This window comes from Mirounga angustirostris, unplaced genomic scaffold, assembly GCF_029215605.1.
Source record: "Mirounga angustirostris isolate CCGP_5_RB_7025 unplaced genomic scaffold, mMirAng1.0.hap1 SCAF_8, whole genome shotgun sequence".
In the NCBI taxonomy this organism is placed as follows: Eukaryota; Metazoa; Chordata; class Mammalia; order Carnivora; family Phocidae; genus Mirounga; species Mirounga angustirostris.
The window spans coordinates 100,866,011-101,010,189 of NW_026991716.1; the positions used below are offsets into that span (position 1 = coordinate 100,866,011).

The window sequence follows — 144,179 nt, forward strand, 5'->3', positions numbered from 1 at the left end:
TTATGTATTTAGATGCTACATTACTTTGTGCATACAAATTTAGAATTAGTATAACATTTTTCAAGTTCAAGTGAGAATTTGTATATTTATGTGTTAAAAAACCAGAATAATAGTTATTACAAATTTTATTTTCAGCTTATGTGGTGACTGAATTTAAATAAAACATAACCAGTTGAAACCTAACGGAAAATGTTTTCTTGGGCGCCTGGGTGGCTCAGTTGGTTAAGCGACTGCCTTCGGCTCAGGTCATGATCCTGGAGTCCCTGGATCAAGTCCCACATCGGGCTCCCTGCTCAACAAGGAGCCTGCTTCTCCCTCTGACCCTCCCCCCTCTCATGTGCTCTCTCTCTCTCTCATTCTCTCTGTCTCAAATAAATAAATAAAATCTTAAAAAAAAAAAAAAGAAAAAATGTTTTCTTTTTCAGTTGTTATGGTGGGAACAATGGACTTTAATGCTGAAAGCTGAAGACATGGCAGCCTTATTATGCCAAGATGAAAATGTGGTAAGATTGAAGGTTCAATCACAGCTTTTCATGGTGAAATCTTCTGTACAATGCACTAGAGAATGGCCATCATCCAAAAAAGCAGTCAATTTATAGAATGAAAGAGCACAAAACCTTTGGTTTAGGGATTTACTGTTAAAATAGGTGACAGGGAACAGATTGGTTAATAAAATGATGTGATTAAAACAAAAGAGGACTAACAACAGAAGTCCTGCTCCCGATCTCTGTTATAGGTAATTTTTCTGTAAACATCTTTGCCATAAACATTTTCCCTTCAAATCTTTTACAGCCTAACTAATTGGCCATAAGGCAATTCTGCCTTAAAAGATAAAATAACCGGCTGATAGTTTGGTTTAATTCTCCACTGATGAATCAGCCAGCTTTAGCAAAGTTAATGTATTGAAGCTAGGTGTCCATTTGGTTTCATTTCTCCATTGACAAAATTCCCATTTTTTATTCTATAAATCTTAGCTCTCATAACGGTCTATACAGTATTCTATTGTTCTAGTAGTATCCTTTTATTCTGACTACCAGTATATCTGGATTCATTTTGACCATGTTATTTTGTCTTGTTTCTCTTTTTTCTATTCTCTTTTTCTTTCCCTTCCCCCTTTTTTGCCTTTTGACTATAGTCAGTCATCTATTTTTTTTTTTAAATCTCTACTTGTTTGAGAGTTCATATTTTCCTGTTACCCTAGAAACCTTAACATATATATTTAACTTAACAAAATCTAAAGTTGATAGTTTTACATTCCTCTCAATCAATGTAAGAGTCCTACCCAAATATAGTGGTACTTTGGTTGAAAATTAGTTTAGATTTTAAAGAACGCTTAGTGAATGACATACACAGAGTGCTCATTATAGCATTATCTGTCTTGGCCAAAAACTGGAACAAATACCCAGATAAACTGACTCATATTCATACAATGGAATACTATAACAAAATAAAAATGAATAAACTCATGCTACACAAAATTTGTGGATGGATCTCACAACATAATGTTGAGTATAAGAATCCATCCTCACAAGTGCATATTGTGTAATTCTATTTACATAAAGTTCAAAAACAAGCAGAACTAACCTATGGTGACAAAACATAGCAATGATTACCTTTGGAGGGTAATGAATGACAGAAGGCAGAAAGGAGGTTTCTGAGATGTTACTGGTGTTCCGCATCTTGACCTGGGAGGTGGTTATGCAGGTGTGTTCACTATGTAAATATGTATCAAGCTATATACACTTCTGTGCACTTTTCTGAATACAGTTCCACTTCAGTAAGATTTTACTAAAAAGTAAAAATAAAAAGACTTTGTGCTTCTCTTTACCAAATAAAACCATGGCAATTATTTTGTTAAATATTCTATTTTACCTATCTTTTATTGTTTTTGATAATAGTAATGATCCTCTGATTAACACTGTGTCACTTAGAATTTCATTTGGCCTTCGCCTGTGCGGCCAATGCAGCTTCTTCACGCCACTTAGCTTTCTTTGCCAGGTTCCAACTTGTTAAGGATTCATGTCGTTCTGCAGCCTGAAAAATAAAAAAATAAAAAACAAAAAACAAAGCAAAGCATCATTTCCACTGGAAAGGATTTGTGTTTCAGATAGACATACATAGCAGATACTCTGTGAAAAGGAGAAAAGTAACTTAAAACATCTGTCACAAATAGTATCCAAGAAAAGTAATCCTTTGGTATAGAAAAAAAATTATGTAAGTTGCGAGACTTCTAGTCAATAGGACAACTGACATCAGAAATCTGCCCTGGCTCTCTTGGCACACAAAAACATATTTTTTGGATAAAAAAATAAAAATATTTTCAAATAGTTATGTTCAAAATCAAGAAAGGGAAATCCTCAGGTATCTGAAATGGAAAGAACTCAAAAGGCAAGAATTGGTGGGTAATAAGAAGGACTGAGGCCAGGATGGGAAGGAATGGTTTCAGGCAGGGGGCATTAGGGGAAAATATTGGGGTTTTTTTTGTTGTTGGTGGTGGTTTTTTAATTTTTTTTTTTTTTTAAGATTTTGTTTATTTATTTGACAGAGAGAGACACAGTGAGAGAGGGAACACAAGCAGGGAGAATGGGAGAGGGAGAAGCAGGCTTCCCACCAGGCAGGGAGCCCGATGCGGGGCTCGATCCCAGAACCCTGGGATCATGACCTGAGCCGAAGGCAGACGCTTAACTGACTGAGCCACCCAGGCGCCCCAAAAATACTGGTTTTAATAGCTGTGAGCTGGGAGTTTAATCTCTACCCCCAAAAGGTGAGTCCAGAGTTTGGATCTGGGGTTGGAAGTATCAGATACTTCACTGAAATGACTAGAATTCCTCTTACTAGCCCAAGGAACTGGCAAGGAAAGTAGGCATTTATCTGGGGGCGGGGGGGGGGGGAATCACCTCTGAAAAGATAAGATGATCAGCATCATAACTGGGATGTAAAAACTCTAGCTAGAGGGATGCCTGGGTGGCTCAGTCAGTTAAGCGTCCGCCTTCGGCCCAGGTCATGATCCTGGAGTCACAGGATTGAGCCTCACATCGGTTTCCCCACTCAGTGGGGAGTCTGCTTCTCCCTCTGCCCCTCACTCTTCTTGTGCTCTCTCTCTCACTGTCTGTCTCTCAAATAAATAAATAAAATCTTAAAAAACAAAACAAAACAAAAAACCTCTAGCTAGAAAATAGGTCTGAGTGCAATACAGAGATACAGATACCAAAAATAGAAAAAAAGTTGAGACATGGAGAATCGAATTAGAAGTTCCAACACACATGCATAGTAGGTGGAAAGAATAGACAGAATGGGTGAAGGGGCCCTATATGAAGTTATGACAGCTTAGACTTTTCAGAAGTGAGGGAAACTGTATATAGGTCCTTAGACTGAAGAGTGTACAAAGTCCTTAGCAGAATAAAAAAAATTAATAGATACTGTTGAATGCCTAATCCGCCCCTCACACTTAATATATCCACAGTACGGAACTTAGTGTATTTTGCCTGTCGTGCCTACCAGTTCTTTCCCCAGCTTTACACATCTCCACAAATGGTGGTACCATCCACCTAGGTGCTGAAGTAAAAAACCCAGACTTTTTGGTTTCTGTCTTCCATTTTCTTTCTTCTTCCCACATCAAATTTACTTCGAAGTTCTACCCTTTCTACCTCCCCAAATATATCTCAAATTGCTAAACTTTTCTCCACCTCCATCTATCACAGTCTCAGTTAAAGCATATGCATTGATTATTTAAAACAAAAGAATTGGAGAGAAGCAAGAGGGAGACCATGAGACCCATTAGAAGATTTTGCAATCCATTAGGCAACAGATGTTAGTTATCTCAGACCAGGGTGGTATCATGAGAGATGGTGAGGAGTGGTCCAATGGTAGGTATATTTTAAAGTGGAGTCAAGAGGATTGCTGATGTATAATGGCTTACTCGTGAGCAGCTGGGAAGATGATAAAATAGTGAGCACTTGGGCAAGGCCATTTTAGAGGGGGTGGTCAGGGAAGGTCTCTGACCAGAGGGAGAATAAGCCAGCTATGGCAAGGTGAGGGGAAAGAAGGAAGCCTAGGTAGCCGAAGGGCTGAAGTTTGGAATTCGCCCTCTGGGAGAGATGCTGTGGAGAGATGTCTGTGATGCCTAGGTAATGGCTCCTGCCACTTGAAACTACAGGCTGTGATGAGAAGTGAAGAGCTGCGTCCTTTCTTCCTGGCTACTACGGGTTTTGTTAACGCAGAGGATATCTCTTATCTGGTGTTGGGCAGATCCTAGGAGCTTCCATCTAGCTTTCCTGCATTACCCTGTGTGAGCAGCTGTCAACTTACTGGAGGAAAGAAACTGCCCAGAAATTTTGAGATGCTTAAGTATTACTTAAATTTATGTTAATTGAACATTACAAAATTTATGTTAAATTTCTTTAACATAAATACTTGTTTTTATCGGAAGGATTCCAATAAAATATTTTAAAGCAAAAAAAAAAAAAAAACTAGTGTGGATGGAGCATAATGAACAAAGAGAAGATATTATAAAACAAGGAGGGTCCAGACAATATCAGGCTCTAGTCTGTCATTTAGGAGCTAGAGAATCATCACCTTGGTGGACAGTCATTTTATCTACAGTAGGTTATAAACAAGAGATGACCAAATTTCTTTATTTCTATGTTTGAATATTTAAGAAATATTTAAGAAATTTCCCCTTTGATGAGAATCATTTCAAAGCACACGTTCTCTGCCATGCTAATAGAAATGAATGGATATGTACATGACATCAGTAAGCTTACAGCCTCAGTCCCTATGTGAATGAGTGGGCTCAAATACTCTCAAAAACCTGAAAAGTTGGAGGGAGAATGGTAATCGGCTGCACACGCCCAGAGAGTGAAGATGTACGGATCCAAGCAAACTCTTCTGTGTGATGGCTGCCAAAACTTAGTTCCAACTCTGGCTGCGCTTCCAGGGCGCAGTTCACAAACAAGGAAGTTACAGTGGTGCTCTGATGGGTTCCGTTGCAAATGCCACAGTGAAGAGGGACACTGATAAACTGCAGTGTGTTTAGAGGAGAGCTCAAAATAGAGGGAAGTTGTAAGGGATAGGGAAATTAAGACTGGAGCAGAGAAGACTCATGGGGATGTGTTAGATGTCTCCCAATATTTGTGGGGCTGCTCTTCATGGTAAAAACTGATCAGCAGATGAAAGGATTTGGGGAAGCAAAAAACACAATTAGAGTAATCAGCTCTTAATTTGTCTCTAGAAAACACGTACTGGAGATGACAAGGAAAGGGCTCACATACAGGATACAGACAAACAAGGCGGCCTTGATCACTTCCAACGTTTGCCATTTCTGATGATTTCATGATTCTATACGACAGCTCTGATTGAGTTCATGACTTAGGGAACAATCTAGTCTGGGTAACTTTCACACAACAAACCTCTTGTGCAGATTTTAACCAGGCTATGAACTGTCCTGTTTTTGTTTTCATCTTATAAATGGAAATAAACATTTGTTCCTCCTGTCTGCCCATGTAGTTTGCATTTGTGGACTCAAATTTTCATGAAAGAAATTGTTTCCAGGAGGATAGATATTTATGGGTGCCTCAAGGTATTTAAGTTGAAATTGTGCTTACACTGAAAACACAGCAATAATCCCCAAATTGAGAACAAAGCTCATAATATTTCTTAAAATTCACCATTCCAGCTTTATTTTAAAGAGATACTCACCCTTTTGGCAGAGGCTATCACTGCAAAACAGGCGATAATGGTGAGTCCAATCATTATGTAACAAGCTTTCACCCGAGCCTTGTTTCTTGCAGCATCTATCATTTCTGGCCTAAACCAAGATGTGTATTCTGTTAATTAATTGAAGCAATCTGCTTTTTTCTCACTGGCATGATAGAGAATCATTTATTATGTAAATATTCCCCAAATTTCCCTGAATGCCAACTGCCGATGTGGAAGACATCCAAAGGCTAGCCCATTATGTTCCCAATTTCAAATGACAGGTATATTTAGGTCTTAATTAATGTTAGTCACCATGAAACTACAATGTAGTATATTTAGTTTCTAACTGCTCAAAATAGAACTACTAAAAATTATGGCCTGACTCTCATTTTTTTGTCACAGATCAGGGTAAAGGTAAGAATTTAAGTCTATATATGTCTATGACTCGTGTTCATTTGGCCCCTCTGTTATTAAGTGGGCTTCATTTTTAGTTTATTTATTTATTTATTTATTTTAAGATTTTATTTATTTATTTATTTTGAGAGAGAGAGAGAGTGTGGTGGTGGGAGGGAGGGGCAGAGGGAGAGTGAGAGAGAATCTCAAGTGGACTGTGTGCTGAGCCTGGAGCCTGAGGAGGGCTCGATCTCATGACCCTGAGATCATGACCTGAGCTGAAACCAAGAGTTGGGCCCTTAACTGACTGAGCTACCCAGGCACCCCTCCTTTTTAGTTTTAAACAGGTTTTTTTAAAATTCGTTTTCCTCATTTTGTTTTCTCACTGGGCTCCCGATCCCTTCTTGCCCCCTCCCATCCTATCCCCATTCTGTGGGGACCACTATTAGAGAAAACGTGTTTCCTTTGTGGCTTTTGCATGAAGTTTTCAAAATAAATGATCAAAATTACAATGATTTGTCGAAGAAAAAGACAAAGTCACCTTCATTTTCTTATTATTCTGAAATTTTATATACTTCTTTGAATACTGGGGAGACTTATTTATTAATATAAAGTTACAGGCAAGTTGTTTAAGATTTTAGCAATGCTACTTAACAAAGCAGGGTTACAAACCTAATCGTGTCTGTAGGCCTTTTATACTGAAATAAACTTTAACAATTTGCAATAATACGAAGTGGTAGTTTATAGATACGCATGATTAAAGAATGATTCTTGAGAATGTGTGCAGCAGTATTCTTTCTTATCTAATGTCAAGTTTAAACAGAATGTGGTTACATTGAAAAAAAATTTCAGAAAGACAAGTTGCAATTTCTTTTAAAAATGAAAAATTTTTTTTAACTTTTCCACCAGTTTAAAGAGCACAGCAAGCCAATATCTAGCCTGTTTTCCTTAAATTTGAGACAGATTAATGTACGTTTTAAGATGTTAGTTGCAAACAGGTGAATATGAAGACTTTATTAGATTATACTTGTTGCTGACTTTTGTTCCAGATGGAGCCTAGAAGATACGATCTTTTTTACCCATCCATCTGGCTTTGATCTGCTATACCAAATTAGGTTTGTGCTGAAAAAACAAGAAAAAGCATTATTATTAAATATCATTAGTGTATGATACAAAAATTATAGGTCACTTGTTAATTACATGTCCATTAAGAGCATACTAAGTGAAAGCTGTTCACATTGTAAGTCTAAAATTTAGTTTGGGAGGCATATCCCTCTTCAACGGCAATGCTTTAAAAAATTACAGAAAACAGGGTGCCTGGGTGGCTCAGTTGGTTAAGCGACTGCCTTGGGTTCAGGTCATGATCCTGGAGTCCCAGGATCAAGTCCCACATCGGACTCCCTGCTCAGTGGGGAGTCTGCTTCTCCCTCTGACCCTCCCCCCTCTCATGCTCACTCTCTCTCTCAAATAAATAATAAAAAAATAAAAAAATTATAGAAAACAGCACAATGAAAAATATTCAAATACTTTAATGTTTCCAATGCCTTTCTTAGACATCTTATTTGAAGTTAAATTCTCCTTTTTATAACATTTCTTTTGACTGTGATCCTGGGGAAATGAAATTATTTCTATAAAATGGTTCTCTTCACACATAGAGCTATATTAATGCAATATTGGGCCTACTGCCTCTTGACAAGCATTAATTTACAATACTGCAGGTTCTTTACATTCTTTTTTTAAGTTATCAGTTTATTTTTATTTATTATTGAAGTATTGATTACTCTGTTATAGCACTAAAACTCAAAATTCCAAAAAATTAAGGATGGTATTTTAGCTGTTCTGAGGATAATTTCTGCTTTGGGCTAAGTCTGTAGTTCAGAGTCTACAGATCTCAAAGAAAACAATATTTGTTTTATAATATTAAAAAGTGTCTCTGTGGTTGAATAAATGCTGAATACAGATTTCAAATTCTGTGTTATTTCAAATTCCATGTCCTTTCCTCATTAAATAATTTGATCCAAGAAAGGGATAAAATGTTTGAGAATTCATTATTGACCGAACATTTCCCATCACGTTTTTTTCCCACTTATTTGATATGCTTTTGGTAACTAGTAAATTACAAAGTAATAAAAGTCTAGAGAAGTACAGCTGAAACTAATGTAACATTGTGTGTCAACTATACTTCAATTTAAACAAATGTAACTTTAAATTTAAATTTTAAAAAGTGTAGGTAATATGTGGAGAACAAGATGTAGGCCTAGTTTCCTTTATTCATTCTACTAGGCATTGATTACATTGTATAAAAATTATATACAGGACATCTGAAATCCTTATTTGATATTATAGTTCTAGTCTCATTTTTTTTTTTAAAAAGATCAGCTTAAAAAGTAGTAGATTGGTTTTATTGTTAGTTTCCTTCATTCCCTTTTTTTAAATCCACTCCCTTGTAAAAAATGCTGGGAAGTATTTTGGGCTTGCATAAACTGAAACTGTAGAAAGATGGTTTTTACAGGTTAAATTTACCCTTGGGGTGAAGTTGTCAGCTGGAGTTTTATCATTTAAGCGAGCCTCTATCTCGGTTTTGGGATGGTGAAGAGGCCAGCGATGCTGACGCTCCGAGGGTCCTAGCCCGAGTAAACCCGGCACTCGGTGGGCTGCAGAACCAGGTACACCAGGCTTCTCCCGCCCCAGAATAGGAGGTCGCGTGGGTGCGGCTTCTTCCCAGAGGCTCTATAGTCCTCCCAGGAGCCACGAGCCTTCGTTGGGTGGAGCAGGGAGCTGCTCCCCGGGCAGAGCCCCTCTCCCTCTCTGGGGACCCCGCAGGCACCCGAGGTGCACGCGCGGACCATGCCTTCCGTGTGGCCTGGCACTCCGCTGCCTTGCGGCTCTGAGCTCCCTGGGGCTGGTATCTGGGCGATGGTGGAAGTGCCCACTGAGCTTCTGGGGTTTCGCTCAACTTCACCAGTCTCCTTGTAAGCTTAGGTGCCCACTGTTCAGTCAAGGCATTTGACGTTGAACCGCACTAGGGGGAGGCTGGGGAGGTACTTTCCTTAAGGTGGTAGGTGCTGTGCAGCGCTGCGGCCGCCTTCTTTCCAGGGCGCGCCGCGGTCGGGACGTGCATCGACCGCGCACCCCCACGCGCACGAAACCTGGCCGCCGCGCAGGCCACACTTACGGGATCCGAGGCGGGATGTCCTCCATCGCTTTGAAACGCCCGGTCCACAGCAGGATTTTCTTATCGAATTGCGAAGGCTTGTACTCGGCGGGGACCCGGTGGACCTTTCCTGCTGCGGAGGAACCGACTGACCGACGGCACAGTGGCTCCGAGCGCACTCACGCCTCCACTCCCTCCCTCGCCCCAGCCCCGGCTCCTCGCCCGCCGCTCCGCACCCCCTCCCTCTCAGGTCGTTCCCAGCTCGGCCTCACCTGGACCTTGGGGCTCAGAGCCACTGGCCGCCCGGCCGCTGCAGTAGCGGGGCAGACCCCGAGGCCGCAGAGGCGCGATGGGCCGGGGCGCGGCTTCTCCGTGCGCTCCCGGGGCCCAGCGTAAGATGCGCCCCAGGCGGAGGCGCCGGAGGCCCCCGAGGCCCCCGACAGCCGCGAACATGCTGCGCCCTGTTCCCGCGCTCGCAGCCGCCGGCAGAGCTCTGTCGCCGCTCCCCGGCCCGCTCCGCCCCGCGGCGCTCCCAGGGGAGCCCGGGACGCGCAGCTGGAGCCTCGGGCACGTGCACGCTCGCTCCCGGTCCCCGCCCCCGGCCTGAGACCCTGGACCCGGGTGCCACGACCCTGGGGGCCGATTCCCTGGCGGGCGGGGCCCAGGGGGAGACCTGTCTCTGCTGGAAAACTCTCGGAGCAGATTCACCACCTCCTGAGACTGCAGCTCCCTTTAAAGGCATTTCTTTGTGTCGAGTAGAAACGCGTTACCATCAGGCCTTCACCCTTTGGTTCCACTGTTTGGTATCAAGAGAGTAAATCTAAACCCTCTCCTCCAAAAAGAACCAACAGTCCTTCAAGGGCAAGACACGCCAGATGTTTTCCAAGTAAGTGTGAGGACATGCAACAAACTTCTGAATTCCCCATGACGAGAGATTTTGAAGTTGGCTCCTCATCCCACCCTGCACTCCCATACTTTTTCTCTTTCCTAGGCAAACAACCTCAGTTGCTGCAATTTGTTTTTCTCCATCTCTTCATTTCTTCTTAAGACCACAAACTCTCCAAACGTTCTTCAAAATGAGCCTTTCTTCTACCTTCCTCCATTTTCCCTCTGCAAAAAATGGGTGGGGGGAATCCGCTCTTCTCTGGCATCTAAATGGAAACAGGGACTCAGGGAAAGGGCTTGTAGGAAAGCTGTCTACTCTGAAGGATTTTACTTACTCTGCTTACTCCTATTCTCCGGCAACAGACCCCAGCCAGGTAAGGGTGCTCTTCAGGACCCAGCACCAGGCCCAGCTCAGCCTCCTCCTGTTATTGTCTCTGAGGTTCCTTCCAAAGCCAGACACTGCCTTACACTTTTAGTTGGATCTCTTCCTAAGCAGACTGTCAGGCTCTTGAAGGCAAGATCCCTGAACCTCCAAGTGTTTTTCACCTAACAGTGCTTAATGAAAGAGGAGAGTCGGTACAGAAATATGCATTTAAAGGAGTGGTTGTAGAAAGAACACAGGCTTTGCCTTCATACAAAGGTTGAAGCCCCTGATTTGTGCCTTAAGAGTCTCACAATCATAAGCAAATCATTTATGTGATCAGTCTTGGTCTCATTTGTAAAAGTATTCCTACCTCTCAAGCTCATTCATGCAATGACTACAAAAAACGGTACTGTCTGCCGGCTACTTCCCAGAGCTGGGGATAGAGCCTTGAACAATGTCAAGTGGAAATTAGTAGATGAAGAAACAAAACGCAGGATGAAAAAAAAAAAAAGTAAGCAGGGGTGGATTGGGAAGCTATTTAGAAAGCTTGGCTAGGGATACCCCTCTAACTGTGCCTGGCACGTAATAACATTTCAAAAGATGTTATCATTTCTTCCTTTCACATCTTTTGTTTCACTAGTCCCAAAACACAAGGGCATTTTAACTTGTGAAATCTCATGGAGCAAACTGTCGGAGGCTATGCCCTCCCGGAAGGTTAAGGGTTATGTTTTATTTAACACTATATGCTTAGGATGTAGCTGAAAAATTTGGCACTTAGTAAATCCTTAATAAGTATTTGTTAAGTGAATAAATGAGTGCAAGTCTTCAATAATAAAACAGACTCTGTCTGGGCTAGTTTAAGAAAAGACTGAAGTATTTGAGGATGTGCTACAAGATGAACTGAGTGAATTCCTGCCTGACGAAGTATGTTGCCATAGATCATATTTGATTGTTTCAGGAATATGCTACTTGAAAATTCTCCCATTGCTCAGATGTGTTCCTTTTCCTTTTAAGATTTTATTTTTCTTCATGTCTCTGAGAAAAACATCTCTGGGAAACAACCCATCACTAATAGTTCACCAAGGAGTATTAAAATAGCCAAGTAAGTTTATTTCCCTGGAAAGAACTAAATGTCAAGCATCTACACATGATTTTCTATCTCCAGCTTCTCTAGAATTGCAAAATGACAGAGCAAAAGAATAAGAGCTTCTATCATGAGAAAAAGAACAATTTGCATTCTATTCTCTATTCCTTATGGGATTAAAATATCACTATTTGGCAGTGGTCTACATAAAAAAAAAATACAGCTGCATGGCAGATGTTTTCTTTAGTTCTAGAATTGGACCAAATTAAAAAAAAATACATCAACGTCTAATAGAAGAAAAAGCTAATTGTAGCTAATTATATTTCTTCCTTCCTTCTTTTCTTTCTTTCTTTCTTTTTTAAAAACCAGGATGGCTTATTTATTCATTCAACAAATATTTACTGAGTGCTTCCCGTGTGCTAGGATTTGAGGTTGCAGCAGGTAAGCAAATAAAACTCTTTGCCTCTTACAGAGCTTATTACTAATCCGTGGTGGTTTTAGTTTACCCATTGTGTACTATATTATATTACTTTTCAATCCCGTGGTTCATCTGATTTGTATATACTGTTTTCAGTTTCGTTCCTTCAGGGCTTGTTTTTGATTAGTATGGTTTACGTTTCCATTTCTTAGGATGGTTTATGTTTCCATTTCTTACGGTTAATTTAGTTACACTGTTAAAACTGTTAAAACTAGGAGTATATTTTAAATAAGGCTATTATGTAGACTGAGTGGAAAGTGTGGGTAAATTTTAAATTATTTTATTATTATTATTTATTATCGAGAGCTACTATGTGCTTCCCACTGGGCTAAGGCAGGAGATGCCAAGATTACCACTGAGCTGTCCCTGAGAAGCCCCACTCTGGCTAGGATGATATTCCCTCATCAGAAAAGGCCTTGCTTCCAAAAGAGGGCTTGGACCTTAGCTAATTTGTTTTCCAGTCCCCTACCAGTCTGTCTGTAGGGAAAGTTCTAAGGTGACAGTTTACCTGCAGACCCAACTCACTGGAGTCTCCAGTGCTTCGGGCCACCTTATTTAAGTACCTGGTCCAGGCAGTGGCCCAGCAACCGAATAGGTATTAAGCATAGCTTTACAGCACAAGCAGAAACTCAAAATGAGATCTGAAAAACCATTAATGAGCTCCTACATGCAGATCTTCTTGTTATTCTTCTTAATTCCCATTTTCATTGCTGTAGTTCAATCTCTCATTCTCTCTCAACCGTGCCATTGTAATGACCCCCAAAGCGTTTTCCCCATCCCTAGTCAATTCTTTCTCTCATCCTTTCTCTGCCTAGCCTCCAGAGATAGTTTTCTAAAACACAGATGCAATCATGTAAAACTTTCATGGGGCCAGTCTCTTCCCTATTTCCTCTCTAATCCCACACTCCACATCCCTATCTACAGACTACAAAGAAGACCCTAAAAAAATTGTAATGAGACAGGGAGGACTCTTTCAAAGTCTCCTGCTCTGATATTTTGCAAAGTCTGATTCAAGTTCTCTGCCTTTGTCATATCCCTAGACATTTAAAATGTCACTGACCACAGGTAGATAGGTCACATAGAATTATTATGTGCTATTACAGATGTGCAGCAGCTGTTGGTTAACATCACAGTTTGGTTCTGGCTTGGATGGCGGGGTAGGCACTGTGTGTAACCAGTGCTCATCCGGACATGGCTTGAGTTCTGACTGGATGAGACGCTTGTTGTCCCATTGTTCTAAACATTAGTCTGAGCACAATGCATTCAGAAGAAAGCAGGTCGGATTAACTGCTCCTGTACTATTCAATAATACATGGCTTTTATTTGTTCTGGAAATAGCAAATCTGAAACGCATATATGTTTATTAAGTACTGTTTAGGCAGACTGCCCCAGGACAGTGAAGGGGCATCTGCAATGGCCATGTCTCTCACATTCTTTGGCTGAAAGGTTATTTTTGTCGTCTACTTCGATATCTATTAAGACTCTTGCATGTGTCAGATTGTAGGCAATTGCCTAATCAGTTTATAATGGAGCAGCCTCTAGTCGTCCTCCAGTGATCAATTTCAAACTCCGAAATTCCTGGTAACAATCTCTTGTGACACAGCATTTCACAGTCCCAAGGTCTAAATCTGCTACAGACTTTTTACCCTTGAGGCGTAATAATGACTTTATGTAATTCAAATCTTCATACTTTAATAGAATTTTAAGATGATTTAAGAATGCTTCTCCAGCTCCCCGTCTACACCACCCTCCTCAGACACATATAGAGAAGTGGTCTTGCAAAATGAATCAGACCCATTATAAATGTGCAATATAATATCTTTCCTATATACTTACAATTAAAGAAGGCTGTTCATAATCATAATGTGAATGATGCCACCCCAAATTCCTGTAAGATAATTATCTTTTGTCCTACATGCATTTGTACAAATCTTAGTCAGCTTCTCTCAGCTGCTTATCTCTCTTGACTTCGGTGGTCATGTTTTCTCAGAAATTGGGAACTGACTTGTTTGAGTGCTTTGCCTATTCAGGGATAAAAAAACCCCCAACTTATCAAAGAATTTTCTTTTTTTTCCTCTTTCAAGCCTTTTTACTTGGGGCTACTCATACTGATTTTCTGATTTCCAGTGTGAAGTATAGTAATATCTAGGCAGAGCTAATTAAAAGGGCAGAGACTAAGTCTTTTTTTTTCATACTTCTCATGACACCACCATCTACAAATGGAAACAATTGTTATTTATGATCATGATAATAAAGATATACAACAGAATTTGGTACAGATGATTAGCACAAATCATTTAAATTACCAGAGCTCTCCAACAAGAGGTCAGGCGTGGGTTAAAAAACCAAAACCCAGGGAAATTTTTTAAGGTTGAAACTGAATAGCCTACGAGAATGTTATAGAGGCTAAAGGTCATCTATTTTATTTGTTCATTATTTTCTTCATCCAGTCTCCTGTTTTTTGAATTTTTATTATTATAAACTATGCTGCAATGAATATTCTTGACATAGCTCCTTGGGTGCATGTGTAATAGTTTGTCTTGGGGTATATACCAGAAATGAAATTTCTGAATCTAGGAATGGTGTCATTTTAGAAATTAAATGTCAAATGTAATGTAATGATAAATATTCTGGGCTTTATTTAAAACGAAACTGGCCTCCCTCTCTGAGCTCAGGTCTGTTTCAAGCTGAAAGACTGCCCCAGGGATGGGAGTGTGTGGTCAGTTTCTTATCTGTCACCTCCCTGCTTTCTGCTTCTCTTCCACCTCTGATTGGCCCTACCTCTCATCCCCTTCACCAGGTCCCCCAGGGCTCCCACAAATCTGGAAAGAAGGGGTGGGAGGAGAGGCAAGGGACAAGAAAGGTCTTACTTGACGGATTTTTTTTTTTTGTGATCTGATGTAGGTACTCTCCGTCTTCACTGGCTGTCAGAAGCTGACCCTTTTTATCAGTGGGGGCGGGGGGGGGGGCGGTTTGTAGGTTCCTGAAAGGTACTGTGCACAGCTGGCCACCGCTCAGTGGGGGTAGGGCTGGCTCCTGATGCAATCATCTCTCTTCTCTGCTGCTGGACAGATGGCTTCCTTCACAGCCTTTTGCCTTTGAATGTGTTAGTCATGGGTCAAACTCTGGGGTACATGCGTCGAGTTCCCCAAGAGGTTTTTTCAGAACTTCTCTCCCTGGGTTTGAAGTGAGAGAAAAGAATTTCTCTTCCACCCCCTTCCTGCCAATCCCGTACGGGAATGAGGGAAATTCCTAAGCACTCAAACAGCTTTCTCCAAAAATTTCTCTCTTAAACACACCCATCTCTCCTGGCTTGTCCAACGTCTTAAATATTTGTAAGGTAGGTGGTAAGGATTCTGTGCCCTTTTGCATATGTCAAATTTGTCTAAACCGGGAGGATTATTATGGATAGTGTAAAGCTCATGGTATCGTGGGAAAGCTGGAGGAGTGCAGCTAAGCTTCTAGTAACTGCTCTCAGAAGCACACACAGAACTGGCCTGGTCGCAACTCTGCCTTCTCTGACCCAGAGCCACCCTGCCTCTGTCCCGATTGGGCAACTTTTGTTGCCACAGGTGACCCCAGAACACGTTGCCTCTGCCTAGTTCCCTACACTTGTCACTGCTAAACCAAAATTTCATATGGAGGCATAGCAGCAGCAAGGGAGAGTGGGAAATATATTTGTTGTTATTTTTTATTTCATCTTAGAAAGGCAGCACTCGTGGTGGGCATCTGTGTGTATGTCCACATGTCTGCTATAAACCACAGAGTTCTTTGTGGTGGTTTCTTTTTCATGTCTTCATGGATGGCCCAGCACCTTGCTTTGAGACATGGGAATATTTAGCACCTATTGTTTTGTGTATGTTGTGAGTTAGGGATCTAATTTATTTTTTTCCAGTAAGGAGAGCCATTTTTTTCCTGCCATTATTTAATGAGCCACCCATATTTCGGCACTGATTTTTATGTGGCCAAAACATAGATCTGGCTTTCATTTCTGTGTTTTATTGGTTGGATTGCTTGTCCCTTCACCATTGCCATGCTATCTTGGATCCCCTTCCCTTGTTTTTCAAGAGTATCTTAACTCTTTGTTCTTCCACATACATTTAAAATCTGTTTGTCAATCCTGTTGAGATTTTTATTGGAAATGTGTTGAAATTAATCTGTAGAAAATTGACCTCTCTATGGTAGCAAGTCTTCTAATTCGTGATTAGAAATCTCCATTTAATCAGGTTTTCTTTTATATCCTTCAGAAATATAGTTATTTCTCCATAAGGTCAATACTGTATTTCTGTTGATTTATTCCTAGGTACCTTATAGTTTTTGTTGCTTTGGGAAATGAATATTTTATCAATAATAATGTCTGATGGGTTATTATCCATTGTATCCATTGATCCTGATGAACTTTCTTATAGTTCTGTTAGTTGGTTTGCACATATTCTTGAATTTTCTATTTATATAATTATATGATCAACAAAATAAGGCATTTCAGTTTGTTTCTTTCCCACTTTTATACCTCCTTATAACCATTGGCTATGAACTCCAGAACAATGTTTATAGGAAAGCGTAATAGTGGATTCTGTGTCTGAATTTGATGGGAGTACGTTTAAAGTTTCACCATGAAATCTAATATTGGTACTATTGTCTGAATGTTTGTGTCCCCCAAGATTCATTTCTTGAAATCCTAACCACCACAGAGGCATATGGGGCCTTTGGGAGGTCTTTAGGTTATTAGGGTGAAGCCCTCATGAATAGAATTAGTACTTTTATTTAAAAGGTCCAAGAGGGCACCCTTGTTTTTTTGGCCGTGTGGGGCTATAGGGAAAAGATGGTTATCTAGGAAGCGGCCTTACCAGACAGGGACTCTGTCAACACCTTGATCTTGGACTTCCAAGCATCCAGAACTACAATAAATAAATGTTTGCTGTTTGTAATCCACCCAGTTTATGGGATTTTTATTGTAGCAGCCCGAATGGACTAAGACAATTGTCTTTAAAGTTCAGGTGGTGTATTAGTTTGCAAGGGCTACCGTAACAAATTACCACAAACCGAGTGCCTTAAAACAACAGAAATTTGTTCTCTTTGAGTTCTGGAGGCTAAAAGTTCAAAATCAAGGTATTGGCAGGTTCATGCTTCTCTGAAGGCTCTAGGAGAGAATCCTTCCTTGCCTCTTCTAGCTTCTGGTGGGTGCCATCAATGTTTGGTGTTCCTTGCCTTATAAATGCATCTCTGCAATCTCTGTTTCTGTCTTCACATTGGCCTTCTCCCCTGTGTGTTTGTCTCTGTGTCCAAATTTCCTTCTTCCTTTAAGTACACCATCATAAGACTTTGGGTGCTTGTATTAAAAGCTGCTTGTTATATTATTTTTGATATACTAATAAATTTCATTTAACCAGTAAATTTCTTAAAAGGACCCTCATCTTTAATTAAAAGCTTGGCTGAGCATAAAATTCTAATACAAAAGAAATTACGATTTTAAAGATTGTTCCATTGAACTCTAGCACCAGTGTTGCTGTTGAGAAGTGTGGTGTTATTCAGATTCTTTATCTTCTAAAGTAAGCCCTTTCTTTTTCCCCCTTAAAGAACTTTTGGAATCTTCTCTCTGGCTCTGGTGATTTGAAATTTCAAAATGCGGTGCTTTGGCATGGATATCTTTCATCCAAAGCACTTGGCATTTTTTGGATTCTGTTTTCAAAAACTCATGTTACTAATGAGAGTAATGGGCAATATCTTGAAATCTTTCTGTGGTAAATTCCATCCATCGTTTTCTCTGTACTTGATTTCTGGAAACCATGTAGATGTGGGTTTCTTAGAGAGGTCTTCTAATTTTTTTCTACTGTTTTCCACCTTTTTGTCTTTTAACTTACTTTTTAGAGATTTTTCTCAAGTTTATTTTTCAACTCTACTGTTTTATTTTTAAATATTTGTTGATTGCCTACTGTGTGACAAAACAGTCCTAAGTACTGTGATGTCAGTGACTCAAATGCAGACCTTCGCTCTTTTGAGATTCTTATTCTGTTCGGAGGAAACAGAGTAAAAACTAAACATTGTAAATAGGAAAATTAGTATGTTAAAAGTTGTATGAAAAAAGTATTTTTAAATATAACATTAAGGAGGATTCAGAATGCCAGGATAGAAGACAGATTGCAGTTTTATATAGGGTAGATATATTTTGAATGTTCAGTCAACAGAGTTTCTACAGGGAATGATGGTGGAGTATGAGATAAAGAGAAGATTCAATTCAAGAAACTTGAAAGATGTAGTTGTCATTAGATGGAGAAGAATATAAGACTGTGGGGGTGCCTGGGTGACTCAGTCATTGGGCATCTGCCTTTGGCTTGGGTCATGATCCCAGGGTCCTGGGATTGAGCCCCACATCAGGCTCCCTGCTTGGCTGGAAGCCTGCTTCTCCCTCTCCCCCTCCCCCTACTTGTGTTCCTGCTTTCGTTATCTCTCTCTGTCAAATAAATAAATAACATCTTTAACAACAACAACAAAGAGAATATAGGACTATAGGTTGAAAAGGGCTTGGGCAGGGGCAAGATATGTAGTTCAGTTTTGGATATTTTGAGTTTAAGATGTATTAGAGTTCTCCAGAGAAATAGAATACATATGTATGTATATATATATTCAGAGGGTGGGAGAGAGAGGGGGGGAGAGAAAGAGAGACAGAGAGAGACACAGAGAGAAAGAGGATGAAAGATTGACAGATTTTAAGAAAACTGCTTGTGGTTTATGGGATTGTGGGAACTGACAAGTCCAAAATTGGTAGGGGAGGCCAGCAGACTGGAGACCCAGGGAAGAGTTGGTGTTGCAGCTTGAGTCCAAGGACAGACTGGGGACAGAATTCCCTCTTTTTGGGGGGACTTTAGTCTTTATCTCTTAAGACCATCAGCTGACTGGATGAGGTCCATCCACATTATAGAGAGTAATTTGCTTTACTCAAAGTCTATTGGTTTAAATGTTAATGTCATCTAAAAAAATGCCTTTACAGCAAAATCTAGACTGGTGTTTGACCAACTACCTGAGTGGGTATCATGGCTTAGCTAGGTTGACACATAAGATTAACCATCATGGATGTCTATTAGATATCCAAGTGGAAATGTGAAGTAGACATATGAATATACAAGTCTAGAGTTTAGGACATGAAGGAGAGATCTTTCAGTATATGAATGGTATTAAAACTTAGGGGTTGGTTGAGATCACCAAGAGCATGAGTGTAGATAGCAAAAGGACCAAGGACTGTGTCCTGGAACATTACCACTTGAAGAGATAGAGGATTAGAAGAGGAACCAGCAAAGGAAAGTGAAACAAGCATCTACTTTGATTGAAAGAAGAAGGAAAAAGGAGTGCAGTGTTTCTGAACCCAAGTAAAGAAAGTATTAAGGAGTAAGTGTGATCAACCGTACTCAATACTACTGAAGGTCAGTAAAATTGAGATGAAGAATTGGTGATTTTAGTTGTTAGCAACATGGCACCTTACCGAGAGCACTTCCTGTGTAGTGGTGGGGGATGGAGCCTGACTGAAGTGGGTTTAGGAGAGGATGGGAATCCCTGAAGGGGTTGGGATGCCTGTTGTCCTGCATACTTACTATTAGTGCTTTCTTTCATTCTCAAAGTGTTCCTGTTTGGATGATAAAATATATTTCCCCAGAGGAGAGAAATTGGAGACAGGGAATGTAAATATCTCTTAAAAGGAAATTTGAAATAGAGGTGAAAGAGCAGAAAACTCCTCAGACATTAAAGAAGCAACTGTTAGTTTGTTTTTAATCTTAAATATTAGTACACCATGATTAATGGATGCCCAACTTAGCAGGTTTCTCCTTTTCTCCTTTAGTCTGAGGCAAACACAAAGGCGTTTTTAGTAGCTCATCAAGCATCCAGCGGCAAATCACTTGAGAATATATACTTCAGACCCATTTAGTCTTCTGTTTGGTTATTCCTTATGCTCCTGTCCATCTCATCTTCCAGTGCTCCAGGAAGAGTGGAGTTTGCATCTGGGGAAGTGCAAATTCTCTTAGCAAAATGGCTAAGAGTGGCTCCATGCCAGTAACCAATGCATTAGCACCTGCAGCATGCTTTTGGCCTGATGTTAAAGAAGCTTGTACTTCTCACCAGGTCTTCCTTGTTTCTGATGTTCCAGCTCCTCACATAATTCCTAGAAGCAAATCTTAGCTATGAACAAGACTGGGCAACTGAGGCTTTGTCCCAGGAAATCAAACTTAGATGATGCCAAAAAAAAATTTAGAATAAAAACTGTTACAAATTGTGCAGTTTTAAATATTGTTTCATTTATATGTTAAGTGTTCATTTATATGTTGATAACACAAGTATTTCTTTGGCATCAGAGAAATATTTGAATTTAGTTCTGAGTTAGCACAGTTAAGCTAGGAAGACCTGAGGGTATTTAATGCTTATTATAATAATCTATGAGCCAAGGCATGAATTATAGAACATATTTGAAATATTTCAAAATAATTTTCTTGTTACTTGCGTCAAGGGTGCGTATTGTAAGCACTGGAAAATGCTGAATGAATAAATGGTGAAATTGTTTAAAATATTTCAATGAAGGGCGCCTGGGTGGCTCAGTTGGTTAAGCAACTGCCTTCAGCTCAGGTCATGATCCTGGAGTCCCGGGATCGTGTCCCGCGTCGGGCTCTCTGCTAAGCGAGGAGCCTGCTTCTCCCTCTGACCCTCCCCCCTCTCATGTACTCTCTCTCATTCTTGCTCTCTCAAATAAATAAATAAATCTTAAAAAACAAATATTTCAATGAAAATTTTGTTCGTATGCATTATAATTAGAGTATTTGTGAAGAAAGGACAATTTCTATAATCACTATCTCCAAGGAAGAAAAATGTGTGAGAGTTGAAAATGAGGAATTATCTCCCTGCCGATATTAAAAATTGTATTTTTTTCGAAGAATCAATTCAAAGAATCTTTGCTTTTAAGATTTTTACATTAACATTTCCTAATTTCTTATGTTCAGTAAACAAATAAAATATATATTTAATGCCTGTATTAATCAGTATTGGTCTAAGTGGAAACATCATTACTGATGTTTATCTAAAAGTGTTCATGAGAGTCTCACTTCCAGTTATTCTATGGTCTATAAATAAAAAGTAAAAACATAACTGTCCACCAGGTGGCAGTAGTATGTCAAAATGTTCTACAAACACATCTGCAAAATAGGGGCACTTTACTGAATTCCTGGGATATGAGGAAATGGAGTTCTGTCCCTGCCTTCAGCTAACTCACAATCTGTTCTGCAGCTCAAATATATGTACTTTGTGTCTCTTTTCTTTTTCTTTTGGTAGTAAAAATTCTAAGTAGACTATTGTCTTGTGTTAGAAGAAAAAATGAGGCTACCATAGCTATTTTGCTTAGTGTGGAGCCTGAACTACCAAGTGGTTTTGTGACGTTCCTGGAATCATATTATGAACATAGTGTCATGCCCCTTCTGCCCCAGAATTAGTCTAATAGACATTCTGTGATAGTATTTCCACTAAAAACATATGTGGTTTTAGGCATTGCGCCTTTTTCATGTTACTCCTTTGCTTCTAGACAATTGAAACTGGTATTTATTGATGTGAAAGCAGTTGTACTTTCAAGGTATTCGGTCACATCCAAACTAGTGGTGATGGAGTTGCAGGTTGGTGAGAACAATCTTACTCTTATCATCTGAACATTTCAATATACTCCATTAGGTTATTTAAATATATTATATATTGTTATAATAAAATTAAAGGTAACACGCAATTATCCCATATTCTCACATTCTCAACACGAATATTTTCTCTCCCTCTATGCTTCTTGAGAATCTTTATCTACATTTATACAGAACTCTAATTAGGTACCCATTAACATTGAAAATTTTTCACTTAGTTCATAAACCATTTTTTATCTTTAGCCTCATCTTTATATTTATTTTTTTTGCATGGCATCTTAATATTTAGTTACAAAGACATGTTATAATTTATTTTTGTGGTGGATACAGGTTGTATCTAATTTTATATGTTGTAGTTTATAGAATGTATGATGTTCTGGATGGGCTTGAGGTCAGATATCTTGTTTAATTCTGTCTGTAAATATTCTCATCTTTGTCAAAACATGTTCTGAATTTGATTCCCAGCACCTGTCAAGAACCATGTAAATGTGTGTGTTGTGTTTGCCAAGAGTTTTATTCTGGGAAATTGACTTAAGGAAATAGTTCAAACAAACAAACTAAAAAGTCTGAGTAATATAATGTTAGGATGTTTCTTCATACTTTACTGAAAGTCTGGAAATGTTAGCATAACTTTATTTTTTGTAACTAATGTTTTTCTTTTCTTTTTTTTCTTTCTATATTTCTATAACCAAATAATTGACAGGGAGTTCACTTGGGGTATAAGTTTTAGATCTAAATCAATTTTGTCTATATTGCACTATAATTATCCCTATTTATTAAATAATGTTTACTTGCCTGGAATTATGTGATTTTTTTTTAAGAGAGGGAGAGAGAGAAAAGGGAGGGGGGGGCAGAGAGAGAAGGAGAGAGAAAATCTTAAGCAGGCTCCATGTCCAGCAGGGAGCCTGACGTGGGGGCTCGATCTCACAACCCTGAGATCATGACCTGAGCCAAAATCAAGAGTTGGACACTTAACTGAGCCACACAGGCACCCTGGAATTATGTGATTTTTACTTCACTGAACACTTCAACATAATATATAAGTTGGATTATCTGGGTTTTAAAATTCTAACTTATTTATGTTTGTCTTTGTGTCAGTATTGCATCATTTAATTACTGTTACTTTATCTGGAAGGACTAGTGATGCTTGGCACTTCTCCCACCTTTATCATTATTCTTTTTTAGAATATTCGTTACCACTTATTTTTCTGTTTTTATCACATAAAACATATTTTTATGATTTTCATTGGATATCACCAAATCGATGAATGGACTGGTTAAAAATTATTTTTGTTTAAATTTTTATTTTGAAATAAAACATGCTCATTTTAATGAACATTCAGACAATAAAACATAGAAAGTGAAAGTCTTCTCAATCACACACTTTTTAGGGAAAACTTGTATTAACACTTAGATACTTGTTTTTCCAATCTTTGCATTTGTTATTTATGCAAAAATTATACTATCCTGAAACTGGTTTCCATTACTCATAATGGATGGCAGGGTCGTTTAATATTTGTTCCTATAAACTTACCTCACTTTTTCAAATGGCAGAACAGTCTTTTATTGAATAAATGTGCTATAATTTATTTAGCAAATTCTTTATGGACCTTTAATTTTTTCAAGTTTCTAAAAATTTTTTATTATTATAAGGCTTGTTATAAAGAACATCCTCTAAATAAATATATCTCTGTGTAGTTGAGAATTTATATCTGAGTTCTAAATTTGTAACAGAAGAATTGCTAAGTCAGAAACTGTTGCTTTAATTGTGATACATTCTGACAAATTGGCCTCTAAAAAGTTGCTCTGAATTGTCCTTCCCTCTACAGCATATAATAATAATTCCTATTTCCAAACTAGTAAATTTAACATATTTTGAAAGTCTGAGAATATCTGTCTTTTTATGGTTGGGGAAACATTCTGTGGAACAAACACATCCTTACCTCTTGTTCCATATCTGGTTTTGGTTGATTCACTGGAGAAACAGGTTTATGGTTCTACCTTGGCATTTTGATTCGGATGCCTATAAAGTTATTTAACATATTTCTTCAAAAGTTTAGGCATGTTAGGTCAAAGGCATGAAAAAAAAGGTGTTCATATACAACTCTGGAGATCTTTTCTCTTCCTGATGTTCAGTGTACACGAATTTTTATGGTCTAGTAGCAACTTAGGGTGTGTGAATTCATATCACCTTGGCCACCAAATAGCTGTGGGAATTTAGGCAAGACACTTAATCTCACTGTTCCCTAATTTCCTCCTTGGTAATAGTTACCAACCTCACCAGCTTGTTGTGAAAACAAATAATGACAGTGATGAGGGTAGTAATAATATTTTGAGTAGTGATATATAGCTTCCAAAGCACTTTGATGCCCATTATCTCTTTTGATCTTCATAATAACTTTATATGGTAGAGAGGACAAGCATTTTTATCATTGGGTTTTCACATAAGAAAACTAAGGTACAGTTAAGATTTGGCAAAAATATCAACAAATGTTCCTTCGAGAAGTTAAAGTTATTTCACAAAGGTAATACCAAGGACAAGGAAACACGAAAGTGTTGCTGGCAAGGAACTTTGGGGAGGACAGTATGTGTATGGCATGCCTTTTCCCAATGTTCCAGAGGGTGTTTGCTGTGAGGAAAAGACTGGTCTGTGACCAGCCTTTCCCCCTTCACTTTTCCCATCCAAACCCTTGTATATGGTTATAGAGAAGAGCTTAATTACTAGAAAATAAAAATCGGCGTGTGATTTATTAAACGCTTACATTGTATAGAAACTGAGAATCATCAGACAGGCATTGCTTTCCTATAGCACTTCATCTCTTCCACGCCCAACGAAGATAGGACAGTCAAGTTTTCCTCCCTCGATCACCACTGGAAGCCTTAGCTGTGCATCTGACTTGTAGCTTCTGTTTTCTGGGCTTCCCCTAGAACTTCATTACAAGCACTGTTGTGTATATATACATATATTTTTTTGAGGGGAAGGGGGTACATTTGAAAGAAAAGAAAGCCCTGACATTAACAGAAGCATGAGCACAAGTTCTAAAACTTGGATTATACTTTTTAAATCTACCAGTCCAGTAAATCCTTTAAAATATTCTCTGTTTCCCAGCAACAGAAATCAAGAAATATCAAATCTTCAAGTTCATTATGAATGGAATGATTAATCATTTTTCTCTCTAGCTTGGTCTATGTCAACAATAAATAACTCTTTTGGAGTTTTGTATTTCCCATGGAATCAGATTTGCAGTACAATGTGTATTTCTCACTTGGGGATTAAACACATTCAGTAATTTAACTACATTATTTAGCTCCCTTCTCAGGAGAGGGAGACTGGGGAACGTGTATCCGACACTGCTTTATTGGGGATATAAATGGGAAATAAGTAAGCAAAAATTTTTCATAAAGGATAGGCTTAGAGAGTATAAATAGTTATTGAGAGCCTGCAAAGTATTGGAAATTCTGGATACCAAACTAGGTGAGATAATATCACTGTCCTGAAGGAGTTCACATATTCATCTAGTTAGAACTATAGAAGGGGTGCCTGGGTGGCTCAGTCGTTAAGCGTCTGCCTTCGGCTCAGGTCATGATCCCAGGGTCCTGGGATCGAGCCCCACATCGGGCTCCCTCCTCAGGGGGAGGCCTGCTTCTCCCTCTACCACTCCCGCTGCTTGTGTTCCTGCTCTCGCTATCTCTGTCTCTGTCAAATAAATAAATAAAATCTTAAAAAAAAAAAAAAGAACTATAGAATTTTAGGCTGAAAAGGGAAATTTGAAATAAATTTATTCCATGCCTTTCATTTTACAGATGGGAACATGTAACTAATGATGTGAAGCACAGGGGTTTTAGTCATGGTTCTTTAGCTTCAATTACAGAAATCCCAAAAAATAAGCTGAAGAAAAACAGGAAAATTTTGCCTCTTGTAGCCAATAGTTTAAGATAGTTCAGCTTTGGGCACAGCTAAAGTCCAAGGATAGTTCAGCTTTAGGCACTGCTAGATCAAGGTACTCAAATCTTCTCATCCTCCTCCCCTCGTTCTCCCCTTTCCCTCCCCTTCACCTCCCCCCTCTTTCCTCTGGCCCTTCCTTCTTCCTCTCTGTCACTTGGCTCTGCTTCGCTTTTAATTTTAATCTCATTATCTCCTGTGTCAAACTGGTTTCCTTCTTGTGACAGGAAAGGTGATGGTTGGAAGGCTTATCATTCACAACTGAAATCAGGGAGAGTCTCCCTCCAAGGGTAGAGAGGACCCAGAAGGACTCTTATGTCTCAGTGTGAGCCACCTTTCCACCACTGTGGTGCTCCAGGTGATGGGCACGTAGAGGGGATAGTTACCCAAAGAATTCTGAAGAGGAATGGGGCCTTGTAAGGTTAGGGAGCAAATACGGAAGGAGCTGAAACCAGAAAACGAACCTCCTAGGCTACGAACTTTCCAGGATTATTGCAGGTTATGCCTGTGGAGGGCCATGGTGTCCACTTCTTCTGTCTGTCACAATGTCCAGAGGACAAGAGCAACCACTATTCCTTGCCTCGATTTCAGTTATCTGCCTTGTCCCACTCCAATACTTATTTATAAGAATTTTATTAAATACATTTTCTTTTCATAAAATCCACTTTAGATCTTGGAAATAGATGGTTGCAAACATAATAAATAAATTGTACCCACCAACAGTTTTCCTGTGCTTTTTACCAACATGGTGGTCTCTCACTAGATATTCTCGCTTCTATTCAGTCTCATATAAGGACTTAGAAATTTTTCGAATATGCCAGATTCCATTTGTTTTACACTGCTAACTCCCGAAACCTGGCTCTAGGTTTTCTATTTTATCTTAGTATCTACAATTGATAGTTCTTTAGATGAGAAATATTCTTAACACAGACCCACTGGTTAATTGAGACTATATTTTACACTTCAGCTTATACCTTTTTAGTCACACCTTTGATGTCTAACAAGCAAGAAACAGATCAAGTTCACATATTTATGGATATGAAAGGATGGCTATTTGTAAAAATGAGAAAATATTTGATTAATTTCTTTTCAGGTAGGTCTGGAATTTTCAAAATTTCATTTTCTAATAATCTGAATTTGGGTGGAAATGTAATGCCAGGTATCAGAAAAATTATGTAAGAGCAGAAGTTGTAAAATGTAAGAATTTTTTTTTTTTAAAGATTTTATTTATTTATTTGAGAGAGAGAATGAGATAGAGAGCATGAGAGGGGGGAGGGTCAGAGAGAGAGGCAGACTCCCTGCTGAGCAGGGAGCCCGACATGGGACTCGATCCCGGGACTCCAGGAACATGACCTGAGCCGAAGGCAGTCGCTTAACCAACTGAGCCACCCAGGCGCCCAAATGTAAGAAATTTTAATCACCTGAGATTTTCCTACAAGGGGCTCTTGGATGTGAATGCATCTCTTTGCTGTGTTCAGTCTTCCAACTCTTCACATTGTTTTTGTGACTTGGCCATTTATTAGAGCAGACAGGCAGCCCACACATGAATTTAACAGGCTGTTTGCTTTCCTAAGCAGAAGAAATCCAGGGCTGGAAAGCAACATCAGAGTGTTGGTGACCAAGGCTTCTTCAGTCTTGTTGCTCTGCCCTCTTCAGCTGGCAGATCGCATCTCAGGGTCCAAGATGGCGGCTCCACTTCTGCAAAAGAGCCAGCAGGAAGGGGGGGATGGAAGTAGAGGAAGGGCACACTCCTTTCTTTTTAATGTCACAGGGGAAGTTCCACTTACCACTTCTATGTTCAATTGTTCATATGTTTATTCTTCATCTTCTTTTAACCCAAGTTTTAAGGATTCTGCAATTAACTGCTTTCTACTTTAACTTTCTGGAAGTCTTGTATTGTTGATAATGGCAGTAAGGGGCTGTCTGAAGGTCTGGCTTAAAGACAGCTCAAGAGCTGTGGAGACTCTAGTATGAGAGGCGAAGGTTGGGAAAAAAAAATTGTTGAGTTACTGTGCTGATCAAGACATTAAGAATATTTATGAGAACATTAAAGTTACTCATTCAACACTTATTGATTATTAATTTTGGGGATCACCTTGTATGAATGCATGGATAACAATTATACTTGGACCTTGCTCTTGAGATCCTCACAGCTTGGGCTGACCAGCTTCTGATTTCATCCTGCCAATAAAGACTATGGTGTAATGTGTATTGTTCCCTTAACCCTGCATTTTAGCAATAAAATATTTTAGTAAGTGTATCTCTGTGATCAGGGTAAGAGGATAACTATATGAACCAGTCTGTCAATGAACTCTAAATGATCCCCCACTCTTAGATCACTTTGTCTTGACCAATGGGAATGTTTCTATCTGAATAATGATTTGGACTTGATTAAAACAACCTGTAAAAAGTTGACTACTTATATAATGGTGGACTGTTGGTTGGTCGTAGAGTTATAGGTTCTTTTTTTGTGTGTCAGTTTTGGCTTATTTTTATTTACTTATTTTTTAATAATGTTTAGATACTGGCTTTATAATAGAAAAAAAACCCCACTTTATTCCAAAAGGAGTAAGCAAATTATTTAACTTACACTCAATTGAATTCAAGAGCCTCAAAAGTTGACAGAAAAATGAAAAGTACCATAATCATTCTCTTGCTGTTTGTTCTACATGATGGCAAAGATGTAGTTTTAGTATCAAGGAATTCAGAACTTAATTTCTTATGTTAAATAGCATTTTTTAAAAATCTGGAATAATTGTTGAAAGCTACATAACTGTAGTAAAAGTTACAACTCTTATGAAACAATATTCCTTTCATTGTTCTATTGACACAACAATGCTGGGATTTCTGTTTTGTGTGATCACACTCAAGAATCTGGAAGCTCTCCTACAGCTTTGCTCTCATGTCAATAGGAGAAACAGTTTTCATATCAACAGAGCAATGAGTCAGTGAAATAACAAAAAGAGTACTCATTTCTTAACATTTTCATGTACATCAGGATATTTTAGTCTTAACAATTTTATGAGATGTTATCATCATATTATATGTGAATACATGTGGGTTAAGCAGTAAACTAGGATTAATATCTTGGGTGTTTTTTTTTTAACATTCAATCTATGTCAGGGTAAGACTGTGGAAGATCTTGCTTAGCAAGGTAGGGGAATTTAATTCTGAAAGTGATAGGAGGTTATTAAAGTTTTCTGAATAGGAGAATGATGGTATTGGAACTAACTTGAGTAAGATTGATCTGTGGTGATGTATTGTATATAATAGAAGGGGAGTCCTGGATAGTAACTAGTTTGGACTATTTCAACAACAGAGGTATGGAATCACGAGAGCCTAAACTGGGGTGATGATAGCAGTGCTAGTAGAGAGGAAAGGGCAGCCAAGAGCGTTACTCCAAAAAGAGAACTGATTGCTCACTGCTAAATGGTGAAAACATCAGAATATAAACTCCTTGAGATGAAAGAATTGTCTGTTTTCTTATCACTGTATATTCCCTGTGCATGGAATTATGCCTGGTATATAGTAGGCACTTGTTAAGTGTTAGTTGAATCAATTAAAATAAAAACAAGTGAATGTGATGAAGTGTAGCAGGTGTCGTGACAACGGCAGAAAGGATGGCCTGGTAGAAGGGGAGAAGCTTGATTGTGTCTGGTGGATTAGCTGGAGTGTTCTAGGAGGACAGGGGTGGAAAGGACATCCATCATAGGCCAAGAGGAAAGGCCAAATGTGAGGCATGGAGAAGCATGCTGGGGGTACAGACGATCACCAGCAGGTGGCCATTTCTCAAGGGTAATGTACCAGCTAGAAAGGGGCAGCCACTGGTACTGGAAGTGGAAAGCCTGGGCATCAAGATAAGGAGTTTTGACTTACTGCAGGTTTTAAGACAACTGAGTAACATAAAGAGGTTTTTACTCTAGAAATACATCAGGTGGAAATGAGTGGAAGCCTTAGTGAGATGTTCTCTGTCTTTGAAATAAAATGAAAGACCAGAGTCAAATTAGAAAGCTGTTGTAAACATCTATGCAAGAGGAGAGGAAGGCCTAGATTAAGGAGGTAGTGACAGGGATAGAGATCTAGACAAGGTTTTGAGGAAAATTCAGGAGTTAGAAAATAAATGATGATGAATTAAAGGCATAGAAGGGTGCAGCAGATGGTGGGATCAGAGATGAATAAGATGAACCACAGGATTGTGATGAGTCCAAAGGTGGTGCAACATGCTGAGAAGTGGAAAATAGGAGGAGCCAGGAGAAGGAAGTAATGGATTAAATGTTAGGCATGTTGACTTTGACAAGTCAAAGTACAAGGGACAAGTAGGTGGATTGGTTAGAGTGACCTGGACCAAAGATGTGGTTTGGCAAGTTATCTGGGTCCAAGTTAAGGTATGAAGATGGATGATATTGTAGCGAGAGAGTGTGTGGAGAGAAAAGAGATTTAGATTGCGGGTAGAACTCTGGGGATTACCCACATTTAAGAGTCAAGTGGAGGAAGACATATGGTCAGGATGCCAGAATAAAACCCAAAGAGCCTTTGCATCAGATTGAAGAGTTTTGAATAACTGAAAGCTTTAGAAAATCACATAGGGAATGAAGAAGGAGAATTTCAAGGAGGAGGAATTATACCACAAATGCCTATCAGATTCAAGGAAGATGGAGGCTTAAGAATGACCATTGAATCTGACAGATAAAAAGTCACAGGCAACTGTTCTTTGAACTATTTTGACAGAGTGGTACAACTAGGAGCCAGATTCTAGTGGGCTCAGTGGGTCACAAATCAATAATGACACTATTCCTTCAAACATTCAGTTGTGAAGAGGAGGGAGAGAGAGAGTTGTAGTTAAAGAGGACGTCAAGATTGGAGACAATGTTATTTTGTATGCTTATCCGTTTTATAAGGATGGGTGACAATGTGAACATGGCATTCAAATCCTTATCAGCAGCCTTGCCCTGTCCCCTGTGCTCAGAGTCTTATATCCATATGAACACTTGATACATCTTGAAATTACTCTGGGCACTTCAAATTCAGTATTCCATCTTCTATTCTAAACCAGTCTTCTTCCTGCATTGCACATATCCTTCAATAAACTAAACTAGAAGCTTATACTGCAACTACTTCAGGTAAATTACCACTTCCTATATGGCTTAAATACATATTCATATTCTTTTCTCTATTGCCTAGTGTAGATCCTAATCCTCTCCCAACTAGACTCCATCATCTACCCTATCTCAGAGTGATCTTCCTAAAATGGAACTTTGAACCTGTCATCTTGATGACCTTCTGCCCACAAGATAAAGACCTAAACTTCCTATAAAAGGACTCTAGTCTGTGATATTCCTTCCTGACCTAACCTCTACATACAAACCAGGACTCCTCTCCATAAATACCAAATGACTGTACTCCCCTGAGCACACCTTCTTGACACTTTCTGCTGCTGCCCCGAGCTTTCCCCCTTTATCTGGACCAGATTTCTATACTTTCTTTGATTAGCTAACTCTTCCTCATCTTTTGAGACTTCACCTAAACGTCATATCGTTTATTTAGCTTTCTTCGAAGCTCTCTCATCATCCCCCAGGGTGGCTAAGTGCCACGTCACCATACTGTTACAGTGCCCCATGCACATGGCAATCTTAGAATTCCCCACGCTGAAATGAAGATGTCAATATGTAACTGTCAAGGATTTGGAACTCCTTGAGGTAAGAAAGGATGCCTTGATCCTTCTTGTACCTTCGTATTTAGCCTATCACCTGGCACATGGTAACTGTTCAAATGCTTGTTCAACTGAACCAAGCAGGGGAAGTGGGAAGATAAAGATGCTTTAGGAGAGAAGGAGAACCCATATGAAGAGGTTTGAGAAGAGGAGACAGAGGACATAATAGGGATGATGTATTCTGGGCTACTTTTGAATAGAAATGTGCCTAAGAGGAACAGGGTGAAGATGGAGGCAGATGGAGGAATGAAGGCGGTTTCAGGGCGAGGGCTCTGTTTTCTTTGTTAAACAGGTGGTTGGACAGAGGGAGCACTGGTGAACATGGTGGCAGTGAAGAAACACATAGAATATATTTGTTGGAAAATAAATGCATATTTTAAATACAAAGATCCTAGACACATTTTATTCTAGGACATGCCATCTCTTAAGGATGCTTTCATATACTTGAAATTCTTTTTCGAGGCAAAATTTTAGATACACATGTAGCATTTTCTCTGCATATGTGTGCAAATGCTTGTGCCTGAAGATCCTTGCCTTCCTGCCAGGCTGCAGACCTGCCACCAGAGCTGGGATCGGTCATTGTGATGCTGCTGTTAGTGGAGTCCAGTGAAACATGACTTATGGCAAGCCTGCTCGCAGCGTGGGAAGAGTAACTGTAAATCATCTTGAGAAAGGCAGATTTTGTGTTAGTCTCTTGCTTACAAAGAATAACATAGCATTTGGGAAAGAATGTGCAACACAGGATCCCATAGTTAGATATTAAAATAACAATAATCTCCACAGCTGGCAAATATTTACCAAATGTGGTTGCATAGACAGGGATGAATGTGATCCAAGCTATGAAATAAATGAGCATGCCAAATGTTATGAATTTGGCTTCATTGTAATGCTCAGGTAATTTCCTGCCTTTGAAGGCAAATATGAAGCAAATAAAGGCCAGGATGGCAATATAGCCCAGCATGGTGCCAAATGCAAGGACAGATCCCTCCTCACATTCCAGGATGATGACTCTGGGCAAGGAGATGTTCTCTTCCACAGCAGGTGCTGCAAAGATCAGCCAGATGGTGCAAATGACAACCTGGATACCTGTGCAAGTGAAGATGATGAGGATGGGTTTATAGAGGCATTTCAGGAAGTTCTGCAACTTGGGATCGAAGCTGAAGGCTAGCAGAATTTTCAGGGACTTCATCAAAATGCAGGAGATGCAGAGAGTGAAGCTCACACCAAATAATGTCTGCCTGGTTTTACATGTGAAGTCTTGTGGTTCTCCAATGAAGAAGCCCGTGCTGGCGAAGTTGAGGAAATGACAGAGAAGAATCACATAGCAGACCAGCAATCCCCCGGATGATTTCACAACGGGTGTGTTCAGGTTTCTTGTAAATATTATGCCAATGGCCAGAACAAACAGGATTCCTAGTAGGGAGAGGGCCAGGAGCAGTATAGCCAAGGAGTCATTCCAGTTGAGATACTCCACTTCCTTTTCAAAGCACCTTGTGCTCCTTACAGGGGCCCAGTGAGTTTCGTTGTTGCATAAAAGGCAGTGATCCATATCTAAAAGACAGGAGATTCAGTTACATTGCAAACAGTTAAAACAGGTGATTGTCCACAATGATGCTACAAATGAGACTCCTTAGTTATAGTCCCGAGGACAAAAGGGATAGAGATCATTGTCGTATTGGTTACTTACTGAAATAAAGCATGCACAGAACCCAAAAGAAGTCAAGAGAGAAAGTGTGAGGGTGAGGGAAGAAAAAGAAAAGAAAAAGCCAGCTGGGCTGTGAGTCTTTAGGAAATCAATGTATTCAGGATAGATACTAGCCTCTTAGAAACTTGCTATTCAAACTCTATTAAGAAGAGGGGCTTTGGCATTGGATGCATCTCAAGTCCCTTTCTTTATCACTTATGACTCCCATAATCTTGAATAAGTAAATTGAACTTTCTGAGTCTATTTCCAAATCTTTAAAAAAACTTAAAAAAGACTCTGCCTCACGGGGGTTCTGCATTCAGTGACAGAATAAATATAAAATGCTTTGCATGGAGCGTTACACACAGTAGACACTCAATGTAGTGAGAACTGCTATTGTAAATAAGGAAGCAGCTCTTTTAAAAGCAGAGAAAATATGGCTGGGTCACCCTAAAAGCTCCCTAAAAATGAGATAAAGCAAGATTGTAACCAGTGACAGTGAATGAAGAATTAAAGTTAATTTTTTTTGTCTAGGGGATCAGTAAAATTGAGTCTCTCACACAGGCGGTGATAAGCTTGGAAGTGATTTCTGCTTATTCTGATGGCAGGGCCGCATGAAGAGCTGATATCAGAGCGGAGTCTCTGGGAGTGTGATTGCATTTGCTCTCCAGTCTTGCCCCCTAAAGATGGGGTCCCATCTCTTGCCAGAAGCCCCTCTCTGGGCATCCATCTGAGAACACTCCACAGTGCCCATTCAATTTTATACGGGGCCTGCGTTCTCTTCTTCCTTAACCTCAAAGTCAGGTTGTGTGTCTGTCTATACACTTCATTACCTCTCCAGCCTCTTCCTCTTTCTAAGCCCTGTTTCCCTACAAATACCCGTTCTTCTCCGTCCTCCCCTAACTGCCACTGCTAGCATGTGCTCTCTTCTTCACCTGTTTGGTGAACATTTAATGCCTTGTCTCTGTATAAGAGCTGTGCCCTGGAGACATGGAGAACAATAGGAGAGAATGTCCTCTTAGATCACCCTAAATCCTTGCTTTTCCTCCAAAGGAAAGGCAGTCTTCTACACTTGTTCTTTCCCTGGTTATCCAAAGACAACCCCAAATTATATTTTGAAAACTCGTGTACATCTTTATGGGAAATAAACGCCACATACTCTCTCGTTTTTATTTATCCCACTAGGCAGACAGCTGCTAGACACCATATTACCTGGAAAATCCAACCCCCAATACCTAATTATTTACACAGCAGAGCCCATCTCAGGTTGGGACAAGTGGCATTTTTGTGAGATAATGACAGAACATGACTATTGGAATATTAACATTGCGATACATTCCCCTTGGAGCCAGTGAGAAAAAAGAGTAAGCATTTGAGAATTGTTCCAGTTCTCAGGTTCTCAGCTGTTATAGATGAAGAGGGATGCAACAGTAAACAAGGGAACACGATGCTTTTAAAGTAGGCTTAACTCCAGGGAAAGTGCTGATAGCTCCTTTTAAGACCCTGAAGGCTGCTGACCTTATTCTTGTTCTTTAATTTGTATATTTTGCTCTGATCTTGTAAAATTGTTAAAGATAGGTTTGTCAAACAATCAGTAGCATCTCATCTATGTCAACGGTTCATCCCTTCCTTTCACAGAAGGTTCTTTTTAGGCTTTACCATTGCTTCTTGGTAGGAATAATGAGATCTCCAGGGTATACACACCTCTGGGTTTCTATCATGCTCTGTTTAGCTAACTCAGCATTTATTTGTTTATAGTTACTGTGCCCCAGTTACAAGGCAGGCATGTCTATGTGGGGGATACGTGGACAAAAACTGACAGAATTCACATGGTTTTGAGAGATGCGAGAGAGGAAGTCCAGTTGAGGGGGTGACAACTTCCCTTGGAAGTAAAGTTACTTTTATGTCTCTATTATGTATTGGTTATACATCTGCTGATATAATAGAGCAAATTCCAAGATCAAATGAAATTTCACTGGAATTTAATCTAGCAAGATGAAATGCTGCTTTTTTTAATGAAAAAAAAAATAAAACAAAGTAGGAGTCATGTAAAAAAAATCAGCCTAGGAGAAATGGTTCAGGTGTGTCACTGTACATGCTGTAGTGACTATAATTACCTGTCTGGTTACTGTAGTGATTTTCAGGACAGTTCACACATTCATAGCAGCAGATATGCTGGCTTCTTGTAGTTTTCTTCATTTGTCCAGGACTGCATTCCTTGGAGCATTTAGATTGAATTTGCTGCAAAGTGAAAGAAATCTCAAATAGATTTTTAAAAGATTTATCTTAAGTAACCTTGACTTAATTAATTAATTAATTAATTAATTCTTAAAAGATTTTATTTATTTATTAGAGAGAGAGAGAGGACGAGCAGGGGGGAGGGGTAGAGAGAGAGAGGGAGAAGCAGACTCCTCGCTGAGCAAGGAGCCTGATGCGGGACTCGAGCCCAGGACCCCGGGATCATGACCTGAACTGAAGGCAGACGCTTAACTGACTGAGCCACCCAGGTGCTCCAACCTTGACTTAATTTAAAGATACATTTACTAAATAGTATTTTAGTCTCTTTAAAAAAAATAGCAAACAGAATTGTTTTGTCATCTGGAGGAATGTGAACAAGTTTAAAAAACAGAAAATATTTCAGACAGTGAAACTGCCTTAGGAAGAAGTAGTTTTTGTTGCATTAATAACTTCTGTAAGCAAATAAGGGAAATTAACTCTTTCAGAAAATCCCTAGTAGAGGGACAGATGTGTAATGATGGAACAAAAGAAGAAGACAATGGCTTGGAAATTTCCAATCTTGTGTTGTATAAAGAGTTCAACTATACAAGAAAATAGTAACTTATTGGGCTTTTATATTTTTTAGAAGAAGGTTATTAATCATGCTGTCCAAGGACTCTGTCCAGTCTAGTCTTCAAAAACAAAACAGTAGAGGGACACCTGGGTGGCTCAGCCGGTTGAACGTCCATCCGACTCTTGATTTTGGCTCAGGTCATCATCTCAGGGTCGTGAGATCAAGACCCGCATCAGGCTCCTCGCCCAGTGGGGGTCTGCTTGAGATTCTCTCTCTCCCTGTCTGTCTGCACCTCCTCCCACTCTCACACACACACACACTCTCTCTTTAAATAAATAAATAAATAAATAAATAAATAAATAAATAAATAAATAAAATCTTTTAGAAAACCAGTGGAAATTTTGAATTTAGAACCATTGAAGTATTAGTGAAAAAGGCAACCCTAGATATATAAATAATATTTTAAAAATCCTGAGAATTTAGGTTATAATTGTGCATGTCACAATGTGAATCATATGTAGCATCTAATTTTTATGAAGGCCTTTCCAATTTAACTAATAATTCTTTGCACGTCAGCTGTGCCTTTTTTCCATTCACAGTCCCTATCTCGTGGCATATCTTGTGAAATAAATCTTTTATTATCTCACCCTTACCTTCGGGAAACAAAAGCAAAATGGGTAAATGAGGGTTTGTCTAGATTCTCTTAATAGCTGTTCCTGAGCCAGGAACATAATCCAAGGACTAAGCTAACTTGTCTTTTCTCTGGGAGATGAAAATGATATGGCTGAGAGAGAAAAGTAGCCAAGATTTGGTAGCCCTGTGTCCACAAGCAGTGGCTTTCTTCTTCTCGACACGGTTACATCCTGATCTGGGTTTGCAGCAGGCAGGACGTCATTAGGGGATAAAAGGGAGACCTTCTTTCTCTCCCCACCCCCAAGAGACAGCAAAGACATTCTAAAGTCTGGTATTAATAACTTTGGGATATCAAAAGATTTAGGATTATCTGATGTTTTGGACTATGGGTTTGAAAGTGAAACTTAGGTTGGATAGGAAGTGTGACAAGGATTCCACCAGGTTTTTCCATGAGCCGCTAAAAGGAAATTGCCATTTACTGAAATGAAGGTAGGTTTGGGAGCTTAGGTTTGGAGGTACTCAGTCAAGAGGACTATTGGACACCCAGGTGGAGATGTCAGTTACACAGTCGTATATTTATTTGGGTTGAAATTTAGAAGATAAGAAGCTGGGAGTCATCTGCCTTCTATATGATGAATGACATTATTTAAATCCACGAGCCCAGATGAGATCACTAAGGAAAAGTGCAGACACAGGAGAGGAGCAGTTCTGAGCTCTGGGTATGCCAATATTTATAGGCAGCTGGAATGATGAGGAAGCAGCAAAAGAGACTGAGAAGGAGTGGCCAGAGACAGAGGAAGAAAATTAAGGGAGCATGGTGTTGTGGAAACAGAGAAAGAAAGCATCTTACAGAGAGAACAATTAACCAGTAAGTGAAGTAAGATGATGTTTGGATTTATTAACATTGGTGAACTGGATAGAAAGAATTGAAGAGAATTCAAGAGAATTATGGGAGGAGAGAAATTCGGGCCATTGAATGTATTTAAATTTTTCAAGGACTTTTGCTATAAAGAGAAATAAAGCATTGGGCAGTATATAGAAGGAGAAATGGGGGATCAATGGAGTTTCTTTCCTTTTTTTTGAAGATGAAAGGAATAACAGCATATTTATGTCATCATGTAGATAGTGGAGAAAAGAAAATTCTTGAGGACGTGGGAGAGAGTGGAGAATCGCCGAGCAGTATCATCGAATAGGTGGAAAGTGGTTGGGATCCAGAGGTCAAGGGAGGAGCTGACCTTGGCCAGGAACACATTCCGCCCACAGTGCCGGAAGGAAGGCGGATGTGGCGGCAGGGCGACACTGCCATTCTCTTCTGATTTTTTCAGTTTTGTTAGTGACATAGGAAGCAAGGTCAACTGAAAGTGGAGATGGGGAAGGTGTGTTGGAGTCAGAGGAGAGAAGAAAAATCATGGAATAGCTATCTAGGAAGGTGGGTGAGTTAATGGACTAGGGTAATAGTCTGATTGTCCAGCAGCATTAAGGGCCCACTGGAGGTTAGAGATCATGAATTTAGAGCGAAAATAGTCAACAAGGTGTTTTTATTTTTGTTTTTGTTTTGCCAAGTTCAGCTATATGGGGGCCATAGTGAATAGGCAGAGTTGAATTTAACCAGGATAATACTTTGGTCAAATGAGGATGATGAAGAGAGCTTGTACAAGGGAGGGAGGCACAAGTTGACCAGAGAATTTGAGGAGGGAAGTTTGGGACAGTAAACAGGCAGGGTCATTGGAGGTTTTGGTGGCACTTTTGCAACTGAGGTACTCATTTGATTTGAATGCTATAAAGCAGGCTACCACAAAATTACCTTAAGATTTCTGAACTCATTTTTTGTTTCTTGGTCCGTGATGATAAAGACATCATTCTTCAGATCATATTGTGCCATCTTGGTGATGGTCATGTGGCCATTGATCTCCTTCCAGAGCACAATGTCATATCCAGTATTCATATCCCCGTGGGCATCAAAATGAAATGAATTCCCTTCTTCAGTGAATGTCACATTTTTTAGTACATCAAGTAACTATAAAATATAAAAATAGAAACAAACACTAATAGAAATATGTATCTGTATCCCGCTTATGACACTGCCTTCTAAGGAATATCACCTAAGAGGTAGAAAAAAGACATTCTGGATCAATGAGTGTGGTAACTAGTTGAGAAGGTTCTTAACTACCTGGCAACAATTTGAGAATTCTAGCCTTATTTCTGCCAGAGTCTTGCTCTGTAAATTTGAGGAATCAAGCTAATGTTTACAGCGGGCAGCTTCTCTAGATTATCAAACTGGGATCTGAGCATCTTCTTTTTCCACGTTATAGAATTTCAAGATAGGTCCTATGGGACAGTTGCCTGGGCTTTAATCCTGGTTCTATATCTCATTAGTGATGTGGTCTTGACACTTACAGTTCTTTCTAAGCCTCAGCTTCCCCATCTGTAAAATGAAGTAAATGAAACCTACCTTTTAGGGCTATTGTAAGGATTAAATGTAATTAAACATATAAAGAGTTTAGCCCGGTATTGGGCACAGATTAGTAAAGGTTTGATTAATATCTATTAATACTGTTAATTAACTAATAGGGATATTGTACAAATAAATAAAAATACTTTGAGTCTATCAATTAATGATGCCACCTGACATTCATATATTACTTGCTAATACTCAGAAGTGTGATATCCTTCTGTCCCGTAACAACTCAGTGAAACACACTGAGCAAGGATCATCTTCCTCTTTTCTTAGATGAGCACCACCAGCCAAGGGGTGAAGGGCCTTATCTGGGAACACACATTTTGACTTTCAGGTCTTTTCATTGCATCTAACAATATATTAATTCAATATCTTCTTATTTTTTCCTTCTGACTCAAAAGCAGTCATCAGTGTGTCTTCTGGAGCTATAGAATTCATTCTTTCCTTCTAGCTACAGTTGGATCCTTGGCCAAGCCTGAGTGGGTAATCTGAGCCAGTGGTTATTATGCTCACCACCCCCACAATGAGGACGATGGGGACAGAGGTGCAAATGTGGGAGACAGTCCAGTGACAACAGCACCCTGTTCTCGGGGTGTCTCCCCACCAGAGAAGATGAGCGGGTGGGTGGAAGGTACTGCTGGTGCCTGCCCTCTAAATCCATATTTTATTACTCCATTTGGTGGGAGGTATGGATCTTATTATCTCCAATGGTTTTCAAATCTGTTGCAGTGATTGAGTGTCTAGTAAAGTGACCTCTAAATTCTATTTCCAATGTAATTCATAAAATGATTATTTTTTAGCTTGAGAGGAAAGAAATGCAGTGAAAAATTACTTGTCTTGTTACCCAATTTGTACAGTAAGAACTTGTATGCAGTGCAGATAGGACAGGAAATATTTTACTGACAAATATTGCAGCTGTATTGAGTTTGTGCTGCAGAGGAAGAATACTGGACTGGGAAAGAGGAACACCCTGCCCCACCATTAACCTGATATATAATGACAGCTAAGTAAATACCCTCTCAAACACGCTGGGCCTACTCCTCTAAGTCTATGAGGCTTGTGTTGTGCACAAAATCTGTGGAATGGGGCAGACATTTACTCTATTTGAACAGAATTATTCTATTCCTTCACAGTTGATCTTTTATGAATGTTTCTTTCCTTCAATTTTGTCATTAGAACATAGAAAATCCAGTTATATTTTAAGGTAAATATATTAGTTATGATATCAAGTCAGTGACCAAATGTCACTTCGGTAAAATCTCTAAGCAATGTATATTGATTTTATTATGTGTCCCCACAGATTTCTTAGTTCTTTTAATGAATGTTAAATTGATTAGTATTACTTTAAAGAAGCAGGATATCAGATCTAACAGGGTGGAATTAACACACAAAAGCTTTTTCCAGCAATTGCCTGGAAGAAAAAATATGATGGGAACAAAAATGAAAAAAAGGAAGGAAGGACCTACCGTCAATGTTTCCACCGCTACCTGTGTGCTGCAATATTTTCTTCTCTTCCTTCCTTCAGCAGTTCACACCCATGAGCCCCAGAAAACTCACTTCTTTAGGGAGCAGATCCTCTTCAACTCTCGAGTTTGGGACTATAATTTCCACCTGGCTTTACCTGCACTTAATTAGGTTTTCCAGGGTAAAGTCCTGACACATACCCGTTCTGTAAATAGTGATAACACTGTATGATGTACATAAACTAGCATAACTGTATGCTTGTCCTCACAGGAGAGACGGTAGAGGCAAACAAAACAGTGCCCTCCTGACCTGGTAAGTAAGACAGAACATTTGCTCTGTTTTGAACATCGGTGCTCTGGTTATGAAGCTATCGAAGGCTTTTTCTGTCAATTGTTTATTTATTTTTTTCATGGAGACTCTGAAAGTCACTGTGAATTAACACCATAAATCTTAAACAGTGGGATTTGCCTTTCCATGATTATAGCATTCACCCTGTGGAGGGCAATGACCTGTTTTTTGAGAACGCAAGGCCAGGAGGCCACACCGCTGAAACTGTTGTGGTTAATGTTGTTTTCCTTTTCCTTTTCCCCTGACTTCTCAGATGTCCATGACATCTCCCTAATGAAACTGTGCTGGTGAGTAAATTCGAGGCCCAGAGGACATGAAAGGAAAAGACATGGGTTGGGCACCAGACAGAGAAACAAGGCCCAGAGGACATGGCCCAGGGGACATGGCCTTGTTTCTCTGTCTGGTGCCCAACCATGTCTTTTCCTTTCAGGAAGTTTTCTATGCTGTAGTGGAAAGCACCCTGGACTAAGGCTGGGACAGTCTCACTGCTACGTGTGTGGGTGACTGTGGGCCAGACCCTAATTGTGGAGGTCCCCTCCATCTCTAAAAGGCTGCAAGTCTTGGTCACCAGTAACATTTCCTCTTGCCACCTCTTTAGGACGGAGTGTAAGGAGCGTGAACCTGTGGACCTACTAGAATATTATGGAGATTAGAGGGGATACATGTCAATGCCTACTATAGTAGCCCATAAAAATTATTAGCTCTTGGGGTGCCCGGGGGTCTCAGTCAGTTAAGGTTCCGCCTTCGGCTCAGGTCATGATCCTGGGGTCCTGGGATTGAGCCCCGGGTTGGACTCCCTCTTCCTCTGCCCCTCCCTCCTGCTCATACTCTCTCTCACTCACTCTCTCTCAAATGAATGAATAAATAAAATCTTTAAAAAAATTGTGAGTTATTAGTCTCCTTATCACTGCAAAATCACTATCTTCTCAGCCCATGTCTCTTCTGACTTCTGGACTAGTATCTGACCGCCACTGCTACACTTGAATGTCTCAGAAGCTCTTCGAATTCAACATCTCCAAAACAGAAAGCTTCATACCCACCAGACCTCTACTTTTCTCTGTTTCCATCTCAACAAACGGTACCAACTGTCCAAATGTGGAATCACTTGCAACATCTTTGCTTCTCTTTGTCTGTCGCCCTTTACACCCAATCTATCTCCAGATCCTCCTCATCCTTCCTCTTAACCATCCATGTATGCATGTCTCCATGCTCATTGTCACACACAGTACTTGTAGTACTTGTACCTGGAGTATAAGCCATCCTTATTTTATGCCTGGATTACCAAATTGGTCCCTCTGCCTCTAGTCTTGTGTCCCTCTAGTCAGTGCACACCACAGTGGAAATGCTATTTCTGCAGTGGAAAGCAGATCACGAGACTTTCCTGTCTAAAAATACCTTTAATTGTGGGGCCCCTGGGTGGCTCAGTTGGTTAAGCGACTGCCTTCGGCTCAGGTCATGATCCTGGAGTCCCGGGATCGAGTCCCGGGATCGAGTCCCGCATCGGGCTCCCTGCTCAGCAGGGGGTCTGCTTCTCCCTCTGACCCTCCTCTCTCTCATGCTCTCTCTCTGTCTCTCTCAATAAAATAAAATAAAATAAAATAAAAAATCTTAAAAAAAATACTTTTAATTGCCTCCCCTTTGCTCTATCAAGTCCAAACCCTTAAACAGAGTTTGCAGACTTTCTACTGAAAGGATGTCTCTGTACTCATAGTATCAGCATCACCTGAGAGAGTGTTAGAAGGGCAGACTTTCAGGTATCCCCCCAACTCCGGCTGAATTAGCATATGCATGATAGTAAGATTCCCGGGCAATTCAACTGCACATCAAAATTTGAGATGCTGTGATTGATTGGGCCCTAATGATGGATCCTTCACTAATCTCTCTACTTTCATTTACCTGTAGTTTCCACAAAAAATTCCGATTCTTTGGCACTGTTTTCTTATCTCTGAAGATGCTATGTTTTCTCTCCCTTCTCGGAGTATTTCTGTCCTGGCTAACTCCTACCCATCCATCGTATTCTCCAGAGATGTCATGATCTTTGGAGAATATTCTCTGAATTGTTAATACTGGATTGGTTGCCTCAGTTATGTGCTTCTCTGCCGTTTTGTGTCTCTATGAAACATAGTAATGCATCATTCTGCATTGTAATCAGCTCCTTAATTGTTTGATTGTATACACCAGTAGAGAGATGACTCCTTTAGGAAGAGAATTGTCTTGTTTTCCAGAATATTTCCAACACTCAACACAATGCCTGGAACATTGAGACATCCAATAAATATTTGCTAAATCAATGTATGAATTAGAAAGTTGACTATTAGACATTCTGTCATTCCACATACATCACTTACTACTTTCTACCTCATCATAAGTAAAGGAAACAAAAACCCCCAAATCACCGGTCACAAGGAGGAGGTATCCTCATGCACATCTGAGTAACATTAAAAGTCTGTTGAAGTAAAACAATTCTGATTGCGCCATTCCTGAATACTGCTCACAGATGCCATCAAATGTGGCGCCAAAGTAAGAGCGATCCCCAAATATTGGGAAAAACTCCTTTGAAGTTATTTGAATGTAAAATTATTTAGAAAGTAATATCTAAATATGAGTGAATTTTACCAGGGGTCAAAATAATCTTTGGGAATGTATCTTTGATTAGTGACCCTAAATGTTGCTGATCTTTTAAATTTAAAGAGTATGGAGATTTCTTCATAAAAAGACAATTGTCTGCATTACTTGTCCCACTGAATCTGGCACAGATGTGGTTTACTCACATTGTGATCAAAGGAACAAACCACTCACATATTCCTCCTTTCCAATCTATTTTCATTTGTTTCTAGATAACCAGGCTCCCAGGGGAATAAAGAACAACCCCAGGCTCCTACTGTTTAAATAAAACATTTTAGGAGACTCTGCTTAGATTATACTTTCTCAAGTCTTTTCCTCAGAATGTTTGAGATTTATTCCTGATTTAAAATACTTTCCCAGATCTTTAGTGGATAAATAGCTTTATTTGTATTTTTCTTTCCTTATGAGCCTCCTTATGTCTCCTTCCCTTTATCCTATCTGTCTCCAGGAATGTCTAATTTCTCTCTATTACTCCTTCTCAACCTCTCATTCCTAAAATTTTGTGTAGTGGTTTCATTATTGTGGTTCACTTAATTTATAGTTTTTACCAATCCCTCATTAAAATTTTACATTACAAAGAGTGTGTTTTCAAACAGACATCTTAAAATAGCTAGACGTAAGTGTATATATTTTAAAAAGATAGTTTTAACTTAAAAAAATCTTCATCTCTAGTCTTCCATCTTCATTAGGTTTTCTGCCTTGCATTTACAGAACTAGCTTTAAAATGAGCAATTTGAAACATGATCCACCCAAATGTAAGCTGATGACCTCAGACCTTGGAGCTTGTGTTTGTGTTTAAAGTAAAAATGACAAAAGTAGACATAGCCTGTCCTGGATACTCATGTATATGGTAAGAATTGAGTCTTATTTCCTTTCACCTTCTTTTTCCTTTACACATTTATAATAAATACATTTTTGGAACATAATTCTGCATCAAGACAGACAAGTTTGTCTTTGAGTACACACTATTGAGAAATCTGTTTTAATGAGTAAAATTTATCATCATAAAGCAACAATTTGCTTTTAAATGTCTTGTTCATCGGCATTTAAAAAGCACAGTGTAAAATTTTTACTAAAAAGGGTCACATTAAGCTTGAATTTGAGTTTCTACAAATTAATCAAAGCAAAGCAGACTTCCTTTACCCGCAATTTGTGGCTCATTTCAACCTGAGATATCATAGGAATTATTATGATTGATCTCACAACGTTCATTTGAAGAAGACTGGAGTCCTAGGGAGACTGTCCTAAGAGTTGTAGCTGAAGGCTTTGAAGACTATAAACTACCAGAGACACCACGAAAAACAAAGGGCATAGAGGCAGAAGACCCAGACTAGAGTCATATTTCTAGCACTTTCTAGCTTTAGTTTCCTCATTGATAATATTTAGTGATAATAAAAAGGACCATTAAACATGCCCGGTCTTGTGTTTGTCAAGAGCACTAAAAGAAATAATTCATATGAAGTATTGAAAAACTATAAGATCAGATACAAATTCATAAACTCACGGAAAATACTTCTATCAACTGGATCTTCTTGGAAAATGAAAGAACACCACTTTAGTGGGTCAGTGTAGTAGTAGTGAAGGCAAAATAACAACTCTATTATCCTCAAGAACAAAGAGCTAATGATAGAAATGCAGGTTATTCACTGAAGGTATCTACTTACAAAAGGAATACGATTAAGAGCAGTTAATATAAATATTTGCAAATCAACTCAAGGAAAAAAATGACTGTAGGGGAATTTTCTTGGATGTGTGAGTTAGTACCTCCCATGGTTGAAAGGCGTTGGGGTTCTGACAGTCTCGAGCTTGGCAGAGATCCCGAATGGCATAACCAAGGGCAAGCACCGCAAGCTGGATACTGTGAACAAGTCCCGGCTCGGTGTAATCCCACAGGAAATCATTTCTCAGGGAGAAGTTCCTTTCTATATCCTCGTTAGCCTTGTAGGCCAAAGTCCCCTGAGAATGGTTGGAAATGCATTGACTCAAATCACTGTCCTTGACATATGCACAGGCTGACAAGAGCATGGCATATTCATGTAAGAGCTTATTATTCTCACTGGGAAATATATGCAGATTTTGAAGAAAGGAATGGAAAGAAGACATATTCCCTCTTGTAAAGGTGAACCCCACAACCTTGCCAATCCTTTTAATGTTGGGAATGGTGGTAATCTTGGTGGCCGTTGACCAATTATCACTAGCAATCCAGATCTTATTTATATTCCTTTCTATAGCCTTACTGAAGAGATTGAAAACATGGAATTGCCTCAGAAATACCACAATGACATTAACTTGGGCTTCTGCTATGATTTTCTCAAGTGTCTCATTGATTCTGATCTCAATGGTATTATCTGAGAGGAAGGCTGGGAGAACTTCTTTGAAAGCTATGCACACGTTATTTGCTGTAATCTGAACTGCAAAAGTGTTGAGGGCCAGTCGTCCGTAGTCATCATCTGTGGCTATGATGCCAATCCAGTTCCATCCAGATTTCTGAATCAGGTGGGCCATTGCTTTAGTTTGATAGAAGTCACTGGGCACAGTCCGTAAAAATGAAGGAAAGCGAATTTTGTCACTTAGGATTTCTGCGGTTGATTCATAACTCACCTGGAAATTGATAGACTCTTTTAGTTATGGTGTTGAGGAACTCCAGATGGCTGTTCATACTCTCTTTCATTTCGGTGAATTTCTGTAATCTTTTCCTAAATTCTCTGGTCCTTTACATTCTTCCCCTTCAATGAACTTCTACTTTATAAATAGCTTCTACTTATAAATAGCTTAAATCGTGACATTTAAATGGTGACTATTTAGAGTCATTGTTCTTCAGGCATTTCATATTGTGTACCGTACAAGCTCTCTGAAGGTTCAGGCTCTATCTTCTGTCTCCAGCTACATTTCTGTATCCAGTTACATCTATCTTATATCTCAGGCCAAGGCCAATAGTGAATATTATTTAAATACTTAGAGATAAATACAGGAAAAATGCAGCTGGTCAAATAAGCAAAATGCATTTTGGAACACCTGGTGTATTCAACATTTTGTCTAATTGATAACTTTGATGATTTTTTATTCTAGGTAAAATAAATCATCCAGCCAAATAATCGTCTAGTCTAGGGGTCAGCACACTTTTTCTATAAAGGACCAGATATAAAATATTTTAAGCTTTGTTGGTCACATATGGTCTCTGTCATATATACATATATATATGTATACAGATATACATTTATATATATAGTATTTTTTGTTACAACCTTTTAAAAAATGTAAAGACCATTCTTACTTGACAACTCAAGAGCTTGAGAGCCACATTTGATCTACATGCTATAGTTTTGTGACTCCTGATGTACTTAAACAAGCATCAGCATTTTGGGAGACCTACCTAATATGTGCAAAGCTTTGCTTGATTTACAGCTCTGGGAATTTTATTCTAGGGGGAATTATTACCTTCCACACTGTGTCACTTGCTCAGTGCTATAAATCCACTATTTATAGCAGCCACCTGGTATGGTGGAAAGACAGTAGGTTTTGGAGTCAGACAAACTGTCAGAATCCTGACTTCAATAAATTTGGTAAAGCTAGTATTTCTTTACCTGTGAAATAATAAGATTCTTATGAAGATTCAAGGAAAAAATTTAAATGGATATTGGCACACGGTGGACATGTGCCTAAATCTTAGTTTCCTGACATTGCTATGCAGACCTACATTTTATACTTGGCATTGCTGGGCTCATCTACGTTTGACACCTGGGCTTCAGTAAAATCAGTGTCCCCTGCGGAGAGTCCCCTTTCCTTTTGTGTTGTCTAGTGTTGTCAGTCATGGAAATGACATTTTTACATGACATAATCATTGTTAAAAATAGTCTACTTTTGGGGCGCCTGGGTGGCTCAGTTGGTTAAGCGACTGCCTTCGGCTCAGGTCATGATCCTGGAGTCCCTGGATCGAGTCCCGCATCGGGCTCTCTGCTCGGCGGGGAGTCTGCTTCTCCCTCTGACCCTCCCCCGTCTCATGCTCTCTCTCTCTATCTCATTCTCTCTCTCAAATAAATAAATAAAATCTTAAAAAAAAAAAAAGTCTACTTTTCTTACTTATCACCTAACCAGCATTATAGAGAGTCTAGAAAATTTGAGCCAAAGCCTTATCTCTGAGCTATTTGGGGAGTAATTCTTTTGTTTTGTCATTTTGGATATAAACTTTTTTTTAAATCAACTTCACTAGGCTATATAATGGAACTCTCAGAGTCTCAGAGATGCTGAATGACCAGCCCTTGCTTATCTCTGCAAATACACTTCTTACTGCACTCTTTTCTATACACCTGATCTAGCTATATTGACCTTTTGTTATTCTTCAGCATTTGAACTTTGTACTTACTGTTTTCTCAGCGTAGATGCTGTCCTCTCCTCCCCATCTTCCCTTGGCTGTCCCTTCTCATTTGAGTTTCAAGAAGTGTTCCTTGACCTGCATGTCCCCTTACCGCTCAGTCTGTCTTCAGTTTTCTTCATAGCACCCAACTGATGTTATTTCAGAAACAAGGCAGTTGAGGCAATCAGAGATTTTGGTCTTATCTGAATCCTGCTGAGAACCTTCAGAAACTCGATCTGATGGATTGAGGGAGACTATCTTCCCTTAGTGCTCTGTCCACTATACTATCCAGAATAGGCACCATACCCTCTTTGACTGAAGAGAAAGAAAGGTTAAAGTAAAAGCAACTCCATAACTAGTTTCCCAGGTTACCCTGATCCTCTCATAATGAAGAATATGCTCAAAACCAACGTTGGCAGTAAGACAAAACCCACCTGTGGCATGAGCTGTAAATTCAGCATCCTGGAGACAGCCATCGTTATTTCTGAGTAGCCAGCGCCTATGACAGCCTTAACTCTTGGCATGTAGCTGGAATGGTCACACTTAAACTCCATGGTTTCTCTGGAGCAGCTGAGCTTAGACAGAAACCTCAGAGTGGCGGCCATTGCCACTGTGGCTTCGGTACAGGTGTCATAGATCTCGTACCCCAGTGTGACTCCAGATAGTAGTGGGGAATTGTTGATCATCTCAATGCTGTGAATCATGGCAAGAGCTTGAAGGAAAATTGATATCTCAAAGCTGTTGGGAAACAAGGTTGGTTGGTTTATTTTAGAAAATCAGAACATAACTCTTCTATAGACATGATGGTAACTCATTTTATTCACACCTCTGCCTTACAATGGACAATTTCTGGATCACTAAAGCTTACCTCTTAAAGGGTAAACTTCACTAAACTCCATTTATTTAAAAATAGTTCTTGATGGAAACCTTTCTAAAGGGTATCTAGTTTCTTAAATAGAGTCTGTGGAACAGGATTTAACTTTTTCTTGACTAATTTTGGGATCATTTGAATACTCAGTTTAGTATTCTGCAGTATGAAGATGTGTCTTATAGTTAGGTGTCACCATTTTATTGCTGTCCATTTTATATCTACTCCTTAGACTCACTAGCCTGGCCTTTTTTTTTTTTTTTGGCTTCTAAACTATTGTGGTTGGAAACCAGATTAATAAGACTCTTAAGAATCACATATAAAACAGGCTGTGGGTATAAGCTCAGTAGCTTTCTCCTAGATAAAGTGCACTATTTTAGTTATGAAACATAGCTATTTCCTCTTTTGGTGGGTTTTCCCAGTTGACTTCTTGATTTGTGATTACTTCAGGGCACTGAGTTGTTTGTTTACTGATTTACTGTTAAGTTTATGTCATCCACCACCGTATACAAAAGGTTGCAAACAATACCTAATACATAGTAAAGATTCAAATGTTTTTTAAATGAATAAAGGAGAATATTATTATTATTTTAAATTCCAGTACAGTTAACATGCAGTGTTATATTACTTTCTGGTGTACAATATAGTGATTCAAAAATTCCATATATTACTCAGTGCTCAATATAAGTATACTCTTGATCCTCTTCACCTATTTCAGCTATCCCCCTGCCCACCTTCCCTCTGTTAGCCATCAGTTTGTTCTCTATAGTGAAGAGTCTGCTTTTTGGTTTTCTCTTTATTTTTCCTTTGTTCATTTTGTTTCCTAAATGGGTGAAACTGTATGGTATTTGTCTTTCTCTGAGTTATTTCACTTAGCATTATACTGCCTAGACTCATCCATGTTGTTGTAAATGGCAAGATTTCATTCTTTTTTATGGCTGAATAATATTCCACCACACCACATCTTCTTTATCCATTCATAGAGGAGAATATTATTGTTCAGGGTTTTGATATTTTTAAGTGTCCTTTTAGTTCACTGAATTATGATAAAGTATTTTAATAATATTATTTGTCACTGGAGACTATCTAAAAGTGAAGTTTGGCAAATCAGCATTAAGTTTTTAATTTAAAGAAAGAAAGAAAAGTAAATGTAATGAATCATAATAAAAATAATGCATTGTATAACAATTAAAATGTATATTTTCAGGGTCCCCCCATGTTAGCTCCATGAGAGTCTAAACCTCTTTGGTGTATTCACTTCTGTATCCCAGTGCCTAGAATAGGGCCTAGTTAATGTAGGCACTTAATAAATAGTTGTTTGATGCTGAATGAATACTGTTTCTCTTAAGGAGTGTCAATAAGGTGAAAGGATGTTCAAGTCAGTAATTTTTTTTTTTTCAGAATAAATTTGCTTATTAGATCAATGATTTTTTCATATTTTCCATCCTTAACTGTTGGCCTATAATTGTGGGCCTCAAATCTGCAGTCATTCTCTGGGTACCAATTTAGTGCTCTGAAAATCTTCATTATTTATCTTGAGGCATTTGCTGGTATTCCTGATAACCAACATTTAAGAAGACAGTAGCTCAAAGCTCCCAACTTCTAGGGTGAATGACAGGAAGGAATGTTAGTGTGATGTGGAATCACATTTTATCTGACAGCATTCTTAGAGGAGTTGGTCAATACTTTTTGATAAAGAAAGAAAAAAGCGAGGGGGAAAGAGAAGGTTAAATTTACATACAAAATCATCAAGATAGAAAGCAGGATTTCTGAGGGGAAGGAAGCATGGTGATCACATTTGCCATAACAACAGAAGCCGATGCTGCCTGTGTCCCCAAGTTATCCGGGCCCTTATTTTACAAAAGAGAAAATCAGAAACTGTAACTCAACAAGTTTAAGTGATTTGCCCAAGTCTACAAAATGTTTTGTAGTTTGTTCCCAGACTGAAATTAGAATTCAAATATCCTGCTCTCCTTAAAGAAAATCCATTCGTAACATCCTCTGCCCAGCTTTACTTTTCCATAGTACACTGTGCCGTGTCTTTTCTACAGTCAATGGAAAGTGTTCATCAAAGAAGAAGGAACACATTAAGTTGAAGTAAGGCCTTAATTTATCATGAAAGAATTTGATAATTTCAAGAATGAAATGAATGCAGCATTGACAAAAATGCTGGTGTAGAGAGAAATTTTAAATGTAGCCCATTTTAAACAAAACACTAAATAATACATATTTAAAACAAAATGCATGTTGTGGGGGATATAAACATGAACAATACATAGTATAAATAGATAATGTAATATAAATTCATATACATTAATATTAATATATAATAAATACATATACATATATAATATAAATAGAAATGTGCTGTGTATGTTTGTTGTGGACAGGCTACAGTGTCTCCTAATTGGTTTTCTCACGTGACTTCAGGGTTTGTTTGTTTTTAGGCAAAATCTAAATACAAATATTAAGGGAAAGCATTCACTGCCTCTGCACTTAGCGGTTGATTATACATACAGGGCTGATATATTTCTCTTTTAAGGAAGGATTGCAAGACTAACTATATGCAACTTAAAAATATGTGAGTTTAAATTTTATTAAAATAATTTAGATGTTAATACAAGTGAATGCTTACATGCCTTAGTCTCATAGTATAATCTGGAAATCTAAATGTGTTCTTTGAGACTCTACTCACCCAACACACTTCTGGATTTCTGGTCGTCTGGGATAGTCTTCTGAGGACAGCATTTTTTCATGAATGGCAAATAAACCTCCGATCATGATATGTCCTGGAGAAGTGGCAGCCACAAAGTCATCAGGGGTCTGGCAAGGCTGGGAAGTAGCAAGAGTACTCCCAAAGCAGGTCATCGGTATGATCAATAGTGCCATGCTTCGATCTAATTTTTCCGTTCATGTGAGTTCTTAGGAATCACTAAGCTCACAGAGTGCCAACAACATGGTTTCTATTTCACCTGTAAACACCATGTAAGATATAGGGCAGTGTCAAAGGCTGGAAACATTCAGTTTTCAGGTGCTTGATGATAGTCAAAACAATTCTTCACCAATAAGAACATATCAGACTCTAACATTCCATTGTTGGAGATGGACACTAGCAGTCATGCTGGGAAAAAAGTCATAGAATTAGAAACACAGGTCCTCGCTGGGATAGTACTCTTTTACTTCACTGATATGCCCAGGGCTTTGGGTCATGTTGCCATTTCTTTTGAAGTAGAATATACAATCTTCAAGAGGGAGCAGTTTGGGAAAGGCTTCCCACTTCAGCAATGAACAGTTTTGCATTTCCAAAGTATTTGGAAATTTCCTTGTATTCAAGGCCCAAAAGCTTCAGTGTCATTTATAAACTGTTTAGAAAAATAGCATTCTACTTTTATTTTTCCAGTAAAGCTCCATTTAAAAAAAAAAAAGAAATTCAGTTAAGTGTAAGTATTTATCACTTTCAGTATACATGTGTTAGAAATAAGTAGTTTTGGTGATAATGGGCAAAGTTAAAATTGAGACAAAACTTACCTGATAGTGTTTGGTTTTGAACAAAAAAGGTCTGTCACAGATTGTCGACATTGCCACATTCTGTGGATTTTATTTTTATAAATTTGGAATGAATTTTAGTCTACATGTTCTTAAATGCTTAGGAATCTGAACTAATGTGATTTAATGGATTTCAGGGATAGATACTCCTCAGTGACTTAGGAACCATTAAGAAAAAGTTAAAATTTTTTTACTTTCCTTTTTAAAATCAATCTTTTCCAGACATTGGATTAAGAAGGAATATATCATGGGCCGGCAGATCCAAACCCCATACAGCCAGGTTGTTGATGGGTCGCAGACATGTTTAGAGGAATTTTGGAAGATAAAAGAATACAATGGCTATTACAGTGTTTTCCATCATCCAGATTAGCCTTAGGTTCCATTGACATGTGGAGTTACACCAGCCGAAAAGTGGAGAGGTCACAGCTCTTCACACAGTGTCCAACGTTCCTTAAGTCCTACCTTTTACCATTGGCAGGATTTCTCTTAGGATCCAAACCAGTTAACTTCAGTTGTTCAGAAAGTTTAATATACATGGGTTTGAAGTCTCTTCAAATGTATAGTAATTGCATTTTGCCCCTCTTAACCTTATTATTCATTTGTGTATATATATGTGTGCAATGGATATATTTGTTTTTATCAATGTAGTTTTTTTTTTTTTGCTCAGATAACCTGCAAGGTCTGCTGTAGTTACAAATTCAAACATGATTTTGGCAAAAATATAATAAAACATAGTAAGCTCAGATCATTGTCCAGCAAAACTATGTAATAGGTATTAAATAACTCAGAGTGATTCTGAAGGTATGACCCTCCTGTGACCATATTGCTCAAACCTGACATTAATTTGAAAAATCAGTGACAAAGTTGGACCAATGATTTCTCATAGGTTGCAATGTTAACAATATTTAGGGACTTTGTTATCTGATAAAAATTAAAGACAAATCACATTTTCTTATTTTTAATAAATATAATCAAAGTTGGAAAATCTGTTTCTATAAAGGAGCCTTCTAAAGGTGGGAAAAAAGGGTTTTGCAAGCCCTTGTCCTGTAAAATGCAGTGTTATGTGGCAGAAAGAGCTCAAACTTTGGAATCTGACAGACTGGTTGGCTCTGCCCACCACTTAGCATATGACCATGAATGAGTTACTACGCTTCTCTGAACAATCATTTTCTAATTTTTAAAATAGGTAGGCTATTCTTTCTCATAGGTACATTTTGAGACTTGAGCTGAATTGATCTGTAAAGCTCCTGTATTCTAGTAGGCATTCAATAATTACCTCCTGTCTTAGTCCATTAGGACCAACTATAACAAAAATACCGTAAACTGGGTGGCTTATAATCAACGCACATTTATCTCACAGTTCTTGAGGCTGGGAAGTCCAAGATCATGGCACTGTCAGGTTCAATGTCTGGTGAGATCCTGCTATAAATCTCACGTGGTAGAAGAGGCCAGGGAGCTTTCTCGAAGCTGCTTTTATAAGGGCATTAATCCCAGTTAGGAGGGCTCTGCCCTCATGATGTAATCCCATCCCCAAATCCCCACCTCCCAATACCACAACCTTTGGGGTCCCATTTCATTATGTAAATTTCGGGGAGACACAAAACATTCAGAACATAGCAGCTCCCACCTTCCCCTTCCCAAAACCAAGCTGAAAGTTATTAATTCTTAAATTTGGAGTGCTTTCTGCAGTTGGCATTGCCCAGAGCTCTTTCTCAAACACCATAAATGCATGCCTGGTAGTAGTGCTGATGCTTGTAATAGTACCACTGGTTAGTTATTGTCTCCCTGGAAGGTAAATCATTTTTGAGTTAGGCTTGAAGGAAGATAGAGAGTCTATTTATTACTTCAGAATTCCACTGGACATATTCTCTTCACTGTTGTGGTTTCTGTCATTTTCAAGGTGTAATTTTGGACTAGGGAAAGCACTTTTAGCCATAATTTTGAATCTAAAGTTATTCCATATTTTCTGCTATTTAAAAACACTTGCAGGGGCGCCTGGGTGGCTCAGTCAGTTAAGCGTCTGCCTTCGGCTCAGGTCATGATCCTGGAGTCCCGGGATCGAGCCCCACATCGGGCTCCCTGCTCAGCGGGGAGTCTGCTTCTCCCTCTGCCTGCTTCTCCACCTACTTGTGTCCTCTCTCTCTCGTCAAGTAAATAAGTAAATAAATAAATATATCTTAAAAAAAAAATACAAACGCTTATGTTTGACATGTCATGACAGCAATAACTATTACTATTCCAAAAGATCTTTTTTAAACAACAGTTTCTGAAGGATAAAAGCTCTTGAAGAAAGTTTGAGAGATGAATTACTGATGGCAGTAGTTCTTTCCTCCTTTTGATCTCAGGTTCTGTGTTTCTTTGTTACTATCTTGATGTGAAGCGCTATTTGGTTAATATTATTTAAAGGGAATAGTGTGGAAGTGATCGCACCACCCACATATTCTCACAGAGACACCATTGCCCTGCTTGGACAAGTACAGTAGGGACATATACTCAGTGAGTAGGGATGCTCTGTCCTGTCAGCATTTGTCTGTAGCACTGATGAGGGACTGACCCCCAGCCCCACCCCAAAGCTAAAAGGCTGCTGTGAAGACTGGGTCAAGCTGGAAATGGCCCTCTGGGACCTGAGGCTCACAGTATGGCATCAGCCCTCTAAGAAACTTCTAGTCAGTAAGTTTGACACCTGTCATCTCTTAGCACGTGAGCTTTCTCTCCTGCTACCACAGCTTTCCACCCGTCCACCCCAACTCCACAGCCCTCTTTCATGCTTCATTACATTTCATACTAAAAATGACACCACAGTGCTATTTGCATCTGCAATGAGATCTTAAAAACAGAACCATCTTCAAAATTAAAAGAATCAATTTAAACAGTGGATTTCGGTTATCTGCAAGAGGAATTGCAGGGAGGTCCAGCATGGCAGAGGTTCGTGGGGGGACTTCTGGGCCACACTAGCCAGGCAGTGACCGCACACAGAGCCAGCCCGACAGAACAGCTCAGCGTGCTCACCCTGAAAGGAAAGAAGCCCACCCCAATGTTATGCAGGTAGATGCCAGTATCTACAGCCTGGGGGGAAGACAAACAGAGTTTAAGAGTTCTGATCCATTAGTCCACGTCATCCATCGCCGGTAGTTATTTATTTATTTTTTCAGGGCTGCACTAACAAGAATATATTTAGCTACAACAAGCAGGTATTCAAAGCACAATACCAAAACGACATTTTATTTGATCAACATGAAATTTGAGTGGTTTTTTATGTTCCTTGTGTGCTTCTCTTTCACAAGAATCCCTTATCAATGAGTTGTAACAGGAGATCGCAGCCTTAGGAACACAACGCTCAGGGCTGAGCCAGGAATCCAATGATCAGGCGCTTTCAACTGGCATCTAGTGGCTAATGTCTTTCATGTTTACTTACTTTTCTTACTGTTTCCTCATTTTTTGTGTGCTTAACTATTATCTCTTCAACTAGATGGACACTTTTTGTAGGGCTGAGATAGGGTTTGATAGGTCTTTGTACATCTCATAATTTATTGTCTTTCTGAAAAAATACAGTTTTGTGATGCATTTAGCAGCATTACAAGTGTATTGCTCAGTTTGATCTTTTTAACAAGTCATCAATGAGCTCACAGCAGATGAGCCTCAGTAAGATAATCTGAGCTAGAGTACATACTAGATATGATCAGCATTTTTATAGTCTATTATCATTATCATTCACTTGCAAAAATCAAAATATCAATTCATATTGCATAAATAGCAGGGAGTGCTAGATGAATACCATTGTTCTGTAAATCACAGAGTTCAGTAAAACTTCAGCGAAGGGTAAAATTACGTGGCAAAGGCCTAAGTCCCCAGTGAACCCCATTGACTGCATAGCTAAGAAATTTATCTCATTTAGTTGGATTTCAAATAGATCAATAAGATCAGAGATGGTTCTTAGCAAGATTATAAAATAACAGTCAAATTTTGGTCCTCTTAACAATTTTTCCCCTATCAGTTCCCCTGTTCCCCTGTATTTACCCACCTTGTCTCGTATTTCCTCACTGTGCTATTCCATATTGAGTTGTCACTTATCACTGCAACACTTCTGTTCCATCCTACATCATCTTCTCTGCTGTATGGCTGTCTATAATCAAAAGTTCTCTCCTAGCATGTTTTTTTTTTTTTCATTTCATATATAGTTTTAACATTAGGTCTCTGACTTCCTTTAATATGAAACGTAAGAGATATTATCCTACTTAGGGCATCCCTGGAGGTCTATGGATGGAGTTCATGGTAGTCTATGAATCCCTTAAAATTGTGTAAAAATTTTGAGTGAACATGCATATGTGGATTATTCTGGGGAGAGCATTTGGTGCTTTTATCAGATCATCAAATTGATCTGTTACCCCCAGGAAAATTAAAAACACTGTCTATTCGATTTAAGCCTTGCTTCCCAGGAAACCCAGGAATGTTTTCTGAGATAATGATCCAGCGTTTGTTGCTACCCATTTGTAACTCGAACCATCCTGACTGGTCTTCCACCAACAGCTTCATCATTTGCTTGATACACATCACCATTTAATACCACCAGTCAAAAGATTATGTGAGCCGTTATGATCCACAAGTCACTTCTCACCCATCACAGAGGAGAACACAACTAGATCACTACCCTAAAAACCCCGCACTTACTTCCCCTACTTACCACAAAATGAAGTGAAGGGTATTTATTTCCTGTGAAGCTAAGCAGGAGAGGCAGTCTCTAGTGTTTGATTATAATGTTCCCACAGAACAGGCCAGGTGTTCAGTTTTCAGAGCTATTTTCATTGTATTTTTTCCACAAATCATATAAAAGATACTGTTATTAAAATGTTTTATTGTGACTTGAAGGTGTGTGTGTGTGTGTTTGTGTTTTTCCCCTCTTGCTGAAGGGAAGAACTTGAATATTTTAGGTTACCATTTAGATCTACATTGTATAGTCTCACATGGAATGGTAAGGCAGCATTTTACTTTTTCCCTTCTGCTATTACTGTTCCACTTACAAAAGTACTTCTTTTTCCCATCTCATCACCTGTGGTAAAATAGGCAAGGAAATCAAAATCCTGACAGACCTACCTCAGTATCGAGTCATTGCCTCAATCTTCTCTTATGTGTTAATTGACTCTCTCATATTGCAAACTCTATTTTATTTTTAGTGGTGTTATTAAAAAACTAAAAGGTTTTAGTCTTTTGCATAACAAGCTGCATGTACTCGAAAGCCATTTTTAATAGCAAACTAAATTGTAAATTCAAAGGAAAAACCAATCTGCCATATCACTACTTCAAGTGCTGTTGATACAGTTTGTTGATTGAATGAATGTCTTAATTTTCAATCAGTTTTTTGATGTGTTTAGACATAGTGCAGGTCAACCACTTGGCTCTCCTTTTTCTACGATAAATAAGTACTACTTAATTTATAAAAAAAATTTTTTTCAGGAGTTTACAAACTGTGCCACCATATCCCCACATTCCCGAAGAAACATTCTGCACACAACGGATGCTTACATTGGCGAGAAGCCTGGTCCTTCTTACCCAGTTTGCCGTGTTGGGCTCAAAGTTGAAAAAGTATAAAGACATTCTTCTACTTTGCAGATACTGACACTAGAGGATTTTCAACCTTCTTGTATTTGATTTTGGCTTAAACGTCACTCCCTTAGAGAATGTATTCATTTTCTTCACAGGCATTTATTAGTATCTGTTGCTGATTATTTATTTGTTTACAGTGCACCTTTGTTGATTATTTATTTGTTTACAGTGCATCTCTTCCATTATATTTTAAGGCTCTCTAAGGACAGAGATTATGTCCATATTTTTACTTGATTATGCCCAGTATCTTATGCAGTGCCTAGCCACATGGTAGACACTCACTAACGAGTTGTTGAACAAATGAATGAGTACGTCGGAACAGCCTAGAAATGTGTGATTACAGCCTGGACTGCCCTTCTTAGCTGGGTGGATGTTGCTTTGAGAACCTGCAGCACTCGGAGGAACTCAAAGCTGCGTATCAGTGGAGACCATTCACAAGCTAAAAGCAGGAACTCCAAGTTCACATTGGTTTTCCCCAGTTTGTAATGTCAGAATGATGACTTGTTTGGGGAATTGGTGACACCTGCTTTCCTATTTATTGGTTCTCTGCTCTCCACTCTTAATGGGGCAGCCTAGTAAGCACCTGGCTGATTGCAGGACCAACAGACTGTTCACTACCAACTTATTATTTGTTTTCAACCTACTCCGTTAAGTTCACGGTTCATGCTGTGAGTGTCACATGTTTGTGTTTTAAGGTTAAACACCTTTTTATATGTGCTCTGTGTGCCGCTCTTGGTTTCAATTCAGCAGCGGGGAACATGCCGAAGTAAATGATAGGTAATAGATAACAAAATCAGAAACTGGCATATGAACAGGTTACCAGTGGAAAGACTGCAAGATTGCTCAGCAACAAAAATATTTGTCTGTATAGGTTTCCCATCGATCTAAGCAAAAGTAAGAGGTTGGTGATTTGGGGAGGGAAGTAGGACACTGTGGAAGAGACAAGCTCGGGTCTTCTCCCTTGAGATTCCAGACGATCAACAGATTTAATCCCTCAAACAAAGGCAGACAACTTTGGTTAGACTAGGTTGGTGAATTATTGCAGATCTGGCTGCTGAAGTTGGCAAGCAATCCTTGAGAGTTTTTTTCAAAGCTTCTTGTACAAAGGGATAGTAGAGCTCTTGGGAAAAAATAGAAACCTCTCTATTATGATTGAAAAAGACAGAGTAACAGATAATTAATTTAGAACGCTAATTCTTTTTTTTTTTTTTAAAGATTTTATTTATTTATTTGAGAGAGAATGAGAGAGAGCACATGAGAGGGGGGAGCGGGAGAGTGAGAAGCAGACTCCCTGCCGAGCAGGGAGCCCGATGCGGGACTCGATCCCGGGACTCCAGGATCATGACCTGAGCCGAAGGCAGTCGCTTAACCAACTGAGCCACCCAGGCGCCCGCTAATTCTTTTTTTTAAAGATTTATTTATTTGAGAGAGAGAAAGTATACGGTGGGAGGGACAGAGGGAGAGAGAGAGAGAATCCTCAAGCAGACTCCCCATTAGTGGGGAGCCCAAAGCGGGGCTCGGTCCCAGGATCCTGAGATCATGACCTGAGCCGAAATCAAGAGTCAGCTGCTTAACCGACTGATCCACTCAGGCGCCCCTAGAAAGATAATTCTACTTATGACTGCTTTATAGAATCCTACTTTGTTAGAGTCAGTTGATTAGTTGTTTCAGTTTAGCTCTTTGAATCCATCAATTTGTCCTCAAATACTGTAGAAATAAGTGTATGTAATTCTTTAAGTCTGTGAAGTAGAAAATGAGAGTTGAGATTGAGTTATATATATATTTGTGCTGATAGACTATTTTTTAAGACATTTTATTTAAATTCAAGTTAGTTACCATATAGTGTAGTGTTGGTTTCAGGAGTAGAATTTAGTGACTCATCACTTACATATAACACCCAGTGCTCATCCCAACAAGTGCCCTGTTTAATATCCATCACCCATTTAGCTCATCCTTCCCACCCACCTCCCCTCCAGCAACCCTCAGTTTGTCCTTTTAACTATAGGGTCTCTTATGATTTGCCTCCCTCTCTGCTTTTATCTTATTTTATTTTTCCTTCCTTTCCCCTATGTTCATCTGTTTTGTTTCTTAAATTCCACATAGGAATGAAATCATATGATATTTGTCTTTGACTGACTTATTTCCTTAGCATAGCATCCTCTAGTTCCATCCATGTTGTTGCAAATGGCAAGATTTCATTCTTTTTGATGGCTGAGTCATATTCCATTGTAGATACACACCACATCTTCTTTATCCATTCATTGGTCGATGAACATTTGGACTCGTTCCATAATTTGGCTATTGTTATTAGTGCTGCAATAAACATTGGGGTGCATGTGCCCCTTTGAATCATGTGCTGACAGACTATTATCAAATTTCCTGAGGTACTATCAAAGGCAAACTGATTATGTAGCAACTCAGTGCTTTAGGGAAGTGTAGGAGGAACTTGGGTCATTTGTACTTGCAATTCTATTCTTAGGCATGCTTTATCTAAATTAGCCTCAGAATTAGCTAAATTAGCTGGCAGTTGATCAAAGTTACTTTTCATTTGCCTGTAGATGCTTTCCTTTCTTGGGAGAGAAGCATATTAAACTGTGCTTATTAAATAAATACTTACTGAATGTCTACTATGTCTCTGGCACTGTTCTGGGTGCTTCGAAAACACAAGTGAACAAAACAGGAAAAAGGAAAACATCCCTCATGAAGTTTACATTCTAATGGATAAGGCAAACAATTATACAAAATGTATGTTTTATCATATTTTAGAAGGTATTAAGAAGGTTATAAAGAATAATAAAGTAGGAAGGGTCATAGAAAGTTCCAGAGTAGGGTTGGAATTTTGGTCAGGCAAGCTAATCAGTGAAGGCCTTGCTGAGAAGATGACATTTGGGGAAAGATTTAAAGGTGGGGGAGCTCCTGGGTGGCTCAGTTGGTTAAGCATCTGCCATCAGCTCAGGTCATGATCCCAGGGTCCTGGGATCGAGTCCCGCATCGGGCTCCCTGCTCCGCAGGGAGCCTGCTTCTCCCTCTCCTTCTACTGCTCCCCCTGCTTGTGCTCTCTCACTATCTCTGTCAAATAAATAAATAAAATTAAAAAAAAATTTAAAAATGAGGGAGGGAACCCTGTGGATGTGGGAGGGAAGAGTTATCCAGGTAGAGGTGAATGGAAAAACCCGAAGAAGAATAGCAAGGAGGCCAGCATATTTGGAGAAAAAGAGAACAAGGGGGAAAGTAGTAAGACATGAATTAGAAAAATGACAGGGGACCATATCATGAGGGCCTTGAAAATCATTGGAAGGATTTTGCTTTTCACTCTAAAATGGGAACTTACCGGAAGATTTTGAGTAGTTGAGTGATGTATTCTGATTTACATGTTTAAAGGATCATTTTATCTCCGTTGAGAATAGATTGGAGGTGAGTTGATGGCTGTTGCAATAATTTAGGCAAGATGATGCTGGCTCTGATGAATCTGGTAACAGTGGAGAAAGTGAGAAGTAGTCATATTCTGGATATATTTAAAAAGTAGAGCCATCAGAATTTGCTTTCGTCATTACCTAGAAAAACTGCCAGCTCTAAAATTCATGTTTTTTTCCCTTTCCTTTCCATCCGCAGATACACTAAGGATACTGGGACAGATTCAGAAGGTCATGTTCCTTGGCTGTATGGACTGTAACTTGAGGTAGATAAAAGCTCAAGAAAACTGTATAATATTTCTCAGTATCGTTGTATTATTATTATATTTATCCCAGAATACTCAGATAAAATGGGATAAAAGGTAAAATGCAAACCGTCTTCTCTCTTACTAAGTACGTAGTAAATATAATTTTTAATGAGGTGTGGCTGAAACATTTAATTTGGTCTTCATGCTTCTGTCTTCGTGTTTACCTAACAATAACAGAATATGTCCATCTTGGAAAATGAAAAGATCAAACAGTTTTCTCATTTGGCTTCAAAGACAGTAACAGGAAAACAGGAAAAGAATAAAAGCTGACATTTTTCAAGTTTTGAACTCTGTTACTATCTCTTAGTGTATTTTCACATTTCACTTTCTTGGTTAGTTTAAACCACTATAATTTATTACAGTAAACAAGAAATGATGAAAGAATTTTCTTGTGATTATAAAGTAAACACAAATTTTAACTCCAGTTCAGAAAAACATCTTTTAGGGGACACACACACACAAAAACAAAACACTGGTGAATTAACATTTCAGTGAATGAGAGAATCCTAGCAAAGGGAGGTGTCTGATGACTTCCTAGTATGGGAACTAGGAAAATCTAATAGAGAATCTTATGTGAGTTACTAGAAAAAGAGAAAAAGAATAAAATCTCTAGGTCAGTGTTTCCTAAACTTCCTTAAGATGTTATTAGTTGTCCTTTGATAAAAGGATTTTTGATCTAAATAAAATGGGATACACTGGGTTGAGCTAAGTAATCAGACCCCTCCTCTCCCTCTGAAACTCCCAGGGTTCTCACTTCTCAGCCTTTATTCACCCTAGAGGGATAGGGCCACATGGAGATATCTTCCATGATGTGCATGCTCTAAGGGTTTTGCTCATTTGAAAATGAGTTTTTCTGTCTTCTTATTGATTTAAGGGGTTCTTTATAAAGTCTGCTAAACACATGAATTTAAAATATTTTCTAACATTCTGTCTCTTGTCTTCTCAGATACCTCTCCATTGTTATTCCCTAAAGTTTCAGAGAAAAATAGTGTCTCATTTAGGTCAGGATGACAAATTCAAGGAAAGAACTCTCTGGGTAAATCAGGAAAACTGTTCTTTTGTTGTTAAACCAGCAGCTTCCATAGATGCCAACAAACCCCCACCCTGAGACAGAAGCTACATTTGCTGTCCCGCGCTGTAGTTTCCTCGATGGAGAGATAATATTTGCTAGTTTCTCTTAATCTTTAGGCTCTTCAGTCAGAATTGAAACCAAGGATGAAACAGGCCCTCAATTAGATATTTCAACAGAAGTATGACCTACAACACACATGCCAAACTTAGTCTCTCTTTTAAAAATCGGTAAATGAATTTTGATGTCTTATTAGGCAGACGAAAAATGAAATATGAGTCAACAAGGGTGAGTTAAAATTCTCTCTCCACCACCTAGTAGTTGAATGAACCTAGCCAAGTAATTTAATTTCTCGGTTCCCTTATCTGTAAAATAGAGCTAATAATCCTGCCCTCCTAGGGCCGCTCTGCAGATGCAATATTACCAAGTATGGAAAGCACCTAATTTAGCACCTAGCACCAGTAGTTGCTTAATAGCTGTTATTAATGTAAGGAGAGTAAGTTAAGTCAGGCTCTACTCTAATATTTTCAGTAAGTGAGTCAGACACAGGCAGTTATTCATTATTTGTATTTTGTAATCCACTCTCGAAGCCCTGAGCCCAAAACTGAGATGAGATACTGATTTAGAATCCGCTAAGCAGTCAAGAGGCAAGAGGCTGAAATGACCTGATGCAGTGAGAGGCTTTCTCTTTCTACAGGAGCTCCAGAGTTCGCCTTCTAGGCTGAATCCAATCATTTTTAGAACTATTTTGAAACCTTTAAAAATTTATTTATAATTTTTGAAAAAATTTTCATTAAAAATAGATTTTGCAATATAATAGGGCAGCTGTTTATTCGCAGGCCTTTTTTTTTTTTTTAAGTCAGGAACAAGTGACAACGCAGAAAAATATTGTCCAACATCCCCACCTACTGGTAACTCTGCAGAATGACATATTACAATAACTGAAAGAACTGAAAATTCCTAGTTTTCCAAGAAATAAATTACTACTAATAATGACAATGATTAACGTGCACTGAGCACTTTCTTGATGTTAGAGACCTTTTCAAGAGCTTTATGACATGGTCAACCACAGAATAATAAAATAGGTTTTGGATCGAGTCAGTATACCTTAAGGAAGAAATCATTTTCAACATTATCACTGGGCAAGAGAACAAATCATGGACCCAGTCCAAAGCAGGATCTTGCGTCCACGTTGTCTTAAGTGCAGAGGATTGCAATGGCCTCCTAAATTGCCTCTCTGCCCTGGGTCTTCCCCCCAGGCCAGTCCATTCTGCACTGTGACATTAATTTTCTCATGGTGATAAACAAGAAGGAAGGATTTATGTTTCTGAATAAGCTTCAAAAAAAAAAAAAAAAGATTTGAAAAAAATTAGCAAAGACATTATAGTCTTAAAGCCAAGACTTTCAGTTTTTGATGATACTGATGGGCTTGGGCTTGTGAGAGAAAAGAATGCAAAGATGAAGCCCAGAGACAATGGAGCAAGAAGTATTTGCCTTGTAAAGTTGATTTGACAAAATACATGATGATATCGAAGCAGATTCCCCACCCTTATTAGATAGTGTTCTCACAGGTTGGGGGAAGCAGAAGATGGGGCAAGGTTGTGATCTAGACAATGAGATGTTGGACCTGAGCCTGAAGCTGGTGTTATAAGAGAATGTACACTTAAGGATTTAGGGAAGGAAGGAGTGTATTTTACAAGTGGAGGAATATAAGTAATTTGTGGTCAGAGGATAGACTGTAGAGATTGCCATAAATTCTTTGACATTTCTTTCTTAGAGAGATGTGATATGTCATCTGTGGCCCCTCTCCTTGAATTTTGGCTAATTCTGTAACTTCCTTGATCCCTACAAGGTCACAGAAGTGACACTCTGCCAGTTTTCAGGCCCAACTCTTAAGAAATGGGCAGCTTCGACTTCCTGATTCTTGGAACAGTCAGGGAGCCTGGCAGCTCTGTGTAAAAATCCAGTCCTCCCAGTCCTGCATGGTGGCGAGGCTATGTGTAGGTTCTCCAGTGGACAGTCTCAGCCCAACTGTCCAAAACACTGGACACGTGAGTGAAGAAGTCATCTTGGACTCTCCGGAACAGCCCTTCCATCAGCAAAATACCACTAAATGACCTCAGTTGATGCCACATGGAACGGAAGAATTACCCAGATGAGACTTGCCTGAATTTTTGACTCATAAAATCAGGAGATATAATAAGATGGTGCTTGTTTTATAAGACTCTTTTGGGGGTAAATTGTTAGCCAGCAATAGATACCCAGAACATTTCCCTGCAGTCCATCCTCAACACAGCAGCCAGAGGGAACACTGAAATATAAGTCAGATCATGTCCCTTCTCTGTCCAAAACTCAGTAATGGGTAAAACCCAAAGTTCTTACAGTGATCTTCAAGGCATTACATGATCCAGTCCCTATTATTTATCTAACTTTGCTCTCTGCTTCTGTCCCCCTTGCTCATTCATCTCTTGCCACACTGGCCTTCTGCTCCCCTGAAAAACAACTCAGCATGTTCCTGCTAATGTCTCTAGCAGTTTCCTCTGCCCAGAATACTGTCCCTCCGCATGGCCACTTGGCTAACTCCCTCACCTCCCTTAAGTATTTGCTCAAATGTCACCATCTCAATGAGGCCTACCCTGCTCACCTTATTTAATGCTATTAATTATCCTACCCCCCTCCCCCATTCCCACCACCCGCAGCACTCTTGATCCCACTTATCTGATACTATTTTGACTTTTTCCCATACTTATGTCCTTTTAACTTATTATACAACTTGTTTATTCATAATTTTATTAAATTGTCTTTCTTCTTGGCTGGAATAGAAACTTCTTAAAGACAAGTTCTTTTTCTGTTTTTTTCACTGATGAATCTCAAGTGCCCGGCACATATAAATACTCAGTAAATATTTGTTAATTATTGGAGTAGATGAGTTTACCTTGAATTAATAAGGTTACATTATCTACCGCTGAGCAGATATGGGGCCTCCAGAAGTATAGTTTAGTTTTAGAAAGAAAAGTATGTTAAACCTTAGCTCATCTGAATTTTCTGAATGTGCAGACATCTGTACTGTATTTTTTTGAGTCAAAGAGTAGGTAAGGCTTTGAATCCTGAGAACAAAGAGTTTTCCAAATAGAAAGCAATCACCATCATTGTCCTCATCACCACCATCATCATCATCATCCTCACCACCTTTGTGACTGCTTGCAAACCTAAATTGCAAAGCAATTTTACCAATGCAATTCCTTTTGTGAGACAATAGGCAAAGCAGTGCCTCAGCTAATTTTTTATTAATTTTTTTTCTCTAATGGTTTCCTCCCTTGTGAGCCCAATTAAATCCCAACTCTCCTTGTTTGCTGAGTGCTTTTACCTGAATGGGTGTTGAATTATGTCAAATGCCTTTTCTGTGTTTATTGGGATGTTTGTTTTTCTTTATTCTGTTAAGGTAGTGAAAGATATTGGTTGATTTTAGAATGTCAAAGTATGCTTGCATTCCCAGAATAAAAGCTCTTTTTCATAATGGATCATCCAAATAATATCTTGTTGGATTCAATTTTGCTGAGAATTTTTGTGTAATGTCTTTGTCAGCTTCTGGTAGTGGGGTTTTGCTGAACTTATAAAATGAATTGGAAAGTATTTCCTCCTCTATTTTTGTGAAAATTTGTGTGAGTGACATTATTTTTTCTTTAAATACTTGATAGGAAGCCCTAATGAAGCCATTCAGACCTGTAATTTTATGGAAAAAGTTTTGATTGTGATTTCAATTTTTAAAAATAGAATAGAGCTATTCTGATTTTCCATTGCTTGTTGAATCTGCGTTAATGAGTTGTGTTTTGGAAAAAAATTGTCCATTTTGTCTAGATTTTAAAATTTATTGGTCAAACATTGTTCATAAATATTACCTTTTGCTATATCCAGGATCTATAGTAGTATCTCTTTTATACTTGAGAGTAGTCATTTGTGTTTTATCTTACTCTTTTAAAAAATTATTCTTGCTAGGGGTTTATAACTTTTGTTAATCTTCTCAAATATTCAATTTTCTGAATATTCTTTAATGTTTGTTTTTTATTGAAATAATTTTTCCTCATATTTTTATTATGCCTTTCCTTCTACTTACTTGGTTTTAATTTGTGTCTCTTTTGCTAACTACTTGAGATAGAAACTTAGATCACAGATTTTAAACCCTTTTTTCTTTATTAGTACAGTCATTTTAAAGCTATAAATTTTCCTGTAAGTACTGCAATAGCTGAATCTCACCAATTTTTGTTCAAAATCAAATTTTTATAGATTATGTTTTTATTATCATTTAGTTAAAATATATTTTTTTTCTCTTGTGATTTTTTTCCCCCTTTGACCCATGTGTTACTTAGGAATGTATTATTTCCAAATATGTGGGGATTTTCTAGATATCTTTCTGTTGCTAATTTCTAATTTAATTCTATTCAAAATAAGCCCTGTAAGGTTTCAACCTTTTGAAGTACGCTGATAGTTGTTTCTTAATAGGTTAGTATGTTTTGTAAATGTCCCACATACTCTTGAAAAGAAATGTGTATATAATCGTTGGGCACAGTGATTTGTAAATATCAATTAGATCAAGTTGCTTGATAGTTTTGTTCAGATCTTCTATATCCTTACTAGTTTTTTGTCTACTTAGTTCTCCTAATTATTAAGAGATGAATGCCAAAATCTCTGTAATTGTGGACTTTCTGTTTCTTCCTTTAGTTCTCAGTTTTTACTTCACAAATTTTGAAGTTTTGTTATTAGATGCATACATATTAAGGTCTTAAAGAATTACCCCTCTTATCAATATGCAATGTCTCTATCTTGGATAATATTCCTTGTCTTGAATTCTACTTTGTTTTATGCTAATATAATGACCATATTTTGCATAGAAATCTCACAACAGTTGCTTACTATCTCAGAAAATTGCATTACCAATGGCAATACCTCTCATGTATTTTAGTGACCAAAAAAGCTCTGTGTGTGTATTACTCTTCCGTTATGGTGATTCTATGTTTAGATGCAAACATCAAATTTCTTAATAAAGTGTTTTAGCATTGTCATGCCTGAGCATGTATCTGTTGAAATGCCTATTATTTATTATTAAAAATCTTTCTTTAGTTTACTGTTTATATTAGAGCCAGTACATTACATTGACTAAATATATGTATATAGTTTACTGTAACTTTCTTTTGGTGTAGTAAGGAGGATATTACAAAACATTTGCTATAAAATGGGGCCTGGGGTGGGGACGTGTGTTGGTAGGACTGAGAAACACTGGTCCAAGCATGTATGAGACAGACCTGGTGCTTGTGTTGGTGGGGGGGTCCAACAAGTTTGGCATTGTAATAATTAAGATATGAACCTTTACATCAGTCAGGGCTGGGTTCATTCCTGTTTCCTCACTTACTAATCATGAGATGTTTGGCAAGTCACTTCCATTTTTGAGTCTCAGTTTCTACACCTGTCAAAAAGCCATATTCGCACCTACCTCATAGAACCAGTGAAGATAAAATGACATAAGGTATAAAGTACTTAACATATCGCCCATCATGTGTTTGGTATATGATATGTTATTATTGAAACCAAAGAAGTTAATGAATTCCTATAATAAACATTATGAGCAAAGTGTTATCTACTATTAATAATATAGATATTGATAAAGTCTCTACATTTATTCTTTCACTCCTGAGGAATGCTCCTCTATTCTGGCTCATAGGATTCAATATGCTATTATTCCACCATGTGTTTTTCTAGTTGTGCCAAAATCTACTCCTTTCAGTTGATCTTGGTTATTTCCTTTGGGTCTTGAATTTGCATTCAAATATATCAACACTTAGTTTTTGGGTTTTTTTCCATTTCCCTTTGTCTCATTCTCCATATTCTTATCAGCATTTCTTATTTCCTTGCTGGACTTCAGGACTGTACACAGGTGAATGTGAGTTCAGGGTTCTTTGGGTGTCATGAATCTGTTGTGCAGAGATGGTTTGTTGGGTGAAACTAAGAAGCCTGCTTACTCAGCAAGCCTGGATGTATTCTTCTCTCTCTACACGAGTTAAAGTGCATCCCTGACAGGGAGGGAGCTCCATTTTCTGCAGGGTTTTCCACAGTTAACACTACAGAGAGCACATCCTGCCTACTGCTCAATGAATGAAGTAGTGAAGGTATTATTCATATCCTTCCATTCTCTGGTGCAGTGAATCTTAAGACATTGGAAGGTCATGAGTTTTTTATTTTTATTTTTATTTTTTTTAAAGATTTTATTTTTATTTATTTGAGAGAGAGAATGAGAGACAGAGAGCATGAGAGGGAGGAGGGTCAGAGGAAGAAGCAGACTCCCTGCCGAGCAGGGAGCCTGATGCGGGACTCAATCCAGGGACTCCAGGATCATGACCTGAGCCGAAGGCAGTCGCTTAACCAACTGAGCCACCCAGGCGCCCGGTCATGAGTTTTTTAAAAATCACTTTATAATCTTAACTTTAAAGTTAAACACAGGGGCGCCTGGGTGACTCAGTTGGTTAAGCATCTGCCTTGGACTCAGATCGTGGTCCCGGGGTCCTGGGATCAAGCCCCTCATCAGGCGCACTGCTCAGCGGGGAGTCTGCTTCTCCCTCTCCCTCTCCCTCTGTGCTCTCTCTCAAGTAAATAAATAAAATCTTTAAAAAATTTTGAAAAAAGTTAAACCTAGGATTTCATTATCTATGACATGCATTCATATTTCCACAAATTTTCATGAGTACCAATTTTTCTAGCTTAATATTTGGATTCATTCACGTCAAAGTGGATGATGAAACAATTGGAAGTCCAACATATGCCATATGTTGGCACTGTGGAATTACCTTTTCTCTCCATAGGTTTGTAATTATCAATACACTGGAACAGGGTCAAAACAGAAATCGTCCTTACCATGACCCTGACTCAACTAAAACTCTTCTTTTTACCTTTAATCACTTCCTGTCTCAACCATTGCAATTTTCTTTTTTTTATAGTCATCTTCAATTTTCTTATTTCTAACTCTAAGTGAATTCTGAAAGCAGCTGGCAATCCATAGATGATTTAATGGAAACATTGTAGGAGAATTTTCCATTAGTCTAATTTTCCTTATGTGGTCCACTAGCAAGTCATATAATGACCTTGATAATTGCCCTACTATCTCTGGAGGGATCAATTACTTTTTATGTCTCTCATGTCTCCCTTCAAAATTAACTCATAGTTAGAAACAGATCATCGACCACCTTTCTGATGTGATTTAGGTTAAAAATTAGTAGTTATAATATCTATGCTGTAAGGATGAAGTAGCTATTTATTCAGTTCATAAAACTGAAGCTTAGTTCACATTACTGTCAGTTGGTGAGTAGGCTTAATATGCAACTTAATATGCAACATCTGATTTCAAGTTGCCCTACTTGTCAATGAGTTAGGTTTCTGGAGACACGAGTAAACAGAAATTACAAGTAGATCAACCCAAAATGTGTGATCGTTATTTGCTTTCCATGTTAGTATAAATGTTACTATAGTTTACTTTTAGTACTATGTGCCATTTAATTTTTTTTAGGTTGATGCATTATTTTCAAAGTTATATATTCTGATTTATTTTGATGCACCCAATTAACGTTGAAAGATATAATGTTGAACTAAAATTCAACCTAGTTTGACATGTATATATGGAAACTCACATTTTTAGTACTACATAATTTAGGAAAATAATCAATAAGCATTTTTTATTTGAAATATTAATCATTTGATGTTTTTAGCTATTTTTGGTTTTATAAAAGTTAATATCAAAGGTGGTTTTTTTTTTCTTTATCTCTTGTTGATTTCTTCTCCTCATCTTTATTCATTTTTTTAATCTGGAATACATGATTTTTTTTTTAAGATGCCAGCATGTAAGTAATTTTCATCTAAGGATTAAAACAAGTTCTATTGCCTTTCTATATATTTTGTACTTTCTTATTTTATATTTTGTTATTTATATTATAGTCTCATATTTTATGTAAAGTAACAAAAATTCTCTTAAAATTTCACTTCATATCATCATAGATAGCTAACTGAAAAGACAAGATATATAAATTGTACGTGCTTTCTAATACAATTAAATTATTTCATTCAAATGTAAATAGCATAGAGTAATCAAGAAAAATGTCCTACGTGTAATATTATATCCACTTAATAGTATTCCATAATTGACTGTGGAAATGGGGAAACTCTCCCATGTCCTTCTTTACAAGGAGCTGGAAAATGGTCCTGCAACATCCTGGTATTAACCTTCCTATTCTTCAAAGTAGAGAAGATAAAGCCAGTGCCAGGCTTTGCTGAGAGCATGCAGTGATGAACACCAATAGAGAGATGGATGTTCCCTGGAGCATTTTCCCAACAGGGTATCTGCATGGAGATGGCATTGATCCCCTGTCTCTTGCAGTGTTCAGAATCTCTGGTCTGCTTCCTCCTTTCTAGGAGCAGACTCATCTGTTTACCCCAATGTGCTGTATAGAACATTGCCATTTTCTACATCAACCATGGTATGAAAAACCAGGAAAACACCACTGAGGCTACTGGGAGATTGTGATCATCTTCTCATTCCTCAGCCTGGCCACTTCACTCTTCTTTCCTCCTTCCTTTCACTCTTTCCAGCACACTTCTTTCCGAATGAGCCATAATCTGCCTGAAAGCATCCTCTATTATCTCTCTAAGATTTTAGACTATGACTTAGGCTGGGACACATTATCCTTCCTCACGTCTTCTAAAGGCCAACTTGCCTTGTCTTAATGGGAGAAATTTATAATACGTGACACTGAATTGCTGAAATCCATTTTATGCAGTGATTCCCTGGTTCTGAGGTGGGTATCTGCATATTTCACATGTACTTTGGATAACGCTGGTGCAGATGGTCCAACTTCAAGAAGTATCATCTTAATCCTTATGTTAGATATAACCAACTATCTTTTCTCTTGATCTAATTTATTATGCCATTCTCTCATTATTTATCCTCTACTGGCACCCAAATAAAAATAATAATAAAATAAATAAACAAACAGTTATGGAAAGAGTAGCATTTACTCAGCAACTCCAATTGATAAATTGTTCAGTAAAGATGATGCACTGAGCTCAAAAGCTTTCGGACAGAGTGAGGCATGAGGAATAAATGCATTGTACACACAATCTTAGAACCACAGCCTGGAGTTAGTAGGCATAGTTACAAAATTAACAGTTTAAGCAAAACTGATCTTGTGTAGCTTAGAGAAATTACATGAGTTCTGAAAAGAGTTACTGATTTCAATATTGTATTTAAAAAGCAATGTATTCAGCAAAATTACTAATAATTATTAATCAAATTATTATATACAGCAAAATGATTACAATCAGCATCTTCACATGTCTCTTTTATAAAATACAAAAAAATGGGAAGACTGAGAAGAAATAAAAACTACAATCTTCAATATTCGTGGAAGAGGGATTCTAAATAAAGGAAACATTTAGAGTGTATTTCACAATTAAGGAGTGATATACAGAAGTACACTGAGAAGAAAAGTTTGGAACCATCTATTGATTACAAACTATTAAAAACAAATTTATGAGAAATCATGCATACTGCCTTAAATTTTAGATCACCTAGTTTCTAGGTGATCTAGCCATGACAGTAGGTAAAACATGACTAAAACTTTATGCTTATAATATAAGTCTTCTAATTTCAATTATTTGCCCTGTTATGATAGGAATATTAAGGCTGAAAAACATTCCGGTCTTGCCCATTTCTCCCAAGTGAACACTGATATGACATGAAACAGTTTATTGTCTTCCTCTTGTAGACTACACATTGTGTTTTGAAATTAAATGTTGATAAACTAGCATTTCTGATTATATAACTTATTATTTGGAATAATAGGCACCCCAGCCCCAAGGCCACTAGGAAAATATGTGGTAACTATTATAACTAAAAAATTCAAAAATAGAGTTGAGTTTGTTTAGCCTTAAACATGCTTAATTTATTTGGAGGGTTTAGGGTTCGCACACCCATAACGTGTGTCTCTGTGTGGACACTGTGTGGACACTTCATTTTGAAGAAGCAAATGCACAATTCTCTGTGTTTGGAAGTAGAATAATTATGCCTGTGAAAATTATATCCTTCCTATAGTAAGAAACTTTAGGGAGCTGTTTTAAAGTGTACTGGGGCACCCCAAGTTGTTTCTCCCCAAAATGGGATGTGTGTATATCTCTCTCTCTGTATGTGTACAGCCACTTGTGTGAATTCCTAAAGTCAAATAGAAAATAAAGTACGTATAATCCACATATATACAGACCTATAAGGTAACAATTATTTTTCTTTTGGTGTTTTTGTGTATATCATTGCATTTGATCTTTATATGAACCCTTTGAAGTAAGTTTGATTATTCAAAACTTCCCTCACCTTTGAGTTCTATTCTTCATCTAAAAAACAAATGCAAACAAAAAAACACCATGAAAACCAAACAAAATCAGTCCACACTCACTCTTCAAACTTTTTCCCACTCGCTACTGCTACTCCTAAGTTCTGCAGTTCAACCAACTTTTTGTGGCATTCAAGGAGATAAACTATCAACTAATCCATTACTGTATCACTTAGTTTTTGCTATGTAACAAACCACCCCCAAGTTTAGTGGCTTGAAACCATAATTATTTTTTAGTGCACAATTCTATGGGCCAGAAATTGGGGCTGAGCTTACTCCTAAGCCTCACTCATGACATTGCACTGAGCTGGTAAGTTAGCCAGAGGCTGGTTATTGTAAAATGGCTTCATTTAACATCACTCACATGTCTTGTAGTTGGTTCTAGTTATTGGTTAATTCTGGCTGGTAACTAGAGTAATGGGTATGACATGTTTCTAGCAAGCTAGTCTGGGCTTGGCCACATGGTGATGGTCTCAGAGTTTTCAGCATCAGTGAGAGAAGTGAAACCCCAATGCATAAATGCTTTTCAAGCCTCTGCTTGATGTCTGCTAATGGCCAAGCTCAGAATCAACATAGGATGGGATTTCTCAGTGCATAAATGAAGGATTCATGAATCACTGAAGGGGCCAATACTGTAAAAATCTGTCACAATCACCATGTATCAATGCTTATTATGTTCTTGAATCACCTCTTTTTTTCTGTCTTCACTGCCATTGTCCTAGGCCAGGCCTTTGTTTTATCACATGGTCTTCCTAATTCCCCTTCCTCACAATCCACTCATTCTTTATACTTTTTTCCTAAAACCCCTCAGTGATGTGTTATTATTAGTTATCATGTGTATTTGTTAGCTTGAACAAGGCCTTCAAGATCTGATCTTAACTCATGATCATTCATGTTCCATGATGTTCCTTATCCTCCAACTGCACCCAGCTATTGATTCCTTCAACCAGCCTTGTCTTTCTTGCCTCTGTGCCTGTGCACATTCTGTTCCTTCTGTGTTCCACCTGTGATTGCATACCAGCCCTTCAAGACTAGTTCAAATGTCATATTCTCTATGAAACCTTCTGCCTGTCCTTGGACCAAGGCTACCCTTGCCTGAGCTGGTCATTCTTGGCTCTCTGCTCCTAAAGCACTTTGTGTTTATCACCCTTTTAATATTCATCATGTTGTATTGTAATATATCTGCCTTTTCCACTACACCGAGAGTACGGAATGGAGAAGTGTCATGTCTTCCTTATTTTTGAATCCTCAGGTCATGATAAATTATTTTTGGTTGAATGAAGGAGAAGATAGAGGGTTGCCACTACTTTCTATTCATTTTTATAACAAATATTTGGTAGGTATCTACTATGTATCAGTTGTTATTTAACATATACATTTAATATTTAATTTGATTTGCAAGTCATGTTTTTGCTATTTATTATATTTATTATAATATATACAATATATAATACAATATAAGAAGATCTCAAATACACATAAAGAAGCACATTACTTACTTTTGTATACAGACTAACCTAGCCTATTTTCTTTCTTCACTATTGCAAACATATAATTAGTTTTATATTAATCTAGAAAAGATCATTAGACTATCTTTTAATTGGAAATGGAGAGAGTGCTAAGTGATTTTTTATATGTGAAGGATAAAGGTTACTGGAGACCCTGGGTGTAAAGGTTGAACAAAGTAAACTTTCCATAAAAAATAGAGTGACTTTAATTTAATTAGAGAAGTGAATATTGAAGTATTTTAAATGTATTCTTTCCATTTTTAACAGTAGCATTGTAATAAAAACACATATATCCTTGGCTTTAACATATTTTATGTATACATAGGCACCCCTAGAATTATGTAAATATTTTTTTTATAAACAAGTATAGGTCAACTTTTTTTTTTTTTTAAAGATTTTATTTATTTATTTGACAGAGAGAGAAATAGCGAGAACAGGAACACAAGCAGGGGGAATGGGAGAGGGAGAAGCAGGCTTCTTGCCGAGCAGGGAGCCCGATGTGGGACTCGATCCCAGGACCCTGGGATCATGACCTGAGCTGAAGGCAGACGCTTAACGACTCAGCCACCCAGGCGCCCTAGGTCAACTTTTACTAAATTTAAAAAAGCTTATCATACTTTAAAGTTTTATTTTGAAACAATTTTAACCTAGAGGAAAGTTATGAGTGTAATCTAAAAAACACCCATGTACTCCCTATTCCTCCATTTCTATTTTCCTAAACAACATATAGAACAATAAATAAACATACTTGTATCAGTCACTCAGTAGGATTTACAGTATGGAGAGTTACAAATCAAGAAGAGCATCTTCTCACAGCCTTGAGGAAAATCTGATGAAATGTCTAGACACTGGGCTGGGTTTCAGCAGCTCTCAATAGAGACACTTATGGTTCAGTGCTGTCATTAGCTCTGGGCCCCAGTTCAGGCTGAAGTCCCTGTTCTGAGCTTAAGACACATGTCTGTTTTTGGAATGATGGTGGGAAAAGAGGTACCTGTTTTTCATGAGTTCTCTGTCTGGTAACATTGTGCTTGGCAATGCCTGTAGTGAGTTCTGGGGCCCAGAGCCACTATTTGAGCAATTATTTTACACGGAAAGTCCTTCTTATTTTCCTTGATAGCTCCTAAAGACTGCAATCTGAGAAATAACTTTTCTGTTCCATGCAAGACCTACCCATTAGTCACCAGGAAATACTGATTCTTCCTTTAAATCACCTTAGTGCCTGCCACTCACTGCATTTCCAACCAGACACTCCCTTTCCTGGCCCTGATCACTGCCCAGATGTAATCCAGTTGTAGCTGCCTAGAAAAGCCCTTTCCTGGATTTTCTCCAAATTAATTTACCTTTCACATTGATCTGCAGTTCTGGAAAAAATGGTTCTGCCCATACTGAGACTGGAGCCAGCAGCTCCGTCTCCTAACTTTTAACTAACTGGATGAATTTCATCTTTCTTTTTTTTTTTTAATTTTACTGACTCCTTCAGTCTTTTCAATCATTTCTTAAGCCTTTCTCTCCCTTCTCCTCTTCATTCCCCATTTCCTACTATTTCCTTCTCATCCTACAAGCAATAAACACAGAAGAGAGAAAAAGAAAGAAAAAATTAAATTAACATGGCACAACCAAGTTTGAAGGAGGAAGAAATGAGACTTGAAGAAGGAATCAAGATATAATTCATTGAAATTTACAGGACAATTACAAAAGTATGGTTCATATTTTAAGAATAAGCCTGTGAAGTTTGTCCAAATTAGTGATTTTTATCTGGTAAGAATCTAATAGATTCTTAAGTAGTTTCTTTATAACCTGACTTTGCTTATTTAAAAAAATTTTTCTTTATTGAGATAAAATTCACCATTTTGACCATTATGAAGGGTACGCTCCAGTGGTTTTTAGCATCCTCACAATGTTATGCAACCGTCACCTTTCATTCCAGAACATTTTCATTACCCAAAAAAGAAACTCCATATTCATTAAGTAGTCACTTCCCATCACCCTCTCCCTCCAACCCCTGGAAATCACTGATCTACTTTCTGTCTCTATGGATTTGCTTATTCTGGACATTTCACATAAACAGAACCATATAATATGTGACCTTTTATATTTGGCTTCATTCACATAGCATGTTTTCAAGCTTCGTCCATATTATGGCATGTTTCAGTGCCTCATTTTTTATGGCTGAATAATACTCCTTTTTATGGATATATCAAATTGTATTGCTCTGTTCCACAGCTGATGGGCATTTGGGTTGTATCTACCTTGACTATGATGCATAACCCTTCTACAAACATTTGCATGCAAGCTTTTGTGTGAACATATTTTTAGTTCTCTTGAGCATAAACCTAGTAATGGAATTCCTGGGTTATCTGGGAATGCTGTTTAAATTTTGAGGAACTGCCAAACTCTTTTCCAGAGTGGCTGCACCAGTTTACATTCCCACCAGCAGTGCATGAGGGTTCCTTTTTTCTCCACATCCTCACCAACATTTACTTTCTTTCTTAAAAAAATTATAGCTATTCTAATCCTAGTGGGAGTGAAGTATTATCCAACTGTGGGTGTGATTTGCATTTCCCTGATGCAAATGATATTGAGCATCTTTTCATGTACTTATCGGTTGTTTGTATATCTGCTTTGGAGAAATGTCTATGCAAATATTTTACCCATTTTTAAATTGGGCTATTACCTTTTGATTATCAAATTATAAGAATTCTTTGTATATTCTGGGTACTACACTCTTATTAGATAGATGATTTTCAACTATTCTGCCAACCTGTATGTTGTCTTTTCACTTTCTTGACAGTGTCCTTTGATGCGCACATTTTAATGGAGTTCAGTTTGTCTATTTTTTCATTTGTTGCCAGCGCCTTTGGTGTCATATTTAAGAAATATTTGCCTAATCCAGGGCAAGGAAGATTTATACCTAGATTTTCTTCTAAGAGTTGTACAGTTTTAGCTTTTGTATTTAAGTCATTGATCTGTTTCATGGTCATTTTTGTATGTAGCATGAAGGAGAGTTTCAAATTCATGTGGAAAAGGGTTTCTCTTGCATGTGAATATCTGATTGTCTCAGCAACATTTGTTGACGTTTATCCTTTCTCCATTGAAGGGTCTTGGTGCCTTTGTCAAAATCAGTATTTGCTTCATGTATTTTTGGGCTCTGTTGTTAGTTCATAACTGTCCTTACTTTTTATTTGAAATCAGCAACTATGTGAAATTTATTACCTGAAGGCAGAATAAGAAGTATTTTCCATATTTAAAAAGTAATCTTGGTGAAAAGAAGAAAAATTAGAGGAGACATGTGTTTTCACAGAAGAAAGTTTCATAGTATATGATCCCTCCAGATCATACTAAGCCCAGGAATAGTCTAGGAAAGGAGAAAGGTGTTTTTCAGAATCATTTTGCAATGAAAGAGAAAAATTTCTTTCCTTGCCCATGAGCACTAAAAGAGATCTAAACTTTCAGAATGAAATATTAGATGCCTTTTATGAGAACTTACTGTTCCAGGTACTGTATTAAGTTTGTCTTTATAATATTTCATTTAATTCTTACATAAGCCCTATAATGTGATGTCTTTGTCAGTAGAACTTGAGTGAAGTAGTCATCTACGAGTGATTTTTAAGGAAATATTTCCAGGAGAACCAGGTAAGGGAGTAGAGATAGCAGGACAGCGAAGGGGAAAAAAACAAGCAAGGATGGGATTTCAGGAATTGTCCAGCTGAGGATGCTTTAGTCCAATTCCACAAAGGAGCTCTGAGTTGTAAATTGCAACTCCAATTTATCTACCATGAGGTCAAAGAACTAGGCTTTTATTCTCCCTAATCACCAGTCATTGGTTAAGGGAAACCCATGGAGTGAGCAGACACTGAGGCCCTTGGGCTCTCTGACTATGGGCAATGGCGGTCTGGCAACCAAGGGCGGTCCCTGTGCTCAGGTGGTGGTGGTGGAGATGGTGACTGATACCCAGATGAGTTGGAAGCTGGGGAAAGGGTGCTCAGAAAATTGAGAGAGAAGGAAACAAAGGTTAAGTCCCCAGAGTCACAAAGAGAATGAGTGCAAATGTGTGTGACTCCAAATTCCTTTTATTTCCCCTTTAATGTGGGGCTTCCAGTCACAAAGACACTGTCATTGGGAACTTCCAAGAATCTGTTTCAGATATCATTATGCCCTTTTCTTAAAACTGAATAAACTTTTATAGATTTTTTTTAACTTGGGATCTGTCAAATTGCATGCGGAATTTTGTGTATATATATATATTTCCCCCTCCAGGGAGAGAGTTTATGGCTTACATAAATTTCTTAAAGGGAATTTAAAAAACAAAATGTTAAGAATCACTATTTAAGAGATCATTCTCCATATTTACCTATTTTCCTCCCTAAGATATGACTTTTTTTTTAATCATTATTACATCTTTAAAACATTGGTCTCATGAGCTCAAATTAATTATAATAATTACAAATAAAAATTTAGGATAATGACACTTCCCCTTCCCCCTTTTGAGTACTGTTTTCATTTGTTCTTATAAGTTTAAGAAGAATTGGCATTAATTATTTTTTAAAATTTAGTGTAGCTCACCAGTGAAGCCTTTTGTCCTAGGATTTTTATGTGGAAGGTCTTTTTTTTTTTTTTTAAGATTTTATTTATTTATTTGAGAGAGAGAAAGAGAGGGCACAAGTGGGGGGCAGTGCCCAGAGGGAGAAGCAGACTCTCCACTGAGCAGGGAACCCAACACAGGGCTTAAGGGGCTGGATCCCAGGACCCTGGGATCACAACCGAAGCCAAACGCAGACGCTTAACAGACTGGCCCACCCAGGGGCCCCTATGTGGAAATTTTTGATTACTGATTCAATTTCTTTACTTGTTATGGTTCTATTTAATTTATATTTTTAACCAGAAGCACAAAGAACTTAAATGTTATTTTGTTAGGCAGATGGTTTACTTAAAATTAAGGCAAAAAGTTCACTAAAGGCATTAAATGAGCTTGGTTTGTGTTTCCATTGATCAATTCAACTGGGTAATTGCCAGATACTAATTTAGTGTTTGTATGACTTACACACACACACACACACACACACACAATTAGCCTGGATAACAAGTGGTCAGCATTTTTAAAAATTCAAAAAGAATTCCCAATAATATTCCTGAATATGTTTTTTCTGTTTATGTGAAAGAAGTAGTAGAATCTTTTTGTGTACACATAGTTAATCACTAGAACTTTTATAGGATGAATCTGAGGGTATCTCTATAAAGAGGAAACATTCTAAACTTGAAGAGCTAAGCTCCATGGACTGAGAAAGTTCTGGGGCTTTTGGGGAACTGGGTGGAGAAGACTGATAGACAAAGTTCTCCCTGAGGGAGGGGTGGGTAATAGCCTCCAACCTTTGGATGTATGGATGGGTGGGTGGCCCCAGCCTGGACCTGCTGCTGGAAGTTCCAGGTAGGAAGAAAATCTTTGACAGCAAAGTGATGCCTTTCCCAGCAAGTGGTGCTAAAAACAAGGAAAGGTTCAAATATGTCCATAATCTCGGCTGCTTAAGCAGGGTAATGCTCTTAGATTATATTACCCCTCTCAATAATTCACCCATTCAGCCATCCACCCCTGTGAGTCCCATTTTGTTTTTCCTAAGTAAAATTTTGATGTAATGTAGATTAATATTAAATTCAAGTTCAGGGGTGATTTCTCTTTCTAATGCTCCACGAGAGGATGGCAGGTTGTTGGTTGTGGTGGGGCAAGGTGAACCAAAGCATATTCCTTGCTTTTTTGGGGGGGGGGGCTAGGCATACAGTAAGCACAGGACATATTTGTCAAAAGAACAGAAGATGGAAGGAATGAAAGATTATGTGGCAGTCAGGCAACACACACCCCAACTCTAAACTGATTTCTCCTTCTTCAAAAGAGCACAAGTTATCATTTTTTGCACCCTGCATGACTCTCTTGTCATTTTGGATTGGAAATGAAATACGGCGATTTCATTCTTCATCTCAACAAACGTCCATTGCACTACCCCTAGGTATAATAGATGAGGAATTGTCAGGGATGCTTGAAGTCACAAAATACTGCAGGGAGCAAATGAATCCTCAAAAGAGGCGAGGCCTGGGATTCTGAGCCCTTGTGCATCCGCGAGCAGGGCAGTCTGGACACGCGGGTGATGCGATGGCGTCTGTCCCCAAGTCTCTGAGAAGAGCCTTCACCAACCCCTAAGATTAATCCGAGAAAAAACAAACCAGGCTCAGGGGTGCAAAGACTGAGCGGTGCTCTAGGGTCCACCTCTGCCCCGCTTCGCAGAATCAAGGCTGCCCGGCCAGGGCGTCGTTTGTGTCTGAAGAGACTAGGGATGGGGACAGTTGCAGCCGCTCTTCCCTCGGACAGGAGAGTGGGGTTTTCTCAGGTCTTTCTGGGAGCTTTGGGTGTGAAAAGTGCCCTCCGGTCCAGCGCAAGATGTAAGAAAGGGAGGAAAGAAGGGGTAAGATGGGAATGGGACTCCCGGCGAGACGGGCGCAGGTGGGGAAGTGAGTTCCTAGTTGAGCATCTGCCCAGACCTCAGACAGGTGGAGAAAGGCAGTCCCGCCTCGGCCCACCCCGTCCCCGGGTCTGAGCTGGACCTGTGCACCGCCTTCCTTCTCCGCGACGCCGGGGGGCCGGGGAGCCTGCGGCCTCCGCCCCCGCCCCGCCCCGCTCCGCCCCGGGCTCTGGGCTCCGGGCTCCGCGGGGCGCCGGCCCAGCGGCGGGTGCGCAGGTCTCCCGCGGCCAGGAGGATGGCCAAGGTCCCGGTGCTGGAAGACGCCTTCCTGCAGGCGCAGCCTTCGCCCCAAGTCTCCCCTGAGGCCCAGGGGGAGTGCTGTGTGCAGCTCTTGGGCAAGGGCTTGCTCATTTACCCCGAGGAAAGGGTGTACCTGGAGGCTGAAGCGCAGCCCGGGGGCGCGCTGGGCAGCGCGGAGAGAGGGCAAGACCTGGAGCTGCCGGTGGGAGTTAAATCAGGTGAGCGCTCTGCCCTCGCGGGGGATGGGACTGGGGAGCGGGTGAATTCTAAGAAGGGCAAATAAAAGTAAACACATCGCAAGCATAACATGTATGTAGAGTGTTCAGTCCAGATCTTTGTATTTTCCCTAGGAAAAGATTTGTCAACTGGAAATGAACTCTGAGGGATTTTACATAGTTCTCCTCTCACCGCCCCCACCCCCCCTTAGACCACCGCGTTTGACGCCAGGGTACTTTTAAAGACGATTTAATTGATTTCGCGTTCTGATTTTCTTTATCATTCTTTCAACTTGCAATCAGAAATGCATTTAAGCAATGGTAACTTTTCCTCTGAAGAAGAGGATGGAGAGAGTCACGACAACAAAACCAAAGCAGCCGATCTACACCTCTCTCAGAAAAAAACCATCACGCAGATGATGAAGGATAAAAAGAAGCAGACTCAGCTCACCCTGCAATGGTAAGACTCCCACAGGGGTACGTTTCAGCACCTGTTGAGTCTTAAAAGTCAGTATTTAAAAAAAAAAAAAAAGTATCTTCAGAATCTGCTTTTCTCAGTTTGCTTCTCCCTCAAACTTTTTGGGGGAAGTTTAAAACACCAATAGGAAATTTATCCATTTTTTTCACTGAATATTTGGTATGGAGAAATATTCTGGTATTGATAAAAAATGATCTGCAATGCAAAACCCCATCACTTTGTTCATTATTGACCCAAAGTATAATTTTGTCAAATGTCAGCAATGACAAATGTTTTTATGACTTGGTTTCTTAACATAAAATCAATTTGGTCCTTATTATATATTTGTTATGTGGTAGTTTTGTGTTTATAAAACATGATTCTTTAAAACAACTTATAAGGAGGAAGTACCTTAATACTGTCTTTATCCTTATGAGGGCAAATTAACAATTGTGTATTGGTCATTAGGTGAAATATGTGTGAATGAGAAGACATAGAAAAACCAGTTAAAATATTACTATTATCTTAAATAAGTGTTCAACTATTTTTATAGCACCTGTCATATATGATTTATTACAGTGAAATATCATGAATTGGATTTTGAGGAAAACCTTTTAAAACCAAGAGTTTATCAGTAGGCTTTCTACATATAGAGAGCATTTTGTAATATTATCTAAAAGGAAGGGGGATCTAAAGTAAAAACTCTAGGCTTTCTTACATACTATGAAGAAATAGGGGTATAAATTTCCTCCCAAGTTACAAATAACAAGCAAATAATTAAAAAGGTCTATTTACTGATTAGTTGTATAAGATGTTTATATGTGAAGTATGATCTAAACCTTAGAAAAATACAATAGAAAAAATAATAGCTAAAAAAATTACCAGAAAAACCTAGTAAATTTTATTTTCAGTTGAGTTAAAATTTGCATATACTAAATTTTTGTGATTATATACTAAACCTTTTCAAATATTTGAAATATAAATCAAATATTCTAAGGTTATGGTTTAACTATGGAAGTTGATGTCACACTTACTGGTTAAAAATACACTGAAGCAGTAAATATTTGAGTTAATTATCTGGAATATTTAGGATACAACTACTTTATTAGGATAATTGGGGCAGAAGTGTTGATTAAAGATATATTATGGAGAGCTGTTGAATGATCACTTCCAGTTTTTCAGTTCAAATCAAGTGGAAACAAACTTGTTTTTTTTTTTATTTTGTAAATATGATTGCATTATAATTAAAGGAAAAAAATGTCATACCCAAAATTAATATGGTACTCAGGGCTGGAATTATTCAGTATTTTGAAGGTAATGACAATGCCTACAAGAACATCAAAACAGCAGGGGAACAGTTGACATTTTATGCATGCCATTAAAATATAATTTTTAAATAGTTGAATGTTTTCTTAGTGATTTTCATATTTTTTGAAGCTATAAAATGCTGTAATTTTTGTTTGAATTTTCCACAGCCTTTCCTAAAAAAGAGTCTTATGTATATATTTTTAAAAAATGATGTGAGTTATCTGTATTTTGAGAATTTTCCCTTAAGGTTGTGTAGATTATTAGGGATGTTAAAAATTAGAGCTGAAAATTAAAGTGAAAAATCTGGCTGAGTAATTCCAGTTTTCAACTGTCAACTAGGTGTTTGGTTTTATGGATGCAAATCTTACTGGGTTATGGTTCTTTTTTTTCTTTCTTCATAGAAAAATGGACATCTGATGCTTTACATCTGATGAACATCTCTTTTAGCTTTTATCTCCTGTGTCTTGGGAATAGGTTAAATCAGAGATCTTGGATAGTTGCACTCAATTTTAATCTGAATGCATACTCTATATTGCATTGTTCCTATATAGGAATAATTATAATTTTAGTATACATAAATTTTAGTCAAAATCACCTACTGAATTGTTAGAAAAACTGGGAATACAATCTACAAGTTCTGAGTTCTTGATTGTTGTTCAGATATTTGTAATACTTAAATATATATTATCACATTTATGTAAATCGTGTTTAATTGAGATTGTAGACATTCAAGTTAAATAGAATTATGTCTAAATTTTCAAAATTTACGTAAGTATATTTATAACAGAGTTGAATTTATGTATGTCATATTTGGAAATGTCTCTGAAGACATACATTGTGTTTCAAGTGTATGGTATGGATTAGGTAGTTACAGTACTGATCACAGCACAAGGCGTAGGAAGAGAAATAGATCAGTACCATTTCAGACTTAAGCTAAGCGAGTTTACTCTTAGGTATTTTGCAAATAAATGCATCATCATGCTTCCCTAACCATTTAGGGTTCAGAACTAGTTTGTGAATGAAAGTTAGAGATTGTAAACATTTGCTGACCTAAAACCGGGCAGCCCTTCAGGGTTGAGAATATCCTTTAAAAAAAACCCATCATCTTCAATTTCATCATTCCCATTTTATCTCACGGGGCAAACCGTAATGAATAGTGAGGATTTCCATAGAAGTAAGACCTTGTTCTTTGGGATATAGACCAGGTAGGAGTGGTATTTTCACCATGGTATTTTAACTGCACTAACAGGAGTGCATTGGGCCTGTTGCTCTTCTAACATTAGTTCTTGTGATCTGACTTTTAATAATATCCGGAATAGAGCAAGTCTACTCATGTCTGCTCATGAACCCATTTATACAGAGTTTGTATTCAGAGCTGTCATTAGACCAATGTGAAAGGGGAAAGGAAAGGAGAAAAAAAGAAAAGGTTTGACCCAATTTTTTGCCTTTTTTTTAGGCTTGAAGAGAATTACATCGTATGTGAAGGAGTCTGCTTACCGCGGTGCATCCTTTATGCACACTACTTAGATTTCTGCAGGAAAGAGAAACTGGAGCCAGCCTGCGCAGCCACCTTTGGCAAGGTAAATGACACATATTGGCTACACTACTTTACAATTCGACTCACGTCAGGTAGACGGTGTGGAAACACATTCATCTGAGCAAGTTTTCTTACAGAGTATTAAGAAACTTGTTTCACAAGCATAAATGAAATTCTTACGGATGTATTTGGAACTACTGTATGTTTTGTCTTGATTTTACCTACTATAGGTTTTACCTTGAACTACTTTATGTTTTGAATATTAGAACCCTGGCTATCAGAAGAGTTCATGTGACATTAAAGGAAGCTCCCTTTGAGCAGTGACATACATTTTCCTTCAAAGAGGAATATGTTAAAGAGTATGGTATGGCCTGTATTGAGAAGCAAAATTAAGTGGAGGTGACAAGTATCTTGTTGATGCAATTGGTGATTTGCTTATAGTCTAGCTAGTCCAAGCATATGGGTTTTTAATAGATTTTTACTTTCTTTCATAAATAGTTCCCTTGATTCTCCATTTCACTCTGGGTATGTTTACACCGCAAACTCCAAGATGTTGTGAGAGGATTGATTAAATATTGCTCATTTAAAAACATTCCTTTCTGCCCAACCTGTATGGTTAGGATGGGAATCTATAGAATTGGCATTACTATATTTACGTATGTTGATCTTATTTTGAGAATCAGGAAACAATACCAGTCTCTTGGGAAAGCCTTGTTCTTTGAGATTCGTCTCATGCTCTGCCGTCTTAAGAACCTAGGATCGCGTAGAAAAGCTATCGCAGGAGGGGAAGAATGAAGGGGGGGATATCAGAGGGGGAGATGAACCATGAGAGACAATGGACTCTGAAAAACAAACTGAGGGTTCTAGAGGGGAGGGGGGTGGGGGATGGGTTAGCCTGGTGATGGGTATTAAAGAGGGCACGTTCTGCATGGAAAAAAAAAAAAGAAAAACTATAGGAAGCTTAAGTCTCAAACATTGCATCGCATGTAAACTGAAATCCAAATTCTAACCTGTAGAGGGACTCGTTGTCTAGAAAATAATGAATACTGTAGTCTGGCTTCTCAGTTTTTGAAAATAAAATAATTTATAAATTTATTTTGAAAACGTATCTGCTTACGGGAGTCAGTGTGATATGCTGCATGGTAGTCTCATTTTTTAGGTTCTGGCCTAGACAGTGACTAACTAATTTGTTGTGAGATCTTCTGAAAGCACTTCACCTTTTTAAAAACTCAGTTCACTCACTCCCTAAAATGAGGAAGTTGTGTAAGGCAATTTCTAATGTCCACTTCAGCGTTGCTATTTAATGAGTCCACCTATGGCAATCATCCTGTTTGGGGAATCATGGAGCACCTTGAGAATCTGATTAAAACTATAGAACCAGTCCCCAAGAAATGAACATATACAAGAAGTTTGCCATGGAGCCCTTAGGAGATCATACAGTTTCATGTTTCATGTAGAAAAGATTTCGTTCTTTAATCACTAATGCTAATTTTTAGCAAATTTTAGAGAAAAGAACATAGAAAAGAAAAACTTTAAAACACTGCTGTGGAGATCTGGTAAGGCAGAGAAAGTTTCCTGTGTTCTCTCAGGGTTGGAGATGGAGATTTAATTGTGGCAAATCTCCGGATAAAATTATTATAAAGATACTCAAATTTTTCCTTTAAGTATGTAAGTAAGGTAATAATTGCTTTCGTAGTCACATTAAGTGAAAGCAGATACTGGTATGATCCGCTTTGGAATTGAGACAAGAGCAGTAGGATCATCTCATCAAAAAAGTATCTTCCTGCCTCTGCTGATGTATTATTGCTTATCAATATGGTACATGTATGATGTTACTTCTTCCAGACTAAATATTTACTCAAAATTTAACATTTACTTTCTCTAATTAAGTGGTTACAAGTTGCTTGCAATAGAACCACACACTTCCTAAAAACTAAAGTAATTGACTTTCCTTTTAGACAATTCGCCAGAAATTTCCCCTCTTGACAACTCGGCGACTTGGAACAAGAGGCCATTCAAAGTAAGACCCACTGATGAGCATATATCAGATCTGTACATATGATACACTGTACATGAGGACTGACGCATGTAAAATAAGGATTGTCTTTATCAGTGAGTGGAAGCAGGTACTCTCTTCTTGACGAAGCAGATTTGTACCATCTGTAAGAACTAAGAAGAAAAAAAAGTGGATTTTAGAATGATGTTTAAAAAACAAAACTTATACTGAAAAATCATAATATGTTATTTCTTCCGATAAAATATTTAAATGAATCATTGTCATAATCTTCAAGCCACTAACAAAGGCACCAGTGTCACGAAAGGGGCATGTCTATGGCTGATAGGGGGTCCGATGGAGCCCACAGCACTCCCAAAGGCAAGGCCAAAGCCAGGAGGTGAAGTACGATTCAGGTTCTTCCTCTGCGTTTCTTTCCCAGGTGATGATTTCTTAATATCCTCTTCCTTTCCCTTTAAGACGAGTGACCTGCACAAATGACTTCTTTGGTCATCTCTTCATGTACGTAGAAACATAAAGTAAGTTCTCTCTCTTGATAGCTTCAGCTTTTCTTTTCTCTTGTGGGAGTCTCTGTAGGACCCCAGGCACAGGTTCTGATTCATCCATGATTGCCTCTGTCCACGGCGTTTTCAGGGTTTTTTTTCCTCCAGCCTACAAACCTATTCAGGTCTATTTCAGGTGGATAAAAATAAAATCCTCTCAAACCTGCTCTACTCTTCACAGTTGCTCTGTTATTTTGCTTCTCGTTGCTGTTCCTTGAAAGAGTAGCTCTGCTTCCTTCCCTTACCATTGTTCACATGCTTGTGTCCTAGCCCATGTCTTTACCTGGACAGAAACTCCTTGGCTCATTGTTACCATTAGTCATCTTCCTTGGCACCCATCTAGCGCGTGAACCTGCTGACAGAGCCCTCTGAAGATAAATCAACGTGTGAAGTGTCTCCCCTGGTTTCTCTGTCACAGCACCTGCTAAGTCCTCTTCCCTGTTCTACCATTCGTTTGCTAGCTCATCCAGTGTCTTCTTTGCCCTAACATCTAGTTCAGCATTGCCCAATGGAATATAATGCAGCCACATATTTAATTCAAACGTTTCTAGTAGCCACTCTTAAAAAAGTAAAAAGGAACAGATGTTATTTGATTTTAATGTTTTATTTAATCCAATATATCCAAAATGTTGTCATTTCACCAAATAATCAAAATGAAAATTATTGAGATATTTTACATTCTTTTTTCCCCTGCTAAGTGTTTGAGCTCCAGGGTGTATTTTATACTGATCGCACATCTCAATTCAGATTAGTCACATTTCAAGTGGTCAGTACCCACATGTGACTCGGAACCACCCTAGTGGATAGCTCAGCCTTAGTCACTTGCCAAAAAGAATAAATTTTACTCTATGAATTCTCTTGAATTGGTCTCTCTCCATTCTCACTTTCATAATCTGGCCTTCACTCTGTCTTTCCAGTCCAGTCAGTATGACTCTTCCAAATCGACCTTCTAAAGTTTCCATTCAATCATATGTCTGTCGTGCTCAGAAAGTTTTAGCAGCTCATGGCGAATATTTCTCACTTTGACCTTCAAGGTCCATTATGATTTAGTTGCAAACCATTTGCCTACCTTATCATCTGCTTCTCATTTCTCAGCTTGTAGCCTGTGTTCCCACCAAATTAGGGCCCAGTACCCTCTGCTTCACCCTCAAATGTCATTTGTTTCTTTATGCTGTCTTCCTCCATGGAAAATGCCCTTTCCCCTACAGGTATGTTGAAAGCTTATCCATTGAAAAAAATGCCTCATGAACCCCCTCTTCTTTTGAATTTTTACTTACCTCTTGATTTCTTGTAGGCTCTTTCTTTATACCCTCACAGCAGTTCATTGGTACCTATCTTAATATGAAATTAACTTAACTTTTCCCCTCAAAAGATAATATATTTTTAAAAGATTTTATTTATTTATTTGACAGAGCGAGACACAGCGAGAGAGGGAACATAAGCAGGGGGAGCGGGAGAGGGAGAAGCAGGCTTCCCGTGGAGCAGGGAGCTTAATGCGGGGCTCGACCCCAGGACCCTGAGATCATGACCCAAGCTGAAGGCAGACGCTTAACCAACTGAACCACCCAGGTGCCCCAGAAGATAATATTTTGAGGATAGAGACTTTGTCTCATTCATTTTCATATCCTTTCTGTTGTCGGCTACATAATCGATGATCAATTAAAACTTATTTAATTGACTCCTATTAATGTTAATAACCTGTGGTCTGAGAAGGAGGAATGAAATGCCAGATTGAAAACGACTGAATTCCCTTCTAACCAAGTGAGGACTTGTTTTTCAAAGTTGAATCAGTTTAACTGGCTGATTTCTACTGAATTTGATTCCTACTGAATTGTGTAGGTGGAGGAAAGATCAGATGGTGTTTGACGTAGATAGTAGAAAAAAAGGCAAAGCAATGCAGAGAAATCGTCTTCACAGGATCTGCAAGAGGGCAGGCAGGCAGGCTGCAGAGAAAGTCAATTAATCCTAGAAGGAGCCTTTAGGATTAGGGATGAATCATTAACCCTGTCCATTGTGACACTGTGAGGCTCCAGTGTTTAGGTTTATGTAACAACATGTGGTATCTTCAGGCAATGTGTTTGATATCTAAGAACAGATGTGCCCAAGAGCAAAGCATTAATAATTTGAATTTTTTTCTACCTTCCTGATATGCCATTTGCTTTTTATAACTTGCCTGTTATATTCATGGTATTTCGATATCTTGGGGAAAAAGATATTTTCCATAGGGAAACTAAGTAAGTTGAAAGATAACGGCGAGATGTAGAGTTTGTGTATCTTGCAACTGGCAATGTTTTGATGTACTTATTCTTAGCCAGACAGTTTCCCCATCTTTATTTATTTCTAAGAGTTGCCTAGAGTTAGGAGCATGAAGTTTAGAGTTGGGCAATTCTAAGCTTTAATCCCATTACTCCCATATGGAGTTGCTGTGTGACACCAGATAAATTGTTCCGTTTTTCATCAGTAAAGAGGGTACACAGTATCTGTCTCACAGGTTTGTTGTGAGAATTAAATGAGTTAAAGTATAGGAGTGGTTGGAGAAATGAATATACTTTCAACCTGACTGTCCTTAATAATATGAAATTAATCTCTCAGTTCATCCAAACATCAGCAATGCAATTAAAAGTTATTTATTGAGCACTGAACACACACACACACACACACACACAGCACGTGCACAACCACACACTCTCAAATCCTCACAAAGACAATGCAAGATTAGAATTACTGTGTTTTAGGGACGCCTGGGTGGCTCAGTCGATTAAGCCTCTGCCTTCGGCTCAGGTCATGATCTCAGGGTCCTGGGATCAAGTCCCGCATCAGGCTCCCTGCTTGGGAGGGAGCCTGCTTCTCCCTCTGCCTGCCGCTCCCCCCTGCTTGTGCTCTCTCTCTCTGATAAATAAATAAAATCTTTAAAAAAAAAAAGAAGAATTACTGTGTTTTACAAATGAGGAGACTGCAGTTCAAAGATTATTGACTTGCCCAAAGCCACACGCATGCTGTAAAATAACAATGTTGGCATTTAAATCAAAGTTTATCTGACTCTAAAGTTTGTGCTTTGTCAACTAGTAAATCCTACTTTTTTTCTGGTATCAGTCATATCAACAAAATAATTATTTAATTGAACTTTTGATTTTTTGAGGTATAAATTTCATTTTTTGCCTAATCTGTTTTAAAAACTTATTAATAAATTCTTCAAGAGCAAACATTTTCTGTTTTTCTTAAAGATTTTATTTATTTATTTGAAGGAGAGAGAGAGAGAAAGAGCACAAGTGGGGGGGCAGAGGGAGAGGAAGAAGCAAATTCCCCACTGAGCAGGGAGCCTGATGCAGGGCTTGATCCCAGGACCCCAGGATCCTGGACCCTGACCTGAGCCGAAGGCAGAAGCTTAACTGACTGAGCCACCCAGGCACTCCTAAAGAGCTAATGTTTTCTGAAGCCTCAATCGTAAGGCACTTTAAACTATTTTATATTTATTTAGAGATATTTATGTTTTATATAAATGTGTGGTTGTGCCACACATTTGCTTTTTGCTTTTAATTTTTGTCCTAAACATTTTTCTGTGTTGGTATATTATCTTTACAATCATCATTTCTAATGGCTAGTTAATATTTCAAAAATTCACATCTTATGAAAAATATTTTTATGTCTATGGAAATATGAACAATTGGTGAAACACAGAAATATAAATGAAGAAGTAAGAATATTTTGGAGAAAGAGAAACTTATAATTTCTGTGAATTTTACCATTAATTTTGCAAAACGCATTTTACTGCAGTGGTGTTTATTCTAGTGCCTTAAACATACTGTCACTAAATATTTATTGAATTATTTCAAAAATATAAATAAACTTAATATTAATTTATTTTGACTTCTGTGGATCATATATTAAAATATATTAATATTATATAACTGCTTAATGTTGGTTATTTAAAAACAGAAGCTCTCAGTTTTTGCCCAAATGTCATAGAATAGCGAAAGTATGTCCAGTCATTTCATTTGAGTTCTTCAGACAGAATTTATTTTAGATCATGATTAACTCAAAAGATTCTTCTGTATTCTGGGCACAAGATAGCACCACTGTTTCTAAAACTGTCCTTGGATGCCTTTAGGGTTCATGGAACCTCTTCAAATTTTACTCCCTGTATAAAATCTGATAGTTGGGAAGCACTGATCTTTGTGAGGAAGAGATTGATTAGTAGGATCTAAAAAATAGGAGTGAATTTTGTGTCTATTTTCAGGTTCTGTTTCTCTAAGTTCTGACATCACTGGGTATTAAAAGGATTCGTCCTCACCTTTGTGCAGGCGCTACTTCTTTCCCTCATTAAAGTGAAAGATGAAAAAGTAACTGAATAAAATGAGGCAAAAATTTATTCAACCAAAAGGAAGAGAGAAAATATATAAAATAGATACATTACAAACAAACAAAAAATCCAGATGGACAGAATCACTAGGTAGATATCACAAATCACGAGATATCACGCACTGTCAAAATTAGAAACAATTAAAAATTGAATAATTTGTTTCCACTGGCCCATCTCATGTTCTACATGAGAAGTCATTGCTGCCAATGGTTCCGGAAAAAGGTCTTTAAAGGTTAACATCTGGTGTCAGAAAGCCTAGCTCTAGAACATCTAACCTGAGTGAGCCTTGGGGACAAAGCCAGTGAGTTTACAGGGACAAAGCTCTGCTCTCTGTTGCTTCACTCTCTATCCCTTCCTTCACTATCACCATCCCCTCTCTGCCAAGAAGCCCCAGCGGCGGACTCTGCACATTCTCAATACCAAGATAAAAACTGACTTGGCTTTTGAGGTTTTTGTTGTCTTCTCTTTGATTTATTACCAATGCCAAATTATACACCTGATTTTTTTTCTGTGCAGTATTTTCAAATTTGGATTTTGAAAAAGTAACAGTGAAACAAAATCAGATAGGCACAAAAGAGTATCTAATGAAAAGTAGTTTTTGCCTGTTTCATGTTATGAATGGATTATATCAGTAATCAATCCATTCATATTTTTATCAACGTACAAAGCATGCTGCTGAAGAGTTTTTAAGGTGCAAGTAGTGGGGATAGGGTACGTGCTATCAAAAAAGTTTCACTATTAATATTCATTTATTTAATGAGCATTTTATTGAGTGTCCTGGTGCTGGCGAGGCCCTGGGGATAGAGTGGTGAAGAAAAAGCACCTGCTTCTCACCCTTGCTCAGAATAGCTCAGAAGACTAAGGGAGAACACTGTTGGAGACCCACCATGTAGATTTCATAGACAGGGTAGACTGTTTGATTTGAAGTTACATTTTAATTTCTTGTAGACTTTGATCAGTCGAATCTTGGTTTTCAGACATGATGGACAAAAGCTATTATCTTATTTATTAGTAGTGATTTAGTGGGTTAATAAAACTGATACGGCAGCTGCTCTTATCATAGTAAAGTTATTGCAAGTCCCTGAACAGCTTAATCCCATCATTTCCTTATCAGTGATCATTTGTGCAGTGTAAACTAACATCAGGGCTACTAGCTCAGTGGAAACATATGTTTCAGGAATTCTATATAAGGACTGAACTGGAAAGGAAGAACTATAGGGGCAAGTAGAAGTTTATCAACAAGTGAAGAAAAGTGTTAGACACAATGTAAATATTTTAGTAGTAAGAGCAGCAATAATTTCCTTTGTCCTGTTAAAAATCTTTTATATTTTATAACATGTTCACTTTAAAATGTGGACATAAAAACTAATGAATTAATCTTCTTTCGTGCTAAAATGTAAATGATAGCTGTCATTTGATGTAAGGCTGAGGATAATTGACACTAATGAATGAACACAATTTATTAGATAATCACAAAGATCCTTGTTATTATGCAAACATTTTCTGAGAGAAATTAGCTAGTTATACCCAGGATTTTTAAGCACTTATCATATAATTTTAAAATAAAAATGGATAAGAATCATATAGAGAGAAAGAACTGTGAAATGTTTGGGAATCTTTATTCAGAGTAACCCACAGAATCAGCATTGGGTAGTGGTATATAAATGAAAATAACTAGCTAGCTCACACTTAGGCAGACACATTTTTATTTGACATGCACCAACCATATGTCTTTGTTGTACTAGAATATTTCTGGCAAATATTTCCTAGCAAGATTTATTTTAGGCGAATATATTAACAGTAAAATAATGTTGTAAAATGTTGGGCTTGAGATGAAAAATCCATGTATACTTTGCATGAAATTACTCTCCCTAGTTTTATGAGGTTTACCTTTAGCTGTTAGGAAGACAGAGCTGCTCATTTATTATCTCTTCTCTGTTCTCAAAGACATTAAATCATCACTCAAGTGATAACATGTATCATGTAGACTAAAAGGAAGGTTAAGGGGGAAAGATTATTAATTTTATTGGTTCCAGAAGAAACTAGATATGTAAGTGCTAAAGCATTACAATAGTCATTACAAAATATTAAAATTTATATTCCTGGCAACAGTCTTTCTACTTAAATACACTGATTTCATGCCCCTTGTATACATTGTTTAGCTATATAACTCTTGTTCGACCCCAATATTTTACTGGTGACCTGGGAATGCATAGTGCTACGAGGCAGTTATTGAAACAGTTGGCCTTAAGGGAATTTTTGTTTTATAAGTGTCTAAATTTCTAACAGGAGACATTGATTCATCCTCCAATAAGTGAGGATTTTTCTACAGTAATTTCTATGGAGGAAATCAATGAAGGAAAAGGTCCATTCCTTTCCTCTAAACCTTATAGTTTAGTGGGAGAGGTAAGTCAGGTATACACACACCAGTGGTATGAGGTATAAAGCTATAGAGCATAAATGACCAAGAGAGGAGTTTAAAGGACAGAGAGATTAGATTTGTCTGAGAAACCAGGCAAGCTTCATGCATTAAAGCTATGGCCTGAGGCTTAAGAAAAGAGAACAGAAAGGAAGAAGGGCGTTCCCAATGAAGAATTCAACCAAGTAAGGGTGCCGAGGTGAGAAAACACGTTATTTATGGAGTGCAAGTAATTGTGACAGTAATAGATAAGTTTATACAGTGCTCATGGTAGGGTTAAAGGAGTTAGTATATTTCCTTATATCATGTTAGACAAGGAATTCTTTAATCTTTACCAAATTTAAAATTATGCTAATATATTTAAGTATATGATACTAGATGTGTGGCCTTAATTGAGAAATTCCTGTTTATAAAGTTTTCTTTATGACACATTGTTATTTCTAACTTTTTTCATGTTATTTATTTATTCAACAAGTATTTATTGATTTTCTGTTATAGGGAGTTTACATTCTAGAAGGAGTCTTTGTTTATACATGGATCATCAAATATGAAAAATCCAGATCAGTGGTATAAATCTTAGAGGTTCCTGTTAGTTATCAATGCTTGCTTAATATGATTCATGCTGAGCTAGAAGGAGTGTTTCTGCTGAGCGCAAACATATTCAAAACATTTTCACTTAAGAATTTCTAATTACAAACAAAATTAGGATACAAAATTATATAAAAGATATATATATCTTTTGTTTCTAGAGTATGGAGGCAACATGGCCGGTTGAAACAAAGAGGGCTCAGTTGTGTCTGGGTTGATAGTGTCATTTACGTTTGGCCTGTGAATAAAATACACTGTTTTAGGGCGCCTGGGTAGCGCAGTCAGTGAAGCGTCTGCCCTCGGCTCAGGTCATGATCCCAGAGTCCTGGGATCAAGTCCCATGGTGAGCTCCCTGCTCAGTGGGGAGTCTGCTTCTCCCTCTGCTCCTCCCCCACTCTCATGCTCTCAGGCTCCCGTGTGCGTGCTCTCTCTCGCAAAAATAAATAAATAAAATCTTTAAAATACACTATTTTAAAAGGATTTTCTAGCTTTGCACAGTGGCAGTATCGTAGCCAATGAAGTTTTTCCAAGGCACGATTTTTGTTAATTAAAAGGATTTTCTTTTGCTGGGGTTGGGGCGGTGGGGGGGGCAGTAAAATGTAAAATCTTGAGTCTGAATGTAGTTGGAAGCATTACATACTTCCATTTTTAAAGATGTTTTTCCCTAATGATTGGAAAGGAGGGGGCAAAGTAATACAGTCATTTTAGAAAAATAAGGAACAAATGAATTGTGTCATGAGAATACCCTTTCCTTAAAGTCATAAGTACGAAAAAAATTTACAAATTCGTATTAGTCGGTATTACTGAGTCCTAAAGGATGTTGTAGTTTTTTTTTAAAAAGTGACCATAAGGTGATTTTTAAAAATGGAAGTAAAATGTGCCTTCGTATTGGTCAGTGTGGTCAGTGTTCCGTGTCTGGCAAGTGGTCTGGCTCAGGATGCCATGAACAACAGTGTAATTCAGAGGCACATTCCTGACCTGATCTTCCATGTCTGTTTTGTCATTGTACTGACATCTAGCATAGTCGTCAGGATGCAGTATGTCTTCTAATGTTTGTTGAACTCCTGCTCATCCTTTTGACTGGTCCTGTGATTTTTGTCCACCACCAAACAATGTAATTTCTTCTCCAATCTGCATGACAAACCACCTTACCATGGTATAATATTATCTGCATGTTGAAAAAAGGATTATAGATGAGAAACAAGAGGATCAAAGTTCTAATAAAAGAAAATGATCAACTTTTAAAGCAATGTTTAACATATATTACTTCAGCAAGTGGCTAAAATATAATTAAACTCTAGCATCTGTAGAATAAATGGAAAACTTTGCCAGAGAACATGAAATTACAAGATATTTCCATTGTAATCATTCCCCTTGTTCTCAAACATCCCTTGCTTTATTTCTTCTAATACAAAGACATTCCCTCTGATATCTTTGTTCCAAAATTTAATCAAGAAAATATTAATACTGGGACACCTGGGTGGCTCAGTCCATTAAGCGTCTGCCTTTGGCGTAGTTCACAATCCCAGGGTTCTGGGATCAAGTCCCGCGTCAGGCTCCCTGCTCAGTGAGAGCCTGCTTCTCCCTCTCCCTCTGCCTGCCACTCTGCCTACTTGTGCACTCTCTCTGTCAAATAAATAAATAAAATGTTAAAAAAAATATTAATACTTATTTCAGACTCTTAGACTCATTAACTAATTCTAATATACTTGGCCCAATAACATCTGAATCTGCTCATTTTTTTCATGGTTTTTAGGTGTTTCCGTTATCTATTCCTGTTAATATAGCTGCTTTTGTTAACTTCTTTGTGACTTAAATAAGCTTCCTTCTTTTAGTTTCTCATTGGAGACTTATGTCACGTCCATATTTTGGAGTTTCCATCACTTACATCTTTCCTTCATTTCCCCTTTGTTCCAATATACCTTAGGGGTTTTTTATTCCACATCTACTATAGGAGTATTTTCTATATTATAAAACAGGAGCGGTTATAAACCTACTCTGTTCAGGTTAACAGACTACTCATTGTCCTTGTATTGAAAACTTGTCCCCAATCTGAAGCAATCATAAAATATCTGCATTTATCTTGATCATCCTTCCTTATTGTTTCTCAAATATAACAGCTCTTTCTGAAAACATTTATCATAATATATTTAATTTTTTGTTTTCATATTTAAAGACTTTTTCTTCTCCATCTCAAAGAGGGTCATTAGAAGTGACTTCTTTGCCCTTAGAACTTAATGGGAAAGAACCTGTCTCTGGGCCTCACACTTTAAAGTGGCCCTCCTCCTGCTATTCTCTTCCCCAGGAGACAAGTTCATAGCCTGAGTAAATGTGTCCAGTGAAAGACCATGTTCTCCTTCTAGCCCACATTGCTGGTCCCTGGGGCCCCAGAATTCTCTGTCCAAATAGCCCCAGGCCTGCCTTCTCCCTCCTATGTGGGACTCTTCCCCCATCCATCCTGAGAAGGGTGCTGGGCTCCACCAGTATACATAGATTTGAGAGGTGACCAGGAGGTCCTAGCTCTTTGGTGGTGATGGTTGGGGGGTTGGATTGATCTTGGACATGGAGGCTGTGTGTTCACAAGAGGCTCCTCACAGTGAACAAAAGAGCAGGGCCTGGGAAGAGAAGGGTCGAGGGTGGCTTTTCTCCCACTGCCATGTTCACACGTGGAAGAATTCTAAATTCAAACCCACCTACCAGATCATTACAGAGGTAAATTGTCAAGATAGAACAGGGGTATTGTATTGAGCAGTTTGTTAGCTTGATTTATACTTAAATATTTAGATATATGGTATGTGGGCTTTCATTTGTACTCTTGTCCTGGACCTTGAAAATGTTTAGGGGTGAACTTGCTCTGCCAAGTCTTTTTCTTTATTGCTAGATCAGAAAAGGGGCCTTAAAACAGATCCTGCACTATCTTGTCCACTTTAAACTCAGATGATGATGCTAAGTAATGAAATTTTAAATATGGTTACACTGAACTCCACTGGAAACCCCCTTATTCACTTTTATTTCATTCCTTGCCTGGTTTTAGATGAATGCAAATGGAAACAATGGGTAACCAAGCAGGTGGGGCTGCATGCGTTAGGGGTGGGGAAGGAGAGGGGAGGCAGAAGTTAGCAGGCGTTGGCCACTCTTCCTAAATCCCCACTATTTGATGAGCTTTTGTATCATAGTTGTAGCATTTGTACTTGGGTGTGTCATAAATCAGAAGTCTGCATCTTAGGAGAATGAGCTACAGCCTGAGAATTGATGAAATGCTATGCCTGTCTGTGACTCAAGATCCATAGACACATTTATAACAAATTATTTGTAACACTGTTACTTTCCATGTTTCAAATTTTATTGATTCATGACATAATTTTTCCCTCATTGTTGCACAAAAGTTTGAAGTGAAGATGACAGTAAATTGGGTTTCTCATTCTTCCTGAGGAAAGTGATTTTTGAAAGATCACATGCTTCATACATATTCCTATGCATGATATTGATATCTTCCTTCATACAGTGTCATACTGTTTTCTCCATCCAATAAATATACCATAAAGGAAAACTATCATTTTCTTATTCAATTGACTATATGCAAATTGAACCAGCAATTTGCAGATAGATGCTTGTATACTTGGAGCCGGTGCTGACATTTACAAATTTAAGTGGTTACATTTAAATGCCTACATTGACAAGTGTTTTGGTTTTTGAAACCTAATTATCTTAGGGGGCAGTAGGGGATTGGTGGTAGGCGGCTCTCCTTTTTTAATCTCAGAGCCAGAAATATGACCATAAGTAGGACTAATGACCATCAAAGGAATTTAGCACATTAAGGTGCTACTTGAAAAAATAAATCAGGAAAAGAAGGTGATCAAGGGGTTGCAGTTCTTGCTTGCACTTTCCCCTCAATTATACTTTAGTTTCCTTTTCCCCTTCAAAAAACTCCTTCATTAACACAGAGCTGGTTCCTGTCCTTGCTCCAGGTATCATTATTATGGGATTGGCATCAAAGAGAGCAGTGCATATTACCACTCCGTTTATTCTGGAAAGGGCCTGACAAGGTAGAGTTCTATTTTCTTCAAGACAAGTTCTCTGTATTTCTTTAACTATGCATAATAGCAATTGAGTAATAGACTTTCTCATTTTGCTTATTGAAATGTTTTCTTTAAAGCATCAGACCTTAGTTTCAACTTTGTATGGACATTTACAATGATGTGGTCTAGATTACTGGGCAATTTACATAATTTGCAATCATTAATGAAAAATTAATAGTGAACAAGGTATCCCAGAGAGATGAAAAGGAGAAATCAAGGAAGCAGAATTGCTTTTAAATTAGTATTTACTCATAAGACTGGAGTCTGTTTTCTGGCTGGATTCAATAAAATAAAGGCAGAAAATGTATTTTTTTTTCCAAGAGATAAGCTGTTTTAAAAATCTATGTGCTTGGGGTGCCTAGCTGGCTCAGTCAGTAGAGCATGCGACTCTTGGTCTCAGGGTCCCGAGTTCAAGCCCCACATTGGGTGTGGAGCCTACTAAAAATAAAATAAAATAAAAATCTATCTGCTTGATCAGCACCTTACAGAGATGAAAAGTTTATTATAAATCATCTCTAATGATGCATACTTTGAATACCAGCTTTACCTTAAGTGAGTTAAAGCTACTGACCTGGTTGAGTCTTTATGAAAGGAAAAACACAAATGAATGTAAAGAACACACTTCTCTAATCTACCCTTAGCTATCAAGGGGAGGTCATGAATAAGTGGGGTGACATCCAACAAAACCATTGATACTACACAATTATTATTTTTTAAATACTGGAGCTCTGAATAATTAAATCTGCATCTGAGGTTGCCTTATGGTAATCTGCTCTGAGCTCGCAAAGGAATAAATTAATTTGAAAAGTAAAGTAACTTGTATAAAAAAATCATTTTAGTCACCTGAGTCATATGAAGATGAACTCAGAAATGGTAAAGAACATACTGGTAGCTTACTGGCTACACTCACTGTAAAGTGAACGTACAGGCTGGAACAAAAACGAATATTTCTTGTCAAGTGTGCTTTGCTTGCCTCAGATCCTATCTGACTTCCTTAAATATTCTTCATTTTACTTGCCCTTAATAGCTTGTTTTTTAAGTAAGTTGAGAAGGATGTGTGGGTCTCTGAAAATCAAATCGATTTCTCCAGGTTTATTTCATTAATCATGATATGAAGTCACCACCTTTGTGGGTCCTCTGCATTTCCTTGATTGCTGTAACTATGTATTTATATTTTAACTAATGGAAAATGTACTGATTTTTAAGGTTTTCTGGAAGCAAGCTGAAGAATGAGGTAAGAATTGTTTTCATTTCTATTTTGTGTCTGCCATAATATGTACTACAAACTGGACAATAAGTGCTAACCATCCTCGTTGGCAAATATACAAATCCATGTTAATTTGTGAGGAGCCTGGTGAATGACTGAGAACTTCAGACAGAGCTAAGTTAGATTTGGGGCAACTGATGTTTCTTTACATGGACCTACTGAACAATTTCCGATTAGCCTAGGAAGGGTAATTTTTCGATTATTCTTACCTAATATCAGATACTTAAGAGGTGGCAAAAAAAGACCATTACTGATCTAAGAAATTTCCATTAAATATAAACAGAAAGCCTAAAGCTGAGGATATGGAAGGAATTGGTATTTGGAATATACCCATTTAGACAAAACCTTTAATAGTAATCAGCAAGCCCAAATGTTATGCTGTGGTTTGTTTCTGTTTTAACCACTGTGTGTGTGTGTGTGTGTGTGTGTAGTCAGTTTGCTGATCTCTTCTGCAATGTGGAGTTGGGGTGGATGGTGGAGGTGGGAGCTAGGGAGAAAGGGTACGTGTCTCTAGCACACTCACTCACACACTTTCTCCCTAGACTCCCCTCTCCATCCCCAACCAAGGAACAGATCAGCAAACTGCCTTTATCTAAATGAGTTAGACTACCATTAGGGACTGCATGGCTAATTAGGCACACGATAAGGCCTTCATTATCCTCAAGTTATCTAATCATTAAAAAGAGGTGCCACAGAACTAAGGGCACAGGACAATGTGTTGTGTGGTAAATCTGGACCTAGGGTAAATTGTAACCCCATTAGTTTGGTGAAATGATGCAAGCATATTATCTTAAGAAATAATATAAAGCCCCCAACCCTTTGAAATGACCCATTTCTTCCCACCAGTGCTTTTAATACAGTTAATGGCTAATTACATAATAAAATCCTCTAGATTGCTCTTTTTATCAATGAAATAATAGCTCTTTATTAGATAAACAATTGCGAAAGTGCAAAAATATTGACTTAGAAATACACTTCAGTTGACTGAAGTTTATGTCAATAGGGAATTTCAGTAATTTCTCTCAGGTGTTCTTTCCACCACTTTGATGAGGCTGGTGGTACTGGTGACCCCATCAGCTGTTACAACACGTGTACGGCAAGGCTCACTCTACCGAATAAAAGAAAAACGTTTCTCAAGTGTACTGTTTCCTCCTTGGAAGGGTCCACTACAAATTCAGGTATAGATTTTGTTAATAAATTTAAAATAAAGTATTTTTGTTAGGCTACACAGCCTATATTTCCGAAGACACCAGAAACAATTTTAGAGTATCGTTATTGTGATGATTACAGAAATGAACACGAGGGCTTTCTGAAGGCTCAGAACTACTCTAAATACTTTAAAAAACAATAATAGAATTTTGTTTAACAAAGTTGACATTTTAAAAAATTATTTTGTACCTGAGGTGATCAACCATCAGTTTGCTCAGGACGCGAGACTTTCAGTATAAACCTACATATACTTCAGTTCATTTGAACATTAATAACTGTGAGGTGGGGAAAATAGGTGTTAACATTGCTAATTTACAAGAGTTGTGTTTGCTTTTTTAAAAATTCTGAATAAAGTTCTATTGTTTAAAACTCATGGGCAAGATATTAATCAATAGGTATATGGAGTAACAGGTACTAGGGGACAAATAGTGAATCTTTGATGGATTTGCTCTTTTACAGTGTAGCAGGAAAATATGTCTTTAAAAGTAATCATATGTAATTATGAAGCATGTCATGGGTGTTAACCTAGTTGAAGTGGTTAAGGACATTTCTCATAGGAAGTGACATTTAAGGAAAGAACTGAGCATAAGTGAGAGTTTGGAGGAGTGGAGATGGGGAAGAGAGGAACAGTGGATGAAGTAGATGTAGCCGTGTATAGGTTAAGGTTTCTCAGACTTGGTATTACTGACATTTTGGGCGATATAATTCTGTGTTGTGGGGGATGTCCTGTGGATGTTTAGCCACATCACAGGGTCTCTGGTTTCTATTCACCAGATTCCACACCCTCCCCCTTGTGACAACCAAAAATGTCTCTGAGGTTCCCAAGTGTCAACCACTGGAATGGGGAAGGCAAGCAAGAGGAGCGTCATGTTATAGGTATATGGATAAGTTTGGATGAGAGAATTTCTGGACTAGGATAATAGCTCTAGGGATGGAGAGAATTTTAGCTAGGAAACATTGGAAAAGAAGCAGGTAGAAAGAATCGAAAGATAATGGGGTCAATTTGGGACTCATCATATTTGATGTGCTTGCGAAATATCCTGTATAAACTTGAAGTGAGCAGCTGGATATATGTTGACTGGAACAGAGGACTTAGCTAGACATTTACTTTGATGGGCATTGAAGCCATGGTAATGGATAAAATTGTCTAGGGAAAAAAATTAAATGATAACAGAAGCTATGAGAAAAGAGTTGTGAAAAGTGGGGAAGAAAGATAAGGATCAGTGAGATAATTGAGGGAACCCAAAGAGGTAAGAAGAGAGGGAAGGGAATTTGGTGGCACAGAAGCAAGAAAAAAGAATGCTTTCAAAAAAAGGGAATGGTTACTGCTATAAAATGGCACTAAAAGGTCATCAAGATAAAGGCTGAAAAAGGTCTATGGAATTAGTTAAGTGGAGAGAATTAATGACTTTAGGAAGAAACTTTTCAGTGGAGAGCTGGGGTTTGATTGGTTTGTGAAATGAGTGGGAATTGTCAGTGAATGTAGAAAATTTAGTCAAGTTGAGGGTGATAGTTGGGCGAGGACTTGAAATTTAGTTTTGAAGGATGATTAGACTATCGTTCCAATGTTGGTAAAACAGATCCAGTAAAGAGTAGAGACTGAAGATATGAAAGAGAGGGGAAAGCTGAGAGCACAGAGTCACCAAAGGGGTACACAGGGAAGAGCTTCAGAGTGGAGGAAGTGGCTCTAGAGAGAAGGAACACTTCTCTCCTTAAAACAGGAAAGAGGAGAGGGTTAAGTTCAGTTGCAAGTAGATTTGTAGATTTTGTGGCAGGAAATTAAGGTAGTTCAGTGATTTTATATTTCTCTCTGTGGTATTATTAGTCAGTTAAGTCACCTGCAGTGAGTAAAAATCATAGGGGAAGAAAAGAGTTTGAAGAGTTTAAAGAAAGTACCAGTTCTTCTCAATCAGGATGCCCACAGAGATGTAGCCCAAGGGACTCATTGTATGTAAGGATTGTAGGTTTGTAAGGAACAAGCTCTTTTAGGCATATAGAATGGTACTGGCTAAGTGCTATCCTTTGGAAAATTCTGAAAGTGGTCATTCAAATCTTTTTCTGTAGGACTTAATTTTCTCACGGATTCCCAACTAGAGAGGTGAGAACAGTCTCTGAAAAACCAGAAACGTAGGGCATTATAATACTAAATTTCAGGAACCAGCAGAAATGCAAAATATTTAGGAGCAACCATAATAAGAGAAGCATATTACCTATTTCAAAAAAAATGCAGGCATAGAAGAAAATTTTATTTATTTTTTAAAACTATTTTTTTTTTTTATCATGGTAAGTGTACTCTTTAATCCCCATCCCCTAGTTCCCCCATCCTCCCATCTACCTCCCGGCTAGTAACCATCAGTTTGCTCTCTATAGTTAAGAGTCTGTTTCTTGGTTTGTCTCTCTCTCCTTTTTGTTCCTTTGCTCGTTTGTTTTGTTAAATTCCACAGAAGAGTGAGATCCCATGGTATTTGTTTTTCTCTGACTGACTTATTTCACTCAGCATTATGCTCTCTAGCTCTATCCATGCTGTTGTAAATGGCAAGACTTCATTCTTTTTTAATGACTGAATAATATTCTTATATATATACATATATATATATAAAAGAATATATATATCACATCTTCTTTATCCATTCATCTATTGATGGACACTGGTTGTTTTCATAGTTTGGCTATTGTAAATAAAGGTGCATGTATCCCTTTGAATTACTGTTTTTGTATTTTTGTGTAAATACTCAGTACTGCAATTCCTGGATAGTAAGGTAGCTCTATTTGTAATTTTTTGAGGAACCTCCATACAGTTTTCCAGGGGCGGCACCAGTTTGCTTTGCTACCAACAATGCAAAGGGTTTTTTTTCCTCCAGATCCTCGCCAATACTTGTTGTTTCTTGGGTTGTTGATTTTTAGCCATTCTGATAGGTCTGAGGTGATATCTCGTTGTAGTTTTGATTTGCATTTCCCTGAAGATGAGAGATGTTGAGCATCTTTTCATGTGTCTGTTGGCAATCTGTATGTCTTCTTTGGAGAAATGACTGTTCATGTCTTCTCCCATTTTTAAATTGGATTATTTGTTTTTTGGATATTGAATTGTATCAGTTCTTTATATATTTTGGATACTAACCCTTTATCGGATATGTTATTTGCAAATATCTTCTCCCATTCAGTAGGTTAATGTTTAGTTTTGTTGATTGTTTCCTTCACTGTGCAGAAACTTTTTTTTTTTTTAAAGATTTTATTTATTTGACAGAGAGAAACACAGCGGGAGAGGGAATACAAAGAGGGGGAATGGGAGAGGGAGAAGCAGGCTTCCCACTGAGCAGGGAGCCCGATGCGGGGCTTGATCCCAGGACCCCGGGATCATGACCTGAGCCGAAGGCAGACGCTAAACAACTGAGCCACCCAGGTGCCCCTGTGCAGAAACTTTCTATTTTAAATGGGAATTTTAAGTGAAAAGACATACCACATACCTGGATAGTTATGCTAGCTATTATAAATGTACCGATTCTTCCTATATTAATTTTGACATAAAATACCCCAGTAAAATTTTGCGTGGGTAATTAATTTTTGGAAATGATTAAAATGGCTGTAGACTCGATCTAGAACAATATACAGAAAGTAATAGTTAAGAGAAATGTAAACAAGAGTAGCCAAAAGGGACCTGTCTGGCAGATACCAAAATATTATGACACTATGATACAGACTCAACTGTAGGTGGAACAAATCTACAACAGAGATTAGATACCCGAAAAAAGACCCTAGTATACATAAGAATTTAATGTATGACCAAAGAGACATTACAACCAATGAAGGAAAAAAAATTTTTTTTTCAGTCAATTGTCTTAAGTCCTTTTTGGAGGAAGATATAGTACCAAATAAATAAATAAAATTCTTCATTGCATAATGTTAGAAAAATGGACTATTTTGGAAAAAAGTTTATAACTCATGCCTTGTATGAATTTCATATAAATTATTGAATATAAAAACAATACTTAGAAGGGAACATTTGTATCTACTTCATTTCTGGATAAGGAATGATTTTCTAAGATGAAAACAAGAAATTTCAAAGGAAAAATATAGAAGGGAGAAATTGAAAACTACTTTGTATCAGAAGCATCATATATAAAATTTGAAGTCAAAAGAAAAACTGGAGAGGGCACCTGGGTGGCTCAGTTGGTTAAGCGACTGCCTTCGGCTCAGGTCATGATCCTGGAGTCCCGGGATCGAGTCCCACATCGGGCTCCCTGCTCGGCAGGGAGTCTGCTTCTCCCTCTGATCCTCCATCTCATGCTCTCTCTCTCTCTGTCTCATTCTCTCTCTCAAATAAATAAATAAAATCTTTAAAAAAAAAAAAAGAAAAAGAAAAACTGGAGAAAATATTGTCAGCAAATATGACAATGGGATAATATTTCTACTAATAAGGAAATCTTATCAATTTATAGAAAAATACGAAGACAACAAGAAAGAATAAAAGACATGAATAGAAAATACACACAAGGAAGAAAAGGCCAATAAATGCATGAAAAGATGGATTGCCAAATAAGCAAAAAATAAATAACATTTAAAATTATATAATTATCACATATTAAGAAATTATTATGATGGTGGTGAAGGTCTGGTGAGATAAGCTCTTTTGTATCCTTCTGGTGACCACTGAACAAACTCCCTGGAAAATAGTTGGAAGGTCTGTATCAAGTCTTTAAAGTGATCATACTCTTTCTCCCACAGGTTCACTTTTGTATGAATCTCACATAAAGAAGTAACAGAAAATGCTTACAAAATATTATGCAAAAATTGTAATTGGCTATTGTGAAAAATTGTGCAACCTAAATTACTACTAATAAAGGAATGGTTACATCATTTATAGGACTTTTATGGGACTGAATATGATTTCATTTATTAAGAGTCTCTTTTAATGACATGGAAAAATATTAATTAGGAAGAAAAGAGGACACAAAGCAAATATATGTATATATGGCTTCAAAGATGTAAAGAAAATTGGATTTTTATATGCCATAGATGGGTGACAGGATTAATATGTGTAACTATGCTGTGCAATATAGTAGCCACTAGCCCCATGTAGCTATTAATTACATAAAATATTCAGTTTCTCTGTCACATTAGTCACATTTCAAGTCCATAATAACCACATATGGTGGGGCGCCTGGGTGGCTCAGTCCGTTACGCGGCTGCCTTCGGCTCAGGTCACGATCCTGGGGTCTTGGGATCGAGCCCCACATCCGGCTCCCTGCCCAGGGGAGAGCCTGCTTCTCCCTCTCCATCTGCCTGCCACTCTGCCTACTTGTGCTCTCTCTCTGTCAAATAAATAAATAAAATCTTTAAAAAAAAAAAAAAAAACCACATATGGTATTGGATGGTGCAGACATAGAACATTTTCATCATCACAGAAAGTTCTGTCAGACAGCACTGTTTTAGAACATGTAAAATATTCAACTCCATGATAAAAAGACAACCCAATAGAAATATAACATGCTATATGAACATGCAATTCACACAAGATGAGAAAGAATAACCAGAAATAGTATTGGTGTTCATGGCGCCCCTTCTGATTGACCAGGTTTCCTAACATATGGTCAACAAATATTTTGAATACCATTCTTGCCCATAAACGTATGAAGAGGGCTCAACTTAATCAGGGAAATTTTAATCAGGGACATGCAAATTAAAACCATAATGAATAATCATTTCACTATTATTGGAATAACAGCAGTTAAAAAGTCTGAAAATAAGCGTTGCTACAAGTGTGGAGCAAAGGAAGTCTCAGGAACAGCAGGAGGGAGTGTCACCAGTAAAGGTGAAGATGCACGCACCTTATGACTGCATTCCTACAGAAACCTTCACACCGCACAGGCAGGCAAACCAGAGTGGTGTTTGCGATCTCAGAAGGCTCGTAAAAAAATGTCCATTATGATGTAGTGAGAGAATAAATTTTAGTATATTTATACAAGGTGATACTACAGGGCTTTGGAAATGAATGTACTATAGCTATAAGAATCAAATTAGACTCATCTCAAAAACCTCTACAGTTGGGTGGAAAAAAAAACCTCATTGAATGCAGGATACATACTGTATGGTACTGATTTTAAAGCAATAGTCTATATTGCTTAAGAGTATTTACAGATGAGGTAAAGTTTTAGAGGTCTAAATAGGAATGATATAAACTAAACGAAGAACATTATTTCTTGTGGGGAATGAAGGGAATAAGATTAGGGAAGGCTACAGAGGCTGATTTCATACTTCAAATGTGTAATGTCTCCATCAGGTTGGTTAGTACATGGCTATTTATTACTTTTTATCTACAGCTTTTTAAAGTTTTAGATCGTTCATAATATAAAAGCAAACAATGAAAACATGAGAAAAGCAGAACAGAAAGACAGGAAGAGGATTGTAAGAGTAATTATCAGTTAGTGGTATGAATTTTGATTATTTTAAATTATTTTTAGTTTTTATTCACAAATGCAGTGGTTCAAATTTCAGAAATGTCTTAGAGAATGTTTCTTTTAATCCTCAGGAATAAAACTAACAAAGCCTAGTCTCAAAACTTTGCCCTGATCAAAGAAAGCCTTTTTTTTCCCTGTGAATCTCTTAGTGTGAGCCAAATTTTGTTTTAACTAAGCTCCAGTAGTGAAGTTGCTATTATTTCTTAGGGAGTCAGCCCCTTGACTTCGTACATTTCAACCAGGAAGTTTCCCTGATAGCCTGAATTTCCTTCTCCTTAACATCGACCATTCATGGCCAGTTTAACAACTTTGCACCAAGATAAATAACAAATCCTCCCTCCTTGATATATGCTTTGCAAATATTTGCAGAGTGTTATCATGCTCTCTTTTAGTCATCACTTAGTCAAACTGTGCTGCTTAAAGCCTTTAATCTTTCCTCATAAATCAGACCCTCTTGCCTTCTAATCATATTGTTTCTTTTCTGTAGGTTTCTTCTTGTTTTCTTTTGGACATAAGATTTTTAATAGTTTACCCAAGAGTACTGAAGTCATCAGATGAGGGGAACCCTCCCCCACTCAACACACACCCCAGACCTCTGTAGCTGGCCTATGACCTGGCACTAATTTTAGTGCAATTAAAATAGCAAACGTATTAGTGTAATTAAAATGATCATGTTTTACTTTTTTTCCCAGCTTATCAATCGCTCCTTTCTTTTTGTGCTACATGTTCTAGACAGCATATTATTATTTGATTTATACCAACTTTGCACACCATTGTTTACATATCCAACATATTTAATTTTTAAAATTCTTCCTTGGGCACTTTTGCCTCATGTTGATGTTCCCCATGTTGCTAGCTGCTAGGACACAAAACTACTCTTTATCAAGATGAGAGTTTTAAATAGATATTTAAATAAAAGACATATAATATACTTTGTTCTTTAATATGTATTTCCTTAGCACTCTAATATTTTTTATTGGGAAGTGTATTGTTTATCACACACACACACACACACACACTTTTAAAATAGCCATAAGATAAAAACTCAAGACCTACCTCATAGTTTAACAGAGAGAAGTCCTCTCTGTGCTCCCACCCCAATCCCTTCTCCCTCCCTACCTACAAAAAGTTACTGTTTCCACAATTTGGTGTTAATCACTCCTTTGTATTTCCTTAAAGTTGATCACTTATGAATATATACCTAAACAGTGTGGTCCATGGCTACACAACAATATTAATGTACTTAATACCACTGAACTGTATACTTAAAAGTGGTGGATAGTTCTATGTATTGTTTATTATTGCCATTTATTATTGTTTATTATTGTATTTATTTGCCCTACATAGAATGGATTCATTTTTTTGTGACTTTCTGGTTTCATTCAGCATTAGATTTTGTGATTCATCAGTGTTGATGTACATGTAGTTTTAATACCTTTATTGGTACTGCTGTATAATATTCCACTGTATGAAAATATCACAGTGCATTTATTTATTCCATTGTTGGTGAATCTTTTTTTTTTTTTTTTTTGGCTGAAAAACAATATTGCTATGAACATTCTATGAACAGGTACAGAAATGGAATTCTAGGTTCTAGGATATGCTTAATGTGTAACTTTACTGGTTAAGATTAAGTTGTTTTCCAAAATTATTGTATTAATTTATGTCTGTCCAACTGTGTGTAAGCGTTCCTTTTGTTCCACATTCTCACTGATACTTGGTCTCGAATGATATTTTAGTTCTTGCCAATCCAATGGGTGTAAAATGGTACCTGTGATTTTCATTTGAAAATTGTTTTAATAACTACATCAAAAAATAAGCTTGCATTTTTTTTTTATTTTTAATGGTCAGTTCTCTTCTATGAAATAATTTGCTCAGATCACATAATTTTTCTATTTTAAAAATTCAATTCTTAGGAGTTCTTTAATATTCTAGTTACTAATACTCTGTAGGTTATGTGTTGTAAATAACTTCACCCTGTTGTGGCATGGCTCAACATTCTATAGTGTCTTTCAATGAAGATAATTTTTAATTTTATGATTAGTGTTTTTTTGTATCTTGTTTTAAAAAATCTGTGTATATTCCAGATCCTAAAATATTTTCTATATATTCTTCTAAAAGTAGAAAGTTACTCTTAACACTTAAGTCCTTATTTCATCTGCAGTGTTTTCAATTTTTTTTTGTTGTGGTAAAATATACATAACAAAATTGACTATCTTAATAATTTTTAAGTACACAGTTCAGTGGTATTAAATACATTTATATTGTTGTGTAATCATCACCACCATCCATCTCCAGAACTTTTAATCTTGCAAAACTGAAACACTATGCTCATTAAACAATAACTCCTCCCTCCCCTTTCTCTCCCCTAGCCCCTGAAAACTACCATTCTACTTTCTGTCTCTATGATTGTGACTACTCTAGGTACCTCATATATGTGTAATCACATAGTGTTTGTCTTTTGGGGACTGGCATCATGTCCTCAAGGTTCATTCATGTTGTAGCATAAGTCAGAATCTCCCTCTTTTTGAAGGCTGAGTAATATTCCATTGCTTGTATATACAACATTTTGCTTATTTATTCATCTGTCAACAGACACTTGGATTGAATAATGCTGCTATGAACATAGCTTACTAATATCTCTTTTGAGACCCTACTTTCAATTATTTTGGATGTACACCCAAAAGAAGAATGGCTGCATCATATACTAATTTCTTATTTAATTTCCTGAGGAACCACCATATTGCTTTACACAACAACTATACCATTTTACATTCCTACCAACAGTATATAATCATACATGTCCTCATCAACATTTTTTATTTTCTGTTTTTTTTTTTTTTTTTTTAATACTGGTAGTCCTAATGAGGGTGAAGAGGTATCTCCTTGTGGCCTTGATTTACATTTCCCTAATGATTAGTAATGTTGAATACCATTTCATGCGCTTGTTGATTAATATATATCTTCTTTAAAGAAATGTCAATTTAAGTCCTTTGTCCATTTTTGAAGCAGGTTGCTTGTTTTTTGTTAAGTTTTACAAGTTCTTTATTATGTCCTGCATATTAATCCCATATCAGATATATGATTTGAGAATACCTTCTCCTATTGCATTGATTGCCTTTTTTACTCTGTTGAATGTTCTCTGATGCACAAAAGTTTTTAATTTTATGAAGTTTTTAATTTTATGAAGTCCAGTTTATCTATTTTTGTTTTTCTTGTCATATCTAAGAAATCATTGCCAAATCTAGTGTTACGAAGATTTTGCCCTGTCTTTTCTTCTAAGAGTTGTATAGTTTAGGTCTGATACTTCAGGTATTTGATTCACTTTGAGTTAATTTTTTACATGGTATTAAGTAAAGGTCTATCTCCATTCTTTTACATGTGAATATCTAGTTTTTCTAGCACCGTTTGTTAAACATACTGTCCTTTCCTTATTGAATGTTGTTGGCACCCTTGTCAAAAATCATTTGGCAGTTTTCGTGAGGGTTTATTTCTGGGTGTTCTAATTTGTTCTACTGACCTATATGTCTGTCTTTGTGTCAGCTCTAGTTTCTTTTGATTATTGTAGCTTTGTAATAAGTTTTGAAATCAGGAAGTGTTAATTCTCCAACTTAGTTCTTTTATTTATTTATTTATTTATTTATTTATTTATTTATTTATTTGACAGAGAGAGACAGCGGGAGCAGGAACACAAGCAGGGGGCGTGGGAGAGGGAGAAGCAGGCTTCCTGCTGAGCAGTGAGCCCGATGTGGGACTCGATCCCAGGACCCTGAGATCATGACCTGAGCCGAAGGCAGACGCTTAATGACTGAGCCACCCAGGCACCCATCCAACTTAGCTCTTTCTTTCAGGATTATTTTTACTATTTGGGGCCTCTTGGATTCCATGTGAATTTTAGGATATATTTTTCTATTTCTGCAAAAACCATCATTGGGATTTTGCATTGAATCAATGGGTTGCTTTGGGTACTATTGACATCTTAACAATAAATTTTCCAATTCATGAACATAAGATGTCTTTCCACTTACGTTTTAATTTCTTTGAACATTGTTTTGTAATTTCCATTATATAAGTCTTTCACCTTCTTGGTTAAGTGAATTCCCATGTATTTTATTCTTTTTTATGCTATTATAAATAAAATTGTTTTCTTCATTCTTTTCAGATTTTTTCATTTTAACTGTATCCTGTTACTTTGCCAAATTCATTTATTATTTCTAATAGGGTAATAGGGTTGGTTTTTTTTTTTTTTTTGGAATCCCTATGATTTCCTACATATAAGATCATATCATCTGAAAACAGAGATAATTTTACTTCTTTCTTTCCAGTTTGGATGCATTTTATTTCTTTTTCTTGCCTAACTGCTCTGGCTAGGACTTGAAGCACTATGTTGAATAGAAGTGCTGAAAATGGGCATTGCTTTGTTTCTGATCTTAAAGGAAATACTTTCAGTCTTTCACCATTGAATATGATGTTTGCTATGGGCTTTTCATATGCCTTTTATTACATTGCGTACTTTACTTGTATTCCTAGTTTGTTTATTATTACTATAAAAGTGTGTCAAACTTTGTCAAATTCATCAATTGAAATAATCATGTGTTTTTTCCCCTTTAATCTGTTAAGGTGGTATATGACACTGATTTTTGTGTGTCAAACCATCTTTGCATTCAAGGAGTAAATCTCACTTGGTCATAGGGTATAGTCTTTTTAATATGTTGCTGAGTTCACTTAGTATTTTGCTGAGGATTTATGCATGAGTGTTCATGAGATTTATTTATTTTTTTTCCTCGTGGTGTCTTTGTCTGACTTTGGTATCAAGATAATGTTGGCCTCATAGAATGAGTTAGAAAGTGTTCCCTCTTCCTCAATTTTTGGGAAAACTTCAAGAAAGACTGATGTTATTTCTTCTTTATATGTTTGGTATAATTCACTAGTGAGGTCATGAGGATCAGAGCCTTTCTTTGTCAGATTTTTGATTACTGATTCAATTTCCTTACTGGTAAGACCGATTCAGTTATTCTCTTTCTTTATGATTCCACCTTAGTTGAATTTGTGTTTCTAGGAATTTATCCATTTCATCTAGGTTATCCAACTTGTTGATGTACAGTTGTTCATGTACTCTCTTAAAGTCCTTTCTCAGTGGAATCAGTAGTTTTTTATTTTTTACTTTAGTCCTTTGAATTTTCTTTATTATTTTTTAAGTCAATCTACTTATGGGTTTGTCAATTTTGACCTTAAAGAACTAACCTTTGGTTTCATTGATTTTCTTTATTGTTTGTGTATTCTCTATTTCATTTATCTCTGCTCTGATCTTTATTATTTCCTTTCTTCTGCCCACTTTGGGTTTAATTTGTTCTTTTCATAGTTCCTTAAGTTGTTCCTTTAGATTATTGACTTGAGATCTTTCTTGTGTTTTAATGTAAGCATTTATAGCTATAAATTTCCCCTGTAGCACCACTTTTACTGCATCCTGTAATTTTGATGTGTCATATTTCTACTTCAATTCATTTCTAAGCATTATCTCTTTTCTCTTGTGATTTCTCCTTTGATCTATTGGTTGTTTAAGAGTATATTTAAATTCCACAAATATATGAATTTTTCCTGTTTTCTTTTTGCTGGTTCATCTTTATCATGAGTGTTGTGTGTTCTTGGTCTTTTGCATTTCTACACATATTTTAGAATCAGCTTATTAATTTTCACAGAAAACCCTGATGGGATTTGATTGGAATTGCACTGAAGAAATAGATCAATCTGTGACATTTCTACAACATTGAATCTTATTATTCATAATTTAATATCTTTTGATAAAGTTTAATCATTTTCTTTTCTTTTTTTAGAAAAGGGGAGAGAGGGTGAGCAGGGGGGAGGGACAGAGGAAGAGGGAGAGAGAGAATCTCAAGTAGACTCCATGCCCAGCGTGGAGCCCAATATGGGGCTTGATCTCACAACCCTGAGATCATGACCCAAGTTGAAATCAAGAGTCAGACACTAAACTGACTGAGCCACCCAGGTGCCCCAGTTTAATCATTTTCTTATAAATATTTTGCTCTTCTTTTGTTAGACTTATTCCTAGGCATCTTCTAATATTTGTTGTTACTTTATACAGTGTCTCTTTTATTGCATGTTTTCAATGTTTGTTCTTTGGTTTTAGAAATTCAGCTGATTTTTTCATTGATCTTGTATCCAGCATTGTTGCTAAAAAAACCCCTGTTGTTAATTGTAAAAATTTCTGTGCAGTTTGTTTTAGTTTTTAATGTAATCAACTGCATCAGTTGCAAATAATGATAGTTTTTTTTCTTCCCTTTTAATAAACTTACTCTTTCATTACTTTTTCGGGCCTTACTGCTCTGGCTATTAACTGTTGAACAAAAGAGGCTAGAGTAGGCAACTTTATCTCATTTGTGATTTTTAAGAGAACATTTATAGTATTTTACTATTGAGTATGGTATTTGCTATGGATTTTTGATAGATTATTTTGATTTTTTTAATATTTTGATTATTAAATGATTAAGGAAATTTTCTTCTTTTCTAGCATTGATAGGCAGAGAGAGAGAGAGAGAGAAGTGAATGGTAGTTGGATTTTTAACACATGCTTTTTCTGTTATCAATTGAGATGATTATATATGGTATTCTCCACTCCCCTTTTTTTCTTCTGTCAATGTGGTGAGTTAAAGCCTAACTTGGTTATGATCATTCTTATAGACTGCTAGGTTTGGTTTGCTAATGTTTCATTTGGTACTGTTTCAAGTATGATAGTAACCAAGATTGGCCTATGATTTTTCTTTCTTTTTCTGTCCTTGTCCACCTTTGTCATAAAAGTTTTCAAATGAACTGGGACAAGGTTCTTCTTTTCCACTATCTGAAAAAAATCTTTTAAAGTTTGAAAATATCTGTCTCCTGAATGCTTGATAAAACTCACCTATTAAAAATCTTCTGAACCTGTTTTTCCCCCCTTTGCAGTAAGATTTTGATTATTAATTATATTTGCTAATGGAAATGAGAATATTCTCTTATTCCTAACTTAGATTTAACACAACACTATGTATTGACATTTTTTTGTTTCTGTTTCTCTCTCTCTTCCAATTTCACTAAATTACTTTCTTGGGACAAATAAACATGATTTTCCACCCATGAGAAAAGGTATAAGAAAAAAGTGTAAACTTTCCTGAAATTAGAATTTGTGTGCATATCTTGAATAATTAAGACTGATTAAATAGAATGGATTGGGATAAACTGTGCTAATATATCAGTTCATGATAGTTAATCATGTATATAGTAGTTCTTTATTAATTTCTTAAAAATTACTTAATCAGGATAAGCCTTCTCTATCTATACTTGAAAACGGAGAGTAGCAAGGATGAAAACTAAAACCTAACCTGAAAGAAATATATTTCTACTGCACTTTTAATATAAAATCTTTGGAAAGTTTATATCAAATCAGTCAATAAGAAATCAAAATATCTAAAATATCTGCTTTAAGGACTGAGAAGTCCTCCAAACTTCTTCCTGATTTAGCATGTAAGTCTGCAAGTCTACAAAGGTTGGGAATGATAAGGCAGGGTAGGAACCCAACTTATATAAGTATTAAATGTTCAATATGACAGAGACAAAGAAACACAAAAACTCTAGAAGAAAATATAGGAAAACTATGAGAAAGAATGAAATTTTGTCCTTGCCAGGAATACCTTACTTCCTTTACCATAGTCACAATTTCATTCTTTGCCCAAACATTTGATTAGAGATCAGTTTGTTAAAACTTTATTTGAGGGGCAGGAACGAGTAGTTATGACCTGGGGAAACTGATTTGCTGAGGCTCTGGTTCTGTCATAAATATGCATTCTCCCTTTCTGTGTGGATTTTTTGTAGGTATGTCAATCCTGCAACATTATATATTTTTGTCATTTGTCATTTTTTCTAATTTTCTGAAGACTACCAGAGGTGTACTTTCCCCCAAAAGGGATTCAAAAAAAGAACACATAACTAAATTTAGGGTGGGGGAAGGTTGAGGTGAGAAAGTCCATGGTACTAATTTGGGAATCAGAAGACTTAGACTCCATTCACAATTTTACCACTAATTATTTCTGAGACTACATAAGTTAGTTAACTTCTTATCATGTTGTTTACTTAATCCATAAAGGATTTAGTAATCCATAAGTGGATTTGGCAATCCTTGATCCTCTTATAGTTAAAATAATTTCAACAGTTTTAAAAGTGGATCTTTCAAAATTTATGCCATTAACGAATGTAAACTAAAATTAGATTTCTAAAAGTTGTGCAAACTGACAAATATTCAAAACTAAAATCCAAAGTAATAAGCAAAATTGTTTAAATTGTGGGTTTCTATTTTATTAGAATTGTATTTTGGAGCCAAATAGTTGATCATGACTTATTTCTTTTCATTTTTCCAATTACAGGGTGGCTTCACTCGTAAATATTCACTAAGTTCAAAAACTGGAACGCTTCTTCCAGAATTCCCCAGTGCTCAACACCTTGTGTACCAAGGATGCATTTCTAAAGACAAGGTATCAATTAAAGATACTTCTCTATTGATTTTCTGATATGTTGTTTCCATATCTCAATTTGCTGGGAATCTCATGGCACTTGCAGGAAGCAGTCAGAAATCTGCATAATCACACATAATTGACTGATTTATAGGAGGGACAAATGTTTACTACCATTGATTAAACACTTTCCAATTAATTATTTACCATCTCCATGATAGTATGTAATCAGAAGTTTGTAAAATAAACCTCAAAAGAGTAAAGATTATTTTTTATTTAAAACTCAATATCAAGGAAGAAAATACTAGAATGTGTCTATCACATGCAATTTCTTTAATTATAAGCTTTATGTTTTTGATTAGCTTCGTATAATTTCAGTAAATAGTCATCAGACACTTCTCTGGGACAGAATTTTTTCCAAGCATTGAGGGGGAGATACCTAGATGAATGCAACGACTGTATAGAGGTTGACAAAGTTTCCTTTCCATTTGAAAATTCTGTGTTCCCTTATATATTTGCAATTTTTTTGAAAGTTAAGGAAGAAACACTTTCATAGGATTCAGTTTATAAATAATCCTCAATGTGACTTTTCAATGCTTATATAATAAAATCTAAGAGCAAATCCTCCTCTATTTCTGAACTTCTAAAGTCATTTGCTAGGTATCTACTGAATGATTGATAGCTCCTGCTAGTAGTATTAAATCAGGGTATAATGATTTCTACATTCTTCTTAAACCAAAGTTAATTTTTCATTAGTACTTAAGGAAAATATCTTTTTAAAAAAGATTTATTTACTTATTTTAGAGAGAGAGAAGGCACATGAGCAGGGGGAAGGGACAAAAGGAGAGGGAGAGAAAATCTCAAGCAGACTATGCACTGAGTGGGGAGCCGGGGGTGGGGCCTACCCCAGGGCTGATCTCACAACCCTGAGATCATGACCTGAGAGGAATCCAAGAGTCGGACATTTAACCAACTGTGCCACCCAGGTGCCCCTTAAGGAAAACATCTTTTTTTTTTTTTAAAGATTTTATTTATTTATTTGACAGAGAGAGACACAGGGAGAGAGGGAACACAAGCAGGGGGAATGGGAGAGGGAGAAGCAGGCTTCCTGTGGAGCAGGGAGCCCGATGTGGGGCTTGATCCCAGGACCCTGGGATCATGACCTGAGCCGAAGACAGACGCTTAACGACTGAGCCACCCAGGTGCCCCAGGAAAATATCTTTAATATATTTTTAAGTCAGTTCATATTCTTGAGGTGCAAAGACAGCACCTCAAGAGGAATATGAGTAACTAATGTCCAACTGATTACTTTAGTAGTGGGCTTTCTGGGGAAACTGGCAATAAAATAACACATTGATAAAAAGATCTACTGACAGATAACAGTAACTTCCGGGGTGCATTCTGATGACTTACTCTTCCTGTTAAGAATAGGTAAAATAGGGGCGCCTGGGTGGCTCAGATGGTTAAGCGTCTGCCTTTGGCTCAGGTCATGATCTCCTGGTCCTGGGATGGAGCCCCACGACGAGCCCCACATCGAGCCCCACATGGAGCCCCACGTCAGGCTCCCGGCTCAGCGGGGAGTCTGCTTCTTCCTCTCCCTCTGTTTCTCCCTCTGCTTATGCTCTCTCTGTCTCTCTCTCTAAAAATGAATAAAATCTTAAAAAAAAAATAGGCAAAATATTGAAGATAATTCTCAGATGTTGATTCCAAGCAAGTCTCCTTTTTTTTTTTAAACCTTATAGATATTATGTGATATTATGACTTCAGATTTGAGACATCTCCAGTACATGTTAACATGTGGCAGTCTGTGGGGGAACCTGTGGAAATCAGTGACAGTCCAGGGAACATGGTTCTTTGGGGAGGGTATTGTTAGGTCCCCTTTGTGAAGAGAATGGCTTACATGCAAACGTATCATGAAGATGTTTGCTGTGTAAATATTCCTGGTGAGAGAGAGGGGGATGGGGAGAGCAACAAAGAAAAAAAGAGAAGTGAGGACATGTTCCAGTAGTTTATTTCAGTTTCTCTGCTAGTCTCCAAGGAATTCCTTACTTGTCAACTTGAAAAACTGGTCTGTAGATCATTTCTCACCCAGGTATCAGGATGCTTAAAAAAACCCTGGTTTCTAAGTTCATTCCCAGTGGTCCTCATCATGAGCACCAGGGACTAACACTCCTCTTTGTCCCTTGAAGACAGCTGGACGTTGCTGTTCACCCTCTTAGCCAGTAGCCAAGTTCCCCAGGTAACTTGTCAATTTCTAGCAAGAGGCGTGGGGCTGGAGCTAAGTACTTTATTCACCTCCTTTCTTGAAGCAGAAAGGATGGGACTTTCCAGGGAGAAGTTGATCCCAGTGAGGTGGGGATTGGTTGGGCCACTTTCTGCCTCATCATGGTATCACTCAAGACAGTTGCCACCCCCCACCCCCCTCACTAACTTTTCTCAAGATAAACCTTGCCTCTGCTCTTGCCCGCTCTATAAATGTGGTGTCTATTCTCAGAAAATTGAGCAAAATTAAGTTTAGAAATAAAAGTATGCCACAATAAAAATTTATTGTCCTGAAACTATGTAAATATTAAATAAGCAAATGTAGTACCAATAGTAAGATTAAAAACTCTTACTGATTTGTGTATAAAGGAATTTTGACACACATAAATGGAAATACTTGTGAGGATAAAAGCTTACTTGTACTTCAGTAGGTTTCAGGGATCAAAGGGTTAATTTTTGACAGCAGTTATGAATTCCTTTCTATCTTTCATATGGTCCTTATCCTTAGTTTTAAAAATATGTCTTGGCAACCTATCTAAAAATATGATATCATTGCCTAAAGTATGGAGCATGTCTCAATTGCATCAGTGGTGACATATTCCACTAGAGGTATCCTATAATCAGCATACCTCCTTGCAGGGAGATTAGTAATTTGCACGTCACTGTGATATAGCCTTGAGCTAAACTACAAGATGTGCGCTGTCACTAGTCTGTTGGGATAAAGGCTGGAGAGGAGAGGGTTAGAGTAGGACACTCCCGTCACCATCATCACCCTAGGTACTGTTGGGATAAAATTAGCTCCAGCGGTCAATCTCTTAACATGTATTATGGATTATTCCAACCACTTTGCTTGTGTTAATTTGTTTAGTCCTCATAACAGCCCTATTAGAAATTTACTGTTATTATCACTTCCGTTTTCCAGATGAGGAATTTAAAACACGCAAATGTTACGTGGCTTTCTTGACATCATATAGCTAGTAAGTGGCAGATCAGAGCTGGTTTTCAAATCCAGGTAGTCCATGGGCAAAGCACACACCTGTAACCTCTAAGCCCAACTTCTCGTTCACTTAGACTACACAACCAGCAACAAGTAGCCATATTTCTAGCTGATAAAATAAAGAGATTTGAATTTGAATATTATTAGTCTGTTAAAATACTATTTAGTTCTAGTCCATTTTAGAATATGTTTACAACTTTTTACCTATGCTATCCAAATGTCTGTGGTAACATGGAAACAGAGACTCTTCATAACAGACACTCACCGTTCAAATCTTCTTTGGGTAAATTTTCGAGTCATTTGATATTACTAATTTCAGGTAATATTTAGTAAGATCTTACTGTGTACCAGGCACTGCTCTATGTGCATCATATCTTATTTAATCTGGGTAATATATTATTCATACCCTACTTAAAGAGAAAAAGCTTAGGGTTCAGAGACCAAGCATCCTGTGCACTGTAGTGCAGGGGAACTGGGTGCTGGATTTTAGCTGACTTCACACTGCTATGCCACACTGCCCAAGCACTCACTTATTTCTACTGTATGAAGAGCTGATATATTTTACCATTTTACGTTTATTTCCGCAATCGAAGGTAATCTGCTTATTAGGTAGAAAAATTCAATGTTGCTTTGGCCCACATCTCCCTGCACAGTCACCTTTTTCATTGTTCATATGACACTATATTGTAATCGTCTATTTACTTGCCTTTCTCCCTTCACAAGGCAGTAAGCTCCTGGAAATAAGAACTGTGCCTTTGGTTTTGATTCCTCGACACTGAGCACCATGCCTGGTACCTAACAGGAGCTTAAAAAATGCATGCTGAATAAATGAATGAACAAATGAATGCATAAACAAATGAAGGCAGGGTTGAAAGGACTCTTTGGTTAAGCGTTTTCTTCCTTGAAATAGGTTGATACCCTCATAATGATGTATAAAACTCACTGCCAGTGCATCCTGGACAATGCAATTAATGGAAACTTTGAAGAGGTAAGGGTGACAAAGAATGCTTTGCTGATCATATTATGTGTAATTTCTCGTCCTGTTCTTTATGAGTTCGTGTTAAGGAAGAATCTTAATGTACATACTTTTTGCTTTATAACTAGATCCAGCATTTCTTATTACACTTTTGGCAAGGAATGCCTGATCATCTTCTTCCCCTGCTTGAAAACCCTGTTATCATTGACATTTTCTGTGTTTGTGACTCAATTCTTTATAAGGTAAGCTCTTTGGGGTATCTTAAACACGAACCATGTATTGTTTTAATGAGCATTCTGTCTACATTTTTCCATTATATTTTCAATAAATTTGTTATTTCTGGCTGGAGATATAATGTTATTTTTTTCTGATGAGAAAGCAATATTTAGTAGGTGTGTATTTTAATGTACATTTACATGAAAACAAATTTCTTACAGTTAAGAATGATTCTAAATGTCCCATACTCACTAATAATACATGAAAACTTAGTTAATTTTTATTAACTGTTTAAGGTGTTTTCAGAGTGAATAACAGAATGGCTTTTTCACTATCGGTGTTCTGGGGGAAAAGCAGAATTAACCACTCTTATCGGATTAACAACTTAAAAATACTGGAAACCTCTAGCTTTAATGTATTAACGTCAATTTCTGTTCTCAAACCAAGTAAGAGTCCTCAAGTGTCTACAGAAGGTTCCTGAAGACATCACGAACAAAGATGAGCTGATTGGCCTTCTAGCCAAACATTTATCTGGGAAGAGGGGACACTAATTCCTTGGTAGTCTGACCTCTACTTAGAGCAGCAGTAAGGTCCAAGCTGAGGGAGAAAACTGCATTGCAATCTGGATAAATCTGTTTGGACTGTCATTCAGTACCTCCCAGAAATATTCTTTAAAACATGTTATTTATTTTTTTTACAAATGGTCTGTTTATTTTTAGTCCAACACAAAAGTCCTGAGTTTAAGTACCTTTAAATGAACTGTTTCCTTCCTCATAGCGGACCCAGGGAGGAACAGTAGAATGAGTTTCTGCAAGATCTTCATTCCATCTCTAAAGAATGGTCAGCTTTTAGTCTATAAAACAACACATGATTACCAAGGTCAATTCATTGGTAACTAACGTACTGGGTATATACATTACTGTCTCATACACATGGAATACATGTGCATTTTGCTGGTAGGATACACAGGCCTTTGTAGATTAGTGTCTACCCACATTTTGAAATATCTTCTCCTCCAGACCCCTTGGTCCTCTTTGTCAGGCTGGACCACTCAGTTTATCAGCCAGCCCCGTGGATCTGCGTTGTTCATATCCTATTTGGTCCCCACTTCCTTTACTTAGTCTAGTTTTTCCTGAGCTGGGATCAGTCAGCACTACCTAATTTCTTCTTTCTACCAGTTCTCATTCAGGTCCTACCCATCTCATCAATGTTTCGGTCTCAGTCTAGCCCTTTCTTTCAGTATTCTTTCTGTTCTGATAATTAACTCTCTGGATCCAGTATATTAGTGTTGCTTGCTTAACCTAGTATTGCAATGTTTCTGGATCCCCACCCCCGCCTTTTACACACACACACACACACACACCCCTTACATGTACATTAATTTTAGAGATAAAAATATAACTTCCAGAAATGAATTAACATATTATTCTCTAGAAAGCTAGGAATTAAAAAGTAATTGACAAGTAAATGTCTTTCTACAAAAATACTAAGTAAGGATATATGTTAACTCTCTTTTGCTGTGATTAAGGTTCTTACAGATGTACTCATTCCTGCAACAATGCAAGAAATGCCTGAAAGGTAGGTTCAGTCAATAAAATGTGATAATTTCTTAGGGTAGGGTTTAACCCTATCCATTATATTAAAGGAAAACATTAAATAGAAATTCATTTGTTTATCAAGATTATTTGCCTGCTCCTGTCCCTTTGTAGTAGCTAGATGATGTGCCTCAATGCTTATAGTCAAACCGCAATGAACAAAATTGATGGAACCATCCTGAAATCCTTTTAATATGAGAGATGCCCAAGTGAAAAATAAATATTAAGGGGTCATTGACCTTGTGGAAACTGGCTAGAAGAATATAAATGGGGATAATTGATGGAAAATAACCACAATGATAAAAATTAAAGAACTATTTTATCTTTATTATTAACTTTGGTCTTAATTGCAAAATCAGAAGGTAGGGTAACAGAATTACCACCTTCATTTAATGAAGGAATAAGTACTCTTAACACCTCTATGTCACAAGGGTGCCTGGGTGGCTCAGTCGGTTAAGCATCTGTCTTCGGCTCAGGTAATGATCTCAGGATCCTGGGATCGAGTCCCGCATTGGGCTCCCTGCTTAGCGGAGAGTCTGCCTCTCCCTCCGCCCTGCTCATGTTCTCTCTTGCTTTCAAATAAATAAATAAAATCTTAAAAAACAAAACAAAACACTTCCACGTCACAGAATGGCTGCACTTACTTAGTGGCAGATATCTGGCCATGCAACTGATATAATTATAGCTGGCCTTTATTAAACACATCATGGGCTTTGAGACCACATGAATTGTTTCACTTAACTCCTAAGTGACTATTTATGTATTTATCTCTTAAGTATGCCACTGGTTCTTTGTAGAAAATGAAAAACATGCATAAATGCATTAAAAACTCATAATTTCTCCACATTCTTAATGTGTTAGGTTAGTATTTCATAGACTTTTTCTAAGAATACCTGTAAATATACACATTTTTTAAAAAACGGGACCATAGTATATATATTAGTGTGACATACTGTGAAAATCTTTCAGGGTGCCTGGGTGGCTCAGTTGGTTAAGCGACTGCCTTCGGCTCAGGTCATGATCCTGGAGTCCCTGGATCGAGTCCCGCATCGGGCTCCCTGCTCTGCAGGGAGTCTGCTTCTCCCTCCGACCCTCCCCCCTCTCATGTGCTCTCTCTCATTCTCTCTCAAATAAATAAATAAAATCTTTAAAAAAAAAAAAAGAAAATCTTTCATATCAACAAATACAGATCAACATTATCTTTTTAAATGGCTGCATAGATTTCCAGCACCTGAAAAATATTAGACTTTATTTTATTTTATTTTAAAGATTTTATTTATTTATTTGAGAGAGAGAAAGAGAGAGAGAGAGAGCATGAGCGGGGGGAGGGTCAGAGGGAGAAGCAGACTCCCTGCCGAGCAGGGAGCCCGATGCGGGACTCGATCCTGGGACTCCAGGATCATGATCTGAGCCAAAGGCAGTCACTTAACCAACTGAGCCACCCAGGTGCCCTATACTTTATTTAACCAATTCCTTATCATTGAACAATTAGATTTTTTAAAAACACAACCTGTCAGACCATTCCCCAGTAACAATTATGATCCCATATTCACAAATGAGGAAACTGGCAGCAGAAGGAATTAATTTATTTGCCCAGAGTCAGTTAATTAGTAAGAAGCATAGCCAGGATTTTAATTGAGGGCTGTTGAACTCCACTTCTGTTCTTTTTCCTCTATTATGTTACTGCTCACCAGCGTATGCGCCATCCCAAATGTAAATTTAGATCTGTTTTGTTGAGATAGAGTGTGTAGATTGTTGACTACTTTTTAAATTTTTGTGTTTATATATAAATGTTTGTGTGTATGCACAATGAACATTTGCAATTTTCTAAATAGTCCTATAGTACCTTTTTGATAATGTTTCCCACAGTTATATTTGGACTATAAAAATCGGTTACTAGAAACTAATAGTAAATACTTGAAATGACACTATGATCCCTCTGTGATGTTTCTCAAGAAGCCAAGATAAGTGAAATGAAGTGCATACTTACATTTCCCCAGAAATATTTTATAGAGAATGACAGAACCATGAGCTAATGTTAATAATAAGGTATTATTTATTGATTACCCTCTGCACACCAGGTTTGACCAGAGAAATTTCCATGAATTATTTTATATAGTCCTCATAATAATCCTGTGACATAGATACTAATGTTATTCCTATTTAATAAATGAAGCCAGAGCTTGAGGAGATTGAGTATGTTGACCAAGGAGATAAATGGCAGACCTAGGCTGAATCTATATGACTTCAAAGTCATGTTCTTAGAATCATAGAATAACAGTATACCTCCATTAAACTACATTTATGTAATGCACTTTGAGCAATTTAGCATTTAATACATAGGGTTTTTTTGTGTATGTGTGTGTGTGTAGCTTATTAGCAGATATAAGGAATTTTGCTAAAAATTGGGAACAGTGGGTTGTTTCATCCTTGGAAAACTTGCCAGAAGCTCTAACCGATAAGAAGATACCTGTTGTGCGAAGATTTGTATCTTCCCTGAAACGACAAACATCTTTCTTACACCTTGCTCAGGTATGTTGGTATTTGAATCACCAATATAAAAAATGAATTATCTGGTGGCAGAGTAAGAAATTTTCAGAGATTGGAGACAAAGTAGGCAACAATTAAATGCAATCTGAGACCCCAGAGTGAATGCTAGAACAGAAAAAGGACATCAGTGGGAAAATTGATGGAAATTTGAATTACTCTCAGTATTATAGCAATGTTAATTTCCTGATTTGGGCAATAAACAATGGTTAGGTATGATGATAATATTAGGAGAAGATGAATAGGGAGTATATGGAAATATTCTGCACTATCTTTGCAGCTTTTTTGTAAATTTAATATTATTTCAGGATGAAAAGTAAAAAAACCACAAAACTTCTGTATGCAGTGTAAAATGCAAAACTGTTATTTGCTACATGAACCCAGTTAATAAAAATTAACATGTGGGGACTGCACCCATGTGATATTTGATGTTGTGAAATCCACAAACAACACATGTTAAACTACCTACTAATTTGGTTTTCCTAAATAGGGAGGAAAAAAGTAATTCTTCAATTACTGTTTGTATGTTTGTATATTGTTAAAATATATTTCCCCTCCTCTCAAATGATTGTTTGCTTTGTGAAAGTTTCTAGTCCCCTAAATTTTAAAAGACTTGGTTGGGATAGTTCCAGATAAGAAATATAACATTGTGAAATCCTTATTGTATGAACATGGATTTAAAAATTCATTTTCTAATTTCAAAAATAGTTTTCAAAGCTTTAACAATGATCGTGAGTCTCAGCTATTGCTTTTAGTTTTAAAATAAAAAAAAAAACATTTATGATACTCTTCTCTCAAGGAACTATTTCTCTAGTAGCCAAAGCTTTCCTTTAGACAGACTATCAACAATATGGTTTAGTGTCTTTTTACTTTCTTCATGCAGATTGCCAGACCAGCTCTCTTTGACCAGCATGTTGTGAATTCCATGGTATCTGATATTGAAAAGGTTGACTTGAATAGTATTGGATCACAGGCCCTTCTCACCATTTCTGGCAGCACAGACACTGAATCTGATATCTACACGGAACGTAAGTCTTCCCTGTGTTTAGAGCTGGGTCTCCCAACCTTGGCACTGTTTGACGTTTTGGGCTGGATAACTCTTTGTTGGGGGTGGGGGTGGGAGTCCCCTTAGACTACAAAATATCTGTTTGAGAAACCTTGGTTTATAGAAACTTTTTTAATTAAAAAATTGTCCTCTACTTGAAACAATTGTAGCTACAGATTGTAGAAAACCTGGAAAATATAGAAAATATAAAGAGGAAAATAAAAGCCATTCATAATCTCATTGCCTAGAAATAACCTGGGAATAATGGAAATGTTTTTGAGTATTGTGAGTTTTCTTCCAGGTTTTTTGTTTGTTTGTTTAAATTTTTTTTTTGTTTTATTTATTTATTTGTCAGAGAGAGAGAGAGAGAGCACAAGCAGGGGGAGTGGCAGGCAGAGGGAGTAAGCAGACTCCCCACTGAACAGGGAGCCTGATGTGGGACTCCATCCCAGGATTCTGAGATCATGACCTGAGCTGAAGGCAGATGCTTAACCGGCTGAACCACTGAGGCGTCCCAGTTTTCTTCCAATTTTACATCACATGCATACACATTTTCCTGAGTTTTACACTCTTAGCCTCATATGGTATATGATGCATATCAAAATGATATCTCAACACAATACTGTTTTCCAAGCAGAAATTCCCTGCCCAGGTTTGGACAATCTGACAGAATTTACCAAGGCAATATGCATGACTAGACAACCAGGCTCTGTTTTCAAGGGATAGCAACCCACTCTTTCCCCAACCTCTCTCTGAAAAGACAAGTGCAGCCTCCGATAGACTGTTGAACAAATGATGGGCTGCTCCCTGGGGTGGTCCAACTTCAGCCTTGTTTTCTGTTCCCTAGCGAAAATTATATTACCCTTTGGGATTCAGGAAACTTTAAACTCTTTAATAAATGATAGCCTTAAATGGTCCCTTTAACTTTTACAAGATAAAAGATTATTCATGTAAGTGGCTCAGTTTCACAGTGCAGAATTTAATTTTTGCTAAAGGTAAGGGATAGGTCAGAAAGCAGGAAATCAGCATTCATTCATCAGTTTTCAGTGAATCTGTTGCATTTAATGAAAGCTTTGGATTCAGAATGAATAATCAACTATAAATGACAACTTACTCTTCCCCAGTATATACATACTTATATAATACATAAGCCTATATTTCAATATGTACCAAGGTATGTACAATCATTATTAAAATTTTGAAGAGTAAGAAGTTAAGGGTTTTTTGTTATTTATTCTTAGGATATGAAATAATTCCTTTAACACATTTAATTTCATCTGTCTTTCTCTTTTATGCTATAAAATTCTTAATGATTTCTAGTTTTAGGTTTTCTCTTGGGTTCAAAGTAGAGTAATATTGTGTTTTGTTTTGTTTTAATATGGTAGATGACTCTATCACAGTGTTCCAAGAACTGAAAGATCTTCTTAAGAAGAATGCCACAGTGGAGGCTTTTATTGAATGGTTGGATACCGTGGTAGAGCAGAGAGTTATTAAGGTATTTTTCAGTGACAGATTCCCAAAATAGAATTTTTGTTAATAGTAATTGTTAAACTGGCTGTAATTTCTTGAATGGTGGAGGAGGGGTGATTTTGTGTAACAATGCTTTGAAAAGCTTTTGAAGACTTGCAACTAAGGTGGCCCAAATATCCAAATTAGGAATAGGCCAGATTCGAGAGTGTTGGGCATAGATTCAGTTCTATTTGTCATTTCTTGACAAAGGACTACAAGGCACTATGCCTTCCCTGTCGGTCAATGAATTTACAGCAGAGTAACATCAATAGTGAAAGATAAAAACTGGAAAGATTTGGCCCTTTTCTAAACAGTAAATTTTCATAAATGCTGACAGAAAATGTGGTTTTAAGTATTTCCATTTTTAATTTCTGAGAGCGCAGTATTTTGTGTTTTCTATGTTTTTTCAACTCCTTCTGTTAACATGCAAGTCATCCCTCATGAAACAAGGCGATAAGAGCAAATAGATCCATCACTAGTTGGTGTTAGCCATTCCATATCAAGGAAACTAGTTGTAGTGTAGGGACTTTTTTTTCTCCTGGAAGGAAAACAGATTATCATTCAGGACCAGAGAAGTCAGAGTTAATCATTCACAGAAATATATAACCCTTCTTTGACACTTCACCTTCTGTTCTTTTTAAAGTTCTGTCAAAGGAAAATGAGATAAACTATTTTGTGAATTATTTTATTTTGTTGTCCAATTCTGTTCGGTAACAAAACCATACGGAATAAAGATCTATTAACCTTAAAAATGATAACAAAGACAGATGAACATTAAAATCCCTGGACAGATCATTATATCTGATAAATAAATTGCATGTCATGCCATCTGTCCATTTGTCAGACAGCTTATCAACCTCTTGATTTTATGTAGGATGCATGTAGTAATGAGATGACAGATTTTATAGTTTCGTTTTGTTCCTTTACTTGTAGACCAGCAAACAAAATGGAAGATCATTAAAGAAGAGGGCTCAAGACTTTCTGCTTAAGTGGAGCTTTTTTGGTGCTCGAGTAATGCATAACCTCACCTTGAACAATGCATCCAGTTTTGGTATCTCATGTGCTTTATAAAGCTCTTCCTCCCTGAATATATCATTCACTCTCCAGTCACAGTTCCTGTCAGTTTTTAAACATGGGGGACTGTCACTTCTCAAATCTGACTATTGAGCCAGTAGAGAATGGTAGTTATGAACCTGGGTTTTGGAGTCAGACCACATGCAGTTAAATCCTAACACTGCTTCTCTCTGGCTTGGTTTTAATCCAAGCTGTTCTGCTCACTGTAAAGAGGATGAATATTTATAATAGTATTATCAACAATCGCCAAACTATGGAAAGAGCCCAAATGTCTATTGACTGATGCATGGATAGGGAAGATGTGGTATATATACAATGGAATATTGCTCAGCCATACAAGAGAATGAAATTTTGCCATCTGCAACATGTGGATGGAGCTAGAGTGTATTATGCTAAGTGAAATGTCAGTCAGAGAAAGACAAATACCATATGGTTCCACTCATATGTGGAATTTAAGAACCAAAACAGATGAACATAGGGGAAGGAAGAAAAAAAGAGAGAGAGGGAAGCAAACCATAAGAGACTCTTAACTATAGAGCAACTGAGGGTTGCTGGCGGGGGTGGGGGGGGAGGTGGGTGGGGTGGGCTAACTGGGGGATGGATATTAAGGAGGGCACTAGTTGTGTTGAGCCCTGGGTGTTATATGTAAGTGATGAATCACTAAATTCTACTCTGGAAACCAATATTACGCTATATGTTAACTAACTAGAGTTTAAATAAAAACTTCAAGCACTTAAAAAAAGAGGACGAATATTGCTCTTATTGGGTTGTGTAGGCACTTTAGTGAGATGATACTTATAAAAGCACAGTCTAGTACCTGGTGAACATTTTATGAATAGCAGCTATTATCATTACATGCCATCAGTACTTGGATAATTTTTTTTTTGTTAAACAAGCAAGTAAACAATAATTAGTACATTATTTTCAAGAGGCACTACTCATTGCAGTATGGCAAATTTTTGCATCTTTTCTAGGAACCACATAGCTGCACTGCGAGAATCAAAGAGCAGCTGAGAAGACATGCTCTCATATGTTTCTGAAACATCTTTCCGGATCGATTTGACTTGTGAAATGATAAACTGAGTCAAGTTAGCTCTTTCAAAAATTGAATACCTTCGTTTTCTTAAAATTTCTGGGATTCTTAGTTTTGCAGCTATAATGCTAGCTCGTGGACAGTACTTCTGCATTTAGTAGTTGCTTTGCAAGAAATTTTCACATTATAAATAGGTTATGGTTAACTAGGTTGTTTTTATTTAATTCTCAGTGGAACTAGATAAAATCAGTGAACTTGCATTGGAGGGTGAACAAAATGTCTTGAGCCTTTTATTTGAAATCTCTTACTTATATGTAAGGTTTCTTAACATATACAACATTGAAGCCTGACTTTGTGATGAAACCAGACTTTTGTTGGGAAGTCTGTGGAATAGTTCAAAGAAGTTTAAGGTTTTCCAGGACAACTTCCAAATGAAAATGACTCTTTGCTTTTGTCCAAACCAAAGAGAACTTTGTTTCAGGCTAGAAGGCATCTTACTTGATACTTTTTTCAGACCATGGTGGCCATTGTCTAATTATTTAGTACAAAGCAAACAGAAATAGAGCAGAGTAGAGCTCATTCTCCCCAGGTTAAAGCTTATCACATTCCAGTGTGTGCCCTCTTAGAGCATAAAGTATGTCTCACTTTCATCCGTATTTTCCTTTGATGTAATTAGTGGCCAAAGAGCTGGCAGGACAGTACACACAGTAAGCTGAGCAGGCGGTACACAGAAAGATTAGAGGCTCAAGTTAAGCATGTTGGTCTTAGCAGGTCATTTAAAGTCCAACAAGTATTTGTTGATTTCAGTTGCTCCTTGTAAAGTGTTGTGAGATGGTCACAAAGATAACTCGACTTCTCCCTCTCTCTTTCCTTCTCCTTCTCTCCCTCCTTTCATCTGACATTGTCCTCTCCCCATTCCCATCCACAACAAGGTTCTTTCCATTTGATCCGAATGCTCCTTGATGAATACATTCTCCTCGCCATGGAGACCCAGTTCAATAACGACAAAGAGCAGGAGTTACAGAATTTATTGGACAAGTATATGAAGAATTCAGGTAATTTAAAATGTATATCTTGCTTTGCATATTTCTTTCTTTAAACCTAAATTTAAGAATTTGTAAGTACATGTGTAGTGGGTCTGTAATAGTCTCAGAGGTTTTTTCCCAAGCATGTCACAAATAACTCAGGATATGAACACTATCGGAGCACTATTTTTTTCTCTCCACCATTTGCACATAGAGTAGTCAAGGGACTTTGCTGGAAGCTCTGGAGGATATAAAATCGATGTTCTTGTGAGAATTGAAATGAAGGTGGAGCGGTGATTATAATAAAAAATAACCATAATTCAAGACAACACCTGTGGTATACCACCTTATAAATGGTGTAGAAATAAGTTCTATAGGAATTTGGAGAAGGAAGAGAACATGTCTATTTGGGATGTGATGATTTGCATTTTGAAGACTGTCCACTCCAGTGTGGATTCCTTAGTGCCCCCCCAGAACACACGTGACACTTACAAATGTACAGATAACCATGACCACAGAATCCCCAGCACCACTGCCACGACCAAAGATCTGCCGGCCTTGTTTCCCATGGAAGATATTTCTCTGACATTGGATTTGTGACACAACCCTAAAACATTTTCAGTTTCATTTTCTTGGGCTTATTTATTAGGAATATGGGAATGATGTTAGCTTTCCCATTAAAAAAAATCTTTCCAGATGCAAGTAAAGCTGCCTTCACTGCTTCTCCAAGTTCATGCTTTCTGGCCAACCGTAATAAAGGGAGCACTGTTTCCAGTGACACTGTGAAGAATGAAAGCCATGTGGAAACAGCCTATCTTCCTCTGTCATCCAGTCATCCTGGAGGCTTACCCTCTGCTCTGCACCCATTCCCTGCTGGGAATACGGACACCATGCCACTCACAGGTACGCTGTGAAACACTTGGGCTTCACGCCGTCTCTCAGGAGCCCGTTCCTTTGTTTTCTTCAAACCTGGTAACATCCAGCCATTCCAAGGATAAAAAAGGCTGGCCTTTACTAACTTTTATTAAAGCTTTATATTTTTTGTGACTTTCAGCATTTGTCATTCACACTTTTGTCAATACCATTATTAACATAGGTACCACACTGTGATGTGCTTGCTTAGGTATGTTGGAAATACAAATAATAAGTTATTTTCATTTGGTGGAAGAAAAAATTAGATTTGGTATATATGAAATCTTGAAGATGTTTTGAGAGTCAAAAAATGGGCTTCTTGTTTATTTTTGGCTCTTGAGGAGACTTTATTTCTCCTCCATTAAAAAGTAGATTTGGTCACTTTAGGATAACGATGACAATAATTTTCCTCTCTGGTCTAGAGTCCCCTTTGTATCAATCTGAATGTTTAGTGGCTAGAACTCACTACTAGATAATATTTTAAGTCTGCTTTTGCCTTACGTCTTTTCTGAAATTCATAGATATAACTTCATTGGACACACAGAATTTTAAATCTGAAAGGGCCTTTGAGTTCAGGGGCCTAATTCTACCAATGGAAAATCAGACATCCAGGGAGTTGGTGGCATTCATAGCTCATTGTTCATCAGTGGTGTTTGCATGATGGTTTGAATCGGCTGCTTTGAAGCTGTGGTCATTTTGACTTTATTGCCTTTTCCTTTTACCCTAAAAATCAAACCATTTAGCATTCAGCTTGTTTTTTTTTTTTTTTTTAAAGATTTTATTTATTCATTTGAGACAGAGAGAATGAGAAACAGAGAGCATGAGAGGGAGGAGGGTCAGAGGGAGAAGCAGACTCCCTGCCGAGCAGGGAGCCCGATGCGGGACTTGATCCCGGGACTCCAGGATCATGACCTGAGCCGAAGGCAGTCGCTTAACCAACTGAGCCACCCAGGCGCCCCTAGCTTGGTTTTTAATTATGGAGAAATGTGAAGAGCAGATCCCTTGACCTTCCCAAGCTTGAGCTCTAACTATCTTCATAGCCATGGAAACATGAAGACATCCCAGACTTTTTTCCACAGTTACTGACACCAAAAGTCTTCCCTGTTGTGAAATATACATATATTGCAATCGTGTTATTTATTTATTTACTTACTTACTTATTGTGATGGTATCTTTTAAACCTAGGTTTTCAGTGTTCCCCAGTTCTGTTATTTTTAGAGAGTGAGAATGAACCAAATTGGAAAAAAGTATATTAATACATCTTTTGGATAATTTTTAAAGATGTGTGCCCATTTATTTTAATTTGCCACTGGTGAATGCTCTGTGAATTTGTTTCCAGGTCAAATGGAGCTTTCCCAGAGTACTGGTCATCTGATGACACCACCCATTTCTCCAGCCATGGCAAGCCGAGGAAGCGTCATTAACCAGGGGCCTATGGCGGGGAGACCTCCAAGTGTGGGCCCGGTCCTGTCAGTGCCATCACACTGCTCATCATTCCCAGAGTCCATTTATCCTACCCATCCTCAAGGCAATCATGACTTTTATGGGACCAACTCTAACTATCAGACTGTGTTTAGGGCACAGCCTCACCCCCCATCAGGACTCTATCCTCATCGCCCCGAGCATAGTCGATGCATGGCCTGGAGTGAACAGCAGCTTTCTAGAGACTTCTTCACTGGCAGCTGTGCTGGGCCTCCATATAATTCTCGACCACCTTCCAGCTATGGACCATCCTCACACAGCCAAGATTCACACAGTATGCAGTTTTTAAATACAGGAAGCTTCAATTTCCTGAGCAACACAGGGGCGACCAACTGTCAAGGAGCAGCATTGCCTCCTAGTTCACCTAATGGTATCGAAATTTTTAAAGAATTTTCCCCGGTTTTTGAGATGGTAATAAGGCAAAATCAGACACTGAGCTCCAGATCTGCTGAGCAGCATGTCATTCCATGTAAAGTTTCTAAAGCTCATGGAATCTTAAATACTTGGAGCTCATTTCTTCCACATACAAACATGTCCCTAATTCTTGTGGTTTTTTAAAGTTGCCCTTCTAAATGCCACAAATGATGAAAAAATATTTTACGTCAAACTATGTTTGAGATCTCCCTGAATAAGCCCAAAAGAAGAATGTTTTGTCCTTTGAAAATATTTCTAGTGAATAATGTTTCTTCTGGAGAACTAGCAGCAGATCTTACAGTTTAGGACCCAAACAGTGCCCCCTGTTAGTCTGATAAAACACTTAGAGTTTAGGGAATTGGAAAGATCTGTGGACTTCTTCAGCCTCCAAAGCAGGCTGTGTTCTCTCTCCTAAGTGTAGGCCAGGCCTTCTTCCAGAAACATAAATCTGTAGATAAAATTGGTATTTGACAAGTAGTGTAGTCTTTGTGAGAGGTTTTTAGTGCTTTTTTTCTTTATAGGAAGATCTTGTTAATTAAGTGAGGAAAACATGAGAGAGGTGTAGTCTTATATCTGAAACTTAACAATAGGATAACGGCTTTGTATTTTTAAAAACAAAAAAACAGCCTAGTGAACCATATCCATATACAAGTACGAATCCAAATCTATAGTAAATGGAGATGTGAATGTCATATTTATAACAGGGGATCTTTAGGGCTGTACCCTATTACCTTGTCCTTTTTTCCTTCCTGGAATATTCTTTGTAGTAAGTGAATGGTACATTCTTGACATTTTCTGTTATAGGATACTATGGAAGCAACATAAACTACCCAGAGTCTCATAGACTTGGATCGATGGTGAATCAACATGTTTCCGTCATCAGCAGTGTTCGCTCACTGCCTCCTTACAGTGACATCCACGATCCACTTAACATTTTAGATGACAGTAGTAGAAAGCAGACCAGCTCGTTTTACGCAGACACATCACCTTCAGTTGCGTGTCGAACTCCAGTAGTAGGTAAATTATTTTAGTAGTTCTTAAAAACATTTTCAAAAGCTATTAACCTCAAGTACGTGGTTTTACTTTGGAGGGTGACTGTTGAGGTGAACGGGGCACTCATGTTCCCACGGGTGATTCATCACTTTGGATCTCAAGTCTTATTTTTGTATTAGTAACGTCTTCCCAGTTCCCATTATATATGTCCCTGTGCATCCTAATGCTAAATCTGTTATTCTTTCACAAAGCATAGCTGGCATCTTTTATGTTTGCAAAAAATAAATATAGCCCGTCAGATGCAGTCTAAAAGACTAAGTTTTACGAGGGCAGGAATGCTGTCTTTTTCTCACACTCTCTTGTTCACTGTTGGCCCCAGGGGCAGTGCCAAGAGGTGTCTTTGGACCTCGTATTCTCCAGCAGTACCCTAAAACCACTCCAGGTTTAAAACAGTGCTGACTTTACGGTCATTTTCTCAATTATATGTAAAATGTAATTAGACAGCTCTGTAGAAAATGTTGCTGTTTTTATTGTTCTGCTACATACAGTTTAAGTAAAAATTAGCAAAACTGTGTTTGCCAGGAAGTCCCCTAGCATCTTCTTGCAACCAGGTTGCTCTCCCTGGGAAAATCCTGCGACGTACTAGATACATCAGCAGCTACCCAGCCAAGTGTCTGCCACATAGTAGGAACTCCATACATCAGTGAGTTGAAACAAAGGGGCAAAAATATATGGATAGATTTAGTTTCCCATATTACTAATAAGGGATCACAGGACAAGTATAGATGCATGTAAATATCAAGGCAGAGTGTTAATGCTTTTATGCGATGGTTGAAATCTTCCAGTGGAATAGATTTCAAGGGCATTGACACCCAACTGGAGCATAGGGAAAATGAGATAAATTCCATCTCTCCCCTCTCAGTGTGCTTTTCCAATAACTCAATAGGAAGCACTTCTTCCCTTCCCGTGACCATCACAGATGCTCCTTGAGCAGAGTCTAGCAGCTCATCTCATGCTATCTGCAGATGGTCATTGCTTCTAGGTTACTCTAATGAAGCAGAAAATTCCACTTCAGGAAGTTTCCTCACCGTGAGATTAAAATGTACCTTGCTGCTATTGTTACTATTAGTTCTGTTTACTCGTAGAGATAGTGGAAGCTTTGCTGGAACATAGCTTGGGTGTAGGAGGGATTCTAAGCTCTAGTTGTCAGAGCTGGCTTACAAGTAAATAGCAAAGAGGGCTTCTGAGTGAAAAGAGGGACTAGAGTAGGTGGGTAAGGAGTGCAAGGGAAGGTAGGACCCACTGTCTGTTTCCTTAGTTATAAAGACTGGTTTTCAGGGACAGAGTAGGTAGTTAGAAAAATGAGAAAAACAGCAATGAGAAGTCAGCAACCATACATGCAGGAAAAGTGTCAGAGAGCCAGTTGGTCAAATTCTTGAGAACCTACTAGTATGTGCCCAACTTCATTCTAGGCGTGAGGTTATAGTGGTGATTGGGATGGAGTTCTTGCCTATAAGAAGTTTACATTCTAGTAAGGAGAGATAAGGCAATAGATAAATAGACAAATGCATTAAAAAGATAATGTTGGGTACTCTGAAATCTGTTGAATAGGGTAAAATGACAAATAGTTATGGAGAAACTGCTTTTGGTAAGATAGTTGGGAAAGGAATCCTGAGACAGAGATATTGGAGTTGAAAGCTGAGTGATGAGGAAGCATTGACATGAAGGTCTGATGGTGGAGTTCTAGGCAGAAGAAATGATAAGTGCGTAGTTTCTGAAATGAGAACAAGGAAAATTCAGTGGGCAGAAAGAAGGCCAGTGTGTTTTGAGCATAGTGAATGAAGACAGTAGAGTAAAATCAGCGGACAGAGACCAGTTCACAGAAGGTGCTGTGAACCAGGGCAAGGAGCTTGGATTCTGTTCTAAGAATAATGGGAAGTCATTGTAGCATTTGAGAAGAGTGACAATGTACTGTACACTTAGGCAACATTATCCTGGCGGCTCCCTGCAGAATGAGAGGGTACGGCAAAGGTGAGGGTCATGAGACCAGTGAGGAGGCTGCTGTGTTGGTCCAGGTAGGAGAAGATAGTGGTTTTTTGTTTTAGTTTTTTAAGTTTTTGTATTTAAAATAAACTGATTAACATATAGTGTATTATTAGTTTCAGCGGTAGATTTTAGTGATTCATCAGTTGCATATAACACCCAGTGCTCATTACAAGTGCCCTCCTTAATGTCCATCACCCAGTAACCCCATCCCCCCCACCTCCCCTTCAGCAACGCTCAGTTTGTTTCCTATTGTTAAGAGTCTCTTATGGTTTATCTCCCTCTCTGATTTTGTCTTATTTTATTTTTTCATCCTTTTCCCTATGTTCATCTGTTTCTTAAATTCCAAATAGGAGTGAAATCATGATATTTGTCTTTCTCTGACTGACTTATTTTGCTTAGCCTAATACCCTCTAGTTCCATCCACATTGTCGCAAATGGCAAGATTTCATTCTTTTTGATGGCTGAGTAATATTCCTCTGTGTGTGTGTGTGTGTGTGTGTGTGTGTGTGTGTGTGTGTGTACACCACATCTTCTTATTCCATTTGTCAATGGACCTCTGGGCTCTTTCCATAGTTTGGCTCTTGTGGACACTGTTGCTATAAACATTGGGGTGCAGGTGCCCCTTTGAATCACTATGTTTGTATCCTTTGGATAAATATCTAGTAGTGTAATTGCTGGGTCACAGGGTAGCTCTATTTTTAACTTTTTGAGGAACTTCCATAGTGTTTTCCAAAGTGGCTGTACCGGCTTGCATTCCCACCAACAGTGTAAGGGAGATCCCTTTTCTCCACATCCTCTCCAACATCAGTTGTTTCCTGAGTTGTTAGTTTTAGCCATTCTGACTGGTGTGAGGTGGTATCTCATTGTGGTTTTGATTTGTATTTCCCTGATGCTGAGTGATGTTGAGCATTTTTGCATGTGTCTGTTGGCCATTTGGGTGTCTTCTTTGGAGAAATGTCTGTTCATGTCTTCTGCCCATTTCTTGACTGGATTATTTTTGTTCTTTGGGTGTTGAGTTTGATAAGTTCTTTATAGATTTTGGATACTAGCCCTTTATCAGATATGTCATTTGCAAATATCTTCTGCCATTCTGTCTGTTGTCTTTTAGTTTTGTGGACTGTTTCCTTTGCTGTTGAAAAGTTTTTTGTCTTGATAAAGTCTTAATAGTTCATTTTTGCTTTTGTTTCCCTTGCCTTTGGAGACATGTCTAGCAAGAAGCTGCTGTGGCCGAGGTCACAGAGGTTGCTGTCTGTGTTCTCCTCTGGGATTTCATATTTAGGTCTTTCGTTAATTTTGAGTTTGTTTTTGTGTGTGGTGTAAGAAAGTGATGAAGATGGTGGTTTGAACAATGGAAGAAGTGTAGATGGAACGAGGAGGTAGATTTGGGATATATTTGGGTGATAAGTTTGTCTCTTAATTTAAGTTTGAAATTGAGTTTTCTTTGTGAAATGTGTAGAAGAAAAAACAATGTCTAGGAAAATAGCACAGATATGTGTGATAAATGCAAAAAATAAATACAGAGGCTTAATGTGAGTGGCACTTTAAAGAAAAAAACATATCAGTCAATATGCAATTGCTGATTATATTTTCCCTTACAGCATCCAGCTTGCAAACACCAATTCCTTCCTCCGCATCTCAGTGTATGTATGGAACTTCCAATCAGTATCCAGCTCAAGAGACCCTGGATTCCCACGGAGCGAGTGGTAGAGAAATGGTGTCCTCTTTACCACCCATTAACACTGTGTTCATGGGAACAGCAGCCGGAGGCACTTAAACCAACAGTGTTGGGTGGGGAATGAAACCAACAATCTCTACTGCTCAAATATTATTCACTCAGATTGCCATCAGGGTAAAGAAAATGGAATATACAGTGACAGGACATTGTGTTTTCAAGTCACTGATACAAAACCATGGACAACTCCATAATGAGTGGAGATACTTGCAGACTTTGCCTTGCACACAAATTGTTTGAAATGTGATCTCATTATTAATTAGAGTTTCAAACATTATCAAGTGGAACCAGTGGAGCTTTGGAGATGCAAACATTTCAACTATGAAGATTTAATATTTTGCTTCCTAATTTATTGAAGATCTGTGTGCTGTTTCATCTTTGGTCTATAAAAGGAAAAAATATTTAATGCCTTAAAATAACTTTAATTTAATTTATTAGGGTCTCAGAATCATTGTTTACTATCCCTTGTTTGACCAAAAGTCAAATGTGTATGTTCTACCTCCTATGGAAATGTTTACAGGGTTAAGACTTAATTCAGTTCAGCCTAGACCAAAGTTGCTTGACTTTCAATCCTGTGCATTAGTGTGATGATTTCTGTTACATAGCAGTATTCCAATTCTATGTAACTGAACGGAGATTATAAATGCTTTCCCTCTTTATTTAAGAAAGATAAGAAGAAATGAAAGAAATAAAGTATGAATATTTTTAAAGGCTTAATTGCTCTCAGAGCTGTTAATATTTCTGAAGAATGCTTGGGATTTGCAGGCAAAGCTCCTTTGGATATTGAGTTAAAGACTAAAGCTGGTTGGTCAAAACATCATAATTCAAGAATATTTGCATATCATATCGCTGCATTTAAATATAAGGAAATTGTGGCTGATAGACTGTTGGAACTTCTACAGATTTGGAAGCAGTCTTTCATCAAGTACTTGGCTTAGAAACTGAGAATGAATGAGTGTTCAGGGATCATCTGAATTCAGAAGTGAGGAATTCATTCCATATGAGTTAATAGAATTTGATACACCATCTATCTAGCTCTGTTTCTTTTTCTTTATCATATGTCTTAGCTGAGAGGTCTGTTGTAAGACTCATGGCCTGTAATGGCAAACCTCCATTAACTTCACAGGCTTTTCCTATAGTCTCACCACAGACCTTAGATTATTTGTATTATGGATTGGGTTATACTGTGACCTCCAGGTACATTTTTAAAGGATTTGTAAGCCCCAAATACCCATTATACATCATGATGTAATTTGGTGAAGACAAACTGTGGAATTGTTTTCAGCAAGTAATAAACAATGAATTGTGGACTTGTCAGAGTGTTGCTACCATTTGCTCAGTAGCATGCTTAGTAGCATGTAGTTTATGAGCTAATTAATTGAGCAGAAAAATTTTGCAACAGTAACAAATCATGAGAAATAGCAATAAACGTTCTATTATTTGCTGTAGTAATATTGTAAGAGTACAAAGGGGAGTGAAATTAATAAGGGCTTGGACTGAAGTAAAAAACAAAACAGCTTTAAAAAATGTTTGGACAGAAGTCTTGAAAATTAAGAACCAAATTTCCACTGTATAGTAATTAAATATGTATATTCAGCATCTGTTTTGTAGAGACACATTGGAAAATACAATTTGAAAAAGACGAAAATGAAAATACAAAGACTGTAAAAAAGCTCTGCCAATACCTTTACTAAATTCTGATGTAATGATGAAGGGGTGAGATGATAGGAAATAGAAGCTCACTGAAGATTTTTGAGTAAAAAGCAATATGGGAGAAGTGATGTTTAGGGAACAGCCAGCAGCAGCTGGAAAGGGAGGTAGACCAGACAGAAGAGGAACTAGCCCAAGAATAGCTATTTTGGAAGCTGTTTCTCTTATCCAGATGTCCAGCAGATAAGCTCAGAGACTACATGGAAGCCTAGTGAAAGGAACAAGAGAAAGGTCAAGCATCATTTCAAAGAGGCATGAGCATCATTTAGTACGAAGGATTGGCGACTGACTAGATATAAGGGATTGAAAAGGAATATGTTAGTAGTGGCTCTAAAGTTTTCCTTAACCCTATTTGCAGAGCATTTCAGTGTAAATAGCTGACCGTAGATTGATAGCCCCTTTGTAGATGAGGGAAAACGATCTGGAGCAGGGAGAAGTGCAGAAGACAAGTGAACACTGTCTCTGGGCCTCATGTGCATCTGGCTGATGACAAGGTGCTAAATTTGGACATCAAGAAGACTAATTTTCTCTTTTTCCCAGGCAGTGGTACTTGAGTTTATCTTTATTAGACATATAATAATTTTCTCAGTGTGGCCACTATTGGCTTTCAAGCAGGACAGTTCTTTGTTTTGCAGGACTATTCTGCATATTGCATAAGATTGAGTATCTCCAGCCCTCAAACACTAAATACAAAAGCACTCCCGTCACCCAACCTTGTGACAACTAAAAACATCTTCCATATTTCCAAATGCTACTAGAGAGGCGGTACAAGTCCTGCATGAATTAAAAGTGACAGCATCTTTAATTTTACCTAGAAGCACCTTGAGACATTTAATACCTTTCTGCCCTTCAGCTACATTGATCATTTGAGAATTGTTTCTTTCATGAATCTAAAGCTTGGAGGCTCAAGGCACTTTCTGCTATTCTTTAGGTTAATTTTAATATAGTTAAAGGATCTTGCCTAGCTTTTTAGTGTTTCTGTTTTTAAAAGTAAATAAATGATTCTTCAAGTAATTTTTAGAAGTTGTGGAGTATCAATTATAAAGAAGTGACCTGTTGAAGCTAATGCTTATGGGAAGTCCAAAATTAAGGTTAGAAATAAAAAAGCTAGAGGTTTATAAATTCAGTTCTTGGGATACTACCTTTCAAGTCTTGTGTTACAGTAGTTACTATAGATAAATGGCATAATGAAAAATGAATGTTTCAAATAATTCAGTGGATTCTTAATATAATTCAGGCACCAAAAGCCTGTTTTATAATAGCTTGAAGAAAAACAAAAACTCAGGTATATCATTAATATAGAATTACAGGTCAGGAGAGATCTGGTTTCCTCTCTCCAGGTAGCGCTACACTCAGAAAAGTTAGAGCTCTCCTCAGTTATATGTTCCCAAGTATGCTTTCAGCTTAGAAAGGATTTTTTTTAATTATTTAAGCTAAATTCCAATTACAGTGATGTAAAATCTTTCTCTTTGTTTCCACTTTGAAAGAGAAAAGTCCATGAGACCCTCAAGGTCGCCCAGGTCAAGAGCCCATTTTGGAAATGGGAAGGGGAACATTTTTTATTGCCATGTTGCCTAAAGAGAGCAGATGCACTGGCATTTAGTGTCATGACCAGGGATGTGAGTATCCTGTAATGTGTGGAACAGGTTTGCACAATGAAGAACTGTCCCACTTCAAAAGCCAATAACACTTCTAGGGAGACATGGTGGTAGGCCAGGAGGCTGTGAGGCGAATGTCCCCAAACTTTGCCCAGTAGTGGTGCTCTATATTAAATGGTATCTACCTAACCCAATTGGATGATTTCTTCAGGAACTGTGACTATGGAACTCGTACACACAGCCTAGAGAAGCAAATAGGCAGTAGAGTACGACTAAACGCAGGGAGAAAGAGAGAGAAGGAGAGCTAGAGAGAAGCCGAGTTGTGAGAGGGTTCCAGCAGGCAGCAATGGGTAGGTCCCTCAACAGGACACCAAGACAACAGGTGCCCAGAGCTAGATCTCTAGAACACCAGAGCTGACACTGTGCGGTCCTGAGCAGTGAGGCATAATGCCCAGTACTCCTCTGTCCTCTCAAATTTACCCTCAGAGCCCTTATTGGCAGGGTCTCCATTTAGCCATTCAATGGGCATCTGCTCTACCTACACCACCAGTCCACAGCAGCATGTGCTTCCGCTTCTTCGGAAAAACTTGATAAACAGTAAATTAGAGGCTCACTGGTGATGTCTTTCAACTACTGAGTTTATGCTCATACAAATGCAGTCCACAAAAATGGGACAAAGAAGACTGCCAATTCTTGGAAGTGAGTCCAGGTAGTGCATCTCCCCCACCCACCCATCCCCCCTCCCCCTCCCCCCAAAATAAAGAAAGAAAAGAAAAAGAGATAAAGAAAGAAAGAAAGAAAGAAAGAAAGAAAGAAAGAAAGAAAGAAAGAAAGAAAGAAAGAAGAAAAAAAGAAAGAAAAACCCTTTGAGATAAATGATTTCTGAAACCCAAACCCAGAGTTCCAACTTTTCAAAAAAGCAGGAGACAAATGAGAATGATATCTGAACTCCCTGGAAAGGGATATTACAGGCACTAAGATTTCTATATAACAGGGAGCAAAATTAATTGTCATACAAGTCTCACGTTAACAGCTATGAGCTCTTCTAAGACCTGGAGTAGCAAACTGGTTGTACTATATTTTGAAGGCAGATTTATAATCCCAGGTGAGTTATAGAAATTTAAACAAAAACCTTCCAGAAAAGTAAACAGTAATGATTATGGCATACAGAACATTTTGTGCTTTGAGAAAGATAAGAAATGATGAGTTTATATAAAAGGTTATTGTTCTATCTCATTCAATTATTGAATTCTAAATTAAATCCTCAAGTTTGTAAATGGCAGAGAACACAACTTGTCTGTTCCAAAAGCACACCGATTAAATGAAAAGAAAATAAATTTCAGTTACTCTTTGATTATAGGTGTTAGCAATCGCTGGAAAAGATTGGTAGTTGCAATGAGTAATCTATTCATTAATTTTGAGATATTTCATTACAAAATAAGGTCCTATCTCTGTTCTGACTGGTAAAAAAGTTTTCAGTTTTCTAGTATCAAAATCTTATAAATAGTGCTAATTTTTATTGATCTTGGGCATATAGTATTATGGTAGAAATGTTTCTCATTATAAGAATAGTCCAGCATAAGCAAAGTAATTTATTTAGTTTTTTGTGGGGGTTTTTTTGTAGAATCTAATCCAGTTGGAGAGATCTCTGATTTTTTTCCTCAAAATTCTCTTCTAATATCTATAATTTCAATCATATTCTTGCAGGTGTTTATGGGGATAAAAGTGACCACTCATTAGTTTGACCATTTTACTTGTCATATCCAAAAGTTCTATCATAACTAGAAGGTTCTAGTTCTCTCTATCCGTTCAATAGCACGGGAAGCTTCGGACATATATATAAATATAGAATACTTCTAGATTCCTGTTCCTATTTAAAAATTTATCTGATTATTTATAAATATTTCATTTAATGTCAAGACTTAAAATTTATTTGTAGCTTGAATATTTTAATGAAATGTCTTGATCATGTTCTTAGGCTCTGTTAAATTTTGTTAAGAAGTTAGTATGCTGAAGGTTCCAAGAGATAGTTTCACCCCACATTTTAACAAATGATGTCTGCTCCCATTGATAACAAGAACAAGGTCCCTCCCTTCATAGATCTTACATTTTATGAGATAAGGCAGACATTAAGCTAAGCATTTGCACAACTGGTTACAACCAAGAAATAATTTATTGACATTGTGAAAAGAAGTAAAAGCTGCTCAGAGAAACAAGAGTTGAGCCTATGGAGATGTGTTCAGGGCAGGGATGGGGTGGGGAGAGCTTGCAAGAAGTGACATACTGAGAATGGAAGAATAAGTGGGAAGCAGGTGAGATTGGGAAAGGAGGTGCTGGACGGGGAAGGATTGAGCAGGACAGGAATGCAGCCTATAAGGAACCTATGACTGGAAGTAAAAGATAAAAATTTGTAGCAGAGGGCACCTGGGTGGCTCAATCAGTTAAGTGTCTGCCTTTGGCCCAGGTCATGATCCTGGAGTGCTGGGATCAAGCCCTGCATGGGGCTCCCTCTCAGCGGGGAGCCTGCTTCTTCCTCTCCCTCTCCTCCCCTGTTCCTGCTCTCTCACTCACTCTATCTCAAAAAAATAAATAAAATCTAAAAAAAAAAAAAGATGTGGCAGACGCTGGAGAGTTTGGAAGAGCGGCCCAAATGATAATCCTGAGGCTTTCAGCTTTAATGATGATCATAGTGATTTATTGATGAAACATAAGAAACATGGTTGCGAAGATATATAAAGTATTAGATGAGGCTGGTAAGAATGTCAAGCTGAGATTTTTATAAACTCTGAAATGCTAAAATATTTTCAACAAACACCATTGCTTTCCTATAATCTACTACTAAAAATAGCCTTTAAGCC

The 144,179-nt window shown here is 37.7% G+C and overlaps 3 protein-coding genes across 5 annotated transcripts; 1 reads left to right on the forward strand and 2 right to left on the reverse strand.

Annotated features, from left to right (window-relative positions):
• Positions 1-312: 312 nt before the first annotated feature.
• On the reverse strand, positions 313-9,752 carry FAM162B (family with sequence similarity 162 member B). The gene is made up of 4 exons (XM_045866054.3): positions 9,517-9,752; positions 9,266-9,374; positions 5,698-5,806; positions 313-2,034 (listed from the first exon to the last, which is right to left on the reverse strand). The coding sequence occupies exons 1-4, from the start codon at positions 9,695-9,697 to the stop codon at positions 1,936-1,938; spliced, it is 498 nt and encodes a 165-aa protein (XP_045722010.1). The 5' UTR covers positions 9,698-9,752; the 3' UTR covers positions 313-1,935.
• Positions 9,753-31,803: 22,051 nt separating this feature from the next.
• GPRC6A (G protein-coupled receptor class C group 6 member A) lies at positions 31,804-51,481 on the reverse strand. Of its 3 annotated transcripts, none has more exons than XM_045866057.1 (6): positions 51,288-51,481; positions 48,159-48,462; positions 45,660-45,971; positions 38,280-38,492; positions 35,169-35,292; positions 31,804-32,918 (listed from the first exon to the last, which is right to left on the reverse strand). In XM_045866057.1, exons 1-6 carry the CDS (start codon positions 51,479-51,481, stop codon positions 31,804-31,806), a joined length of 2,262 nt encoding a protein of 753 aa, XP_045722013.1. The 3 variants fall into 3 exon arrangements, with proteins under 3 accessions (XP_045722013.1, XP_045722011.1, XP_045722012.1); XM_045866055.1 differs by having other exon boundaries at positions 45,135-45,971; XM_045866056.1 differs by lacking the exon at positions 38,280-38,492 and having other exon boundaries at positions 45,135-45,971.
• A 29,721-nt stretch (positions 51,482-81,202) lies between these two features.
• On the forward strand, positions 81,203-138,055 carry RFX6 (regulatory factor X6). Its single transcript, XM_045866058.1, has 19 exons — positions 81,203-81,425; positions 81,726-81,882; positions 84,644-84,767; positions 86,683-86,744; positions 98,616-98,693; positions 99,933-99,960; positions 116,069-116,176; positions 120,325-120,402; positions 120,519-120,632; positions 122,135-122,184; positions 124,574-124,733; positions 125,632-125,776; positions 127,179-127,288; positions 128,236-128,353; positions 130,342-130,464; positions 131,131-131,337; positions 132,686-133,198; positions 134,047-134,259; positions 137,880-138,055. Exons 1-19 carry the CDS (start codon positions 81,203-81,205, stop codon positions 138,053-138,055), a joined length of 2,787 nt encoding a protein of 928 aa, XP_045722014.1.
• Positions 138,056-144,179: the final 6,124 nt, after the last annotated feature.

What these genes read in the sequence shown, in the direction of transcription:
- RFX6 (XM_045866058.1), top strand. Translation starts at nt 81,203, where the DNA reads ATGGCCAAGGTCCCGGTGCTGGAAGACGCCTTCCTGCAGGCGCAGCCT. An exon ending in TAGAGCAGAGAGTTATTAAG is followed by an intron (nt 127,289 to 128,235) that starts GTATTTTTCAGT and finishes CTTTACTTGTAG; the next exon opens with ACCAGCAAACAAAATGGAAG. An exon ending in GGACACCATGCCACTCACAG is followed by an intron (nt 131,338 to 132,685) that starts GTACGCTGTGAA and finishes ATTTGTTTCCAG; the next exon opens with GTCAAATGGAGCTTTCCCAG.
- FAM162B (XM_045866054.3), bottom strand. Translation starts at nt 9,697, where the DNA reads ATGTTCGCGGCTGTCGGGGGCCTCGGGGGCCTCCGGCGCCTCCGCCTG. An exon ending in CTCTGAGCCCCAAGGTCCAG is followed by an intron (nt 9,375 to 9,516) that starts GTGAGGCCGAGC and finishes CCTCCGCAGCAG; the next exon opens with GAAAGGTCCACCGGGTCCCC. An exon ending in TGATAGCCTCTGCCAAAAGG is followed by an intron (nt 2,035 to 5,697) that starts GTGAGTATCTCT and finishes TTTATTTTTCAG; the next exon opens with GCTGCAGAACGACATGAATC.
- GPRC6A (XM_045866055.1), bottom strand. Translation starts at nt 51,481, where the DNA reads ATGGCACTATTGATCATACCGATGACCTGCTTTGGGAGTACTCTTGCT. An exon ending in ATTTACAGCTCATGCCACAG is followed by an intron (nt 45,972 to 48,158) that starts GTGGGTTTTGTC and finishes ATCAATTTCCAG; the next exon opens with GTGAGTTATGAATCAACCGC. An exon ending in ACGCCTTTCAACCATGGGAG is followed by an intron (nt 38,493 to 45,134) that starts GTACTAACTCAC and finishes TATATTTTATAG; the next exon opens with TTACTTGATGTACTAAAAAA.